Below are 105,983 nucleotides of genomic sequence, written 5' to 3'. Positions count from 1 at the left end.
TGTTGAGTGCCCCAGGGAAAACAAATTAGACCACTGTGAACATCATGTTTATGTTCTGGATTGCAGTACTGCTTCAGCAGATTGCACACGGCACAAAAATGGTATACAATATCTTCCATTAGGACAAAAGCACCTAGTTGTCACTCAATAAACATACTGACAAAAGTAGGACAAACTCGAGTCCTATCCGACTTTATGATCATATCTACACCAACCTATGGAAGTCATCCTGACGCCTGAAATAGCCTTTGCAAACGTACAAGTGACGTGAGTATATACAGTTTCACCAAGAGGATGACAAAGCTTCAAGGCTTTTACTTCATGGTTGTGACCACCAGATGAGGCCTTTGAAACCATTCACAATTCCACCGAAACCTCCACACAGACTTCCCTCTCCTGTGCATTCCCATGCACATTACTGTGGACTTATACAGTGTGTCATGCAATCAGCCTTTTGAGAGGCCTAAACTAAATGTTGTTGCGAGCAAAACATTTTAGCAGTCCCCCTCTTGACAGCGGAGAGAAAACATGTACATTTTGGAGTTCATTTAATTCTACACATTATGCTATGGGGCGTAGAGAAAATGTTTGTTTTAGAGAAAGTTTGCTGCAATTCTACTAATTTTGCCATGGGGCAGAGAGAAAAATGTGCAGTTTTGAATATGATATCTGAGTGAGATTTACAAATAAAATAGTAGTAGATGGGTCGTTTGTCCAGACCTGCAATAGGCTAACTAGTAATCATACCTCACATAAAAATATTCAAATCTGCCTCAATTTTCCATATGAATCTCAAGAACAAGTAGCTGATAGGCAGCGGAGAGGCCAGGTGCACCATTGCACATGAAAGAACAGCGAAGGCATGAGACACACAGCTCAAAATTCTCCCTTATTGATCGTGTTTAGGGGAAATACAATTATCCGACATAGACTAGCCTACATCCCCACAATGCAATGTATAATTGCAATGAATAACGAGTGCAAAATTCTGCAGTGAAAATGTCATTTGAATAACGGCGCAAAAGCCCTGTGATTTCAATGTTTCATTCGATTTGGATCAGTTGTGGGTCGACTCTCGACAGTTTCTAAGGTCGAGAAAGGCACAAAAGCACTCCAGTCTAGCTGTATTTTTACTTCTGATACTGAATGCGCTGTCTGTTGCAGATCATCACTCTCCCAAGTCATCCTATAATAATGTGACCACATACTCCCCGCAGGCCCAGTTATTCAGGAAAGCTTAACACATGCTCTGCCTCCTCTCCAATCTGAGCGGCTATTCCTTTGACACCTAGAACCTAACGCTTCAATACAGTCAAAATATTTATCATTTAACTTTTTAAAAGGAATTACCATAATATGTGGCATAAACACAACCAGTCACAATGTTTTAATCTGATTAGGCTACTTCAAAAGTCTCCTGTAGGCATGCACACATTCCTCCAAAATATAATTCCAGCATCCTCAAAATTGTTTGACTATAACCAGATTTCTGCATCGCAGTGCTTGAAGCGTCACTACAGACCCAGGCTGTGTCACAACCGGACGTAACCGGGAGTCCCATAGGGCGGCGCACAATTGGCCCAGCGTCGTCCAGGTTAGGGGAGGGTTTGGCCGGGGGGCTTCACTTTGCTCATCGCGCTCTAGCGACTCCTTGTGGCGGGCCGGGCGCCTGCAGGTTGACTTCGGTTGTCAGTTGAATGGTGTTGTGTTGGCTGGCATCAGGGTTAAGCGGGCGGGTGTTAAGGAGCGCGGATTGTGGGGTCATGTTTCGAAGAATGCATGACCCGACCTCTGCCTCTCCCGAGCCCGTTCGGGAATTGCAGCGATGAGACAAGATCGTAATTGGATATGGCAAAATTGGGGAGAAAAAGGGGGTATAATAAAATAATGTCACCCCATCATAGGAAAGCATGCAGTTTATTAGGCTACAGATTAAATAAGTTATAATGATCTTCACAGGGTGGTGAAAGTGCAGGGTGATGAACCTCATCACTGTGCACTTTCACCACCTTGTGAAAGTCATCATAACTTATTTCATCATAACTTACTTCATGCTCCTTTCAATAAATATCAAGGGTCTTATTCTGGTGACATGATGATCGATGCTTGGCTGCTATTTGAAAAATAAAAATAATCTTGCACTTTTGTCCATAATATCTCATCATGTAGTAGGCTACAATATACCTGCACTGTATCTGCAAGCAGCTGGCTTGAGCGCATGTGCCAATACCAGAATGGGCATATTCGCTATAGCTATGCAACATTTTCTGTGACAAAACCATACTAGTTGAGTATCTGGAACATCAGCATTTGTGGGTTCGATTACAGGCTCAAAATGGCCAGAAACAAATAACTTTCTTCTGAAATTCATCAGTTGATTCTTGTTCTGAGAAATTAAGGCTATTCCATGCAAGAAAATGCCAAGAAACTGAAGATCTCATACAACGCTGTGTACTACTCCCTTCACAGAGCAGCGCAAACTGTCTCTAACCAGAATAGAAAGACGACTGGGAGGACCTAGTGCACAACTGAGTAAGAGGACAAGTACATTAGAGTGTCTAGTTTGAGAAACAGACGCCTCACAAGTCCTCAACTGGCAGCTTCATTAAATAGTACCCACAAAACACCAGTCTCAACATCAACAGTGAAGAGGCAACTCCGGGAAGCTGGCCTTTTAGGCAGAGTTGCAAAGAAAAAGCCATATATCAGACTGGCCAGTAAAAATAAAAGATTAAGATGGGCAAAAGAACATTGACATTGGACAGAGGAACTCTGCCTAGAAGGCCAGCATCCCGGAGACGGAACAGCGCAAACTGTCCTCTTGCTCAGTTGTGCACAGGGGCCTCCCACTCCTATTCTGGTTAGAGACAGTTTGCGCTGTTCTGTGAAGGGAGTAGTACACAGCGTTTAAAAACATTACAATACATTCTTTACAGAATTCACAATACACTAAGTGTGTGCCCTCAGGCCCATACTCCACTACCACATATCTACAACACAAAATCCATGTGTACATGTGTGTATAGTGCGTATGTTATCATGTGTGTGTATGCATGTGTCTGTGCCTATGTTGGTGTTATTTCACAGTCCCCGCTGTTCCATAAGGTATATTTTTACCTGCTTTTTAAATCTGATTCTACTGCTTGCATCAGTTACCTGATGAGGAATGGAGTTCCATCTAGTCATGGCTCTATGTAGTACTGTGCGTCTCCCATAGTCTGCTCTGGACTCTGGGACTGTGAAGAGACCTCTGGTGGCATGTCTTGTGGGGTATACATGTGTGCACGAGCTGTGTGCTGGTATTTTAAAAAGACAGCTCGGTACCTTCAGCTTGTCAACACCTCTTACAAAAGCAAGTAATGAGGAAGTCAATCTCTCTTCCGCTTTGATCCATGAGAGACTGCATGTTTAAACCAGTTCTTTAAACATGCAAAACCTGTTTTGTTTAACTCTTGAGACATATTTATTGGCTAAATTAACTTTGATCTGTCTTTTTAATTGTGTGCTCTGTATTTAGTTTAAGATAGGTTATCGGTAGGTGTAAAATAAATATAATTCGCCTTTAGCCTATTTCTGTAATTTGTTGGGTATGGTAGGCACCTGCCTTTGTTGGAAATTGCTGCAATATAGCCTGTTCAAAAGGTTTAAACCAGTTTGGAAGTGTTCTGCTCCATTCTGTTGAGCCATTTTCTTTGGCCAAATTAAATTAGCTCCTGAATGGTGCAGCATTCTAAGGCACGACATCTCAGTGCCAGAGGAGTCACTACAGACGCTGGTTCGATTCCAGGCTGTATCACAAATGACCGTGATTGGGATGTCCATAGGGCGGCGCACAATTGGCCCAGTGTTGTCCGGGTAAGGGTTTGGCCACGGTAGGTCATCATTGTAAATATGAATTTGTTCTTAACTGACTTGCCTAGTTAAATAAAGGTTAAACAAATAAAAAAATTCAAACTGTAATGCTGTGTTTGCAGCAACATAATAGCCTGCTCTTATTTTTCTATAAACAATGGCTTGACTTACTTTTCATATTACCCTAAAAAAAGTTGAGGAACTTTTGTGAAGGTTTGTTGTGGCTATTATTAAGCTTTAGCTACTGCAAGCCTATGATATGAAGGCAGTGTGCACTGGCGTTCCAAACAACTCCAACAGTTGAACTTGAGGTGAGCAAGAATGTTTCAGGCCTATTAGACCTACTCATATAATCTTACACTATAACGCTTATCTTTATACAGCATATTCTGATTGAAAATGAATGAATTAGCCTCCTTCTGTACATCTATATCTCTATAACCATCTCAAAGAAATGCATGTTGGCGTCCTAGCATCCTGCCGGGCATATCTCTATCTTTCTGGGGCTAGACCTAACCTTCTCTTCCATTATATAGGCTATATTTATATATATTAATATCATACAGTGGACACCTAAGCCTATAGGCCTATGCATGCAATGCCCTGATGCATTTAGTGCTCAAATCTTCAACAGCTGAATCGTGAGGTGGACAATTATTATTTTAGGAAAGCAGCCCCAAAAAAATACAAATGAATTGGCTATTATGTTTTGGCCAATATCCCTCATTTAGTCCAATGTGAATGGATATGGGCGGTCAGTAAATTTCTGGTCGTTTAAAATCTTCCTGGTCACGTTGTCCAGCACCCTAAAAATGTTTAAAGCATCCCTCTGATGGCCTGCTTTGAAGCTAAGCAGGGTTGGTCCTGGTCAGTCCCTGGATAGGAGACCAGATGCTTCTGGAAGTGGTGTTGGAGGAGGCACTCTTTCCTCTGGTCTAAATATATATATAAATATCCCAATGCCCCAGGGCAGTGATTGGGGCAGTGCCCTGTGTAGGGTGCCATCTTTCAGATGGGATGTTAAATGAGTGTCCTGACTCTCTGTGGTCACTAAAGATCCCATGGCACTTATCGTTAACCCTGGTGTCCTGGCTAAATACCCAATCTGGCCTTCATACCATCATGGCCACCTAATCATCCCCAGCTTACAGTTGGCTTATTCATCCCCCTTCCTCTCTGCTGTAACTATTCCCCAGGTTGTTGCTGTAAATGAGAATGTGTTCTCAGTCAACTTAACTGGTGAAAAGATTCAGTGTCATTTATATTGACTAATTTCCACCTACTCTTTGCTGTTTGGCAATTATGATGAACAAGAGCATACAACATTTCTTTCTCTCCTTTATTATATATTTGTCATCCTTTAGTAAAAAAGCAAATTTGGCATACAGATACATTCACTTGTTGTCACAGTATATGTGTTTCATATTTTTAAGTGCCAGACAGTTCCGACCATTGTAGGTCTTATGAATATAACTTTTTCTGAAATCATATAGATGCTGTCTTGGACATTTTTAGTCGAGTCATATTCTTTCTATACATACAAAATAAAACAATACCTAAAGCCCAGAAAAAAAGTATTTAAGGGACAAAAATAAAGTTGCCTAGATAAAAAACAGAAACAAGAGAAACAGCACTAGCATGCATGCACATTTGTCAATAAGCTTCCAAGACTTTGAAAGAGGAGAATGGCTTGACAAAGTGGTAGTCGAGGTTCCCACAGTGGGGGCACTGCTGCACGTTGCTGTACTCTGAGAAGTACTGCATCCCCACCCTGACATCTATGACTGGCTTGCCACAGTGCTTGCAGTTCAGACGGGCCTAAGGGTACAAATGGAGGAAATGGCTAAGGATCCACAGTAGTTGACTTTGCCATGCATAATGTCAATGAGACGATTTGATAGGAAGAGATCTAGCCCCAACACAAAAACAGATTTGTTTTTAACTGACTTTGGCCCATGAAGCTGCCTGCCATATTTAAATGACACCCCTGAACCATCTGGATGCTAACTCAAATATGACTTTCAAACTCATCGTGACGAGAAAAAAAAAGATATATTGATAAATACTAATAGCCTACTCACCTGACAACATGGTGTGGCGGCCAGTATATCGTAGGTGTACATCGTCCCCAACTGGTGCCAGCTCCCATCCCACCTGGACTTGCACTTGATACAGACAATTTTGTGGACTCCCTCCAGACAGTCGACACATATTGCATACAGATGCATCAGCCTCCCTTTACAAGAGAGACAATAGGGTTGTTTAATAGATTCCACAAATAATCCCTAAAGCGTGAAAAATAATCATGCATTACAAAGCCTGAAGATCAAAGCAAACAGCATTCAGACACGGATTTAATTCTTATCCATGTGGTGAATAGCTACTAAGAACCTGTTTGTGGAAAACAGTATAGATTGACTTGATTGATATGCATGTCATGCTTGATCACATTCATGTGCCATAATAATTTTGTTTAGTTCTCAATGAAAGTAATGAATTATATTGTGCCAGGTTTATTATGGTGTGTTCTTATCTCAAATATATGCAAGGGATAACACCCTTGCTGACCAAAATAACAATTATGAAAATTCACAACCAAACGAGTTATTCTGAAATACACTAAAACATGCATATCTGGAAACAGCTGGGGTCCAAATCATTTGCTTGCAGCAACATACTGTAACTCCTGGGGCCTGATCAGCTTTCAACAGTAAGCCTGAACATTTCACTGTCCACATTTCTTCTACCATAACAGGAACCAGCATATCGGTGTCAGGTAGCCTAGAGGTTAAAGAGGCGAGCTAGCATGTCCGACCCAGGTTCGACGAGGAACAATCTGTTGGGAAGTGAGCTGGCAACCAGAGGGTTGCTGTCGGAACCAAATCCTAGATGACATTGCCTGCCGTTGTGCCCTTGAGCAAGGCACAGAACCCCGCAACAACAACAGCTCCTTGGGGGTCCAGTGTGGCAGCACCTCTACAAAATCTGTATGCATGTGTTTTTCTGCAGGGTTGGGTTCAAAGTCAAACGTAAGATGGAACGTGTGCAATTCACCAATAAAGTGATCTTTCTCTTAAACTCGGGTTCAAGACAATCATTTTCACATTTTTAATTACAGGTCATCAGATTGTTTGTGGGAAAATATGTCCATAGAATATTTAAAAAAATAATTATGTAATTTCCAGTTTGCAATATTTGAGTTTGTACCCAATCACAACATACATACATGCATATGCATGCGCAATGGTAGCGGCAGTCTGCTGGTTTTGATAGCCTAAGTGTTTCAAATTCTGTTTCTCAGAGATGGACATTGTTCCAAAAACCTACCTTGCAGATGGCACGGCACATCGTACTCAATCTCATCGTGTCTGGAGGGGCTCAGGAACAGGGTTCCGTCCACCAGGGGGAACTGCTCAAAGACAGGCAGGGTGCGGTGGCACAGGGCACAGTTGACCATGTTCCTGTGGCTGGCGCTCAGAGCCGACAGGATGTACCTCCTCAGGTCCTCTCCCTGGCCCGCCTGGGCGTCATCTTCCATACGGACATGGTAGGTGTTCAGCTTGTGTCTGGGTATGTGGGTTAGCAGCTCTGTGAGGTCCAGCCTCCGCAAGAACTGCACTGGGTTGTCCCCTGGGGTGAGTCTGGGCAGGGGCAGGATGGTGTGATCGAGGTGGCCTCCGCGACCCAGCATGCCGCTTGCCAGCATGTGCTTCCGGTGACTCTCCATGTGCACCGCATTCTTCAGGAACTCCCCCAGGTGCCGGGAGCTACGGGGCCCTGTGAATGCAGGCGGTGAGAAGAAGGAGAAGCCTGACGGAGGGGACTGACCCGGGGAGTCACAGGGTGAGCGGGGCCCCAGGCTGCTTCCACAGAATAGGCCTCCATGACCCCTCTCCTGAGAGTTCTGCCGATCCACTGACTGTAGGCGAGGCAGCTCCTGACTGGATGCTCTGTGAGCCAGCTTACTGCCCCCAGGCAGCTTGCCCCTTTTAGGATCATCAGGGGGATCCAGCCCACCTCCACATGCACCCCCTCCAGCTGAGCTGCTCAACTTCCCTAGACTCTTCTCCAGAGGCACCTTCTTCTTCACCTCTGTTATGCGCTTCACCTGGTACCAGTCCGTGTCTTTCTTAAGGTGGCCCTGACCACAGCGGCAGGAGCAGAAGCGGAAGGCCAGGTCGTATCCCTTCTTAGTCCACATGTTCTGCCGGCACTGCTTCTCGTTCCAGCTGCGGGCCCTTCCAATGCAGTTGAACTGGACCAGGATGCTACTCTCCCACTCGTAGAAGCACTGCAAGTGCATCCAGTTGCCATAAGGGCAGCTATCACTGTTACACACCACACGTTGATAGTCATCCTTGTCAAGGTCAATGTCTCTGGCCAGACTGCACACAAGAGGGGTAGCACAGGGGGCCTCTGCAGCACACAAAACAGAGTTACTATATCACTCATAAACATATTATAACATCTCCATACGAAATATGACTTGAAAATAAAAAACAAACATGCTTTGAGGCTCAACATTCACTTTGGACATATTACAGAGCAACAAAACAATATTAAACAGAATAGATTTGTGTTCATGCTATCAGGACTAGCTCCTTGGACTGCAATGTTGACAAAATTCTATGCTGTTACTGAATGATTCAGGACTCAAACATCAATGCACAGCCTGTCTGGAATTTAACTTTAAAACAGTAATGGACTGTGTGAACATTCAATAATAATAAGAAGGCTAATGGGATCTGTGTTATCTTGCAACATAAGAGCCATCATTATTGAGTATGGATCACTGAGAAGTGGTGCCTGAATAACCGTCAGACAGGGAAACCCTCAGTGTCTGTCTGTCTGTCTGTCTGTCTGTCTGTCTGTCTGTCTGTCTGTCTGTCTGTCTGTCTGTCTGTCTGTCTGTCTGTCTGTCTGTCTGTCTGTCTGTCTGTCTGTCTGTCTGTCTGTCTGTCTGTCTGTCTGTCTGTCTGTCTGTCTGTCTGTCTGTCTGTCTGTCTGTCTGTCTGTCTGTCTGTCTGTCTGTCTGTCTGTCTGTCTGTCTGTCTGTCTGTCTGTCTGTCTGTCTGTCTGTCTGTCTGTCTGTCTGTCTGTCTGTCTGTCTGTCTGTCTGTCTGTCTGTCTGTCTGTCTGTAGATCAATTTCCTTCTTTCATTTCCTGTGCTTCATTGTCATCTCTCAGCCCTCATAGTTTCTAGACAGTGTATCATAAACAATCCCATGCATGCACTGTAATGTGCCTAACTATACCTGCATCAAAACTCAGTTCAGTTAAAAATTAAATAAGAAGAACAGGACTAGTCTATGCCTCTGCAACATGATTATGAGTCACCAACTTCAGGCTGCCAGGGTGATTCAAACATAAACCTGAGGCTCTGTACAATGAATTCCATCATTGTTTAGCTATTTGTCTACCCCAGCACATTTTATTAATTGGTAATATTTTGTTTATAAAGAGCCGATCGGAATATGTTTCATTCAGATAGTAAGTTAGGCCTGGTATAACTTTGATGCCAACTATAATGTATATGCAGCCTATATGCACAGCCTACTTATATCGTTTCTGTGTTACTTTATCTGACTCAGGACACAGACGTTGCAATACCGACAATGTATCAAATGAAGTTGAACTTGAGCAGGCAAGCCGCGAGGAGCCAGCACTACCCATGAACAAGGCCACAACTGACACTGTACATGTGTGCGTCGTGATATGACAGTGCATAGAGCTCCATGTCGACGCATCATTAAATGATCAATGCATAATGCTCGTTGGCAATTACACTATAACGCGTGAGTTATGAAGCCTACAGTCGATAACAACAAAAATGTGAAGCACCGTAAAGCGTACGTTGGCTCATAGGCAATAATACAATAAAATCCATTGCAATAACTTCGGTCAAGCATGTTTTTGACACAATTTCACTCTTACCACTTCTATGCTCGTTGAACGGTGCAGCTGTAGCCCCTAATAATGTTGCTGTTACCCCTGGTGCTCCTCCTGTTGCGGCAGCACTGGCTCCATTTTCTTGTTCATCTCCACTACTATTAGTCCTTTTATTTCTCTTCCCCTTGTTGCTTTTCTGATTGGGCATTTTACTGATCCAGATATGAATACTTTCAACCCATCAACGGCTGGCTGACATTTCTGCGGATTCCATTTGAATCCTTCTTGAGAGATGCAATGATTCTCTTCTTGATTGCAGGTGGTACTGTTTACAGCTATATTATCTCCATCCAGGTTTATGCAGTTGTGACAGCAAAGGTAACCTACGAAGAAGGCGTGTCCGTTTCTTGTTTTGATTCCTGCTCTGAATGTAGATCCGTCAGGCGCTGTTCTGTTTTCCTCCTGCCGCCATGACGAAACACGGCTCCGCCCCCCGAACCTTGCTGTAAATTATTATTCGAATTAACAAGGGAGTCCCACGTAAAGGGTCCTGGTAGGAAAGGAAAACTCAAGTAATTTCTCAGGTTCAAGTCAATGCTTTCATTGGGTTATCTGTGGCAACAATTGAAGTCATACTCTATCGCATTGTCAGCTTTCTAATGATTACTTCTAAAAGTGCAGACATCAGTGCAGACTGGTGGTAGTATAGCCTACTGTCCTTTTCACAATACATATATTCACATTTTCTTCAAGAATGCGATGTTATATAGCACAGCATAAGGTTACAAAAATATATATACACACACGACTATTCTGTATGCAATACATCTGTATTGCCTAAAGCCTATAGCTTTTAAAAATCAGGCTGCAAAGTGAAGGTTTGTTCTTTATTAACTGAGTATTTCATCCTCAGAACACTTTCTTTGGAATACATTGTCAATATGTCAACAATTTGGAAATGATTAGACTTTGGAAAGGAACTGCACTTTGATGATCATACATGTATTGTGCTCAATTTGTCATTTGTTTATTTTTTCTTGTTAAACCATATTTTTTTTGAAGAGTTACTATTGCTTCCCATGTCAAGTTTCAAATGTTTTTCCTACCAGGACACAATACTAAGCATCGTGTATCTTCTTTGAACATTAACACCATGCATGATGAGCCTATATTCACAGTTCATGGTAACCCACGCAATTTGATGACAGAGTCTTATTCGTGATATGGGGCACATTAAGTAAGCCACAACATACATGTTGCAGGTATAGAAATGTGATCAACAACTCCCTAGCCTGTAAAATAGAGAACATCTTATACATAATTTCTATCCATCGACAACATTTGAGTACTTTATCAATGTCTCTTAAGACTATTCTATGCTTGCATAATATACACAACACTGTATCTGGAATGAGGCAATCTTGTATTCTAAATAAACAAGTCTAATTTCAAAGGTCAGTTTAACATTTGGTCCTGAGGAACATTACAAAACCTAATTTTTATTTGGCACAAATCACCCTGTCATTAAATACTACTAAGAATCACACAGGAAATCCATTGGCTTAATCCCCCTTGGTTATAGCGAAGGCAAAGGTTTGTGAGTGGTCGATAGAGAAAAGACAGTCATGCGAACATATAAAAGCTTGAATAATACATACTCAAATGCTTAACATTAGCATGAATAAAATAAAAATCAATATGTGCAAAAGCCTCTTGAAACACAGCCATCTTAGCTTTTCTAAGGAAGTCCACAAGAGGTACCAAAATGACCATGTAAACAATAAATGAAGTTGCCATTTGGTGATTCCTGTAAGGTAATTTGTTTCCTAAAACATCTAGGTGTATTTCGTCCCCTAGAATATACTCGTTATGAATAATATTCTCCTAATGTGGTATACAAAGTGTTACATTCTCAGCCTGTACATTTGTAGTCCTAAAAATGTATCAAAATGTTGATTTGTGATCCCTGGTTGGTAGATGTAATAGTAACGCCTCAAAGAAACTTGACTTTGCATCTGAATAACGATAGCCATCAGTTTCATTCTTGTAGGAGTGTGATGTCAACATTGTCATGGACACCTTGCAGGAGCAGCTCCCCTTCAAATGCGATGATCTTCTTCCGCTTGGCAGCCCTCAGAGTCCCAACCAAAGCCTCAAAGATATTTGCGCACCTATCGTCATTGAACAGGACACCAAATTTGACACAAGTTTGTCCATCTGCATCTGTAAAACAAGGCAAGGTAGTATTAAAAAAAGAGAATCCTGTATTCCTTCAATAAGAAAAAAGAAAACGAAACATTCCCGAAACACCTGTGAATGTCTATCACAAACAATACTCGTCAAATGTTTGGACACACCTACTCATTCAAGGGTTTCTTCATATTCTACAATGTAGAATAATATTGGCGAAAACATCAAAACTATGAAATAACATGGGATCATGTAGTAACCCCGACCAAAAAGTGCTCAAATCTAAATATTTTATATTTGAGATTCTTCAAAGTTGCCACCCTTGGCACACTCTCAACCAGGTTCATGAGGTAGTCACCTGGATTACATTTCAAGTAACAGGTGTGCCTTGTTAAAAGTTAATTTGTGGAATGTATATCCTTCTTAATGCGTTTCAGCCAATCAGTTGTGTTGTGATAAGGTAGGGTTGGTATACAGAAGATAGCCCTATTTGGTTAAATCCCAAATCCATATTATGGCAAGAGCAGCTCAAATAAGCAAAGATAAATGACAGTCCATCATTATTTGAAGACATGAAGGTCAGTCAATCTGGAAATAATTACCTCTGCTGCAGAGGATGAGTTAATTAGAATGAACTGCACCTCAGAAATTGCAGCCCAAATAAACGCTTCAGAGTTCAAGTACCAGACATATCATCATCAACTGTTCAGAGGAGACAGCGTCAAATCAGGCCTTCGTGGTCGAATTGCTGCAAAGAAACCACAAAAGGACACCAATAAGAAGAAACTTGCATGGGCCAAGAAATACACGCAATGGATATTAGACCGGTGGAAATCTGTCTTAGTCTGATGAGTCCAAATCTGAGATTTTTGGTGTCTTTGTGAGACGCATAGTAGGTGATCGGATGCCCTCCGCATGTGTGGTTCCCACCGTGAAACATGGAGGAAGTGTGATAGTGTGGGGGTGCTTTGCTGGTGACACTTGTCAGATTTATTTCAAATGAATCTCACCAATTGAGATTGGTTGTGATGAGTTGGACCGCAGCATGAAAGAAAAGCAGCCAACAAGTGTTCAGCATGTGGGAACTCCTTCAAGGCTGTTGGAAAAGCATTCCAGGTGAATCTGGTTAAGAGAATGCCAAGTGTGCAGAGCTGTCAAGGCAGAGGGTGGATACTTTGAAGAATCTAAAATATATTTTGATTTAACACTTTTTTGGTTAGTATATGATTCCATGTTATTTCATAGTTTTGATGTCATCACTATTATTCTACAATGTCGATAAGTCAAAATAAAGAAAAACCCTTGAATGAGTGAGTAGGTGTCCAAACTTTTGACTGGTACCATGTTTAGTGTTTCCTCTAGCCCTGCACAGTATTGGCAGGGGATGACACTGAAACTAACCGTTCCCAAATAGGCTGCGGCAGCTGAGGAGAAAATAAGGGGGATGCATGGCTCTGTAAACAAGGAATTAAAGCCAGGGGATTTTCAACAGCAGGAGAGAGCATGGAGGTAGTGGAGCTAATATGGGGTGGTTATTTGGAAAAGTCTGAGATGAGTTCACAAACTGGATGCTCCACTGCCGGAGGATAAAGATGGTGTCCAAATGAAGACAAAACAAGCTTACTTTCAGTGCACCAATTAATTATGGATCACATTAATTGCATGATGGTGTTGGGGATCCACATGGTATGCAGACTTTGGTTCCACCCCAGTGCTAATGAACTCAACTATCCACCAAGCCCTTGAACCAGGGGAGCATTCAACAGGACAACATTTTGGATAGAAATTTTATATAGAACAAACATGTCTCTACGAAACATTTGTTTGTTTGTTTGAACGAGTGCTGAGCAATTAATGCTGAGGTCGGTTCAGTTATGCTTATTTGAAAACAAAATCATGGATTTCGATTTTATATATTTTATTAAACTGCATTATGAAATACTGACATTAAAATTAGCAGAGCTTTTTAACGGAAATGCCAAAGCCCATAACATGCAATTAGGGTTCAATGAGATCCATTGAAAATATTCCATCGTCTCAGTCAGGTCCACATAGTAATTAACTATTTTAAGATATTTATGTTACTTAGTTTTACTTGATGGCTTTATAATTTTACTTAAAGTCGTCATCTCAGGCAGCCAGACATTTCTGTTCTTCCCATACTGTAGGCTACTGTCTTTGGTCACCCCATTAAGCTAGGCTAGCCTGCCTAAGTATGCTGCTCTCTGAAGATATCATTTGACTAGTTCTTCAAAGTAGATCAGGCATACTTTCAATAACTCTATCCCTATCATTCTTTATGTTGTCTCTCTCTCATACGGTGGCGTATGGGGTCTGTGTGCATCTAAACAAACAGGCATAAAATTAGTGGTGTAAAGTAAAAATACTACAAGTCATTTTTGGGGTAACTTTTACTTTACCACGTTCCTAAAGAAAATAATGTATTTTTTACTCCTGACACCCAAAAGTACTCGTTACATTTTGACAGGAAAATTGTCCAATTCACACACTTATCAAAAGAACATCCCTGGTCATCCCTACTGCCTCTGATCTGGTGGACTCACTAAACATACATGCTTCATTTGTAAATTATGTCTGAGTTCTGGCTATACAAATTTGAAATAATTTATAATTTTGATACTTAAGTATATTTATACCAAATACTTTGACACTAGTATTTTACTAGGTGACTTTTACTGGATTATTTTCTGTTAAAGTATCTTTACTTTTACTCAAGTATGACAATTGGGTAGTTTAACAACAACTCCATCTGTGTCTGAGCCGGTAAAGAACAGGTGCAATGGATTATGGCCATTGCAGTTAATTACCACTTTTCGCCACTAAACTATACTGAACAAAAATATAAAACGCAACATGTAAGATGTTGGTCCCATGTTTCATGAGCTGAAATAAAATCAGAAATTCTCCATATGCACAAGCTTATTTCTCTCAAATGTTGTGCACAAAATTAGTTTACTACTCTTTTAATGAGCATTTCTTCTTTGCCAAGGTAATCCAGCCACCTGACAGGTGTGGCATATCATGAAGCTGTTTAAACAGCCTAAACATTACACAGGTGCACCTTGTGCTGGGGACAAGAAAATGCCACTAAAATGTGCAGTTGTGTCACACATGTCTGAAGTGGAGGGAGCATGCAATTGGCATGATTACTGCAGAAATAACCACCAGATCTGGAGGGGGGGGGGCTCCCCAGTGGCTGGACCTACCGGCTTCCAGAGCCAACCCTGGCTCCACCACTGCCCAGACATCTGAAATCCATAGATTAGGGCCTAATTTATTTCCATATATGAACTATAACTCAGTAAAATCTTTTAAATTGTTGCATTTATATTTTTGTTCAGTATAGGTTGAAATGTTGCTTAATAAAAACTACAACTCCCTTTGGACCAGCATCCCATATACTGTTCTTGACTTAATTTCTCATTTGATTTCTCTCTAGAGAAACTAAATGGAATTCAAGTAATTGAACCGAAGTTGGAAATGTGTTGTTTAATAACCGAAACCCCCCTGAAAATATGGTTAATGGCTCAGCACTAGTTAGAATTTAGCTGGGAGGGGAAGGAAAAAAAGGGGGAAAAGAAAGTCTACACACCCTATTTGGAGAGAGTTATAGAAGTTTCAGATTACAGCTCAACCTCTATTACAGGAATCACACCACCTATCCCTGCTGATTTGATTATTATAAACAGATGGTCTTGCAAAGTACATTGATTAAGCACTTCATCCGGTTGGTTTCATCCTTGGGATTGACATTGAGGTCTGAAAAGACGCCTGAAGATTATGATCACTTGCCTGAATTAAGTATCTATTTTCATCTTCACATACGGAACTAGAAGGACCAGACTACTGGAATTATTAGCATTTTGGTTAGTAAAAAAAGAAAAAGAAGTCACCTGCCTAATGGAGCAACCTCAACTTGTGACAACTCGGGTCACTTGCCCCGGTCAATAGGGCAACCCCCATTACATTGCTTATTTGTTATAAGCAAAGTGCACTGTAATACAAGACTATACTTACTTTTACTGCCAAGCCGTTGGATCTCTCCAACAAGCAGAGATACTTCATGTTGGACGTTCATTGCAACTAGAAGTGTAACAAAATGTAAGTGTCACATGCCAATATTATACGGGCATTCCCAGAAACCAAAAGCAGCAAGGGAGAGGGGGTGTCATAATGTAGACATGTGTCATAACATCCCTTGTAATGTATTATAGGGTAAATGGGCTCCTGATTAAGACAGGATACACCATCACAGTATTATAAAGATGGTCCGTTTCGCAAAAATGTAGCCTACGCAGCAGCAGAAACAAGTCAGTTTCACATTGTAACAAGCTGCAACAAAATTGCCTTCCATATGAAAAGTGGGGCGGCAGGTAGCCTAGTGGTTAGAGCATTGGGCCAAGTAAATGAAAGGTTGCTAGATTTAATCCCCAAGCTGAAAAGGTACAAATCTTTCGTTCTGCCCCTGAACAAGGCAGTTAACCCACTGTTCCTAGGCAGTCATTGTAAATAAGAATTTGTTCTTAACTGACTTGCCTAGTTAAAGAAAAAAAAGATTATCAATGCGGAAGTAGGCTAGCTGGGCTCAGTAGGGTTTAACCTATTTACCACAGCCGCAAAGTCAAAATGGGCTGTATCGTGACAAAAAAAACACCCTTTGTCTACATATAAGTTTAAGCAAAAATTAGCAGTGTGGTTTGGGTTAAAGTCACATTTTAAGAAGAGAAATTGTAGGAATAGGCGAGATATGACTTTGTTGCTGTGATAACTAGTGACGACCGATCACTACCTAAGGGAATTTAGAATCAATCACGTTGAAATAGACGGTGAATCCGTTTCGAGACCCATTACTTGACCCCTGTCCAGCTTGACTATTTCGATCATTTAAAAAATAAAATAAAATCATTTGATTATAGACTACATAAACACGGCTATGGCAGACAATGGAAGGAAATGAGAGGTTGCCGGCTAAAGTGATGATAGAGTTTAAATGTAAGCTAATAACCCAACAGACTATGCGCATGTTCTATTTAATCACATTTAAATTGTTATTATGTTGCGGTATTTACCTGAGTAAGAGCGATATCCCGATATAACACGATGCCTGAGTAGAATTCAACAGGAAGAGAAAGAGGGACGAAGCAAATTAAAACTGTACCATAAAAGGCAGTATTGTCGACGTCATGACCACTCCTTCTTTGGCTACAGGGAGGGGGAGCTTAAAACTCCTTTTAGCTTTGGTTATGATCACCTAGTTTATACAGAGCTCAGTTTGGAAGGCATAGGCTTACGTGAAACATCTTGTTTTAATACGTACATAAGGCAAATGTTCCGGAAACAATTTACGCCTAGAGGAACATTTTATCTGGAACATGCTTACTCCTGACATTGTCTGGAAAAAAAGCTTGGTTGATGCATTTCAAAATATTGTATAGCAAACAAATTTAAGGAAGTGCTCTTTAAGATTGTACATAATATATATCCATGTATTTCTGTATTGTCCAAATTTGTGGCTAATGATGACATCTGCGAAAAAGTGAACGTTTGACTCACTTGTTCTATGAATGGTCTTGTTATCAATGCAATAGTAACATATCTATGATAGATTTTTGGGAAAAACCTTGCAGAATACTTGTTTACCTTTTTGAACACCACCCATGTTGACAAATGATATGTTACTATTTCAATGATAACAAGACCATCTAAATTATTGAGATTTATTTTTTATTCTTGTTGCTTTAAACAAGACAACTTCCAGAATTCTACACCAAAATAGCAAATATTTGATTGAATCATCTTTAAAATATTATTTTTGTTATTCACTATGGATAAGATCTACCTGAATCATTGAGATTTTTCTAAGTGAATACAAATTGCACTAGATTTGTATTTGTTTGTATATAAAACAAAGATAATTTGTAAAAATCCAAATAACTTCAGATCTTTATTGTAAAGAGTATAAAACACTGTTTCCCATGCTTGTTCAATGAACCAAACAATTAATGAACATGCACCTGTGGAACGGTCGTTAAGACACTGGCAGCTTATAGACGGTAGGCAATTAAGGTCATAGTTATGAAAACTTTGGACACTAAAGAGGCCTTTCTATGGACTCTGAAAAACACCAAAAGAAAGATGCCCAGGGTCCCTGCTCATCTGCGTGAACGTGCCTTAGAAATGCTGCAAGGAGGCATGGGGACTGCAGATGTGGCCAGGGCAATAAATTGCAATGTCCGTACTGTGAGATGCCTAAGACAGCGCTACAGACTGGACGGACAGCTGAACGTCCTCACAGTGGCAGACCACGTGTAACAACACTTGCACAGGATCGGTACATCTGAACATCACACCTGCGGGACAGGATGGTAACAACAACTGTCCGAGTTACAACAGGAACTCACAATCTCCCCATCAGTGCACAGACTGTCCACAATAGGCTGAGAGAGGCTGGACTAAGGGCTTGTAGACCTGTTGTAAGGCAGGTCCTCACCAGACATCACCGACAACAACATCACCTATGGGCCCAAAACCCACCGTCACCGGACCAGACAGGACTGGCAAAAAGTGTTCTGCCATGGCCATCGAAGAGCCCAGATATCAATCCCATTGAGCACGTCTGGAACCTGTTGGATCGGAGGGTGAGGGCTAGAGCCATTCCCCCACAGAAATGTCCGGGAACTTGCAGGTGCCTTGGTGGAAGAGTTGGGTAACATCTCACAGCAAGAACTGGCAAATCTGGTGCAGTCCATGAGGAGGAGATGCACTGCAGTACTTAATGCAGCTGGTGACCACACCAGATACTGACTGTTACCTTTGACCCTGCCTTTGTTCAGGGACACATTCAATTTCTGTGAAACTTGTTCAGTTTGTCTCAGTTGTTGAATCTTATGTTTATACAAATATTTATGTTAAGTTTGCCGAAAATAAACGCAATTGACAGTGAGAGGACTTTCTTTTTCTGCGTGTACACTACCAGTCAAAAGTTTGTGGTCCTTCAAATTATTTATTTTTTAAAGAAAATGCCAAATATTTGTCCATTAAATAACATCAAAATGATCAGAAATACAGTGTAGACATTGTTAATGTTGTAAATGACTATTGTAGCTGAAAACAGCAGACTTTAATGGAATATCTACATAGGCCCATTGTCAGCAACCATCACTGTGTTCCAATGGAATGTTGTGTTAGCTAATCCAAGTTTATAATTTTAAGTCACTAATTGATCATTAGAAAACCCTTTTGCAATTATGTTAGCACAGCTGACAACTTGAGCCAATTTTTTAAAAAGCTATAAAACTAGCCTTCTTTAGACTATTCAGCAGGGTAGCCTAGTGGTTAGAGTGTTGGACTAGTAACCGAAAGGTTGCAAGTTCAAATCCCCGAGCTGACAAGATACAAATCTGTCGTTCTGCCCCTGAACAGGCAGTTAACCCAATGTTCCTAGGCAGTCATTGAAAATAAGAATTATAATTATATTTCTGATCAATTTTGTTATTTTAAATGGACTAAAGTGCTTTCCTTTCAAAAACAAGGACATTTCTAAGTGACCCCAAACTTTTGAACGGTGGTGTATGCATGTCTGTATCTGTGTTTTGATAGACATGTTTGATGTAGGGATGTAAATCGATAATTTGGTATTATGAAAAAAATAAGAGGTTGAGCTTCGCTGTTGGACACGATTAGCATATCTACATTTAGCCTTTTCCACTGCACTAATATGCACGGATGGCTCTATCGTCTATGTTGATGCATGTGCTTGGTTTAGCCATTGACTACTGCAAACAATGCCATTGATTAAAAAAAACATAGAAAAAAAGCTTTTAAAAAGGCTACTGGCATCTGAGTGTGTTTGAACTAAGGTTGTGTTTCAACCCACATCTTTTTATTTATTGGCAAACTCATTTTTTGGGGTCACATTGCTACCTCAAAGATAACTACAGAACAGGGTACTGGTTTTGATTCTTCCTTCCAATCATGAAGGGTTTTTAAAATATTCGATACTCAGCAGGACAACCCTGAGGGCCAGAGGGCTCTGCCCAAACTGGCTCTTAAGAACAGGTGGTCATGCAGATTGACCAAAATGTTATAAACTGGTCAGGTAGGTTAGGCTTATGAAATATTCTCTGACCAGTGTCCCCGGTTTCTCTTTTGGTCACTGTAGCCTACCTGACAATCACACACCTATCCCAGCTGGCAGAATTAGCAGCAGGACTCAAAGTTAGTCTCTTGAACCAGAATCTGGCCTTGCAGGAGATGTGGATAAGGCGAATCACCTTTAAGCCCAGGAAGCATCCATTCAACTTGCCATTGGCCAGCTTAAAACTTAATGTTAAAATAAGTTCATTACTCACCAAATATGGTGTTTTGAATAGCAACTATCGCCATTTACTGCCGTCGGGGCCTGTATGTACTTCAAAAAGTCTAAATAAAAAGTTTTTTTTTAATGCCTCATTGGCATCTCCAATGTATTGAGCTGTTGTAGACTTCCAGCAATGACGGCAGTAAATGACAATAGTATATCCCTTCCAGTCTCACAGTCCCTGCTGCTGAAAAGCATCCCCAATTGCATGATGCTGCCACCACCATGCTTCACAGTAGGGATGGTGTTAGACAGGTGATGAGCTGTGCCTGGTTCTCCAGACATAGCGTTTTGCATTCAGGTCAAAGAGATATATTTGTCTCATTAGACCACTGAATCTTTTGCCTTATGCTTGAAGTCTTTCATGTGTCTTTTTGCAAACTCCAGGCATGTGGTCATGTGCCTTTTTCTCAGGAGTGGCTTACATCTGGCCATCCTCCCATAAAGGCCAGATTAGTAAAGTGCTGTAGAGACCATTGTCCTTCCCGTCAGGTTCTCCCATCATAGCCAAGGAACTCTATCGTTCTGTCAGAGTGGTCATTGGGTTCTTGGTCTCCTCCCTGACCAAAGGTCTTCTTGTCCAGTTAGGTCAGCTCGAGGCAGAGTCTGGGTAGTTCCATATTTCTTCAATTTCTCAAAATATTGAGACCACTGTGCTCTTGGAAACATTCAACACTCTATACATTGTTTTATACCCTTCCCCAGATATACCTTAATACAATTATATCTCGGAGATCTACGGATAATTCCTTGGACTTCATCGTTTCTGCTCTGACATGCACTGTTGGACCTAAGTGGTTCTTCAAGGTTTTATTGGCAGACTATATCCAAAGAGGTGGGATGAAAACATAGTTTAAAGAATAAATAAAAATAGGGTAATGAAAAAGATAAACCTCATAAGCTGGGTTCTAATACTCATACTAACCTCACTAATCATACTATGTCTGATGTAAATTGAGGATGTAGTATGCTTAGTGGTCAGAGTGTGGATATAGTTAGTATGACAAAGTTCCCGGATGTCGTACTACAGTCGCCAAAATACGAAGTATACAAGCAATGGTCACCATTTCCACGCTTTTGTATTTCGCTACACTCGCATTAACATCTGCTAACCATGTGTATGTGACAAATACAATTTTATTTGAATTCTTCAGAAATGGGCATGGCTTCACAACATTTTCAGATTTGAAGAAAATGGCAGAAAATATGCAACAGAAGTCTGATGAGAGCGGATTCAAATTTATTGCTTTTAACTAATTATGACAAATGTTAAGAAAATGTTGAGCAATGTAATAAAGTAATGACTTTTCAAATAAGTTACATTGTGTTGGCAGACAATTTGTTAACTACGCTATCCTTACAAACCGCATAGCATTACAGCAGTATGTACCAGGTATGTTAGCTACCTACTAACATTAGTTGGCTACTAATACATCAAACTTACCAGTATATTTACTTCATGCAATCTACCCAAAATTTATTGACTTGATTATTCACGTAATTCATAGCTTTGCTAAGTGGTATAGTGGTTCAGGTGTGTTTGTAAATTCACTCTGGCCATCTAGTCCGATTTCAGAGCACTCTCCGCTGACCGTGCCAGAGCTCAGAATGACTGATGAATTTACGAATGTCCACTCATTGAATGTGGCAATTGTCAGTAAACCGCAGCAAAAAAAAAGCCTAATTAAATTGTTGCCGGCAGCATAGTTAGTCACCAACACTCTGGATAACATGAAAACAGCCTAACCAGCTCTGCTAGGGTGAGTAAAATAGTCATGAGTGAGGTTCTCATTTGTGTCTGGAAGTAGCTAGCAAGTTAGCTTTGGTGCTTGAATTTACTTTATTTTACTTTAAGAACAAATTCTTATGTACAATGCCGTTGCGAGTCAAACGTTCTGACTCTCTCGGCGCAACGCTACTCCTCAGCTAAAGCACTTTGAATTTATGAACGGAGAATCTGACAACACCCAGAATTTACGAAGGCTCCGAGTGCACTCTGGCACTCCATATTGAATTTACAAACATGTCTAGGTAGTAATCTGTTATGCTAAAAGAGATTGCATAACAGCATCAACTTCCAGTACACAGGCAAAGCGCTAGTACACGCAACTGAAAAGACACCATTCAACAACAATATACTAAAATGAACTAATAGTATATCATATGGGTATTCGAATAGAGGGCTATTATTCTCACAAAACAAAAATGTACTCCTTCACTTGGTCAAATGTACTCAGCTCCCACACAGGCTCTGGGGCCTGAGCGGGGGAGCATCTTCAGACAGTATTCCCTGCAATGTTTCAGCTGCGAAGTCCGATTATATAATTGGCAGTCTGCAAACAAAAATTAAAGGTGCATGCCACCACCTACTGTGCTGGACTGTGTATCAATCACAGCTTAAAACATTATCTCCACATTTCTAAATTCTACCTAACTCGGTACATTAAGAAAATAAGATTCCTACCAACAGACCCACCCCCAAATCCCTTCCAACACCCCTACACTTAAATCTTTCCCTCTCTTCAACAATATAACATGAGCCACCATTTCATCGACCATACACATGTTTACCAACCATATGTAATGACGAGTTCAATGTAGGTGCAATCAAGCAAACACCACCTCCTTAATCTGACCTTTGAATCTTGGTCCACCAACCTTTTCTTTTGAGGGCATATAAAATGCCAGACCTTGGGCTCAGAGTCCCATCTCTTCTACCACACATCTATCAAAATGGCTCTGATGTTACATTTGGCCTCACCTCTACCCAGTGGAAAATTATCACATCATTTTAAAGCCCATTTAAAAGTTGTGGAACCAATGGCCATTCCCTTCCACACCCAAATGGGCTGGGACCCAAAATAATCTCACTACTACAGTACACCCAGTCTCTCAATTCACCATAATAACATTAATGCCTCCAATAGTAAGTCACTCCTATTAGATTTGCCAGGACTTCTGACTGTGAAGTCCTGGAAATCCAATAACCTTTTAATCGCTTTCTCAAGGATTTCCAGTTTCTTTGATTTTTAGTTAGTTTGTCCTGTACAATGAATTACTTACACAATAAACAACGCAAACTCAACCTTCTTTACGATTAGTGTTCCAAGACCTCTCAACCCACTGACATTGTGGGACAGGTGACTTTCTTTCTAAAAAATCATGTCCTAACAATTGAATTGGCCACAGGTGTCCTCTAATCAAGTTGTATCGACCTTGACTAACCTGTTCCCCCAAACATTGACTCTGCACCTGTACCCCCTGTATATAGCCTCGGGTCTGTTATTTTGTTGTTGCTCTTTAATTGTTTGTCATTTTTATTTGATATTTTTTTACATTTCAGTTTATCTTAATTATTTTTCTTAAAACTGCATTGTTGGTTAAGGGCTTGTAAAGTAAGCAATTTACTGTAAGTTCTACTACACCTGTTATATTCGCGCATGTTACAAATAACATTTGATTTGATCAACGTCTCAAGGATGATCAAAGGAAATTGGATGTACCTGAGCTCAATTTGGAGTGTCTGTATTTAATTTCCGATACACTTGCAAACATTTCTAAAAATATGTTTTCACTTTGTCATAATGGTGGTGTGTTGATGGGTGAGAGATTTTGAATCCATTTTGAATTCAGGCTGTAACACAACAAAATGTGGAATAAATCAAGGGGTATGAATACTTTCTGTGAAGTCCCTGTATCAATGTCTCCTGTAAGGCCAGGTTCTGGTTGTCCCCTCTCATCATACACGAGGTAAACAACAGCCGTTTATAAAGGCAAAACCTTCCGCAATGGACCTCCTATGCCTGGTCAATCACAGCCATGGCATTCTACTAGTGCTTCAGATATGACAAACAAACAAATATACATTAACTATGGCATTTTTTTTGTGATCCGGGCGCCGCTCACTCACAACGTCTGTACGATGACATCACGGGGCATAGGACTGTTGGGAGAAAAGAGCCAGAAGACCCTAAAACTTCACGTCTAATATAATTTGGAATTATTCACTTGATTGAAACATACGGCAACGGAATAGAACCGGAAGAACTCCGTTTCATTTACCGTTGAATACCGACACCCAGTCTCGGAAGTTGACTATTGCTGACTTGAGGCTGGTTTTCTACCTGGCTAGCCAGCTACGTTAGCTAGCTGCTAACAGCTTGTAACGTTAGTAGCGAGGCCAGAAAGTCTAACTTTATCCATTGATAAATAGCAAAGTAATTACCCGAAATAGTCAATTGTTCTAACCAGTCGGTACGTAATATTGCGACTGGGATAGTTTCTGGGGACATACAAGACCCCTTCTTGCCATAACCAGCATTTCGCTAAGCTATTTAGCAAAGCTAACCAGCAACGTCGCTCTTTCGCACTTTTTGGGTCCAGTTCAGGCAAGGAAGGATAACGAAACAGCTAGTCCGCTAAACGGGTACTTTTTATGCCATAATGGAAAGTTTAACATTAACTGATGGAGAGCAGAAGTATTACTCTGATTTGTTCGTTTATTGCGATACGGACAACACAAAGAAAGTGGCTTCCAATGGCAGAGTTCTTGACCTTTTCCGGGCGGCCCAGCTACCCAGCGAGGTTGTCCTGCAGGTGGGCTACCTAAATTAATTAGCCAGCTAAACGTATCAATCTGTCAAATGTGATAGGGGTGTGTTTGACATGTATGTGGCGTTCATGTTGCCAGTGGTTAACGTGATGAGACACACCTTATACTTGCCAGTTAGCAAATTGAAAAAGGTATTTCCTGCATCAGGCTAACTAGCAAAGCATGCTACCAAGAATATAGTTAAGTTGCTAGCATTACATTTTATACATAGCCACATGTTCTCTCAACACCACAGCTATTTATTTTCAATGTTTTTCTAGCTGTCTTTCTGCTTGATATTCTTGCAATTTGAATCATAAACTAGCTTAAGTATCCCCACTTGTTTTTGTAGCTAACCAGTTTAAGTCGACAGCCCACATCCTCTCTTGTGTATTTAATACTTTGTTGCTTGCTGGACTGGATACAAAATGTACAGTATAAAATAATCTTATTTGTATCGCCTTGATACTATTCGAAGGTCATAGTGCTCATTTAACTGATTAACATTAATCCAATCAAGATGTGAAGCCAGTAGAATGTGCATTGTAGCAACGACTGTGTTACTTGAACATAGCCAGTCATGTTTAGCTATTTCTTTGTATATTCGTGCTGTTATCAATTTGTGGGCTGACGCCAACATTTCTGTTGCGGTTGAAGGTTTGCTGTCTTTCTTTCAATGTGTCATTTATTGACCTGCTCAGTCTAATTCCCAGGCCACTTGTCCTGGTGTAGGCTATATAATTCATGTGCTAGGAAGGGGTGTGACTCAGACTTTTGTTTCAACAGTTACTCTGCTCTTTTGTGGGCCATGATGTATGCTTTTATTTCCTCCCTAATGCAAAAACATAGGACTAAAGGTTTCTGTTTTGGTTGTTCATTATACTGAAGAATAGGCCTAATCCATGATCCATAAATCTGAGATGTGAAATGTTGCCTGGTTCTGTCTGTGGCCTATTTCCCATTGAAATTATGCAGACTCACTAGGCCTTGCCTGGTAGTTATTTCTTACCAACGCAATGGCAAAGTCTCAGGGAATAGGTCTTCAACTTGCCGTATACATCTAATTCAGAAGCATCCTTGTAGAAATGTCAGACCATTTTCTTTTATGACGACACAAGTCACATTGCTCAGTGAGCACACAAAGCAACATCTGTCTTCCTGTGTTAGTTAGGAAGCAATGTCATTGGAACTTTCTCTGTGAGAGAATGCAACATTCCCTCCCATCATCAAATATTTGGCACATAACAGTGATGTGTGAACACAATAGTGAGTTTATATCACTCTACAGTATGTTGATAATAAGGTGAACTGCCCCTCCCTACCTTCAGGCTATGCTCAAACCCTACACCCCAACCACCTCTGGTCTCTTGACCCTTACGAGACGGCAGCTCCTGCTCAACCCAGTCCAAGCTCTTCTTGTCCTTGTATCCCAAGGATGGAACCAGCTTCCCCCTGATGCTAGGACAGCAGAGTCCCTGCCCATCTTCTGAAAGCGTCTGAAACCCTACCTCTTCAAAGAGTATCTTAAATAATCCCCCTCCTCAAAAAGACTGAAATGTAAATTTGTTGTCTCAGATCACAGAGCTCTGTGGAGCCACTCGCCTGGGCCATTTTGGAAGGAGCCAGTTTTACATTGCACTGAAACTCATCGCTGTAGCCCAGTCCGGACTGCCTCTCCGAGTAGAGAGCCTCAATTCTGGTTAGTAAACATGTCTGGAATGCTCCATCTATTAGGAATTAACCACTAATGTATGAGAGAGGGTATTAGCACCTGGGGGCACACTGGACAATGTTTACATCTTCTTATGTTTGACTTTGGTACGGTTTTAGTTAAATTCAGTCGCCTATATTGAAGGGAGAGTAGCATAGTCATGTGTTTTTCACAATGGCACACATTTGACTTCAAAACAACTCATTACAGTGCATTAGGAAAGTATTTAGACCCCTTGACTTTTAACACAATTTGTTATGTTACAGCCGTATTCTAAAATAAATACAATTGTGGTTTTCCCTCATCAATCTACACAACCATAATGACAAAGCAAAAACAGTTTTTATTTAAATTTTAAAAAACGGATTACATTTACTTATGTATTTATTTAGACCCTTTAGTCAGTACATTGTTGACGCACCTTTGGCAGTGATTACAGCCACGGGTCTTCTTGGGTATGATTTTACAAGCTTGGCACACTTGTATTTGGGGAGTTTCTCCCATTCTTCTTTGCAGATGCTCTCAAGCATCTGTGAGGTTGGATGGGGAGTGTCGCTGCACATCTATTTAAAGGTCTCTCCAGAGATGTTCGATCGGGTTCAAGTCCAGGCTCTGGCTGTGCCAATCGAGGACATTAAGAGACTTGTCCCGAAGCGACTCCTGCGTTGACTTGGCTGTGTGCTTAGGGTCGTTGTCCTGTGGGAAGGTGAACCTTCTCCCAAGTCTGAGATCCTGAGCGCTCTGTAGCAAGTTTTCATCAAGGACCTCTCTGTACTTTGCTCCATTCATCGACCCTGACTAGTCTCCCAGTCCCTGCCACTGGAAGAACATCCCCACAGCATGATGCTGCCACTACCATGCTTCACCGTAGGGATGGTGCCAGGTATACCCAAGATGTGAAAACTTGGAATTCAGGCCTAAGAGTTCAATCTTGATTTCATCAGACCAGAGAATCTTGTTTCTCATGGTCTGAGAGTCCTTTAGGTGCCTTTTGGCAAACTCTTAGCGGGCTGTCATGCCTTTTACTGAGTGGCTTCCGTCTGGCCGCTCTACCTTAAAGGCCTGATTGCTAGAGTCCTGCAGAGATGGTTATCCTTCTGGAAGGTTCTCAACCTATAGAGCTCTGTCAGAGTGACCCTTGGGTTCTTGGTCACCTCCCTGACCAAGGCCCGCTCTAGGAAGAGACGTAATGGTTCCAAACTTTTTCCATTTAAGTATGATAGAGGCCACAGTGTTTTTGGGGATCTTCAATGCTGCAGAAATGTGTTGGTACCCTTTCCCAGATCTGTGCCTTGACACAATCCTGTCTACGGACAATTCCTTTAACCTCTTTGCTTGGTGCTTGCTCTTACATGCACTGTCAACTGTGAGATGTTTTTTATATAGACAGGTGTGTGCCTTTCCAAATCATGTCCAATCAATTGACTTTACTGCGGGTGGACTCCAATCAAGATGTATGAACTTTTCAAGGATGCTCATTGGAAACAGGATTCACCTGAGCTCAATTTTGAGTCACAGAGCAAAGGGTCTGAATACTTATGTCAATCAGGTATTTCTGTTTTTTTATACATTTCCCAAAATGTCTAAAAACCTGTAAAAAGGGAAGGGGTCTGAATACTTTTCTAATGCCATGTGTACTCCCTAGAGATGAGCTGTTTTCAAATGCATATACTGTCAACATAGAGGATACGTCACCCAAGTTTCATATCTGAGTCCATTTAATGAGTAGCAGGATGCAGAGATATGGATGGATCAGAGATGGAGTGTGATTTAGCAGGAAATTAAGACTACTATAAAGTACCAGTCAAAAGTTTGGACACACTTACTCATTCAAGGGTGTTTCTTTATTCTTACTATTTTCTACATTGTAGAATAATAGTGAAAACACAAACTATTAAATATCACATATGGAATCATGTAGTAATCAAAAAAGTGAAACAAATCAAGAAAATATATATATTTGAGATTCTTCAAAGTAGCCACCCTTTGCCTTGACAGCTTGGCATTCTCTCAACCAGCTTCATGAGGTAGTCACCTGGAATGCTTTTCTAATGGTCTTGAAGGAGTTCCGACATATGCTGAGCACTTGTTGGCTGCTTTTTCTTCACTCTGCGGTCCAACTAATCCCAAACCATCTCATATGGGTTTGAGGTCGGGTGATCTGATGCAGCCCTCCATCACTCCTTCTTGGTCAAATAGCCTATACACAGCCCAGAGGTATTTGAGGTCATTGTCCTGTTGAAAAACAAATGATAGTCCTACTAAGGGCAAACCAGATGGGAAGGTGTATCGCTGCAGAATGCTGTGGTAACCATGCTGGTTAAGTGTGCCTTTTAATTCTAAATAAATCACAGGCAGTGTCACCAGCAAAGTACCATCACACCACCACCTCGTATGCTTCACAGTGGGAACCACACATGTGGAGATCATCCTTTCACCAACTCTGCGTCTCACAAAGACACGGCAGATTTCCACCGGCCTAATGTCCATTGCTCATGTTTCTTGGCCTAAGCAAGTTTCTTCTTGTTATTGTTGTACTTTTAGTAGAGGTTTCTTTGCAGCAATTCAACCCATGAAGGCCTGGTTGATGCAGTCTTCTCTGAACAGTTGATGTGTCTGTCACTCTGGGAAGCATTTGATGGGAAACTGAGGTTGGTAACTCTAATGAACTTATCCTCTGCAGCAGAGGTAACTCTGGGACTTCTTTTCCTATGGCGGTCCTCATGAGAGCCAGTTTCATCATTGCACTTGAAGGGTTTTTGCGATTGCACGTGAAGAAACTTTTCAAAGTTCTTTACCTTTTCCATATTGACTTACCCTTACCTTCATGTCTTAAAGTAATGATGACCTGTCATTTCTCTTTGCTTATTTGAGCTGTTCTTGCCAAAATATGGACTTGATCTTTTACCAAATAGCCCTATCTTCTGTATACCAACCCTACCTTGTCACAACACAACTGAATTCCACAAATTTAACTTTTAACAAGGCACACCTGTTAATTGAAATGCATTCCAGGTGACTACCTCTATGAAGCTGGTTGAGAGAATGCCAAGAGTGCAAAGCTGTCATGGGAAGGGTGGCTACTTTGAAGAATCTCAAATATAAAATATATTTATTTTTATGTATCACATTTTTTGGCTATTAGATGATTCCATATGTGTTATTTCATAGTTTTGATGTCTTCACTATTATTCTACAATGTAGAACATAGTACAAATAAAAACCCTTGAATGAGTAGGTGTGTCTAGATGTTTGACTGGTACTGTATATACAAAAGCATGTGGACACCTCTTCAAATCAGTGGATTTATCAGTCACACTCGTTGCTAACAGGTGTATAAAATTGAGCACACAGCCATACAATTTGCATAGACAAACATTGGCAGCAGAATGGCCACACTGAAGAGCTCAGTAACTTTCAATGTGGCACCATCATAGGATGCTACCTTTTCAACAAGTCTTTTTATTAAAAAAAAAATTCTGCCCTGGTCATCTAAGTGTTATTGTGAAGTGGAAACGTCTAGGAGCAACAACGGCTCAGCCACGAAGTGGTAGTCCACACAAGCTCTCAGAACAGGACCACCAAGTGCTGAAGCGCGCAGCGTGTAAAAATTGCCTGTCCTTGGTTGCAACACTCATTATCGAGTTCCAAACTGCTTCTGAAAACGTCAGCACAATAATTGTTCGATGGGAGTTTCATGAAATGGGCTTCCTTGGCAGAGCAGCCGCACACCAGCCTAAGATCACAATGTGCTATGCCAAACGCCAGCTGGAGTGGTGTAAAGCTTGCCGCCTTTGGACTCTGGAGCAGTGGAAACTGGAGTGTTGAATCACACTTTACCATCTTACAGTACGACGTACGAATCTGGGTTTGGCGGATTCCAGGAGAAAGCTACCTGCCCCAATGCATAATGCCAATTGGGAAGTTTGATGGAGGAGGAATAATGGTCTGGGGCTGTATTCATGGTTCGGGCTAGGCCCCTTAATTCCAGTGAAGGGGAAATCTTAAAGCTGCAGCATACAATGACATTCTAGACAATTCTGTGCTTCTAACTTTGTGGCAACAGTTTGAGGAAGGCCCTTTCCTGTTTCAGCCTGGCTGTGCCCCTGTGCAGAAGTTGAGGTCCAGACATAAATGGGTTGGCGAGATCAGTGTGGAAGAACTTGACTGCCTGCACAGAGCTCTGACCTCAACCCCATCAAACACCTTTGGAATGAATTGGACCGCTGACTGCGAATCCAGGCCTAATCGCCCAACATCGCTAAATAATCTTGTGGCTGATGGAAGCAAGTCCCTGCAGCGATGTTTTAACATCTAGTGGAAAGCCAACCCAGAAGAGTGGAAGCTCTTATAGTAACAAATGGGGGACCAACTCCATATTAATGACCATGATTTTTGAATGAGATGTTCGATGAGCAGGTGTCCACATACTTTTGGTAATGTAGTGTACAAGCGAAGAATAGAGAACAAATTCAACAGGAAATTGCACAGCCTAAACAGGAAGCTGGGCCAGAGCTATTGGAGGAAAAGACTCAAAGTACCTCTTGAAAACCTGAACATTAGGCTTTGTAAAGCACCTTTTGATACATCACTTAAGTAAATTGGGTAACACTTGAACTAGATGTGGTTAATAATGGAGCTGCAAGCAAATGTTGTGGTTATCATTTTCAACACTTTTGTAGGCCATGTTGTAATAGGCCATACTAGACGACAACAACTGACTAGTTAAGTCCTGCTAGTTGAAACAACTAGCTAGATAGAAGGGATTTGAGGCAGTGCTATAATCTAACAGTTTCTCATCTACAGTCAAGGACTTGCCTCTGCCTCGCTTTGTTGTGGCCAAGAATGAACAGGAGGCCAGACACGCAGCCATGTACCCAGACTCTGAGAACCAGGGGTCTTACCAGGGCGTAATCCCACGACCCCCAGGCCGAGGGCAGGTCAAGAAGTTGTCTGCCCATGAGGTCATCCAGCCCTGCGTGCCCACAGTAGAACCACAGGTTATTGCCCCTCTGAGCATTTCTCTTATTAAGAGATCTCTAGTGGAAATATATTTGATCAACTATTTGAATGATCTAGTTTCTTGACAGATTGATCTGTCAGAATTACAATTCAAACTTTGATAGACATTTAGGTTTTAATCTGATGTTAATTGCCACTCTTTGAAGCTGCAGCCTGACACCACATCCCCTGTGGTGTCTCCGCACCAGTCCCCTCCCACCTCGCCCCACTGGAGAAAGCACAAACGTCAGGCCAGCGGGGGGAACGTAGAGAGACAACCTGTGGTTGTGGCAGGTGCTGTCTGGACACCTTTCAGAGAACCACAAGCAGGTACACACTACACAACAACCTGTATCCTCTGAATGTTAGTCTGACAAGGTTTACGGTTTCAGTTGTAGATGTGTATTAATATCTGTACACAGTTGTCATGCATCGTTTTGGCTTTCGCCAGTCATACAACTATTACATAGCTTGCTAAATAAGTGAGGTTCAACATGATTATTGATAATAGGAATATTGATGACAAGTGTCTTTAATCCACTCACTGAATGCTTGAGTATGCTCACTGCATCAGCGAGAAGGAGCCCTGTGTAATCTAATTGCCCTGTCCTGAGGCTGTGTAACTCTCTTCTCTTCTTCTCTCTACAGGACCTGTGGTGTCAGGTGATGGGATGTGGTCTGCCAACTCTCCTCCCCCTGTTCAGGAAAGCTGGGTCAGTTTGAAAGATGCTCATCCCCCCTCCTCCAGCACACTCCCAGCAATACATTCCTCACCGGTCCAGGTAGTGCAGCAAATGCTTCCATGGACCTGTCATATTTCTTGTAATGGCTTAAAGGCATAGAGATGGAGATGGCCTATTTCACTAGATGCTCTATTTCATTGGCTAATATTTCCACCTCAAACTACATACGGTGCATTCGGAAAGTATTCAGACCCTTTGACTTTTTCTGCAATTTGTTACATTACAACCTTATTCTAAAATGTATAAAATTGTGTTTTTCCCCCTAAATCTACACATATTACCCCATAATGATGAAACGAAAACAGGTTTTTATAAATGTTTGCACATTTATAAAAATAAAGACACATTTACATAAGTATTCAGATCCTTTACTCAGTACTTTGTTGAAGCATCTTTGGTAGCTATTACAGTCATCTTCTTAGGTATGACGCTAAAATCTTGGTACATGTGTATTTGGGGAGTTTCCCCATTCTTTTCTGCAGATCCTCTCAAGCTGTCAGGTTGGATGGGGCGCATTGCTGCACAGCTATTTTCAAGTCTCTCCAGAGATGTTCGATTAGGTTCAAGTCCAGGCTCTGGCTGGGCCACTCAAAGACATTCAAAGACTTGTCCCGCAGCCATTCCTGCGTTGAGTTGGCTGTGTGCTTAGGGTCATTGTCCTGTTGGACGGTGAACCTTCTCCCCAGTCTGAGGTCCTGAGCGCTCCGTAGCAAGTTTTCATCAAGGACCTCTCTGTACTTTGCTCCGTTCATCTTTCCCTCGACACTGACTAGACTCCCAGAGACTGCTGCTGAAAAACATCCCCACAGCATGATGCTGCCACCACCATGCTTCACCGTAGGGATTGTGCTAGGTTTCCTCCTGACGAGTCCCTAGGCATTCAAGCCAAAGAGTTCAATCTTGATTTCATCAGACCAGAGACTCTTGTTTCTCATGATCTGAGAGTCCTTTAGGTGCCTTTTGGGAAAACTCCAAGCGGGCTGTCGTGCGTTTTACTGAGTGGCCTCCGTCTGCACACTCTACGATAAAGGCCTGATTGGTGGAGTGATGTATAGATGGTTGTCCTTCTGGGAGGTTCTCCCATCTCCACAGAGGAACTCTGGAGCTCTTTCAGAGTGACCATCGGGTTCTTTGTCACCTCCCCGACCAAGGCACTTCTCCACTGATTGCTCAGTTTGGCTGAATGGCCAGCTCTAGGAAGAGTCATGGTGGTTCCAAATGTCTTCCATTTAAGAATGATGGAGACCACTGTGTTCTTAGGGACCTTCAATGCTGCAGAAATGTTTTGGTAACCTTCCCAGATCTGTACCTCGACACAATCTTGTCTTAGAGCTCGACAATTCCTTCAACCTAATGGCTTGGTTTTTACTTTGACATGCACTGTCAACTGTGAGACCTTATATAGACCGTTGTGTGCCTTTCCAAATCATGTCCAATCAATTGAATTTACCACAGGTTGAAACATCTCAAGGATGATCAATGCAAACAGGATGCACCTGAGCTCAATTTCGAGTCTCATATCAAAGGGTCTGAATACTTTTTTTTTTTTTTAAATACATTTGCTAAAATGTGTAAACCTGTTTTCGCTTTGTCATTATGGGTTTTGTGTGTAGCTTGATAAAATATTTCATCCTTTTTAGAATAAAGCTGTAATGTAACAAAATGTTGAAAAAGTCAAGGGGTCTGAATACTTTCTGAATGCACTGTAGCTACTGCGATAATTCAGGAATGGTTATTTTCTCTCTAAATGTTTCACATGACTGGCTTTAGGAGAACTCTTCGATTCGAACGGTTGCATCTGCGACAACAGCCAATGAAACCCAAAGACAGTCCAGTGGTGGTTATGACGACCCCTGGAAAATCACAGACGAGCAGAGACAGTATTACATAAATCAGTTCAAGACCATCCAACCAGACCTCAACGGTTTCATACCTGGTGAGTAGTGAGCTTTGTGTGAAACCAGCTTTTACACATTTACCTTCAATCTGCAGTTGCTTCATCCATTTTTGGACTAATAAATTAATGTTATTCAAGAATCAAAGGGTATATACATTAGAAATGCCTAATGAGCTTAGTTTAACTGTCATACTCCATCAGAACCCAAAATATGTTTGTTTTACACCAATGGTTGTAAACATTGTACATGTAAACAAACATTTTATAGCCTCTCAACATGTTAAAAACTATCTTTAATATATTGGCTGGTCAGTCCTTGTATTCATAGCTCTGCCCATTCAATTTTAGTGGTTACATTTCTCCAGGCCTATCCCTCAGCTTTTTACCAAAATAGAGGCAGGGAACTACTTTGTTTCAATTAAGGATTGGCCCTTTAAAGGTTACAGGGACTGGCTGTTATGCTACAGTGATTGACCCAGCACAAACAGTTTTTCCCTTCGTCTATATTTCAGGTTCTGCCGCAAAAGAATTTTTCACAAAATCAAAGCTACCTATTCTTGAACTGTCCCACATTTGGTAAGTTATTAGAAAGAGGGCTATTGGCTTTAGTTGAGATGCTCCCCATATGTAATGATGGAATTGTATTATGAACCACCTGATTTATTCTTAATCCAGGAAGTAATACCAAATAATGGAATAAATAACTCTTCAGTTATTGAATTTGGATACCTCTGGTCCAGTGATTGAATTCACAAGGGATTCGAGCAGTTTTCCATTCACGAGTGTGTTTAGTCTTTTTCGCTGACTCACATTGTTTGCATTACAGGGAGCTGTCAGACTTCGATAAAGACGGGGCGTTGACACTGGATGAGTTCTGTGCTGCATTTCATCTGGTTGTTGCTCGGAAAAACAGCTATGATCTTCCCGAAAAGCTGCCGGAGAGTCTTATGCCAAAGCTTATTGACTTGGATGACTCAGCAGGTAAAAGCTGGCGCTCTCCTGCTATAAAATCAGAATCTGTCCAAACCTGGCCTTGGGACTGTCTGCTGCAGACAGTTGATTTATGAAACACAGAGAGAAATGGAATCGTCATCCTGATATAAATGTTCCATGTTCCAGAGGTTCCAGACCAGGCCCCTGACGTGGGCTACTCGGGATCCCCCGTGGAGGTGACACCCAACAAGTCCCCCTCCATGCCCTCACTCAACCAGACCTGGCCTGATCTCAACCAGGGCAATGAGGTTGGGCACCAAACCACCACATGTTGTCACTGTAAAATAGGTCATCGTTGAACTTTTGCCATTCCAGCATATTGCAAATTACTTCTCAATTAAGTGATCGATAAGTATCTTTCCATTGCTCGGTTTTAGTAGCTGTCATCTCGCAGTAATTTCCTAATTCCTTATCTTTCTTATCCATTTTTAAGAAACACAGATTGGTACTTACAGAAACCTACAAAAGCTACAATTCTCAATCAGTCAGTTTGCTCCATTTCTGTTAAGCTAGTTACCATGGTTCCAGTCAATATCCATCCCTTCCTCACTATAATGAATGGATAAGTGATAGTAAATGCAGTTCCTCACCCCGCCTGTGTGAGAGCAGTGGGGTTTGTAACTGGGTGGGGAATCATCCTGTGTGCTGATGTGTTTCTGCTTTATCTCTCTAGCAGTGGGAGACTTTTAGTGAGCGCTCCTCCAGCTCACAAACTCTGACCCAATTTGATTCTAACATTGCGCCAGCTGACCCTGTAAGTCCATCACTTAGTTTGTCTGTTTGAGTATAAATTATGAAATTAACCCAAGGGCTAATTAAGATCTCGCTCTGAGTGCATGTACATAGTGCTACTGAATTTACCATAACAGCAGTACCCATGTGATTTTTGCTTGCTTAGCTTTTTTTATCCCATACTATGATTAAGAATGACATTGTGGGCCCTATAAGTTCCTGGGATATTTTTACATGTTAGCAATATTTAATATCTTCATTTTTTAATTTTTTTTTTAGTTTTGATGTCTTCACTATTATTCTATGAAATAACACATGGAATCATATGTAACTGTAACCAGAAAAGTGGTAAACAAATCAAAATAGCCACCCTTTGCCTTTAATGACAGCTTTGCATTCTCTCAACCAGTTTTTAGGTAGTCACCTGGAATGCATTTCAATTAACAGGTGTGCCTTGTTTGAGCCAATCAGTTGTGTTGTGACAAAGTAGAGGTGGTAAACAGGTGGCCTTTTACCAAATAGGGCTAAGTCCATATTATGGCAATAACAGCTCAAATAAGCAAAGATAAGTGACAGTTCATTACTTTAAGACATGAAGGTCAGTCAATCCATACAATTTCAAGAACTTTAAAAGTTTTTAAGTAAAGTTGCAAAAACCCATCAAGCGCTATGATGAAACTGGCTCTCATAAGGACTGCCACAGGAAAGGAAGACTCAAAAGTTACCTCTGCTGCAGAGGATACGTTCTTTAGAGTTAACTGCACCTCAGAATGCAGCCCAAATAAATGCTTCAGAGTTCAAGTAACAGACACATCTCAACATCAACTGTTCAGAGGAGACTGCATGAATCAGGCCTTCATGGTCAGATTGCTGCAAGGAAACCACTAAAGAACACCAATAAGAAGAGACTTGTTTGGGCCAAGAAACATGAGCAATGTACATTAGACTGGTGGAAATCTGTCATGTCTTTTTGAGACTCAGAGTAGGTGAACGAATGATCTCCGTGTGTGTGGTTCCCGTCGTGAAGCATGGAGGAGATGGTGTGGGGGTGCTTTGCTGGTGACACTTGTCTGTGATTTATTTAGAATTCAAGTCACACTTAACCAGCATGGCTACTACAGCATTCTGCAGCGATACGCCTTCCCATCTGGTTTGCGCTTAGTGGGGCTATCATTTGTTTTTCAAAAGGACACCTCCAGGCTGTGTATAGGCTATTTAACCAAGATGAAGAGTGATGGAGTGCTGCATCAGATGACCAGGCCTCCACAACCACCGGACCTCAACCCAATTGAGATGGTTTGGGATGAGTTGGACCGCAGCGTGAAGGAAAAGCAGCCAACAAGTGCTCCGCATATGTGGGAACTCAAAGACTGTTGAAAAAGCATTCCAGGTGAATCTGGTTGAGAGAGTGCCAAGTGTGCAAAGCTGTCAAGGCAAAAGGTGGCTACTTTGAAGAATCTCAAATGTTAAATATATTTGGATTTGTTTAACACTTTCTTTTGAAAATAAAGAAAAACCTTTTGAGTACGTGTCAACTTTTGACTGGTACTGTAGAGATTCAGTTTTCTCAATCTGCATAATTGCCATGAATGGAAGCCTTTTCTAGCCTTTTACAAACTGTTCTGACACTATGAAATATTTATATCCTAATGGCAGTATATGGGCTTATGATCATCAGACACCTCTGTCCTTACAGGATACAGCCATTGTCCACCCTGTCCCCATCCGCATGACCCCAAGCAAGATCCATATGCAAGAGATGGAGCTGAAGAGAACCGGAAGTGGTAAGATACTTTCCCCATATGATAAGAGCACGTAAACATATCAGAAGACCAAGCTCTGTCTTCTAAAGCAGTGGAGACTGGAGAGACTAGCAACTCTCAAGAATTTTACTGAGAAGTAATGAAGGGATGCACTGTACCTCTTTCTAAATACTGTTAAGGTAATTGACCGTCTTTCTCATTCCTGAAGACCACACACATCCTACAAGTCCCCTGATGGCTAAACCACCTGACCTCTCTGAAGAAACCAAGCTTGCCACATCTATGAAGTTTGTAACTGCTAACTCTGGTAAGTGTCTCAAGGGATGTACCATTATCATAAAGAATTTAGGACAGTTGCAATTTTTAGGTAGGCCGTATTTCCTATAATAAATCTGTGACCATAATTATATTGCATTTCCTTGAGACATGGTTCAAGATACCATACTCATATTTCTCTCCTAAAGGTGATGGTTATAGCAGTTCAGATTCCTACACTTCAGATCAAGACCCAATTACAAGTGTTGTAACAAGACAAAGGTAAGTTGGTCTCAATATCTAGAGATATTCGATGTCAAAACACATGCTTTGTTAATTGAAGAGTTTTTGAATGGTAAGCTCACTAGCTGTGTTGTAGGTCTCATTCTGGGACATCTCCTGAAGGACTGAAGGTGGTGACTGCTCCCCCACCGCCACCCCCCAGACCACACGCCTCCCACTCCCGCTCCTCCTCTCTAGACATGAACAGAAGCTTTGCGGCTGTCCCCCCCGGGCCACAGTCGGCTGGAGTCGTGGCCTACCCTCCAGCCGTGCCTCCTAGACCACTACCCACACAGGTAGAACTATCAGCACAGACCTGAAGACTTATCAAAATGTTGCCGCCTCTGTGTAGTCTTTAATAGGAAATGTACATATTTAAATGCTGAAATCTCCTTTATGTTCTATTCACTCTACACAGACTATTATTACTACTACTACTAAGGGAGTGAACATTATTTATAATGAGGGTTACATGGAGAAAAGCGAACCTCTCTGAAATGAAAATGGATAGCCTTCCCTTGGAAAAAAAGTGATATACACACACCCAAAATAATAATTAAAACGAAGTGGATAGCAGAGAACACGTTTAACCTCACTTCTTGGACAGACCAAAGCCTTAGATATGTAGTTTTAGAAACTGTTCTTTCTTCTCTAAGCATTACATGGCAATGCAGGATTTTTAAATATTATTTTGGGCACAGGGCTGCAGGCCAGAAGGTTGTGAGTTCAGAGACTACTGTGGACAGATGTCCTTTATAGTAAAATCTATAATATTTGCAGGTCAGAGAGAAAAATGGCCTTATAGAAACATTTCATGCAATTCTACATAATGTTACATATTAGCAGAATATTTTTTAATACCACATAAATTACAGGCTAAGAATGGACAGATGTGTGTTAATCTTGTCACATTTCTCCAATGCCAAATCAGTGTGTTTTGTTTGCAACAAAATTGTTCATGTCTGCAAACAATCATTAGGAATCTGAGAATGGTTCTTTCAAAAGTTAAGCCTACCTTTCCACCCCAAACAGGGTAGTCCTACCGATGCATAGAAATGAAAGCTTTAACTACTGGCTACTCTTCTTCTGTGGCTTAACCCAACGAGAGAAGGTCACAAGTGTTTCCCTAAAAGCTGTCTTGGGTTTAAATATTTGCTATTGTACAGAAAGTGAATAGCTTAATCAATTGATAGTGACAGAATTTGATTACCTCCCAAGCAAAGTACATTTTTGTCTCTGCTGTAGAAACTAAATGATATCCCGGGTATTTTACCGCTTGTTTCTATCATAAAGCGTCACGGACCTAAGCACTGTTATAGTTTACTTTATATAATGGATCTGTAATTTTTTCCCCCTCTAAATCTTAAGATAACAATGTGTAGGCCTGTGCTTTTTGCCATTTTCTTTAATAAAAGTTAGGCCTATGGCAAATCTATGGTTATAGCAGCCTAATAGCCTAATTTTATTTGTCAAACAGGTAGGCCTACCTCTTTCTTAAATAGGAAGAAATAGGCTCCAACACAAAGTCCTGTTGTTGTTACTAAAGTCGAATTATAACTGTCCATTGGTTGTGCTGCTGATTCAAATGTCAGCACCACAATGTTACTCGAATCAATAACTCAATAACGGAACATAGGTTATAGGCTATTCCGCGCAGAAGATTTGGACTAGGCCTAATCGGAAGTAATGTTTGGAAGAAGCGTTTGACTCACCTCCTGAAATGCCGCCACTGTAGACCTGCACAGCATTGGTGAGACGGCACACAAAAAAGGTTTTGATCAGCAAGAGCAGAGCAGCCCGGGGCTCAGGGTTGGAATATCCATTGCCGTGTGTAATGCAGCCTAGTTTTATTTATACCATCCCAGCAGCTATCTTTGTAATATAACTTTGATCTGTGCTTCTCCGACCATGCACTTCGTAGCCTATAAGCTATGGATAATTTGATTGAGACTACACTAAATAGCCTGTAGGCTCACTTGATATTGCATGCCAGGCGCAGAATCAGCGATGAGGGGCGGCATCAGACACACACACACACACACACACACACACACACACACACACACACACACACACACACACACACCGTACCAGTCAAAAGTTTGGACAGATCTAACCATTCAAGGGTTTTTCTTTATTTTTACTATTTTCTACATTGCAGTGAAGTCCTCAAAATGATGAAATAACAAATATGGAATCATGTAGTAATGAAAAAAGTGTTAAACAAAATATATTTAATCCTTCAAAGTAGCCACAGTTTGCCTTGACAGCTTTGCACACTCTTGGCATTCTCTTAACCAGTTTCACGAGGAATGCTTTTCCAACAGTCTTGAAGGAGTTCCCACATATGCTGAGTACTTGTTGGCTGCTTTTCCTTCACTCTGCGGTCCAACTCATCCCAAACCTTCTCAATTGAGTTGAGGTCGGGTGATTGTGGAGGCCTGGTCATGATTTGGCCTCTCCTCCTTGGCCAAATAACACTTACACAGCCTGGAGGTGTGTTTTGGGTCATTGTCTTGTTGAAAAACAAATGATAGCCCCACTAAGTGCAAACCAGATCGGATGGTGAATTGCTGCAGAATGCTGTGGTAGCCATGCTAGTTAAGTATGCCTTGAATTCTAAATAAGTCACAGACATTGTCACCAGCAAAGCACCACTTCCATCCTTCGCCGCATGTGTGGTTCCCATCATCCGTTAACCTACTCTGCGTCTCACAAAGACATGGTGGTTGGAACCAAAAAGGTCAAATTTGGACATCAGACCAAATGACAATTTTCCACAGGTTTAATGTCCATTGCTTGTGTTTCTTGGCCCAAACAAGTTTCTTCTTATTATCGGTGTCCTTTTAGTAGTGGTTTCTTTGCAGCAATTCAACCGTGAATGCCTGATTCAAAGTCTCCTCTAAACAGTTGATGATAACTCTGGGTCTTCCTTTCCTGTGTCGGTCCTCATCAGAGACAGTTTCATCATAGTGCTTGATGTTTTTTGCGACTGCTCTTGAAGAAAAGTTATTGATTTTCCGTATTGACTGACCATGTCTCAAAGTAATGATGGACTGTTGTTTCTCTTTGCTTATTTGAGCTGTTCTTGCCATAATATGGACTTGGTATTTTACCAAATAGGGCTGTCTTCTGTATACCACCCCAACCTTGTCACAACACAACTGATTGGCTCAAATGCTAAGAAGGAAAGAAATTCCACAAATTAACTTTAAAAAATACTCAACACTCCCCTTGACTGAAATTGAAAAAACATGACCCTCCCCCAATTTTCTCCAGGTACCTATGCAGTAAATTTCAATCCACATCTAAGTCATTGACTAAGTAATCTCCTATTCAAGGTTGTGTTCCGTTTTTCAAAATGCAGTGTTTAGTCTGAACCCTGTGTTTTTCCCCAGACCTCGGGTCCCCACAGTGGGCATCGCTCAGATGAGGGCCAGGCAGCTCATTCCACTACCTCGCCCCAGCAGATCCCGGAGCAGCCCAACTTTGCTGACTTCAGTCAGTTCCAGGTGTTTGCTGCCTCAGAAGAGCCCAGCGATGACGAGGAGAAGCACCCAGAGAGTCTGCCGGTAAGTCAAACACCGTAAAATACAGAACCACCTTGCAGTTGGTGAACCTAACCCGGTTATATCATCTGTACTCCTGTTATAATAAGACAGACTGTTCGTTCTCCGTTCACAGGTAGAGAAGTCTTTAGAAGGTGCTGGGCCTTTGAGAACTGTGAAGAGTGACAACCAGGAAGAGCGAGCTGCAGCTACTGTGAACTCTGTAAGTAATTGACTTATTTAGACCATGATGCACCTCAATCAATCACTCCAACTACCTCGTACCTCAGTACACTGTCTTGATACCTGTACAGTGACGCTAGCGTCCCACATATCCCAGAGAGGTTAAGCAATGGCTTTTTTCTGGCCACTCTTCCGTAAAGCCCAGTTCTGTGGAGTGTATGAGAGATACTCCAATCTCTACTGTGGAGCTTTGCAGCTTCTTCAGGGTTATCTTTAGTCTCTTTGTTGCCTCTCTGATTCATGCCCTCCTTGCCTGGTCCGTGAGCTTTGGAGGGCAGCTTTGGCAGATTTGTTGTGGTGCCATATTATTTCCATTTTTTTTTAATGGATTAAATGGTGCTTCGTGGGATGTTCAATGTTTCGGATATTTTTTATAACCCAATCCTGATCTGTTGGGTTATAAGAGCTCCATGGTCTTCATAGTGCGACTTGCTTGGTGGTGTTGCAGACTCTTGTGCCTTTTGAACGGCTACATATTTATATATACTGAGATCATATGACACTTAGATTGCACACAGGTGGACTTTATTTAACTTTATTTGAGTTCTGAAGGTAATTGGTTGCACCAGATCTTATTTATGAGCTTCATAGCAAAGGGGGTGAATATATAAAGTTTACATACACCTTAGCGAAATACATTTAAACTCAGTTTTTCACAATTCCTGACATTTAATAATAGTAAAAATTCCCTGTCTTAGGCCAGTTAGGATCACCACTTTATTTTAAGGGTGAAATGTCAGAATAATAGAGTGATTTTATTTCAGCTTTTATTTCTTTCATCACATTCCCAGTGGGTCATTAGTTTACATAGTCAATTAGTATTTGGTAGCATTATTTGGAAGCTTTAACTACCTGACTGATGTCTATCTATCCCTCCTCATGATGCCATCTATTTTGTGAAGTACACCAGTCCATCCTGCAGCAAAGCGCCCCCACAACATGATACTGTCACCCCTGTGCTTCACGGTTGGGATGATGTTCTTTGCTTGCAAGCCTCCCCCTATAGGACTCGTTTTACTGTGGATATACTTTTGTACCGGTTTCCTCCAGCATCTTCACAAGGTCCTTTGTTGCTGTTCTGGGATTGATTTGCACTTTTCACACCAAAGTACATTCATCTCTAGGAGACGGAACGCGTCTCCTTCCTGAGCGGTGTAACGGCTGCGTGGTCCCATGGTGTTAATACTTGCGTACTATTGTTTGTACTTGCAAATGGTTCTTTTCAGATTTATACAGTGTGTTTTATTTTTTTCCCTGTCAGGCCAAAGGGTCCATCATGGCCCCCCCACCTAAGCCTGTCCGCCGGAGACTGAAGTCTGAGGATGAACTCCAGGAAGAGGCCCTCCCCCTGAAGTCTAACGTCATAGCCACTGTTTTAGCTGCACAGCCATCCATTCCCAGGTAGGAACAGGGGCTCCATATGAATCTGAATAGTGACTGGTCTTTCATTGTTGATTTATATATCTTTGATCACTTAATTGGCATTGAAATGAAGAAATGCAAGTTTTAAAAGTAAAAAAAAAAAATTGCAGGTCGGTTGGGAAGGATAAAAAAGCAATTCAAGCCTCTATCAGAAGAAACAAGGAGACCAACACAGTCTTGGCCAGGCTCAACAGTGAATTACAGCAACAGCTAAAGGTAGGGGAGTGTTTAAACACAGTACATGCATACTAACCAATTTGTTATTGAACTGAACCTGAGGCTTGATTTTGAACATTTTGGCATAAAAAAAATCAAAGCCTTTACAAAGGTTGAACTTCATTCCTAATTTTAGGTGATTTATCTTGTTGCTTTTCATTCATAGGACTTGCTAGAAGAGAGGATATCTTTGGAGGTTCAACTGGAACAGCTTAGACCATTTTCCCATTTGTAACCTGTTTGTGAGGAGGATAAGTCCATGAGAGCAGATAAGAGATGCACATGTTGTTCTCCCGATGTCCACTCCCTCTGTGTTCTGCTGTCTCTACTGTGGGAAACGGACTCCACCGGCTGACTGACTGCAACAACACACCCTGAGTCGCCCTCATCAGACAGAGTACAGTCTTACCAGAGCGGCTGGGATGGGAATGTTACAAATATTGGCACTTTTATTTATCAAAGAAATAAAGATTATTGTAGACGTCAATCCCTTATAACAGGACAGGCCCCCGAGGCTAGCCAGGCATGCATAGAACTGGAACTTGAGTCATGGGGTACTGAAGGCCAAGTTCCCTCCCCATTCTTCCCCGTGATGACAAGTGTCCAGTTCACTGAATGAGAGGAGCACACTGTGGTCTGTCTGTAGTGTGAGTGGGCCTGGCCGCCCGGGCCCTGTCAAGGACAGATAATCATACCAGCGAGGGCATTGGGTGAGGAGAGGAGAGGGGAGGAGTCTATGGGAGATGATGCTCTATCCTGGAGCACCTTGGACTGATCATGTGACAGGAATTTATTAATGTTCCAGTTTATTACTGTGTGTGTGGATGTATGTGGGCAGGCAACGGTTACAAACTGCACAATGCAACAAGTGTATGTATGTGTTCTTTTAGTTTTTTTCACTAGTCTTCTGCGATTTGATCCTTAACACAGTGAGCTGTATTACCTTGTGAAGTGATCGACCCCCAGATGACGGGACACCTTTGAGTTTCGCTCCTGGCTCTGTAGTTGCTCATGCTGCCGCTGCCTGTGAGAGAGGTCCTTGTGAGATACCAACTATGGAAGTGAGACCTGACTGAAGACTGCACCCCCCCCCGTTTTTCTTTTTGTTTCCCCTCTGACACCATTTTTACCTGCATGTTGTTCATGTTCTTATCTAGTATGAAGACTGCGCTTAAAAATAGACCACTTGATTTCTACCTGTATATCTTACCTAGTATGACATTGTGGTGGTACCTAAACATAACTGTCTTTGTTTTCCTGGAACTTCCTGTTTCTTTTCTCAACCTGTCCTCAAATGCCTTACTCCTGGCGTTCAGGTTTCCACTTGATTCTATTCTCCCTGTATTGAACCTTCTTTTCCCCGCTGTTCAGGTTGATGTACTGTAAAAGGGTTATGTTGTATATTGTATATGATACACACCTTTTGATCTCATATGTACATTTGCATTAATTGCTGACTAACAGCAAATATTCTATTTAATTGCTTATTATGGCTGTGGGATGATGTTTAACTGCATGGATGTATCTCTGCAGAATGAACTAGCAGCTGTGTGATTTTTACACAAAATAAAATAACAATATTTTAACCACCTTTTTCTGGTTCAAATGTTATTGTTGATGTGACTGACTCAAGCAGTCCCAAGGAATACCTTGTATTGCTACATTTTGAACGCTTGATAGTAAAACATGATGCATTCCAGTCTAATAAGATCCTTTATCAGCTGATGTGACATTTTTCATAACTTAGGCAAGTAAATAATCAGAGATACAGTGGTGGTGTTTTTGTTAGGTCTCATTTATTTATATTGCATGTTGCTGTGCAGAAGAGCACAGAACTACAAAAGGAACAGTAGGAATTAACATGAAGTGAAGACCAGTGAGCAGGTTTTACTCTAGGGCAACAGCAGCACTATATTCTTTCTCCTCAAGACAACAGGACTTGGTGTGTTTATGTATTCGGTTCTTACAGCAGGACGAGCTCTAGTTACACAGGAATATACAATTACTTAAAATATGATCAATGATGACAGGTTTCACTTTTTCTAGTTGACAGTGTGAAGTCATCCTGAACATTCTGCTTTGTGTAGTGGTGCACGGTGGGGTGTCCTCCGATTTCTACTTCACCGCTCTGGAAAGGAAAAGGTAATTAAAACATCTAAATCACTTCAGGACATTTGTTTCCTATCTCACTTTAAAATGTACTTGCTATAAAGCCTGGTGTGATTAGTAAGATTATTATTGGTCCAATGACACAGAAGCACTCACACAGTGGTCTGTTTGTAGAGGTCTAGGGCCTGCTGTGCCACCATTTCAGAGAACTTGGGGTCATTCCAGGGGATGTCTCCAGGCACACTGAAGGTCATGGCAGGGTTGTCAAACAACTGGACAGACACATTGGTATCCCCTGGCTTCTCAGGGTCCTCTGTGTCCTTGGACATGACCTTGGAGGAATTCAAGACGTAAGTCTTCATAAGACCATGTTACAAAGAAATAGGATACAACGCATTGCAGACTATGGAGTCTCACCGTTTCGATCTTGAAGATTTCATCCTTGTTGTTGGTGTTGTTGGCCAGGGCAGACACCCAGCCAAACTGCTTGCTGAAAAGGTCTAGCAGGCTGGAAGTGTTGGACATCTGCTCCTCAAACTTCCTCAGCTGCTTGCTGTACTCCTGAGTGAACCTCTCTGCCATGGCCAGGGCCTGCTCCAGGTCCTTCTTCAGAGGACCAGCTAGAGGCTTCTTCCCTGAGCAGTCTGGAGGAGAGAACCACATTTCATGTAATACACAACTCTATAGGCAACAGAGTCACTGGTGTCCCTTTAGCTCCATATCAGCAACTTTTGGTGTGATGTACTAGCAACTTATTTTACCTATTCGAAAGGCCAAAGTTCGCTTAAGGAGCAGTTCTCTCTGGGTCTAATCCCAAGAAGTTCTGGAAAACTGTTGAAGACTTGAAGAATAAACCCTACTCACAGCTGCCCGTGTCCCTTAATGTTGAATTGGTTGTCACTGACAAGGAGCACATGGCTGAGCTCTTTAATCACAACTTCATTAAGTCAGGATTCCTATTTGACTCGGCCATCCCTCATTGCCTGTACAACATTTCCTCATCTCCCACCACTTCTAATGCAACTAGCCCCGATGCTCCTCTTTTTACCCTGCCCTGCTACAAAGTGTCTCCTTGCAGGCTGTCGCTGAGTCTAAGGTGCTAAAGGAGCTCCTTATACTTGACCCCAAAAAATCTTCTGAGTCAGATGGTTTAAATCCTTTCTGCTTTAAGGTTCCAGCCTCTATCATCACCAAGCGTATCTCTGACCTTTTTAACCTGTCTCTCCTCTTTGGGGTGGTTCCCGTTGCTTGGAAGGCAGCCACGGTTCGTCCTTTATTTAAAGGCCGGAGATCAAGCTGATCCTAACTGTTATAGGCCAATTTCAATTTTTCCCTGTTTATCAAAAGTATTTTGGGTATTTTATTAGGATCCTCATTAGCTGTTGCAAAAGCAGCAGCTACTCTTCCTGGGGTCCACACAAAATATGAAACATGACATAATACAGAACATGAATAGACAGAACAGCGCAAGGACAGAACTACACAGATAGGCACACGTACCCTACACATACCCTACACATCAATACTTGCACACAAACTATCTAGATCAAATAGGGGAAAGGCGTTGTGCCGTGAGGTGTTGCTTTATCTGATTTTTAAAACCAGGTTTGCTGTTAATTTGAGCAATACGATATGGAATGGAGTTCCATGCTATAGAATACTGTATGCTTTCTTGAAATTGTTCTGGATTTGGGGACTGTGAAAAGACCTCTGGTGGCGTATCTGGTGGGGTAAGTGTGTGTGTGTCAGAGCTGTGTGTTAATTGACTATGCAAACAATTTGGGATTTGCAAAACATTCATGTTTCTTATAAAGAGAAGTGATGCAGTCAGTCTCTCCTCAACTCTTAGCCAAGAGAGACTGGCATGCATAGTATTGATAGCTATGTTCTGAGCCTGCTGCAGCTTAACTACAGTTGAAGTCGGAAGTTTACATAAACCTTAGCGAAATACATTTAAACTCTTGTTTTTTACAATTCCTGACATTTAATCCGAGAGAGAATTCCCTGTTTTAGGTCAGTTAGGTCAGTTATACCCAAAATAAGTATTTGGTAGCATTGCCTTTGAATTGTTTAACTTGGGTGAAATGTTTCAGGTAGCCTTTCACAAGCTTCCCACAATAAGTTGGGTGAATTTTGGCCCATTCCTCCTGACAGAGCTGGTGTAAGTGAGTCAGGTTTGTAGGCCTCCTTGCTCACACATGTTTTTTCAGTTCTGCCCACAAATTTTCTATAGGATTGAGATTATTGCTTTGTGATGGCCAATCCAATACCTTGACTTTGTTGTCCTTAAGCCATTTTGCCACAACTTTGGAAGTATGCTTGGGGTAATTGTCCATTTGGAAGACCCATTTGCGACCAAGCTTTAACTTCCTGACTGATGTCTTGAGACGTTGCTTCAATATATCCACATAATTTTTGTTCCTCATGATGCCATCTGTTTTGTGAAGTGCACCAGTCCCTCCTGCAGCAAAGCACCCACACAACATGATGTTGCCCAGCCCCGTGCCTCACGGTTGGGATGGTGTTTATTGGCTTGCAAGCCTCCCCCTTTTACCTTCAAACATAACAATGGTCATTATGGCCAAACAGTTCTATTTTTGTTTCATCACACTTGAGGACATTTCTCCAAAAAGTACAATCTTCGTCCCCATGTGCAGTTGCAAACCATAGTCTGGCTTTTTTATGGCGGTTTTGGAGCAATGGCTTCTTCCTTGCTGAGTGGCTTTTCAGGTTTTGTCGATACAGGACTTGTTTTACTGTGGATATAGATACTTTTGTGCCTGTTTCCTCCAGCATCTTCACAAGGTCCCTTGCTGTTGTTCTGGGATTGATTTGCACTTTTCGCACCAAAGTACGTTCATCTCTAGGAGATGGAACGCGTCTCCTTCCTGAGCAGTATGATGGCTGCGTGGTCTCATGGTGTTTATACTTGCGTACTATTGTTTGTACAGGTGAACGTGGTACCTTCAGGCGTTTGGAAATTGCTCCCAAGGATGAACCAGACTTGTGGAGGTCTACAATTATTTTTCTGAGATCTTGGCTGATTTCTTTTGATTTTCACATGATGTCAAGCAAAGAGGCACTGAGTTTGAAGGTAGGCCTTGAAATACATCCACAGATACACCTCCAATTGACTCAAATTATGTCAATTAGCCTATCAGTAGCTTCTAAAGTCATTACATAATTTTCTGGAATTTTCCAAGCTGTTTAAAATCACAGTGGACCCACTGGAATTGCGATACACGAAGTTATAAGTGAAATAATCTGTCTAAACAATTGTGTCACGCAGAAGGTAGATGTCCTAACTGACTTGCCAAGGGTATAGTTTGTTAACAAGAAATGTGTGGAGTGCTTGAAAAACTAGTTTTAATGAATCCAACCTAAGTGTATGTAAACTTCAAACTTCCACTGTATATATGAGATGAGTAATGCAAAACATGTAAACATTATTAAAGTGACTGGTGTTCCATTATTAAAGTGGCATGTGATTTCAAGTCTATGCATATAGGCAGCTGACTCTAATGTGCTAGTGATGGCTATTTAAAAGTCTGATGGTATTGAGCTGTTTCAGTCTCTCAGTCCCAGCTTTGATGAACCTGTACTGACCTCGCCTTCTGGATGATAGCGGTGTGAGCAGGCAGTGGCTCGGGTGGTTGTTGTCCTTGATGATCTTTTTGACCTTCCTGTGACATCGGGTGCTGTAGGTGTCCTGGAGGGCAGGTAGTTTGCCCCTGATGATGTGTTGGGCAGACTGTACCACCCTCTGGAGAGCCCAGCGGTTGCGGGTGGTGCAGTTACTGTTCCAGACGGTGATACATCCCGACAGGATACTCTCAATTGTGCATCTGTAAAAGTTTGTGAGGGTTTTAGGTACCAAGCCAAATTTCTTCAGCTCACTGAGGTTGAAGAGGCACTGTTGCACCTTCTTCACCACACAGTCTGTGTGGGTAGACCCTTTCAGTTTGTCAGTGATGTGTACGCAGAGGACCTTCTCCACTACGGTACCGTCAATGTGGATAGAGGGGTGCTCCCTCTGCTGTTTCCTGAAGTCCACGATTCATCTCCTTGGTTTTGTTGACCTTGAATGAGAATTTATTTCCCTTGCATCACACTCCCAGTGCCCTCACTTCCTCCCTGTAGGCTGTCACATCATTGTTGGTAATCAAGCCTTCTACTGTTGTGTCGTCTGCAAACTTGATAATTGAGTTGGAGGTGTGCTTGGGCACACAGTCATGGGTGAACAGGAAGTACAAGAGGGGGCTGAGCATGCACCCTTGTGGGGCCCCAGTATTGAGGATCAGCAAAGTGGAGGTGTTGTTTCCTACCTTCACCACCTGGGGGTTGCCCATCAGGAAGTCCAGGACCTAGTTGTACAGGGCGGGGTTCAGACCCAGGGCCATGAGCTTAATGATGTGCTTGGAGGGTACTATGGTGTTGAATGCTGAGCTATAGTCAATGAACAACATTCTTACATAGGTATTCCTCTTGTACAGATGGGATAGGGCAATGTGCAGTGCAATGGAGATTGCATCGTCTCTGGATCTGTTGGGGTGGTAAGCAAATTGAAGTGGGTCTAGGGTGACATGATTATGATCCTTGACTAGTCTCAAAGTTACCTTTGCTTTCTTGGGCACAGGAACAATGGTGGGCATCTTGAAGCATGTGGGGACGGCAGACTGGCATAGGGAGAGATTGAATAGCCAGCCAGCTGGTCTGCACATGCTCTGATGACGTGGCTAGGGATACCGTCTGGGCCGGCAGCCTTGCAAGGGTTAACACTCTTAAATGTCTTACCACAGAGAAGGAGAGCCCACAGTCTTTGGTAGCGTGTCAGTGGCACTGTGTTATCCTCAAAGTGGGCGAAGGTGGTTAGCTTGGCCAGAAGTAAGACGTCGGTGTCCTCAACATGGCTAGTTTTCCTTTAGTAGTCCGTGATTGTCTGTAGATCCTGCCACATACCTCTCGTGTCTGAGCTGTTGAATTGCGACTCCACTTTGTCTCTATACTTACGTTTTGCCTGTTTGATTGCCTTGGAGGGAATAGCTACATTGTTTGTATTCTGCCATATTCCTAGTCACCTTGCCATGGTTAAATGCGGTGGTTCGCACTTCAGTTTTGCGCGAATGCTGCCATCTATTCACGGTGGGTACAACATCTCCTATACACTTCCTGATAAACTCAGTCACCGTATCAGTATATTCATTAATATTAATCTCTGAAGCTACCCGGAACATATCCCAGGCCGCGTGATCAAAACAATCTTGAAGCATGGATTCCGATTGACCTGCATTGAATAGTCCTTAGCACGGCTACTTCCTGTTTGAATTTCTGCCGATAGGAAGGGGGAGCAAACTGGAGTCGTGGTCAGATTTGCCGAAAGGAGGACGGGGGAGGGCCTTGTAGTCATCCCGGAAGTTGGAGTAGCAGTGGTCGAGTGTTTTAGCAGTGCGAGGACTACAGTCGATGTGTTGATAGAACTTTGGCAGCCTTTTTCTCAAATTTGCTTTGTTAAAATCCCCAGATACAATAAATGCAGCCTCAGGATGTTTTTTCCAGTTTGCATAAAGTCCAGTAAGATTCTTTGAGGGCCGTCGTGGTATCGGCTTGAGGGAGGATATACAGGGCTGTGACAATAACCAAAAATAATTATCTTAGGAGATAATATGGTCTGCATTTCATTGTGAGGCATTCTAGGTCGGGGATCAAATGGACTTGAGTTCCTGTATGTTATCACAATCATACCATGAGTTGTTAATCATGAAACATACGACCCCACCCTTCTTCTTCCCGGATAGATATTTATTCCTGTCTGTGCGATGAACTGAGAACCCAACTTTCTGGACCGATTTAGACAGTGTATCCAGAGAGAGCCATGTTTCCTTGAAACAGAGTATGTTACAATACCTGATGTCTGTCTGGAAAGAAACCCTCGCCCTAAGCTCATCAACATTATCATCCAGAGACTGAACATTAGCGAGTAATATATTCCAAAGCGGTGGATGGTATGCATGCCTACTAAATCGGACTAGAAGACCACTCCGAGTACCTCTCCTCCGCCGGCAGTGTTTTGGGTCGGCCTCTGGAATCAGTTCAAATGCCCTGGGGGGAGCAAACAAAGGATCCGCTTAGGAAAGTCGTATTCCTGGTCGTAATGCTGCTGGTGCTGGAAAGTTACCGCCACTCTGATATCCAATAGTTCTTTCCGGCTGTATGTAATAACACAAAACATTTTCTGGGCTAATAATGTAAGAAACAATACTTAAAAAACGAAATACTGCGAAGTTTCCTAAGAGCTAGAAGCATGGCAGCCCTCTCTGTCGGCGCCATTTCGTATGAATAGGCTAGCTGCTATGCCAAATAGCTCCTCAGACCCGCCCTTGTTCGGCAGGATCACTGGACAGAGACTAGCTGTCCCAACAACTACGTTGCAGAATCCAAACTAAAAAAGTTAGCTAGCTACTAATACACTTTCAAAACAACAAACTTTTAAAAACAACAAATCTGAGCTCTCCCTCGTTCCGCGTTCAGAAGTGTTGGAAAAAGTTATCAATAATCAACTGACTGGCTTTCTTGATGTCTATAGTATTTTCTCTCATATGCAATCTGGTTTCTGCCCAGGATATGGATGTGTCACTGTCACCTTAAAGGTCCTAAATTATGTCACCATTGCCCTTGATTCTAAGCAATGTTGTGTTGCTATTATTTTGACTTGTCCAAAGCTTTTGATATGCTAGACCATTCCATACTTGTGGGAGGAGTATTGGTGTCTCTGATGGGTCTTTGGCCTGGTTTGCTAACTACCTCTCTCAAAGAGTGCAGTGTATAAAGTCAGAACATCTGCTGTCTCAGCTACTGCCTGTCACCAAGGACTCGATCCTAGGCCCCACACTCTTTTCAATTTACATCAACAACATAGCTCGGCAGTAAGCTCTCTCATCCATTTATATGCAGATGATACAGATGATAGATGCAGTTTTATACTCAGCTGGGCCCTCACTGGATTTTTTGTTAAATGCTATACAACAAAGATTTGTTAGTGTCCAACAAGCTTTCTCTGCCCTTAACCTTGTTCTGAACACCTCCAAAACAAAGGTAATGTGGTTTGGTAAGAAGAATGCCCCTCTCTCCACTGGTACGATTACAACCTCTGAGGCTTTAGAGCTTGAGTTAGTCACCTCATACAAGTACTTGGGAGTATGGCTAGACGGTACACTGTCCTTCTCTCAGAAAATATCCAAGCTGCAGGCTATAAGGTTAAATCTAGACTTGATTTCCTCTATTGTAATCATTCCTCTCTCACTCCATCTGCCAAACTAACCCTGATTCAGATTACCATCCTACCCATGCTAGATTACGAAGACGTAATTTATAGATTGTCAGGTAAGGGTGCTCTCGAGTGGCTAGATGTCCTTTACCATTCGACCATCAGATTTGCCACCAATGCTCCTTATAGGACACATCACTGCACGTTATACTCCTCCGTAAACTGGTGATCTCTGTATACCCATAGCAAGACCCACTGGTTGATGCTTATTTATAGGCCTCATTCCCCCGTATCTGAGATACCTACTGCAGCCCTCATTCTCCACATACAACACCTGTTCTGCGAGTCACATTCTGTTGAACGTCCCCAAACCACACACATCCCTGGGTCGCTCCTCTTTTCAGTTCGCAACTGGAACGAGCTGCAAAAAGACACTCAAACTGGACAGTTCTCTCTTTATCTCTTCATTCAAAGACTCAATCATGGACACTCTTAATGACAGTTGTGGATGCTTCATATGTGTATTGTTGTCTCTACCTTCTTGCCTTTGTGCTGTTGTCTGTGCCCAATAATGTTTGTACCATGTGTCATGACTGTCCTGGTCAGGTTACCATGGACCACAGTCCTACAGATATATCTCTCACACCCACCACAGGGGGGAGATGAGTGGTTTTATGACACCTCATTCCCATTGTAAATCTTACGGCAGCAGACAAAATCCTTTGTCAACTCAGCGTGGAGGTTTGGAATGTGTGAGTGGGCCCTATGGAGAATCTAACTCAGAACGATACATGCAATAAATGGACTTAAATAAATGGTAAATATATTTCATCAGCAAAAATGGTGGTAATAACGATAGATGGAATATGAAAATTAATGTTGTTTTTGTGATGTTATTAAAGTTTAAATGACGACATTATAAGTGTTTCCATAATATGCACATGATGTATACACATTGTATGTTGTGTGGAAAATGTCCAGATCAAAAATAATGTTTTGGAAAAGTGAACTGTGAAATTAGTTGTCTAAGATCTGAGTAGTCGCAACCCAAAAACGCAGCATGAGGTTGAGGAAGTGTCTTTTGATATTTTTGTCAGATGTTACTATGGAACCCTGAAGTACAATTACAGGCATTTCACAAGTGTCAAAGACTTTTATTGAGAATTACATGACGTTGATGCAAAAAGTCAATATTTGCAGTGTTGAGCCTTCTTTTTCAAGACCTCTGCAATCCACCCTGGCATGCTGTCAATTAACTTCTGGGCCACATCCTGACTGATGGCAGCCCATTCTCGCATAATCAATGCTTGGAGTTTGTCAGAATTTGTGGGTTTTTGTTTGTCCACCCGCCTCTTGAGGATTGACCACAAGTTCTCGATGGGATTAAGGTCTGGGGAGTTTCCTGGCCATGGACCCAAAATATTGATGGTTTGTTCCCCGAGCCACTTTCCTTCTGCCTTATGGAAAGGTGCTCCATCATATTGGAAAAGGCATTGTTCGTCACCAAACTGTTCCTGGATGGTTGGGAGAAGTTGCTCTCGAATGATGTGTTGGTATCATTCTTTATTCATGGCTGTTCTTAGGCAAAATTGTGAGTGAGCCCACTCCCTTGGCTGAGAAGCAACCCCACACATGAATGTTCTCAGGATGCTTTACTGTTGGCATGACACAGGACTGAAGGTAGCGCTCACCGTGTCTTTCTCCGGACAAGCTTTTTTCCGGATGCCCCAAACAATCGGAAAGGGGATTAATCAGAGAAAATGACTTTACCCCAGTCCTCAGCAGTCCAATCCCTGTACCTTTTGCAGAATAATCGTCTGTCTCTGATGTTTTTCCTGGAGAGAAGTGGCTTCTTTGTTGCCCTTCTTGACACCAAGTCATCCTCCAAAAGTCTTCGCCTCACTGTGCGTGCAGATGCACTCACACCTGCCTACTGACATTCCTGAGCAAGCTCTGTACTGGTGGTGCCCCGATCCCGCGGCTGAATCAACTTTAGGAGACGGTCCTGGCGCTTGCTGGACTTGCTTGGGCACCCTGAAGCCTTCTTCACAACAATTGAACAAACGCTCTCCTTGAAGTTCTTGATGATCCGATAAATGGTTGATTTAAGTGCAATCTTACTGCCAGCAATATCCTTGCCTGTGAAGCCCTTTTTGTGCAAAACAATGCTGACGGCACGTGTTTCCTTGCAGGTAACCATGGTTGACAGAGGAAGAACAATGATTCCAAGCACCACCCTCCTTTTGAAGCTTCCAGTCTGTTATTTGAACTAAATCAGAATGACAGAGTGATCTCCAGCCTTGTCCTCGTCAACACTCACACCTGCGTTAACGAGAGAATCACTGACATGTCAGCTGGTCCTTTTGTGGCAGGGCTGAAAGGCAGTGGAAATGTTTTTGGGGGATTCAGTTCATTTGCATGGCAAATAGGGATTTTGCAATTAATTGCAATTCATCTGATCACTCTTCATACCATTCTGGAGTATGTGCAAATTGCCATCATACAAACTGAGACAGCAGACTTTGTGAAAATTTAAGATTTGTGTCATTCTCAACTTTTGGCCACGACTGTACACGGCTAATTAGTCGTCCGGAGAAGACCCCTTTTCATAACGAGGGCAAGAAAACAGACTACTAAGAGAAAGGACACTGACACCGTGTGGACAATCAAAGACTTACACCCGGTAACGAAAGAAGTGCCACCATCAGAGAAGAGACCTTCGACAAGTAATTACATCATTATATTCTAACCCATAAGAGCAGCAGTTTGGGGCAAGGTGTAAGGGCTAAACTAAGCATAGTTTACAAATGTATTCAAGTGTGCTTTTCTCTCGTGCACTCTCTTTCTCTCTCTAAATCCCCATTTTGTGTAACAAGTGAAACTGGAACATTTTTCATTGTACTAAGTTTTAATCAATAGCCTAGACTGTTTGTGTATAATGTATCTTATGTTATCATTTAGCATGTTAGTAAATAAATGATCAACTCAATTGGTGTGGTACAGAATTATTTAGTGAGACTCGGTTTGTGCAGATTCGCGAATTATGCGACGTTCAGGATGAGACTGTAGAGGAAATGTATTAATTAGCGACTGTTGTAAAATCTATATTCTGATAGTTAATTAGGGAAAACGGAAACTCAATAAAAAAACAAACTTTTCCCATGGTGCCCCAGGTTACTGAGTTAATGATTACCTGATTAATTGAAAGACGTAATTATAAACAGTTAATAATTAGATGAACAGCAGTCACATAAATCAATACGTCACAACACATGTTTTGTGCTGCTACCATGCTGTGTTGTCATGTGTTTCTGCCATGCTATGTTGTTGTCTTCGGTCTCTCTTTATGTAGTGTTGTGGTGTCTCTACTGTCGTGATGTGTTTTTTTTTTGTCCTATATTTTTCTTTTTAATCCCATCCCAGTCCTCTCAGGAGACCTTTTGCCTTTTGTTAGGTCGTCATTGTAAATAAGAATTGGTTCATAACTGACTTGCCTAGCTAAATAAAGCTTAAATAAAACAATTTAAAAAATACCTGACTCAGCCAAAGCATGACTTTCTGGTAAGAAAGAGAAAGAAAATCTGATGGGCTTTACCAATATCCTGGATCGCTACGCATTTTTCACACTCTCCTCGCAGTTTAATGCAGCCAGCAGAATTGCGACGTATCTCTCTGCAGGTCATACCGGAAGGCTTTGTCACAACAACATCCTCATTCACACTCCCCTCTGTGGAAAAAAGAAGCCCAATATCATTTATGTAAACATTAACACCATGTTATTGTATAATAACAGTTGTTTAATTAGGACTGAGGTAATACCCTCTGAGGGGTTGATGTCAAAGTTAGCGTCTGCGTCCATGACAGGCCCCATGGAGCCGAAGATATTCCGGGCCATGTCCATCATAGGAGCGAACATGTTGTGGAACCCATGGAAGTCTGGGTCCTGCAAAGCGGACCTCACCATACGGGAGCGCACCTCGCCCATCTCTGCTCTCTCATTGGCCCTCTCACTATGACGCCATATACTGGGCATGTGGAAGGGGCTGGAGAACATGGGAGGGTTGAGGGAGCGCATGTGGTCAAACACCCTCAAGCTGTCCATGAAGATACTGTCCACCCCATCGGCCACGTCGGAATAGCGCTCCTCCAGGTTCTGGAACCTCTGGCTCTGCTCCTGGTCCTCCCTCTCCAGAACATCCATGTTCTCCCCGTTGATCCAGATGGAGAATGGAGAGGTCCTGTTCAGAACCTCCTCCAGCTGAGAGGGAAACAGGAGAAAGCAGCTAGTACAACAGTGACCTATTTTATTTGGAAGGATTGTATAATAGCTTAAACACATTGATCAGTTGTTGTGCATGTCTCTGTGTAAGTCTAGCTTACACAACATATTTGAACTACAATTGCTAAACCAATGTGGAGATTGATTGATGATAGTTCTGTGTAGTTGAGGCGATACCTGTCTGCCGATCAGTCCGGCGCCACTGCTGCAGGTCCTGGAGTAGTATTTGATGCAGGTGTTTTTCAGACAGGGCTTGCACTCCTCCCACAGAGACTGCATGGTGCCGTTACACACCTCCTGCTCCTCACTCAGTTTAGTCTCCATCTCCTGAGCTGCCTTCAGAGCATCCTGGGAAACAAACACAGCAACTGAGTCAGTGGTCGAAAAAGAACTAGGTGACTATAGCTGATGAATTGAACACAAAATGTAGTGTGATCTTTAACTTATTGTTGTCCAAAACAGTGATGAAAGCTCATGGTACTGTGCATTGCTCAAATGCACTGTACCTCTTTTTGCTGTTTAGTTTTCTCCAGGGCACTCAAGAACTTATTGTGATCATCTCCAGACCTCTCCATCACTGTCTTCATCTCCTTCACCCCACTGATGGCATTCTCTATCTGCTTGTCCAGGTACTTCACCCCCAGGAGAGAAATCTCTGCAGAGAACAATCGCTCAAAATAAATCTCCCCAGCGACTTAAAAATATCCTGCATTATACAGTATACGGCTATTCTAAACAATTTGACGATATTTAGTTATATGATGGCTTACGGCTTAGATCCTCCTTTGATGGAGGCAGCAGACACTCTGTAGATACCAGAAGCAAAGCAAGGCCCACTAGTGACCCAAAGACTCTCATCTTTACTGTTTCTTAGATACCAAGCGACTGATGCAGTACACACCTGAAAAACAGAGGGGGCTTAGGGTATTTCGGTTGTAATCATAACACCTCTTATGAAAAGCACTGCAAAATGACCTCATAGTCCAGTGGTTCCCAAACTTGTTATAGTCCCATACCCTTTCAAACATTCAACACTCTCTAGCACCAGGGACAGCGCACTCTCAAATGTTTGTTTTTTGCCATCATTGTAAGCCTGCCACACACACACTATACGATACATTTATTAAACAAGAACGAGTGTCAATTATGGTCAGTAAAGAAAGCTTTAAGCTCGTCTCTCAATTTAAAAAAAAAAAAACACATCAATACTTTGCCCCTTGATAACCAGCCCACTTCTGTATGTTGTAAACGAGTTACATGGTCGCTGCCCATATCATTGCATAGTGCAGAAAATACGCGAGAGTTCAGGGGCCTTGCTTTAACAATGTTAACCATTTTCACTGTAGTGTCCAAAACGCCTTTCAAGTTGTCAGGCATTCCCTTGGCAGCAAAAGCCTCTCGGTGGATGCTGCAGTGTACCCAAGTGGCGTCGGGAGCAACTGCTTGCATATCGTTACCACTCCACTATGTCTCCCTGTTATGGCTTTTGCGCCATCAGTACAGATACCAACACATCTTGACCACCAAAGTCCATTTGATATCACAAAGCTGTCCAGTACTTTAAAAATATCCTCTCCTGTTGTCCTGGTTTCTAGTGGTTTGCAGAAGAGGATGTCTTCCTTAATTGACCTCCCATAAACATAACGGACATATAACAGGAGCTGTGCCAGGTCACCATGTCTGTTGGCTCATCCAGCTGTAATGCATAGAAATCACAGGCTTGTATGCGAAGTAGTAATTGTTTCAAAACATCTCCTGCCGTGTCCCTGATGCGTCGTGAAACAGTGTTTGACAAAGGAATTGTCTATATCGTTTTTTTGGCCTTTCCCCCCAGCATTGTCCCAGCCATATCCGCGGCAGCCGGGAGAATTAAGTCCTCCACAATAGTATGGGGCTTGCCTGTCCTAGCCCCTCGGTAGCTCATCATATACGACTTCTAGCTCAGTTTTAATGGTATCTGTTGCTTTTATACATGTCTTACTACTTGAAAGTCGTCTTAATTCTCGTTCAAACTCCCGTGGTTTATTTTTCAAATGGGCATGTTTTGTTTCTAAATGTCTACGCAAGAGTGCAGGTTTCATCGAGTTGTGAGATAGTACTTTTGCACATATAACACACTGTGGCTGAGGAAAGGCACTACTCCCAATATAAGTGAACCACAAATCAATGTAGTTCTCATCATATTTGCTCTTCGATGGTCCAACGTCCCTGTCTGTTGTTCGGTGCTTTCCTGAGTAAGGGGGCAGTAGCTGCATCAGATTCACAGCTGTCAGTGTCCATGCTAGCTGGGCTAGCAACAACATGTATAATTACTTATGCTAAGCATTGGATGTGCTTGTGGAAGCAGAATAACTTGTGTCGTCAACAGGTGCACGTGCTTCTACACCTGCATTGCTTGCTGTTTGGGGTTTTAGGCTGGGTTTTTGTACAGCACTTTGAGATATCAGCTGATGTACGAAGGGCTATATAAATACATTTGATTTGATTTTGAGTACTGATGGCAGTAGCAGTACTACCAGTAGAGCTGTATGTGTCTCTATGGATGTGCTTGTGGAAGCAGATCAACTTGTGTCGTGGACAGGTGCAGGTGGAGTACTGATGACAGTAGCAGTACTACCAGTAGAGCTGTATGTGTCTCTATGGATGTGCTTGTGGAAGCAGATCAACTTGTGTCGTGGACAGGTGCAGGTGGAGTACTGATGACAGTAGCAGTACTACCAGTAGAGCTGTATGTGTCTATGGATGCGGGCCTTACTTTCCTTTAACCATTTATCCTTTTTCGAGCAAACTGAATGAGCAGCAGCTAAGTTTGGATACATACGGGCCGGGCCGTTAGTGAGAGAGGAACGGTTAATGTGATTGGATGTTAATTATTTGACTAGGCTACCTGTATTTGACATCGTGTTGTTATTTCGCTGAACACCAGATGGTATCATTTTATTTTTGGAAGTGAAACGAGGCTACTCGGGTGAGAAAAACACCCAAATGTGTAGCCCCGTTGGAAAATATAAATGGACTGTTTCAAAATGTGAAAAATAGATGTGAATCACATTTTTATTTGGCGTACCGCCGACGGAATTGCACGTTTGAGAATACCTGTATTACCCCAGTTTGAGAATACCTGTATTACCCCAGTTTGAGAATACCTGTATTACCCCAGTTTGAGAATACCTGTATTACTCCAGTTTGAGAATACCTGTATAGTCCACGTCTGACCTTGGTGTTGTTGGGATGTTAATATTACCCACTAGAGGGTCATGTTGCCCATATAAAGATGACAATACTGTGACGCAGCATCATTTGAAACCTTTTTCTTTAATGCTGACATTTGCTGATTTGTTCCAAACGATAAAGTGTGTTTATACTGCATTGCAGCATAGACATTTATATCCTATTGTATACTTTTTTAATTTGATAAAAGTATTGACATTAGGCTCAAGATAAACCCTGTGACATAGATACAATGCAGAGATTAGGGGCTGGATTCAAACCTTAGCGCCGAAGAGCAGCGTTGTAGCGCGGTTGAAATGTAAAGGTCATTTTCGATCGAGTCGACATATGCAGCGTTTACCGTGAATGCAGTCTCCTCAAACACAGAAACATTGCCTATAAAATGTAATCACGCTACAACGAATGATCTTCGGCGCTAGAGATTGAATCCAGCCCTAGTGGGCGTTTATCTGATAGATCTCCCTGTTGGAATGGAGCTGAAACAAACACAAATTCCTCTCCACTAATCTCTGTGATTATTCCAAGCAGTCCTATAATCCCTTGTGTATTCAACACGCTCACTGTACAACTTCCCAGAAAACACTGAATTGTTGGGGGAAAAAAAAGCCCAATGTTTAGATTTGGAAAACATTGCACATCCTTCCAAATGTGGTGCCAGATATTCAGTTGAAATGTCACCATTGGAGGAAATATCTTGCCATTAAGGGAAATGGCAAGATACAGTCATAATGTTGACATTTTCAGACACAGGACTGGCCTTACATATTTTACAGGTCTGGGTGGATACAAGGGCAAATAATCATGGGAGAAAAAGAAGTTTCAAACAATGTCCTACTCATAAATAAGGTCCAATAGCACTTGTATGACTTGCAGGAAAAAATAGAACACCATTAATAGAACCCAGAAGTAGAACCCACAATTCTGCTCAATCCAGCAGATGGACTGAGCTCTGTATTAAAAGGGATTTGCACATTCTAGTATACTCCTACAAGGGGAAAAAAATGGGGCTTGAGAACTGCAGCGTCCAGACTTAATTGCTCTCTGCTTGTCCATCTCATGTAAACATGCCCTGTGCAACTATAATATCAACGCAATAACAGCACTCTAACTCAGAGAGACTGTGCCTTTGAGGGTGTTGAATTTAATTATCCAATTGTGGAGTCTTTATAGCAAATGCATTGGATAAAGCTTGCAGCCTTAAAATGTTGCGATATACGCAGTACATATCTGGGTCATTCACAGGCAGAGGCAGCGGCAATTTTGAACAGAGGTCACCCATGAGTTAAAATGAGGAATAACAGTAACATCACATTGCAGAATGTCTGCAGAATCAAATAGAAACAATATTTATCATAATAAACCACATGGCAAAAAATAGTAGCATCAGCCCCAGGTACAATTCTAAAGACAAATCAAGCATTTCAAGGATACTCCTACTGCAGTTTTGTCTAGCGCCGCAGAAGGCAGCTGTGCACAGGGCTGATACCCTGAAGACACACAATATGCGTTTTCCTCCCAGCCAGCCGGGACTGCCAGGCAGAAGAGGATCACTCACCTCCCTGTTGATCTTGCCTCTTCAGAGCGGATGAAGTGCAGTGAGGCTGTCTTCCGCTAGGTATTTATACAGGACCTAGCAGTGATGTTGACACTGATTCACGCCCTGTGGCTTTGGACTTTTCCAGAAGTTGTGTAATTCCCAGTCACAGCTCAGAAATGTGGAGCAGCCAGGAGTGGGCACTGTTGCACCGTGTGTCACTAAGCTCCTTCTGGCTACTCTCTAGCTCCTGGGAGACAATGTCAATAGAGGGAGGATTGTGTCATCTTTGTGGGTCAGTGCACATGGTCTGGGCACATGGAGGAGGGGGCTTTCAAGATGATTGATCCTTATATTATATATACATCCCCATGATTCAGTGCATCTGCGCATCATTACACACACACACACACACACACACACACACACACACACACACACACACACACACACACACACACACACACACACACACACACACACACACACACACACACACACACACACACACACACACACATGGATCATCCAAAATTATAATGTTATCAGCATTTACTGTAACACCTTGTAGCTCAAAATCAAAACATATCCATGAACTCCACACTTGGCTCAAAACACAACTGTCCCAGGCTCCAGCTTCACACAAAATCATGACCAAGCACAGGTACGGGAATGTTGATGATGTGTTGCTGCTGAATCCAACAGGTTATAAAAGGGTTCTATAATGAGCCCTGCAAATGTAAACCTCTTACTTTATGCTCTCATCATCCTGTTGCCAAGCTGAGCTCTACAGCCAGGCCAGTGGCCAGATGTCTCCAGTTAGGAGTATACTTTATTTTTTCCTGTGACGCAAGATCATTACATAAGCTCATTCAGAAATGAAACGATATAAAAGGAGGAAATGGAAAAAGTAGATTCCTGGCTACACTCCACCTAAAACACACAGAGAATAACAAGTTCTGGGCCCTAATGTTGAATGTCTGCTCGGGTGATATTTACTGTATGCACACACTCATACCTTGGCACTGTGTCAGCAGTCTTCAGGGCTGATTTGTGGTTTCAAATAAGAGGAAAGGTGAACGTTCATTTGTGCAGGACATTACAGCTGGAGCGTCCTAGCAACAAGACCTCAATTGGTCCAGTTTAATATGAATTCTCTCCTATTTGTGTTATTCTCATGCAAAGACACATTTTGATTTTGAATGTGGGTACGCACTTGACACACCAGTTTGAAGGATATAAATGAGATCATATATAAACAAACTTGAATAATGCCCTTGGCATCGGTCCTCATGGCCTGATGTTTGGTTTTGTGAAGAATAGAAAAGGACTCAGCCAAGTTTAGTGTCTACGCTCAAGTCCACAGACATGATTTGTCATCCACATCCAGACGAGCTCGAGGTTGATTTGTGATGGTGTCTGGCCCTTGTGAGAGATGCTGTTGTGTTTAGGCGGGCAGACACGTCTCCTCCCCCTCTCCTCTCTCCCCCTCACTTCTCCTCTCTCCCCCACTTCTCCTCTCTCCCCCACTTCTCCTCTCTCCCACTCTCCAGCAGGCCCAGACCAGGGCAGAGCAAGACGTGCCTGGGCCTGCAGCCTCTCCTACCTCCTCCCTCTCCACCCCCTTCTCCCATTCCCATTCTTCCCTTCTTTCATCTTTCATCCTCCATCCTTCTCCTCCTCTCCTCCCTTCCTTCCAAGTGCATGTGACCAGTCAAGGTCATTCACAGACTGAGACACAGTCACAGGCAGACGTGTGACTATCACTTCCCACAGAACACAGGGATCTCTTGAGACATGCAGTAGACACTCTCTCTCCCACAGTGATAAACTGCTGCTGGGAATGACAACAGCTGCTCCATCTGAGAAATGTTCTATTGCGTTGCTCCCAAAATAACACTGATTGCAAATCATGCTATTGATTTGTATCACTTTAATTGCTCATGCCTTGTTATACAGTGTCTGACCACAGCAGTGGGTTTGGAATGCCTTTAAGTTTGGTGGATGTAAGATTATTATGATGGCTGGTGTCTGTGTGATTACAAGTGCCTTTGGCAAGGATGCTTTCCATCAGTATCAGGGTATATGTACAGTAAGGCAACAAAAATATTCTAGGACAATGAAAAATGACAGTAATCTATATTTTCTGCTGATTCTCAGCGTCATAATGTATCCTCCTGCAGTATTAATCAAGAAGGTTCCTAGTAATTTCACATAGTGCCCACTGGGTGGCAGTAGATGTAACGTAAGAAATGCTGAGATGAGTACGTTCTCAGTAGCTGCTGCTATAAATGAAGGACTGGACATGTTGGGTGTGTCAAAACGTAGATCAATTATATTTGCAGTGTGATAAATAGATGCAGTCCAGATACCAAACGTTTGAAATGCAAAAATAAATTGTGAAAAATGTCATCTTCAGTGCTTTCAGTAAAGCAATGTTCTCAGTGTGTTCATTGTTTCCTCATTGTTCTGTTTTTTCTTCCAAGTCATTTAAACCATTCTGGGTTGTAGCCTAGTCCCTTATGACTGCATGGGACAATTGTTTTCACTGTCTCTGAAGTTTGGCATCGAGATCAAAATCTCTTTGAAGTCATTATAGTCTATCCCAAATCACAACTCCACAAATTGAATTATGTTGGGGCTTCCTAATCTGCTAATGGAAGACTCGACATCCTAACTTGATATTCACTCTCAATCTTTAGAACCACATGCCCTCAGTTTAGCTCAATATTGTGTTACCAGCTACCACTTTTTTGATGTAGCCTACAATACTACGGCATCACATTACTTAACTGTAAGTCAATGTCCTATTTACATAGTTTACATGACATAACTTCAGTAATTGCTCTTGACCTTTAGACACATCATTAAAAGATCTCTCTACAAACAGCTGAATCACAGCTGCTATTAGAAACATGCAGGCATCAACATCTGTATGGATGTCAACACTGAAAGTGTTCAAAATAGTGACCTCTAAACTAGAGCCAAAGATGGCATCTCTCTGCATCACTGAAAAACGAAAGCAGTCATGAACTTCCCATTAATCAGTGGCCAGGCTATTTATTTGATAACAGATTATATCAACATAAAACTGTTATGGATTGAAACAAAATGGCCCCTGTTTATAAAGTCATGAAACTGGATTGGAATTTAGGTTATTACAGGATGGCCGCCAGTAACATTGTAAAGCTCAATCAAAGATTGTATAGTATGGCTTAAACAATATGTGATGACATGTCTGTACACAATCCAATGAGGTGCCAAAGTTAATGTGATGTGTCAATCGCAGAGCGACATGACCACATGGTGTGAGCAAAGGGTAAGATTACATTTGATTGCTCTGCATGTTTAAATAAAGAACGTGACAATAAAAGCATATGCACTTGTGTAGGAACATCTTAAGAAGCATATTTGATAGGTTTTGAACATATTTTGCTTTTAGATATATTCAAAAAATGTAGTTCTCTTTTTGGTGCCACGGGGCAACGATGTACAATTAGGTTACTTGTCAGGCCAATATCATGCTCAATGAAAGACATATCATTTGATGTAAAATGATGGCCTTGGTCAATGTTTTTCCAACATATCCACTGACATTCACAGGCAATGGACACAGAGACATTCTATGAGCGAAAGGAGACTAATTGGTTAGAGCGTTGGACAAGTAACCGAAAGGTTGCAAGATCGAATCCCTGAGTTGATAAGGTTCAAATCTGTTGTTCTTCCCCTGAACAAGGCAGTTAACCCACCGTTCCTAGGCCGTCATTGAAAATAAGAATATGTTCTTAACTGACTTGTCTAGATAAATAAATGATAAATATTTTTTGGAACAGTTAGGATCATACCCTCTGATAGTGAGGAAAGTGAGCTTGAGGACAGTGACAGTGAGTGAAAATGAACCATAGGTTTGAGAGGTAGTGAAATACTAGTTTATTCCCAATTTGTAGTTTCTTATAAAAATAGTGCTTGTTTCTACTATGTTTCACTTAATAAATGTTCTGAAAATATCACATTTTCCTTGGTGTTTTATTACCTTTATGGCACAGCGTTGCCCTGAGGCAACAAGAACAATTCTGGGTGTAGGGGTTAAAGTGAATGTTTTTATAATAATAATAATATAAGATATGCCATTTAGCAGACGCTTTTATCCAAAGCGACTTACAGTCATGTGTGCATACATTCTACGTATGGGTGGTCCCGGGGATCGAACCCACTACACTGGCGTTACAAGCGCCATGCTCTACCAACTGAGCTATTGCTAAATTATCAGAAAGCCTAAATCTTCCCCGAAAAATAGAATGGAATATTTAAAACAAATGAAAAACCAAAATGTGTGCAGCTCACATTACAGACGCTGTCTGCATAGGAGCTTACATCATATGGTTAGATCTCCAAGACAAAAGGTCATTTCACAGTGGGTAGAGACAACTTCTTACCTTGTGATTATGGATTGAAGCAAAAACAGATGTTTGTCTCTGTCGCTCTCACACGCTCTCTCTTTCTGAGATCTCTTTCAACTACATTTTCTAAAGATGGAGCTCTATCAAGTCAAGCTGGAAGTGGAACCCAGTTCTTAAGTAACAAACTGCTGTCAGAACCTTTTCCAAACAAAGGATTCTAGTTTACCCATCCATTGATTTACTGGCTATTAGGATCCCATCCAAGATCACAACATTTTGTGCATTCGCTGAGTATTAGAAAACATCAGTGGAGCATAATAAGACTTAGACAATCACTAAGATAGGACGATAATAGACCAAAGGGGACCGAAGCAATTAAGAGGTTTCTGTTGGAACCATAGAGCAGCTGGATCATTTACTCTGCATGGGCCTTGAAGTACAAGGAGAGAAGGACCCAGGCAAAAGGTTCACTCAAGAGGTCAGAGAAAATCAAATCTAACCCAATTTTATTTGTCACATGCTCCGAATACCACAGGTGGAGACCTTACAGTGAAATGGTTACTTACAAGCCCTTAACCACGATGTAGTTTTAAGAAGAATAAGTGTTCAGAATGTATTTACTAAAATAAACTGAAGTAAAAAATAAAACAGATTTTTTAATAAAAAAAACAGTAGCAGGGCTATATACAGGGGGTACCGGTATAGAGTGAATGTGCGGGGGCACAGATTAGTTGAGGTAATTGAGGTAATATGTACATGTAGGTAGAGGTAAAGTGACTATGCATAGGTAGCCGGGTAGCCATTTGATTAGCTGTTCAGGAGTCTTATGGCTTGGAGGTAGAAGCTGTTAACAAGACTTTTGGACGTAGACCGCTTGCTGTGCGGTAGCAGAGAGAACAATCTATGACTTGGGTGGCTGGAGTCTTTGGCAATTTTTAGGGCCTTCCACTGACACCACCTGGTATAGAGGTCCTGGATGGCAGAGGTCCTGGATGGCAGAGGTCCTTGGCCCCAGTGATGTACTGGGCTGGAACGCATGCAATACCTTCTGTAGTGCCTTGCTGTCGGAGGTTCGAGCAGTTGCCATTCCAGGCGGTGATGTAGTCAGTCAGGATGCATCTCGATGGTGCAGCTGTAGATAGAACCTTTTGAGGATCTGAGGGCCCATGCCAAATCTTTTCGGTCTCCTGAGGTGGAATAGGCGTTGTTGTGCCCTCTTCATGACTTACATGGTGTGTTTGGACAATGATAGTTTGTTGGTGATGTGGACACCAAGGAACTTGAAGCTCTCAACCTGGTGCACTACAGCCCCGTTGATGAGAATGGGGGCGTGCTTTGCCCTCCTTTTCCTGTAGTTCACGATCATCTCCTTTGTCTTGATCACATTGGGGGAGAGGTTGTTATCCTGGCACCACACTGCCAGGTCTCTGACCTCCTCCCTATAGGCTGTCTCATTGTTGTCGGTGATCACGCCTACCACTGTTGTGTCGTCGGCAAACTTAATGATGGTGTTGGAGTCATGCTTGGCCGTGCAGTCATGGTTGAACAAGGAGTACAGGAGGGGACTGAGCATGCACCCCTGAGGGGCCCGTGTGTTGAGAATCAGCGTGGCAGATGTCTTGTTACCTACCCTTACCACCTGGGGTGGCCTGTCAGGAAGTCCAGGATCCAGCTGCCCTGTCTGTCACACCAGCCTTCGCCTTCGCTCCCCCTCCTGTCCAGCCCAGGCATTCGGCATCGCCGGCGTTCTAGCTGCTGCCGAACCTACTGCTGGCAAAACCCTTCACTCATCAACCCTGGACATGTATCGTCATCATTACACACACCTGGTTCCAATCCCCACTCTATCACTGTATATATACTCCCTCTGCCATTTGTCTTTGTCGGTCATTGAAAATGTTACTTCTTTTCCTGAGAGGAATTTCCCTTACTATTTCCTGAGTACTTTAGATTTTGCACTTTGGGTTTGCCCTGTGCCTTTTTGTTCCTGAAGATATATTTTGAGCACAACAGAGTTTGTGTTTCGTCCCACTTTGATTTATGGTGCTTAAATAAACTCAGTAGATCTAAACCTGCGACTGCCTCCTGCCTACTCCTATCTACACCAGTGACCCTGTCCAGATCTTCCATGTACTTCCTCTGTCATCCATATCTTGGTGACTGTTGATGTGACTAGTGCCCATATAGTTCACAGAGAAGCATCTGCCCTTTCTTCAGTGTGCTAACATTATAGCATCTTGATATTATTGTTGGGAGCAATTGATATCATAGTTGGCATTGCATGATCAACACAGCCATATGGAGGGTAATTAGACAGCCTGGTCTCAGAGCAAACACATTATATTTTTACAAAAATTGCACCAACATAAATTCTCCCCATAATTGTCCTCTGTTCTTATAACACAACAAGAAACCTGGTCTCAGAAAAACACGTATATTACTATACTTCCTCCAAGACGGCGCATAGTTAGCTAAAATGCGTAGTGGTTGGACTGGTAGTTGTTTTTTTGGACTGGTACTGTACTGTATGTATATATATATATATATATATATATATGTAATAATATATATATATACAGTACCAGTCAATTCTTTGGACAAACCTATTCATTCAAGTGTGTTTCTTTATTTTTACACATTGTAGAATAATAGTGAAAACATCAAAACTATGAAATAACACATGGAATCATGTGGTAACCAAAAAAGTGTTAAACAAATCAAAATATATTTGAGATTCTTCAAAGTAGCCACCCTTTGCCTCAATGACAGCTTTGCACATTCTTGGCATACTTTCAACAAGCTTCACCTGGAATGTTTTTCCAACAGTCTTGAAGGGGTTCCCACAAATGCTGAGCATTTATTGGCTGCTTTTCCTTCAGTCTGTGGTCCAACTCATCCCAAACCATTTCAGTTGGGTTGAGGTCGGGTGATTGTGGAGGCCAGGTCATCTGATGCAGCACTCCATCACTCTCCTTCTTGGTCAAATAGCACTTACACAGCCTGGAGGTGTGTTGGGACATTGTCCTGTTGAAATTTGAGCTGATTTCTGGTCTGGTAACAATGAACTTATCCTCTGCAGCAAACCAGAGGGCAAGTTTCATCATAGGAGTTTTTTATGACTGCTGCAGAATGCTGTGGTAGCCATGCTTAAAGTAATGATGTAATGTCATTTTCTCTTTGCTTAAATAATATGGACTTGGTCTTTTACCAAATAGTGCACCAGGAAAATACCCCCACAACATGATTGGCTCAAAGGATTAAGTAGGAAAGAAATTCCACACTGGGAACCATGAATGCGGAGACTATCCTTTCACTACCTCATGAAGCTGGTTGAGATAATGCTAAGAGTGTGCAAAGCTGTCAAAGGCAAGGGTGTGATTATTATTATTTTTTTTGGTTACACTTTTTTGGTTACTAAATGATAGTCCCAATAAGCACAAACCAGATGGGATGGCGTATCGCTGCAGAATGCTGTGGTAGCCATGCTGGTTAAGTGTGACTTGAATTCTAAATAAATAACTGACAGTGTCACCAGGAAAACACCCCCACAACATCACACTGGGAACCATGAATGCGGAGACTATCCTTTCACCTAGTCTGCGTCTTACAAAGACACGGCGGCTGGAACCAAAAATCTGTAATTTGGACTGATCAGACCAAAGGACAGATTTCCACCGGTCTAATGTCCATTGCTCGTATTTCTTCACCCAAACAAGTCTCTTATTATTATTAGTGCCCTTTAGTAGTGGTTTCTTTGCAGCAATTCAACCATGAAGGCCTGATTCACGCAGTCTCCTCTGAACAGTTGATGTTGAGATGTGTCTGTTACTTGAACTCTATGAAGCATTTATTTGAGCTGCAATTTCTGAGGCTGGTAACTCTAATGAACTTATCCTCTGTAGCAGAGGTAACTCTGGGTCTTCCTTTCCTGTGGCGGTCCTCATGAGGGCAAGTTTCATCATAGCGCTTGAGTTTTTTGCGACTGCACGTGAAGAAACTGTAAATGTTTTTTAAATGTTTCGTATTGACTGACCTTCATGTCTTAAAGTAATGATGTAATGTCATTTCTCTTTGCTTATTTGAGCTGTTCTTGCCATAATATGGACTTGGTCTTTTACCAAATAGTGCTATCTTCTGTATAGCATACCTCGTCACAACACAACTGATTGGCTCAAAAGGATTAAGTAGGAAAGAAATTCCACAAATGAACTTTTAACAAGACACACCTGTTAATTTAAATGCATTCCAGGTGACTACCTCATGAAGCTGGTTGAGATAATGCTAAGAGTGTGCAAAGCTGTCATCAAGGCAAGGGTGTGATTATTATTATTTTTTTTGGTTACACTTTTTTGGTTACTAAATAATTCCATAAGTGTTATTTTTTTGTTTTGATGTATTCACTATCATACATAATGTAGTATTGATCTCCTTCTGATCCTATCTGTCGGCTCCCGAACCGTTCCGAGGATTTTTGTCTGTGTTGGACAGACCCGGAACCTCCTTCCTGCCAAACCTTAATGCCGGTCGTGTCCAAACTTTGTTTTGTCGTTTCGAGTTTGATTTCTTATTCTATCATACAGTAAATCGTAGAAATGGTAGAAATGAAGAAAAAACCATGAATGAGTGGGTGTGTCCAAACTTTGACTAGTACTGTGCATACAGACATACATACATATATAGAAAATACATATACAGTCTATTCAGAAAGTATTCATAGCCCTTTACTTTTTACACATTTTGTTACTTTACAGCCTTATTCTACTTCTTCGGGATCAGTGTCCCTTCCATGGGACGGTTGAGCTAATGTTGGCTAATACGATTAGCATGAGGTTGTAAACAACAAGAAACAATTTCCCAGGACGTAGACATATCTGATATTGGCAGAAAGCTTACATTCTTGTTATTCTAACTGCACTGTCTGATTTACAGTAACTATTACAGTGAAAGAATACCATGCTATTGTTTGAGGAGAGTGCACAATTTTGAACATGAAAAGTTATTAATTAACAAATTAACAAATTAGGCACATTTGGGTAGTGTTGATACAACATTTTGAACAGAAATGCAATGGTTAGCCTCCCGGGTGGCGCAGTGGTTAAGGGTGCTGTACTGAAACGCCAGCTGTGCCATCAGAGACTCTGGGTTTGCGCCCAGGCTCTGTCGCGACTGGGAGGTCCGTGGGGCGACTCACAATTGGCCTAGCGTCGCCCGGGTTAGGGAGGGGTTGTCTGGTAGGGATGTCCTTGTCTCATCGCGCACCAGCGACTCCCGTGGCGGGCTGGGTGTAGTGCGCGCTAACCAAGGTTTTTTATTATCTTTTACCAGATCTATTGTGTTATATTCTCCTACATTCATTTCCCATTTCCATATACTTCAAAGTGTTTCCTTTCAAATGATACCAAGAATATGTATATCCTTGCTTCGGAGCCTGAGCTACAGGCAGTTATATTTGGGTATGTCATTTTAGGTGAAAATTGAATAAAAGGGATGGATCCTTGAGGAAAAAGAACAATTTAACTCATCAATCTACACACAATACCCCCATAATGACTACGCAAAAACAGGATTTTAGATATTTTTGCAGATTCAGACCCTTTGCGATGAGACTCGAATATTGAGCTCAGGTGCACCCTGTTTTCATTGATCATCCTTGAGATGTTTCTACAACTTGATTGGTTTCAACTTGTGGTAAATTCAATTGATTAGACATGATTTGGAAAGGCACACAGCTGTTTATATAAGGTCCCACAGTTGACAGTGCATATCAGAACAAAAACCAAGCCATGAGGTTAAAGGAATTGTCCGTAGAGCTCCGAGACAGGATTGTGTCGAGGCACAGATCTGGGGAAGGGTACCAAAAAATGTCTGCAGCATTGAAGGTCCCCAGGAACACAGTGGCCTTCATCATTCTTAAATGGAAGAAGTTTAGAACCACTAAAACTTTTCCTAGAGCTGGTCACCCGGCCAAACTGAGCAATCGGGGCAGAAGGGTCTTGGTCAGGGAGTTGACCAAGAACCCAATGGTCACTCTGACAGAGCTCCAGAGTTCCTCTATGGAGATGAGTGAACCTCCCAGAAGGACAACCATCTATGCAGCACTCCACCAATCAGACCTTTATTCTAAATTGGCCAGACGGAAGCCACTCCCACTTAATTAAAGGACTCACAGACCATGAGAAACAAGATTCGCTGGTCTGAATAAACCAAGATTAAACTCTTTGGCCTGAATGCCAAGAGTCACGTCTTGCACCACCCATGCAGTGAATCATGGTGGTGGCAGCATCATGCTGTGGGGATGTTTTTCAGCGACAGGGACATGAAGACTAGTCATGCACTGTACATGTGTGTGTGTATAATGCAGGGCTGACAGAAAAGTTCCTTTATCCCCCCTTCCACTTGCCTCTTCCATTTTTGCAGTAATGCTGCAATTAGTTGGTTGTAATTTTGGGAGAGCTGATACTTTTGTTAGCTGCATGTGTGACATAATTCCCAGTCCTATTTATGATATAATTTACAAACATACCGTTTTACATTTTTTTATGTTGTAAAATAACACATTTTTTTAATCAATTAGTGTAATTGAGTTTAACCGCAATATTTTTTGTATTATTTGTTCTGTCTTTTCTGGTGGATTAAACTGAAATTGCAACCAACTTTCTATGGCTTGTTTTAAAAATAGCGATATTTTGGAGATTATTTAATTTGAAAATAAACACTAGTGAGATGTTGTAATCTGAATAAAGGGGAAAAGGCCATTCTTAAACATGGGGGGGTGTCACGTTCGTCGTATAGAGGAGACCAATGCGCAGTGTGATATGAATACATTCTTCCTTTAATAAAGAAAGAACACTAAAACAAAAGTGCCGCTATATAGACCGAGTGCTGACATGCAACTACACATAGACAATAACACACAAAACCAAAATGGAAAATGGCAACCTAAATAGGATCCCCAATCAGAGACAACAATAAACTGCTGCCTCTGATTGGGAACCAATTCAGGCCACCATAGACCTATATTACCTAGATATACGAAACCCTATAGATATACAAAAACCCTAGACAGGACAAAAACACACATACCCACCCTTGTCACACCCTGACCAAAATAATACATAAAACATAGATAACTAAGGTCATGGCGGGACAATTATATTAAATGGACTGGATCTTTACATTTTCCTCTTGGATCCTGTTTCAATAATAATGAAACCAAATCAAATCAAATCAAATGTATTTATATAGCCCTTCGTACATCAGCTGATATCTCAAAGTGCTGTACAGAAACCCAACCTAAAACCCCAAACAGCAAGCAATGCAGGTGTAGAAGCACAGTGGCTAGGAAAAACTCCCTAGAAAGGCCAAAACCTAGGAAGAAACCTAGAGAGGAACCAGGCTATGTGGGGTGGCCAGTCCTCTTCTGGCTGTGACGGGTGGAGATTATAACAGAACATGGCCAAGATGTTCAAATGTTCATAAATTACCAGCATGGTCGAATAATAATAAGGCAGAACAGTCGAAACTGGAGCAGCAGCAAGGCCAGGTGGACTGGGGACAGCAAGGAGTCATCATGTCAGGTAGTCCTGGGGCATGGTCCTAGGGCTCAGGTCCTCCGAGAGAGAGAAAGAAAGAGAGAAGGAGAGAATTAGAGAACGCACACTTAGATTCACACAGGACACCGAATAGGACAGGAGAAGTACTCCAGATATAACAAACTGATCCTAGCCCCCAGACACATAAACGACTGCAGCATAAATACTGGAGGCTGAGACAGGAGGGTTCAGGAGACACCGTGGCCCCCGTCCGAGGACACCCCCGGACAGGGCCAAACAGGAAGGATATAACCCCACCCACTTTGCCAAAGCACAGCCCCCACACCACTAAAGGGATATCTTCAACCACCAACTTACCATCCTGAGACAAGGCTGAGTATAGCCCACAAAGATCTCCGCCATGGCACAACCCAAGGGGGGGCCCCAACCCAGACAGGATGACCACATCAGTGAATCAACCCACTCAGGTGACGCAGACCTTCTTGTTGAGTATCTGATCATCTACCATTTTTATAGGAGTGGTTAAAACATGCTAATAACTGTCCTCTGAGTATATCAAAAAAGGTTTGGTATACCTCCACTGGTATGTCATTCAGCACTGGAGTTTTAGGTTAAAATGCTTTAATTGCATCAATAAGTTCCTCCTCTGTAATTTGGCCTTCACATGAGTCTTTCTGTACAACTGTTAATTTTTCTTTTTAATTAGGAAACTACATGTGGGCATAATCCGCGACACTCTAGCAACCCAAAGGTTGTGTGTTCAAGTCAGGTTGGGGACAACTATAGCATTTTAGCTAACCCTTCCCCTAACCCATATTCTACACATAACCCAATTCACCTAACCTGCTACGTAAATTCGCCTAACCTTTGTCATTTGAGTTCTCCTAACCTTTTACTTAAATTATCCTAACCTTTTTTGTTAGTTCCCCTAAGCGCCAACATAAATTATCCTCGTAATTCTCCTTTGTTGTTATGGTGCAACAAGCAACCTGGTCTCAGAGAAAGATGTATAATACCATACGTCCTCCAAGATGTATAGACGTATGATACTATGCGTCCTATAATTCATATGATATTGTACGACCAATATTCCATTCATAATGTAACCTAACATAACGTAGTATATACTAAAATTGTCACAGATTTATGAACAGAATAATCCGAATTGCCCTGAGATCATGTTGCAAATTGATTGTGATAAATTGTGTTATAAGTTAATTAAGCTGATGTTTGTCTTTTAAAGTGGTCTATAACCATCTAACTACATGTTTTCTGAAATGACTTGAGGTATGCCTATTGAATTAGCCCTGATATGTCAGACATGGAGGAAAGTATTTCCTTTTGAACAGTGGAGGAAGGTCATAGATAGTAAAGGTGTCCATTTGATCCATGTTCAAACATTTGTTAGCAATTAGCCCGAGCCGCAGACCGGACATTCTACAACATATGCACCCTCCGTCCCTCCCTCTTCTTTCCATCTCTTAGTCCCCTTCCTCTCTCTCTCTCCCTCTCTCCCTCTCTCGCGCTCTCTCTCTCTCTCTCTCTCTCTCTCTCTCTCTCTCTCTCTCTCTCTCTCTCTCTCTCTCTCTCTCTCTCTCTCTCTCTCTCTCTATCTCTCGCTCTCTCTCTCTCTCCCTGCTCCCTCTCTCCCTCTCTCTCCCTCTCGCCCAGTCATGTTTCCCCAAGCTGCACATGGTTATTGTCCAAGGTATAAGTTTCCTCTGGCTCTGAGGGAGAGGAGCAGCAGCCTTTCGCCGACTGACTGTAGCATGTAGCCAGGAGTTTGTTCTTCACACACTAATAGACCTAGACTGTTTTATGTATGTGAGCTGCAGTTCAAGTGAGAAGTTGCTGGTGAGCGAGAGAGAGCCCATGGGCTACCTGAAGAATTCCTACTGTAGTTGTTGGGAGAAAAGTCTGGCTGGATATATAGCAGTCGTAAATTAATAAGTAAGTCCTGTCTCCTGCTCAGTGCCCTGGACACCCTGAACCATTTACAAGAGGGACCTGTTGCCTATGGATGAGTGTATACATTGTAAATTAGACACTGTTTGTCTGTCACTTCCGCTGTAGGAGATTGTACTGCAGAGAAGAGGGCTGGGACAGTCAGAGGCTTTTGTCCGGACAAGTTCTTCACATCGTCACCAGAGCTGCCTTGAAGAATCACCATGAAAGGTTAGACGACTGTTGATGACTCTTTGTTGATGCTGTATTCAAATTCAGACTACTGCTCACTGTGGAGGAATATAATATATTATGTAGGAGACGTGAAAGTGCACCGGTGGCACACAAATGTGCAGACAGCTCGCTTTTAAGACCAGTACCTCACAGCATCCAGAGAAAACATGGTTTGTTGATCTTGGATGTGGGACATCCACCCCTTTTGCTTTGAAAGCTCCGTATTTCAAAAGCTTGCTGTTTCCAGAAGCCACACATTGGCTTTTGGGCTTCCTTTAAGGATCTTATATGAGCCCTTTTGAAAGGATAACATTTAAAGACCAACTTTTGTCAATGTTGCATGATATAAGACTCTTCAGAGACTCTGAAGAGGCTTTCGAAATCTGAGGAGTCCTCTCGGAGGAGGAATTGAGTAGCGACATGTGGCTTTAGCTTTGGAAAGTGTTATAGAGTGTTGTGGTATTTACAGGGGAACACACAGGTAGGTGGTCTCCTCATCTCTTGTTTGGAGCGTGCTCCATTGAAGCCGGGCTACTAAACATATAGACTAACACATTCCTAATGTGAAACAGGAAAGAGGCACCTCGGTAGGGGAAGCAGCAGGTGTGTGGTTGGCACATAGAGTACAGTAGAGAGAACTATGACTGGAGACACAGACTGCCTTACAAAAAACTTGAATAAAAGTGTTCAACACAGCTCTCTTCTTTGGAAAGACAAATGCATTCCTTCGGCAGGCATTCAATCAAAAATCATTGGCACGTGACAGTTATCAGATGAAATTGAAAGGTTTTAATTATACCAACTGCTAGGATTGCAAGAGAGAAGGTTGTGAAATTACAGAACAAGACCCTTGCTACTATTGCTAGTACCGCCTGGCTATTTCTACCACGAGATGTCCAAAGTGTTTTCCTGGAGAAAACGAGGGCATGTATCATTTGATTTCAAGTCTGGACTCTCTCACCACCATGAAGGGCTGCTTGAGATCCTTCGGAGCAAGACCATTTGAATCAACACATTCCAGGCATTTCATTGCTTTGAAAGCAACTACACGTCCCCTTTGAAGTGCATCTAAAACAGTTGGTTGTCAACAGGGGCTTGGGGAGACACTAGTCTTTATCAGTTGCAGTTGGGGCTCTTTGGTGTTGGTGAATTCTTGTGTCTCTGTTTTCAAATTGGAGATTCAGGTATCCATGTTAAAAGCTTTAAGTCAACACCAATCAAGTGGACATTTCAAACAGTACAGTATAGTTGGTTGTCAGACTTGGTATTTGTTTGTTTGGAGAATGGATTGCCAGTTGCTTCTGTTATAAGACAAGAAAACATAACACTCTTGACCCAAAGCTTATACTATAGTTTAATAGTCAAACATAACTGGATTTTCCCTGCTCCACATTTGAATGCGTGTGAAATTCAAACAGTGGTTTACATATTCCTCAGCTTTTCTAGGTTGATCGGGAGAGATTGAGTGTAAACATTTGAAAATCCACTGCGAAGTGTAAATCAAGAAGGAACACAATAGGGTAACCACAAGCATTGACAAATCATGAGGTTTGTGGACGTTAAGGGAGTTGACTGGTGTCATGTTCCTGCTCAGTGTGGCCCAAAGTTCACAATAACAATGAGGGTGGGAGGACTTCGACTTCATGTTGCCAATGAGAGACCACTAACATTCTCTTTGGTCCCTGTGTGTTGTACACGGATATTGGCAATTATTTGATACTTGAAACAAATGCATTGTGAATAGAAACACTGGGTTGTTGATGTAGGTGTTAGGTGAGAGTAGTCTCCCAGGGTAGTCTCCTAGAGCAGTCTCCTAGAGTTGTCTCCTACATTAGTCTCCTAAGGGAAGGCTTCATGTCCAGGGCATTACACAGCAGTGCCATCATTAGAAATGGGTCCGCTTACTAGGTGTCTGTCCTATTGTGAAAACAGAACAGAACCTTTTTATTTACTGACTCCAGTTTCTCTCCCTAGGGTGTCATCATTTGGCCACTATTGGCAGTCAACATTGTCCTTGCCCTGTCTGCAGTTCTGTATGGACATTTCTTCCAGCTCATTGATGGCCTTTTCCTATGTAATAGGTTACATGATTAAATAATTTGACTCTTTAGCCTAATGTGTGATAGCTAGATTATTAGCCAACTTGTCAAACTTACCCTCATACCTACGTAGGTATTCATATGGATGTGGTTACAAATAATCAACTATGTTTAGAGTGGCACCAAAGATGACTATGTAACGCAGTTGCTACCTCTAATGTCCTTGCTGGGATGTTTTAACAGAGCTCAAGGTGTGTTTTCATATGTGGCTGTGTACTGTAAGACATCTGGACCAAGAGACAAATGAACCGTATTGCTTTCGGAGAGTCAAAGCTCTTCTTTCATGCCCTAGAACTGAAACGTTGTCATTGTTTTTCATCTTTATTCTTTATCAGTACCACCACTGTATCAATCTCTTCCCACCACTTACACGCTTGTCAACTGTTGAAATGCAATCGTATCCGTAGCTTTAGCCGAGTCATGGCGGAAGTATTTGGATGAATATTTAAACCCAACAAAGATTATTTTCATGACTTTCAAGTAATGAAATGTTGTAACACATTATGACAGTTCAAGGACTATAGCATTAGACCTGAGAGGTATTTTGGGCAAGTTCTATAGTGGCCAGAGGGATACAGGGTCACTGCCTTATACACTGTTAAAACAGAGAACATATAATCAAATTCACATTCCAAGTGATCTATTACAAAAACTAATGATAGGTAGGGGTTATTCTGTTTTTCCAGTGCATTAACATTTATGTTTTTACCAGGCACATTAGACTCTTTAGCAATGCAAGAATGACACACCCTCTAATCAAGTAAATCTGCTGGACATACAGTACCTGCTGGATATACCATACAGACATGTCGCCTTTCTGCTGGAATATACGTTATTGGATTACAAAGTTATCTAAATATTTAAAGGGTTTTGGAGTGGACATTCCATTCATGAAGTGTTTGATGAAATATAAATGTTAGTTTTGTCCATTAGAATTTGCAGAGGTTTTTTTCAGCCGTTTCCTCCAAATGCACCTGTGCTCATATTTGCAATGGAACACTGGCTCTACTACAAACACCCACCACATTTAAATATCTTACATTCTAAAGACCACTGACCAATAGAGCCCTCACCTGAGTGCCTGATTCTATCTTAAAAACATGTCTGATGATTATGCTGGTGAAGTGCCCCTGATTGATGTGAGGTGCTGATAAAGTTCCTGATTGGCGTAAGAGGCATGTTTTATACAGGCAAGGCAGGGCAGACCACTTCTTTCCTCCGTTGGCAGGAGAGCAGTGGAGGGCAGGCCCGGGGTTTAGCTTACAGCCACCGGTATGGCTGACTGGATAATGTAAAGTCTAAGAGCTGCAGTGGGCAGCTGGGCCCATTCCAGCCCCCTTCCTCTCTCTCTCTCTCTCTCTCTAACTCTATTCCACTGGTCCGAACATTTCAGCATTTCAGTCAGAGCCTTGGCCTTCAGCAGTCTGACTTCAGCTGCTCCAACAGGCTGACTTCACATAAACACCCTCACCTCAGAGTTCTGTATTCCTCTCCACGTGCACAAAAGCACAGCACAGCCCAGCAGAGGTGAGAACACCAGGGCTGCCTGAATGTAATATAAAGGGGGAAAGACGGCGAAGGAAAAGACAACAGAGACTCAACTGAGTGACGCTCTTTACTTTTGTGGATGTTGTACCTTAGTAAGAGAGTTGTTGACATAACTCAGAGGAGACTCTGAAGGATTACCTCGCAAGAAATACTGACGTCTGTAGCCTAAAATTGCATATGCCATTAATCAATTGAAAGATCTCTATTGCATCACAACGGTACAGTAAAGTAAGCTTTTCAATGTCTACGCCTGTTGCATTCAGCATATTGGGGAAAATATAGTTGATTTGGTTTGATTAAATCACATATATTTTAGGTTATAGCTCAATTAGGTAAGCATTGCTAGTTAATTTAGTGGCTAGAGCGTTGGGCCAGTAAACAAAAGGTTGCCCGATCGAATCCCCGAGCTGTAAAAATCTGTCGGTCTGCCCCTGAGCAAGGCAGTTAACCCACTGTTCCCCGGGCGCCAAAGACATGGATGTCGATTGAAGGCAGCCCACGTACCTCTGTTTCAGAGGGGTTGGTTTAAATGCGGAAGACACATTTCAGTTGAATGCATTCAGTTGTACAACTGACTAGGTATCACCCTTTCCCTTTCATTTGTGCCCAGCAATAAGCCATTTAAACCCAAGTTGAATCCAAATTCAGGTCTTGGCTTAAAGCTGCTTCTCTTCAGCATCAGTGTACCATGTCCCCCTGGCCCCTCTACCACATTGAGCTGGAACCAGGGGGGGTGACACCACCAGCCAGCCCAGCTAGCATCACACACAATCAGACTTACTATAGTGTTTCATATTAGGCAGCAATGGGGCCCTTTATCTGACAGCGCATACATTTTCATTCCAGCCCACCATACTTAGAGAAGTGAATGATATATTGGTCAGAGACACAGATTAACCACTAGGACAACAATCCCGTTTCCAATTTGCGGAATTGTGTTTCTATAAGTTGTGAGCCAAGTATGACTTCACATTCGTATTGAGAGCTCCAAGTTGAATGGTTTGTGTCTTGGAGGGTAAAAGTGGCCGAGGGGGCTTATTGCATTTCACTTCGTACTTTGTGATTTATGACCACTTTAATCAAATGTGTGAGTTGTTCCTTCAAGTTTCATACTATTGACCTTCATCTGGGAACACGCATTTCAAGTCTCTCCGTCTGTTTTTCAGAAATCCATTGCGGATACGAGAACCAGCTCTTTAAAGGTGAGGACAAACATGCGTGTTGGTTTTCTAAATTATCCTCTGGTTCTTGGACAGAATGGTGTGACACATCTGCTTGTTGCTGTCCTGGCTTTGGCAAATCTACTAGGCCTACTATTGCATGCTTGCATGGTGGGAGTAGTCAGATTTAAGTCAAAAGTCTGAGAATGCTGACATGAGCTGAACTTCTGTGTGCTATCAGATGTTTCCATAACAGTGACACGTGTCTTTTCTTTGCTGCCTTTCAGAGGAGGATCTTACTGGGGAGGAGGAAGAGATGACTTCCTTTAGAGGTGAGGAACATGGTTTCTTTCTTGCTGTCCTCTTTTGTTTATTTTGCTTGTTATGTGGATAGACAAGCCGGGTTCTATGAAGTGTCCTTTGTTTTGATATTGTTTTGATATGTCGGTCATGAATCTCTCAGGCGAAGAACCCAACAATACAATAACCCTTTGAAAAATAGCATCAGAATATCCACCAAGGGCGTATTGTGTCCACATTGGGCTACGGTGTGTGTACAGTGTTTGTGTGTGTGAGGGCCTGCGTGTGTCTGCATACATCTGCCATCACTCTTTTGTTTGTGTGCCTGAGTTGTACATCTGTTTCAGATATCCCTCCTTAATCCTTCTCTTTCCCCCGTCTGACCACCATGCTCACTCCAAACAGCCTCTGCTGACCAAAGCCAGCCACTAGTCTGGTAGTTAGTCATGCAAAGTCCACACAGTGTCAGGGTTAAGACATGCATTTCCCCTCCTCTCTGTTCTCTAACCACCTGATGTTATGGTAGAGAGACGAAAGCCCCATGCTTCTGATTGCAGGAAGAACCAGAGGTGGCTGTGTCAAATGCCAGCAGACACGTTCTCTGCAGCTGGCCGTTAAAGTGCTGTACAGTTTCTTTGCCTTCCTCATCATAGCAGTGGCAGTGCTGGCATCACTTGGTGAGTAGATTATGATATTATACCAAATCTGGCAGCAGGCATCAGGTAGCCTAGCGGTTAGAGTGTTGAGCCAGTAACTGAAAAGTCAATCCCCAAACCAACGAGGTGGAAAATCTGTCAATGTGCTCTTGAGCAAGGCACTTAAACATAATGTCTCCAGCGTTGCTGTTGATAATGGCTGACCCTGGCTGTGACCCCTCTCTCTGTTGGTGTCTCTGGGATTTTGAGCTGTTAGGCCCAGTTTTACACCACTTTGGTTGGGTTTGATGAGATATAATAACTAAGCAAATAAAGCCGTATTAAATCCAGATTATTGTATGAGTAGATTGAAGTCTGGGACTTGGTGTTTCTGCAGGTATTATGTGTGCACAGACCTCAAGCTTCTCATCAGCAGGCATTCCTCCCCAATCAGAACCTGTTCTCTTTTGTCATGCTTGACTTAACAATGTGCTCCACACTGTACAATAACAGATGAGAGGGAGATCTGCTTCAAGCCTACAGGGTTTCTGTTGTAAAAAAATAAGGGCCCTTTAATTTCCAACAAGGATTGAGTGAACATACGACTTCAAACCGATTTGCCAGGTCTTACCTGACTGACAACTTTTTCAGTGCTTACAGATGTTACTTGCATTTCGGCAAAAATATTATTGCGACTCAAAAAGATAAATCTCATTTTCACAGCAGCTCAGAGCTCCCTGAGGGCCATTGAGTAATTCCAAGATACAGAGGGTTGGGATTCCAACACTGCAGTGGCACTGCATTTTATTGGCAGGGTCTGCTTGAGTTTATGTCAACGCAGAGCACAGCAATAATGAGGCGAAATAAGAACAAAGCACTGTAAACCTTATGTCGTGAAATGTCTGAAATGTTGTTTGGCTTAAACTCCCCAAACATCGAGCGAGAACTTAAACAGGAACTCATAAATATAGAAATGTCCAGATCATGCAGCACATCTGTTTTACATTGTTGAAAGTCCCCAATAATTAGTGTCATATAACAGGCATTCTGGTGGGGGAAAAACATGACATTAGAACCTAACCAACCTCTGTGTAGCTAGCGGACATGATTAGAACAATATCAGAAGTTCAAGTCCACCGGTACACCATGATAATGTAAATGAATGTTTGAGAGGCTGTGTAGAATCCACATCCCTGAGACCAAAATGCAGCATAACTGGTGGTATGTATAAATGACATCATTAGTGAGTGCAAACATACTATGGTGAACCAGTTATTAATCCCCAAAGTCAAGGATTAGGAAATGATATGCAAGTATAAGTCCTTAAAAGTGTGCTTTAAGCACTGTTGTTCTTCTTCTGGGGAAAATAATCAACTGGGAAGTAACCAGCTGAATAAACCAATACCATTATTTGTTCAGGACTTTGTAATAGAAAGAAACTGTCTTGTTGTTATCGTACAAGAAGGTTCAAGGCGGCATCTTAATTCCATTCACTGATGTGTATTGTCAAAGAAGTGTTGTAGTCACTGTGTAACTTCACTTGCGTCCTAGTTTCTCAACACATGTATTATGTTTGTTTCAATGTCTATAGAGGAACCTCCATTCCCGTTATTCTGAAAGTCTAATTTACATAATTATCTTTGTCTCATCAGTATTTAGGAAGGTCGACAGCTTATCAGAAAAGGAATCCTTTTATCATAAGAAGATTACCAAGGTCCAGGAAAGTATACAAGGTGAGAGAGTATGATTAATCACGTGACAAAATGTGCAGAGCCTCCCAATGTGGCTGCTGACAGAGAAGTCAAGAAGTAAACGATGACTAGTAGAGCATACTGAACATTTCTGCAGATTTCCCAAATGTATTTTGTCGAAAGAGGACCCCTCTGTTTAAAATAGGTCACCCATTGAGTGTAACTGTATGGGTGACTTAGTATGAAGTCCAGGCCAGTGAGGATCCGCTCTTCAAGCTTTATGGCCTGCCTCTTCTGGGGTGTCAACTCCCTGAAGAGACATCATTTGCAGAGGCTACGACAGCTGCCTCCCTTGGCTCATTTATGGAAGCACCGCATCCGTCAGTCGTCGACTAGAATTTACAAATGGGAACTCTGATCATGATTAAATGATACATAAACAGATCACCATAAAGTTGTTGTCTATTCCTTCCCAGATCTTAGCACTGCCAGCAACTGCTCGGACTGCTTCAATGTGGCCCACTTCAGCGAGGAGATCAGCAGGCTGAAGGGGGAGTTTGAGGACCTCCAGAAGATGATCCTGGGTCAGGAGCAGGTCCTGGACCAGGCCTCCCAGACCCAGCAGACCCTGAAGTCAGCCAGCAGCAGGATGACCCGAGACATGCAGAACTACTCCCTGTCCATCAGGCTCATCAACCAGTCCCTGGAGCGTTACGTACACCAGGTGGCTGGATGGAAGGCGGTCATCACCGAGACGGACGAGAGCATGAAGACTCTGTCTCAGGATCAGTATGACCTCAAGGCCACGGTGAATCAGGTCAACACCACGGTGGCCCTCAGCTCCTTGTGGATGGACACCCTGCAGAGGAAGACCGATGAGGAGACGCTGGTCCTGCAGAAGTTGACCGCTGACTGGCAGAACTACAGCCGGGTGTTGAGCGGTCTGAAGTCTAACTCTAGCACCACCACTCAGATGGTGAGGAGCATCCAGAGCGGAATCTCGGCCACGCACCAGAGGATCAGCATGAGCTCGGAGATAGTGCACGACCTTACCCTGCAGGTGATGAACCTGCAGATGCAGCTGGACAACGTCACCTCCTTCATGGACGAGCACGAGGAGAACATGCACGACCTCCACTACCACTCCAAGTACTATGAGAACCGGACGGGCGAGAGGTTCATCACCATGGATGCCCGCATGAACTCCATCGAGATGGAGATTGACACCATCTCGTCCAGCATCAATGCCACAGTGAGCCACGTGCAGAGCATGTACAAGTACATCAACATTGAGAGCACTTCGTGCCAGACCCGGCTTAGTGGCCACACGGAGGACCTGCACAACCTGAACACAACGGTGCTACTGCTGATGCACCTGGCTGACACCCTGAGGCAGCAGTACATGCTGCTGAGCGTCCGTCTAGACGTGGACGTCAGGAACCTGTCCATGGTCATGGAGGAGATGAAGCTAGTGGACGCTCACCACACCCATGTTATCCAGAACTTCACCATTCTGAAAGGTACAGCAGAGCTGTTCTTGATGTTTTCGCCAAAGGCACTTTTGTTTACGAGATCTTCATTTAGCTGTGTTGCTGTTGGCTGGTTTCATTAGTGCTCACCTGACTCTTCTCTTCTCCAAATGCACTTCTATTATTGTTTAAACTTGCTAATATCACCTCACAGGTGCACCTGGCCCGCCAGGTCCAAAAGGCAACAGAGGGGAAGGAGGGGCCAAAGGTCCAGTTGGCCTGACAGGAAACAAAGGAGACAAAGGCCTAGCAGGGAACCGTGGCCCTCTGGGAGAGAAGGGCTTCATCGGGCCGGAGGGAGCTCAGGGGGAGCCAGGACCAATAGGAGCCAGAGGCGGAGTGGGAATCAAAGGGGCGAATGGTTCTGTGGGCCAGCCTGGCCCCCGTGGAGAAAGAGGAGAGAAGGGAGATATAGGTACTGTTGGTAAGGATGGACTGCCAGGCCCCAAAGGGCCAATGGGAATACAGGGCCAAACAGGGCTCCCAGGGGTGCACGGGCTACCCGGTCCAAGAGGAAAGCCTGGGCCTGTTGGTCCACACGGAACCCCTGGCCCACCAGGCCTACCAGCTTACCCAGCCACAGTGTCTTGAGGGGCCCATAAGGTCTGATCACTACAAGGGCAGGATTATATGTACTGTAGTGATGTACTGGCAGCCTGACAAAGGGGTGGAGTGTAATTGAAGAGGTTGGAATGGATGGATGGAGCATGGGAAAGCTAATTCTCAAGCTTTCCGCTTCATGTTAGTCCATTGTTTTCATTGGACACTCAATGGACAACCCATGCTCTTGAGCATATACTTTACAGTACACATAGCCCTAAATGCATGTTCAGGTATGAAGGGATGTAGAGGAGACTGCAAAATTGGAGATAACATAAAGACTGCAAAAGTACGAGTTGTAAGTTTTGCATTGTAAGTTTTGCATTGTAAGTTTTGCATTGTAAGTTTTCAGTATCACATACAGCTGAATGTATGTTTGAAGGAACCACAAAACCCTCATGGGGGCTTCATAAAGATCTAGGTTTACATTGCCATGCAGTTTCATGAAGGTACACTTAAATAAGGATTATTTTGTACACACATTTTTGGAACATTGACACGTGAAATTCTGTTTGATGGCACTTTACTGGTTTTATAAAGTGTAGAAACTACAGTCTGTTTTTATGTGTTTGCTTTTGCATCTTTTATGTTTCGGAGCAGGTTCTCCTGAATACTGACTGAAGTTGAGATGATTCAACAGGTCATAGTCATAATGGTAAGGGATGAAGGAAATTGCTGAAGAACCAAAGGAATCTGCTTGGGTACACAACTTTGGAAGTATTGGGTTTTAGTCAGCAATTGAACATTTCCTGAAATACTTCAAATGTATGGTTTTGGAATAAATATCTTTTTACGAGACATATTTTGGGTTTTATACCAATATTTTGCTATGTTACATTGAGTGTTTCCAGATTTTAAAGTGTATATAATATACATCATGTTTGTTGTGTGTTCTTGTTTCCATTGTGACTATTCATATGAATCTCTGCACATAATCAGAGTTGTGTGATGGGATGTGTATTTTAACAGCAAATAGAACATGTTTAAAAAAAAGGTGAAACGATGAGAGACAGACGCTACGTACTGGGCACACACTAGTTGAATCAACGTTGTATAGACGTTGAATTGACGTCTGTGCCCAGTGGGTATTTTTGTAAACCTGTGTCATTCTTATAAACATTTGACTGGCTTGAATAGATGTTCAATAAATGCTACCACTCTACTTCACCAAAGTGTATCGGCATACCACATTCACAAGTTCTGCTCTTCTTCACATATGCAAACCTATTTTGAACTCCCATTTGTGTCTGGTAGAATGCTCGGATGTAGCTGCCGGGAGAGCCAATCAGAGTTCTACTCAGTCCAAAACCCTGAACGGATGAAGGAGTGGTTTTGCTGATTAATTAAGAACATGCAGTTTTCTCCCTCCAATAAAGTATCTTAGGATTTAGTGACTCAAACAGTCTTTCATTTCCTGTGTTACTCAATTGTTTTTTAATACAACGCATGCCTTAGATGTTTAAGCTATATTCCACATAGAATATTAGCTGTGGATATTATGGCTTCAAATTACGTGCTGATATCATGCAGTCTCGTGAGATCTGAGGGACACGAACTCGAACAAAAACTTCCCCTAAAATCCACTCAAATCCCATATTTTTTTGGTCATATGGATTTGCAATGTGTGGGGGGATTCGACCACTTTATATTTTCACCGAAGCAATATTACAGAGTAAAACAGATGGTCAAATTAAATGGCTTTAAGACTGAAGATACACTATCAAATATTTCTTCAAAAGAAGGAAAAGACTGCAGTGATGAAATTTGAGAAGGTGTGTCTGATTTCAGTGGCTGGCTGTGTAAAGATACTCAGTTAAAATGGCCTGAGCTTCTCCTTCACATGTGTTGTGCAAGCCGACGCAAGACATCTGACCTCCAGCAGCTTTTCAAAAAACCATTACCACATGTGCAACCATAAATCACTCACAGCTAGTGTGTAGGGAGATATTTTGGCTTGATGCATCATTACAAATGGCACATTTAGGCAGAAACAGTGTTATCGACAGTCAATGTGGAGCCAGTATTATCGTTGTTGTTTTGCAAAAACGTTTTCCATTGTTATTGCAGCAATAACTAACTGCTACTGTAAATTAAACACATTGCGCGTTGAGCAAACATACACCCGAAACATTTAATGACACTCGTTTATTAGATGGTTACTCTGAGTGTACTGTATACTCAATGACATACAATGTAGGTCCATTTTAATGTGAAGCACAGTAAATGATGAAGTCTGCGGAGAATACCTGCTCCATATTATATCTATTGTATTGGCGCCAGGCACATTGTTTGGGTCACAGATGCTGTCTGTTGCTGACGCACTCATATTTCACAGCAAAGACACATCTATACCACTGAACACCAGATGCACTCTGTTCCTCAAGAATACACCCTCATGAATACCCCAAAGTATACGAGGGAAGATTAGTGGCCGGGGGTCAACATGTCTTTTGAGCCCAATATCCCTGGTTTCAGTTTCCCTTGTACTGTAAGATTTGCACAAAACTGCTATTATGCTCCATTGAATGTACATAACTCTAAGCCCGCAGATTCAAATGATGGGGAAAAAAATTGATTCTACACCTTTGTGCTCAAGTCACCTCAATTATCATCATCTATTGCCTTATTTTTCACCAAAATACACGACTGCATTCGCTAATGAGTAATGACTGAGTGAAACTTGTTTGGTTGTCTGGGTCTCGTTATGTGGCCGCTGTTGGCTGGAAAAACGGGCGTGGGGATTGTTTGGCCTCTCTATGAGCTCATGGCTGTTGCCCTCCTTTACCTTCAGTGTGTGCTACCTGCATGGTGAAAAACAGGCCCCTGGTCTGGGTGTCTACAGCTGGCAGACAGGCCTGTAGCCTGCAGCAGGTCCACGCCACCACCGCCATCACCACCAACACACCATGTCATGCTGCTGGCCTGGCTGACAACTAGACTGGACTCCCCCTCCAAACCCAGACATACAGACACATGACGCTCCATGGATATGACCACCAGCCATGTAAAACACTCTGAGCCCACATGGAGGCAAAAGTAAAAGTCCACTATGAACAGTTTGTGAGAAAAAGGACTAGAATGAGTGATGGAAGATTACATAAAGTGTTTGTCTATAAATGTAAGCGTGGAGCTCCTGTGATGCACCACAGACATGTATTGATCTGAGCTGTCAGCTGCCTGACTAAAAAAGAGCTGGATTTTAACCCTCATACTACCAACATATTTTACATACATGGATTGATTACCAACTAGGGTCATTCTGACCCCAATAATAAACTATTGGAAAAGAGCCATAGCAAAATATCAACTTAATTCTTATCAAAACATGCTTTGCAAGACATGTAGATAATGTTATCAGAATTTTGGTTTTACCAGAACACTGTTATTTTAGCTAAATTTCATCACTGCATTATTTTCCTTATTTTCCAAAGTACAATCCACATTAGTACAAAATTAGTACAATTAGTACAAACAATCATTTGATTGTAGTATGATTTAGTTTTTTTCAAATTTGTAAGTAAGTATGAATTTTGTCATATTTATGTGGAAATAACGACTGCCATTTATTAAAGGGGCAGTACACCAAAATTTGAAATATATTTTATTGGTTAAAAAGTGATTCATCCATTGATCCTGAGAGACAATAGCAGGTTTCCATTCAATTGGCGACAGATTTTCATGTGAATATTCTCAAATCTGCATACAAACAATATGCAAATTTTCTCACCAGTGATGTGTTGCCATCAAAATGAACTATTGCGGATAAAAGGCTGTGCCTGAAGAAGTAGTGCAAATAGAACAGCTTTTGCGGTAAATTCCCATGTACCCAATAAAGAATACAAGTTAAATGGGTTTCCATTGCATTTTAGACTCTAATAATGGTTTTGTAAAACAATGTATTGCGTTGTATTGCAAATGTGCCCACTCTGGTTTTGGCATGTGCGATCTAGCCCACAGCTTGCAGATACAGTGTGGGTAGGATATCCTACATAATGAGATTATTATGGACAAAAGGGAGAGATTATTTTTATTTGTCAAAAGGAAGCCAAGCATCGATCATCATGTCTTAAGAATCAGACCCTCGATATTTATTGAAAAGGACCATCAATCACCACTTGCACTCTACACCCAGTGAAGTTCATCATAACTTAATTAATCTGTAGCCTAATAAACTGCAATTCTTCCCAAATCGTACAGGAGGACCATACAATATACGGTACCACTTGGAAAGTTTAATGAGACGCATTAGTTCTATTAGCTATGCTGACTATGAAGTTACTTTAGCTAATATGGGGACAACGATGTAGGCTGTGTGTAGCGGTTATGACATGGTTTGGCTTGGAAAAGTTTTTTGTGCTTGGTCACATACACGTGTTGTGCATTGAAGTCCACAAGCGAAGGGAAGAGAACAAAGTTGTTGTTATGAGAGTGAACTCTGTTTACACGTGACCAGGTGTGTATTCATTCCCGCCGATTCTGTTGAAAAATGTTTCTTAAACGGAACTGTCAACTGTCAGCAACTGTCAGCTAGATAAATAATAATAATAATAATAAATGCCATTTAGCAGACGCTTTTATCCAAAGCGACTTACAGTCATGTGTGCATACATTCTACGATAACAACATTAGACCATTAGACCATAACAACATTAGACCATAACAACATTAGACCATTAGACCATAACAGCATTAGACCATTAGATCATAACAACATTAGATCATAACAACATTAGATCATAACAACATTAGACCATAACAACATTAGACCATTAGACCATAACAACATTAGACCATAACAACATTAGACCATTAGACCATAACAACATTAGACCATAACAACATTAGACCATAACAACATTAGACCATAACAACATTAGACCATAACAACATTAGACCATAACAACATTAGACCATAACAACATTAGACCATAACAACATTAGACCATAACAACATTAGACCATAACAACATTAGACCATTAGACCAATGCAGATGCAGGCAAGAGTATGCAAGGCAGTTTTGAATGTCACTCTCTGTCCATGTGTCACTGTCTGTCACCTCAAATTTGTCTCTCGACCTGTGTGCACCAATGTTGTAAACTTGCATTCATAGGCTTGGTTGTAGCAACCTCATGATGGGTATAGGGAAAATTTGAGTATCATGTAGTAGCCTAAACCTATCGCTGTTACGTTGAACTTGGCAAATGGAATATGAATGAGAGTCATGCAATATGCTGTAATAGAAAAAAGGCCATGCTCACGAAAAATAATTGTACTCCCTGATCTTAAACGGCACTGACCGCCACTGGTTTCCACCTCATTAATGAAAGAGGGGATGCCGGAGGGGATGGCTACTGTTTTACAGGCTCCTAACCTACTGTGCTATTTTGTACGTTTTTTTCACATTGTTTGTAACTTATTTTGTACATAATGTTGCTGCAAATGTCTCTTATGACCAAAAAGAGCTTCTGGATATCAGAACAGCGACTACTCACCTCGAATTGGACAAAGAGTTTTTCTTTAATGAGTCCGATGTGAAGCATATACTGCTTCTCCGAGACCAGGCCCAAATCCCTGTCATTCGGGTGAAGAAAAGATGGAGATCGAGGGGGCGTAGATCGGGTATGCCTTGTGAGAATTTGTCAGCGAGTGGGTAACCTGCCTCTACCATCCGTTCTCTTGGCCAACGTGCAATCACTAGAAAATAAACTGGATGATCTCATTTCGAGACTAGCCTACCAACGAGACATTAAAAAAGTAATATCTTATATTTCACCAAGTTGTGGCTGAACGACAACACGGATAATATAGAGCTGGCTGGGTTTTCTGTGCATCGGCAGGACAGAACAGCTACGTCTGCCAAGACGAGGGGTGGGGGTGTGTGTCTATTTGTCAATAACAGCTGGTGCGCGATGTCTAATATTACAGAAGTCTCAATGTAGTACTCGCCTGAGGTAGAATACCTCATGATAAGCTGTAGACCACACTATCTACCAAGAGAGTTTTCATCTATAGTATTCGTAGCCGTCTATTTACCACCACAAATCAATGCTGGCACTAAGACGGCACTCAACGAGCTGTATAAGGCTATGCTCTCTCTAAATCTCTCTTTCTTTCTCTCTTTTGGTCTTTCTTTCTCTCAGAGGACCTGAGCCCTAGGACCATGCCTCAGGACTACCTGGCCTAATGACACCTTTCTGTCTCCAGCTCACCTGGCCGTGCTGCTGCTCCAGTTTCAACTGTTCTGCCTGCGGCTATGGAACCCTGACCTGTTCACCGGACATGCTACCTGTCCCAGACCTGCTGTTTTCAACTCTCTAGAGACAGCAGGAGCGGTAGAGATACTCTGAATGATCGGCTATGAAAAGCCAACTGACATTTACTCCTGAGGTGCTGACCTGTTGCACCCTCGACAACCACTGTGATTATTATTATTTGACCCTGCTGGTCATCTATGAACTTTTGAACATCTTGGCCATGTTCTGTTATAATCTCCACCCAGCACAGCCAGAAGAGGACTGGCCACCCCTCATAGCCTGGTTCCTCTTTAGGTTCTTCCTAGGTTCTGGCCTTTCTAGGGAGTTTTTCCTAGCTACCGTGCTTCTACACCTGCATTGCTTGCTGTTTGGGGTTTTAGGCTGCGTTTCTGTACAGCAATTTGAGATATCAGCTGAAGTAAGAAGGGCTTTAAATATACATTTGATTTCATGATAAGCAAACTAGAAAATGCTCATCCAGAAGCAGCCTCCTCATGGCCGGAGACTTTAACACAGGCAAACTTAAATCCATTTTACCTCATTTCTACCAGCATGTCATATGTGCAACCACAGAAATAAAAACTGTTATGCCCTCCATTTGGCAAATATGACCATCATTCTATCCTCCTGATTCCTGCTTACAAGCAAAAACTAAAGCAGGAAGTACCAGGGACTGACTCAATACGGAAGTGGTCAGATGATGCAGATGCTATGCTATACTTTTTTACTAGCACAGATTGGAATATGTTCCTTGATTCATCCAATGGCATTGAGGAGTAGACCACCTCAGTCACCGGCTTCATCAATAAGTACATTGATGACGTCGTCCTCACAGTGTCCGTGCATACATATCCCAACCAGAAGCCATGGATGACAGGCAACAACCACAGCGAGCTAATGGCTAGAGCTGCCGCTTTCAAGAAGTGGGACACTAATCCAGACATTTATAAGAAATCCCGCTATGCCCTTAGACGATCCATCAAACACGCAAAGCGTCAATACAGAACTGAGATTGAATCCTACTAAACCAGTTCTGAGGCTCGTCGGATGTGGCAGGGCTTGCAAACTATTATGGACTATAAAGGTAAACCCAGCCGCGAGCTGACCAGTGACACAAGCCAACCAGACGAGCAAAATGCCTTTTATGCTCGCTTTAAGGCAAGCAACACTGAAGCATGCATGAGAGCACCAGCTCTTCCGGACAATGGTGTGATCACGCTGTCTGTAGCCGATGTGAGTAAGACCTTTCAACAGGTCAATATTCACAAGGCCGCGGGGCCAGACTGATTACCAGGACATGTACTCAGAGCATGCGTGGACCAACTGGCAAGTGTCTTCACTGATATTGTCAACCGCTCCTTGCCGGGTCTGTAATACCTACATGTTTCAAGCAGACCACCATAGCCCCTGTGCCCGTGAAAGTGAAGGTAATCTGCCTAAATGACTACCGCCCTGTAGCACTCTCGTCGGTAGCCATGAAGTGCTTTGAAAGGCTGGTCATGACTTACATCAGCACCATCATCCCGGAAACCCTAGACCCTCTCCAATTCACATACCCCCCCCAACAGATCCACAGATGAAGCAATCTCAATCGCACCCCACACTGCCCTTTCCCACCTGGACAAAAGGAACACCTATGTGAGAATGCTGTTCATTTACTACAGCTCAGAGTTCAACTACATAGTGCCCACAAAGTTCATCACTAAGCTAAGAACCCTGGGACGAAACACCTCCCTATGCAACTGGATCCTGGACTTCCTGACTGGCCACCCCCAGGTGGTAAGGGTAGCAACAACACATCTGCAATGCTGATCCTCAACACAGGGGCCCCTCAGACTCCAACACCATCATTAAGTTTGCTGACCACACAACAGGGGTAAGCCTGATCACCGACAACGATGAGACAGCCTATAGGGAGGAGGTCGGAGACCTGGCAGTGTGGTGCCAGGACAACAACCTCTCCCTCAACATGAGCAAGACAAAGAAGCTGATCGTGGACTACAGAAAAAGGAGGGCCAAACATGCCCCAATTAACATTGACGGGGCTGTAGTGGAGCGGGTCGAGAGTTTAAAGTTCCTTGGTGTCCACATCACCAACAAACTATCATTGTCCAAACACACCAAGACGGTCATGAAGAGGGCATAACAACATCTTTTCCCCCTCAGGAGACTGAAAAGATTTGGCATGGGTCCCCAGATCCCTAAAAAGTTCTACAGCTGCACCACCGAGAGCATCCTGACCAGTTTCATCACCACCTGGTATGCAACTGCCCAGTACATCACTGGGGCCAAGCTTCCTGCCACCCAGGACCTATATACTAGGCGTGTCAGAGGTTTTGTGTTGTACTCTGAGGATACTTTTGCAGAATTCTGCATCCAGTATCAATTGAGTGTTTGCCCCTTTTTCTGAATTCTTGGTTGGTGAGAGGACTCCAGATTTCACAAACTGATTGGAGTATTTTTGGTCAGATCCTAATTGGGATGTGAAATTATATTCTTTTGATGGCGTAGAAGGCTCTCAGATCGTTCACAGCCTTATAGAAGTTGCCGAGGTATGTGTAATTCTTTGTGTGTTCTAGGGCAAGGGTGTCAAGATATAATTAATGTCCGTGGTCCAGTGTGCAGGGTGTATATGTGGTCTGTCATACTGTATTTTGGTAAGAAGCCAATTTGACATTTGCTCAAGACATTGTTTTCACTGAGGAAATGTTGGAGTCTGCTGTTTATGACACTGCAGAGGATTCTCCAGAGGTAACTGTTAACACAGATTCCAAAGTAATTATTGGGGTCAAATGTATCTCCACTTTGGTGTATTGGGGTGTTTAGACCTTAGTTCCAAACATTAGGGAATATGCAAGAGCTGAAGATAATATTGAACATTTTGAGTGTAGCCAACTTTAAGTGTGTTAATATAGCACTGTGCCCTGACAGGGGATGGTCTGTGTGGAAGATTAAGTTGCTTACGTTCCCATTTTTGTAGCAGTTAGCAAAAGGTGTCCCTTGATTGTCCATGCGGAGCTTATTTTTTTATTTTTGTACTCTGTCCATGCCTTCTCATCTCTCTCTCTATTTCTCTCTCTCTCGCTCTATGTATTTTTCTCTCTCTCTCTCTTACAGTACATAAAATTAATCCCTGCTGCTATTATTGTTTTCACAGGTATTTTGTCATAGAGACTCCAGGGATTGATTCCCTCCATAATGTCATATCCAGTCTGACCATTGAGGTAGGTGACAGAGACATCAGGAGACATGACCTAACTTGGAATCTGTCCACACCAATGGAAACCCATTACAGTTGCAGCTGTATAAATGGACTGTTCTGAGACCTGCATTAAAGGTGACCAAATTATTATTATTGTATCTTCAGCTATGTAAACAGTGGTTGCACTTGCACCTGCCTTTTTATGTAGTGTATATATAGTGAGTCAACACTTTTAGAAAGTCTGTACATTACAGAGGTTGAGAACATAATTCTATTGCATGGTGAGTTTTTGTAAGTGCAATAGGACCACTATTGTAGTCTATAATATATGGTTTAGATGTTCTTATTGGACGTAACTTCATGGGAGAGGGAAACAATCCCTCAATAATTTTCACGGGTTTGTCGACCCTGATTGCAGTGTCCAATACTATTTCTCCAAGCTGTAGAAAAAGCTATGGCCGCAGAAGGTCCACTGAGATTCTAATGGGCTCTTACAGTCTTGTTATTTCAATCTGTAATGAAATATATCAATGGAGAACTAAATTCAAGAATTATCTATTTATTTGCTCTCCAAGACAGAGAGAACAATATAGGTCCCTAGTTATTAAAACAATATGTTTCCATTTAGTCTTTGGCAGTGCTATACTGTACGTATGCTGACAATTTGATTTCTCCCTGTGTATTTTTGGGACATTTTTTCAATATTCCAATTTGGCACCAGGGATTTATATAGAGTGTTTCAATTTCAACACTTATTTTAATGAAGTAAATTCTAATAAGCAATGTGTCAAACATGATTAATTAGGATGTAATGGAGATTAATGCTCTGCTAAATAAATGTTGGATTTAATTAATGAAAAATAAGCAAATGTTCTGCTGCAGGAGAATAGTCCTGTAATTTCATGCTTTGAAAGACAGTGTTTAATGTACACTACCCTTCAAAAGTTTGGGGTCACTTAGAAATGTCCTTGTTTTTTATTAAAATAACATCAAATTGATCAGATATACAGTGTAGACATTGTTAATGTTGTAAATGACTATTATAGCTGGAAACTGCAGATTTTTTAATGGAATATCTACATAGGCCTGCGTACAGAGGCCCATTATCAGCAACCATCACTCCTGCTTTCCAATGGCACGTTGTGTTAGCTAATCCAAGTTTATCATTTTAAAAGGCTAATTGATTATTAGAAAACTTTTGCAATTATGTTAGCTTTGTTTCTGGCCATTTTGAGCCTGTAATCGAACCCACAAATGCTGATGATACAAATACTCAACTAGTCTAAAGAAGGCCAGTTGTATTGCTTCTTTAATCAGAACAACAGTTTTCAGCTGTGCTAACATAATTAGAAAAGGGTTTTCTAATGATCAATTAGCCTTTTAAAATGCTAAACTTGGATTAGCTAATACAATATGCCATTGTAACACAGGAGGGATGGTTGCTGATAATGGGCCTCTGTACGCCTATGTAGATATTCCATAAAAAATCTGCCATTTCCAGCTACAATAGTCGTTTTCAAAATGAACAATGTCTACACTGTATTTCTGATCAATTTGATTGTATTTTAATTGAAAAAAAGCATTTTCTTTCAAAAACAAGGACATTTCTAAGTGACCCCAAACTCTTGAACGGTAGTGTACGTTGTTATGATCTGTGTACTAAGGCACCCACTCATCTTAAACAAGAAACTCAGAAACTTGGAATTAACCTATTTTCATTGTAATTTTGCAGAAACATGTTTTCAGCTAAACAGGTGGTCCTTAGGGGTCTCTAATTTTCCGCTTTGATCTGGACCCACATGGCTCACAGGTGCTCTGCAATCTGGGAGACATCTTGGAAGTGTCTTCCCTTGGTCAGGTCATATTGATGACCATTCTCCACAATTCAGCTACAAAACATTGACTTTGGACCATTCTAACCTTACCCATTCTTAAATGCTATAGTTTCCTTCCTTTCAATAACAAATGTATTCACAAAGGATGCACAGAATTCCACAATAGAAGGGGGGCAAATGACAGTGAGACGTGGAACCATAATATGCATTACTGTCCAACAATGTGGTATCATGTGTATCATGTGAGGACAGTTCAAGTTTAACAAAGAATTAATCACATTTTCCCCCAGCTCTCAAAATGGTTCTGAATCCACCAAAACCAACCAGAGTTAGTGGTTGGAGGACTGTAAATTGCTTTTTCATTATTTTCTTGTCTTAAGAATAACAATGTCTTTCCAGCAAACCTTACAAAGTCCAGCTCAGCTTCAGAGACAGACAACTTCCTGTTTTACAGTGAAGCAGTGGCACCTTGATTCAATATGGCAACTCAATCAAAAGGGGATGTTAGCAAATATATAAACAGCCCCTGCAGGTCATGTAACAAGATTCAGACAATTAGATGAACATAACACCACCACCACAGAGGAAGTGGTAATCTGATGTTAAATAGCAGTTAGTGCTTTGTGATATCTACTTGTCTTTGTGCCGTTCCTGATCCTAGAGATTTGGTTGGTATATTTTCATTACTGTACACACTACAACTATAGGAACCCTAATCTGCGAGGCCTCCTCCTCACAGCAATTTAGGAAGAATGGAAGTATGGGATGGAGCTTTGGGGTATGGGCCTTTCCCCCCTCCTCCCAGGCATTTTCTGCTAAATTCATCATCTGTGGTTGCCTGTTTAGAGCCTTCGGGGAGGGCCAGGACATGACTGGCAAGGCAGGCTAACGCCATCCAGATGGAGCCACAGCAGCGGGAAGGGGGTCAGGAGTTGTTAGGACAGCTGCCTGTTTCTCTGGACTATTATGGATGGTGGAAACACCATATTATCATAAGAGCCAGTCAGCAGAGACTAAGGGGGAATGACTGGGCCAGAGGAGGCTGGTGGGAGGAGTTATAGGAGGACGGGCTCATTGTAATGGCCTGGGATGGAATCAATGGAACAGAGTGAAACATTTTGTTTCCATGTGTTCCATCGATTCCAATCCAATCCATTCCATTGTTTCCAATCCAGCCTTTACAATGAGCCCATCCTCCTATTGCTCCTCTCACCAGCCCGCTCTAGACTAAGCACTTAGGATTCCACTTGTAAAGTTGTTGCAAAACATTTGAACCTCTACGGGATCGGTGTCCCTATACCTGAACGGTTGAGCTAACGTGCGCTAATGTGATTAGCATGACAGTTGTTAGTAACAGCAAACCTTCCAGGACATAGACATGTCTTATATGGGCAGAAAGCTTCAATTCTTGTTAATCTAACGGCACTGTCCAATTTACAGTAGCTATTACAGTGAGAAGAAAACATGCTATTGTTTGAGGAGAGTGAACAACAACAACAAAAAAGTATCACAGCAACTTGGTTTGATACATTCACCTCTGAATGTAAATCATGTAGTTTTACAATCAGTAATCTCACTGATTTGTCATCCTGAGGGTCCCAGAGATCAAATGTAGCATAGTTTTGTTTGATAAGATACACATATTGCAGCACTGGACAATATTTTGTATCAAGTCTTCCCTAATGTGCCAAATTGATACAACTGTATTACAATGCTTCACTAGATCAATTTGAAACTTTACACACTAAATTGCACCTAAAAGGGCAATATTATATTTTGGCCTTTCTCTTGCATTTCAAAACAATAGAAAATGTATGTTGTTTTGTTTGTATTATCTTTTACCAGATCTAATGGGTTAAATTCTACTAAAATTAAATGATCCTATTAAAAAATATCATAACTACATCATCAACAAGAAGATGAATAAATATGTTGTTATTTAACAAGCACAACACAGAAATATAACTACAGTATATACTGTACCTTGCGCAGAATTTTTAACACCGTAATAGCGAGGAAATAAGGGGAGGATCAAGAGTGAAAACCATGACATTAACCCGACAATGATGCCAGAACACAAATCCCTAGATCATTTAGTGTAAAAGTATTTTAACTTCAGGCCACCAAGAAAAGTTATGACATGACACGAATGATAATAGTTACAAATAAATAAGCTCTCTTCCACAAAGATAATTGTTTCTAGGGAGAAACGTTTATAACGAAGCGCCTCTAAATATGACAGACAGTTTCACCTCAATGATAGCTGCGCAGCTGTGACTTTGTTGGAGTCTAAGGTCCCCAGGCATTTCACTTAATTGTGATTTATTTATAATGTCATTGGGTAAAACATGCAAACACAGCCAGTTTAGAGTTTGCTTTCCTTTGGCATGGAGATGATCTTTAGTATGCAGTATGTGGGTCCCAACTCATTAACTTAAAGGCCCAATGCAGGCATTTTTATCTTAATATCAAATTCTTTCTGGGTAAAGTGCCTTACTGTGATTGCTTTCAATCAAAATGGTCTAAAATAAAGAAAAATATGCTTCTTCCAAGAGCAATTTCTCAAGCCACAATTTTGCTAGGACTGTCTGGGAGTGGTCTAAGTGGGGAGGGGAAAAACAAAAAATATCCGCTATTGACAGAGAGATTTGGAACTCACCTTCTTATTGGTCTATTAACTAATTTACCGGAGGCAAAAACTCCATCCCACCAAAACAGGCTGGAATTTCATGTGGTCTTTTCAAACAGCTCTTACACTACAAGGGCATTATCCTCATTTTCACAATTTCACATGCTCCATGTGGTAAATGAGCATTCAGTTGTGCAAAAAAAAGTGTTTTATAACTTGTAAAACAGTCCAGTTGTTTCCAACTATTCCCTCTGGCTCCACACCAATCCACAGATGCAGAGCAGCCCTGCCAAAAGGATGTCAGGGTGAAAGGCAGGAGATTGTGGATGAGCCAAGTGATCTTGGACAGAAGAAGGGCATCACATGGCTGGAATCTATTGTGGATTCCTGTGGCCGGGACTCACTCCTAACCCAGATGAGCACCCCTGTCATCCAAACTAAACAGTCATTATTCCAATATGCACTCATGCATAATCAGACAGGATCCTGTGGGTTGTTGCACAGCATCAAATCTCATTATTCTGGCCCGGTGGGAGAGCGATTACTATTGTCCCAAAATGTGCAAATGTGTGAATGAATGCATCCACTTACGAACCATGCGTTGACATGAGTTTATGAGCTCATTTGATCCAGAAAGACAATGTTCCAGACAAAGTCTGAGAGATGACACTAACAGAGTGTCTCGTAAGAAGCCAGGCAGATCCAAGTATTTTATTGAAGGAGGATGGAAAACATGAATGCCTTTTGTCTCCAGTGCCATAATTGTGTTTTACTAATAATTTCACTCTTGGCTCAGGAAAGCCTATTGGATGGGTCAGAAGAGCTGGAGGAATCCTTGTTGTTGTCTTGTGAGTTGAGCAGGTTGGACAGAGGCCCGTACTGCTGGTGCACAGATTAGGGACGTCTGTGTTCTCCTGCTGGTTCTGGGTGACTCAGCCTGGGTGAAATATGCTGACGGTAAATCCACAGGGAACTCTGGGCCCTTTCAGGGATGGATGACTCTAATGTTATGAAACCTGATGCCTAGATAGAGTACAATGAGATGTAACCCTTTGAGAGAATCATGGGTGTTCAATTGTGAAATGGGTTATGTTTGATAGCAGCTGTGCAGGCAAAATATTTTGCAATGTATGGATAACAAGTCAAACGCAATATCATGTAGGAACTATCTTTATGTGCAGTAAGCGAAAGCATTACCATGTTTATCTGTCAATACCACAAGGATGACGCAAGAGAAGTTTAGTCTAGTGCCGTAGGTTGGTTATCTTTGAATGCAGGAAATCTTTCTCAATTAATTAGAGGCTAATTTGTTGAGTCTACACACCAAATATTTTTTTTACTCAGCCCTTAGCTTTTCTCAAACTAAGTAGAAACAGGCACCATGGGCCTACATTCCAAATGTGGTGTCATTTGGTCATATGGTTCATGAGAAGATTTTGGAAGTACTTTTAACACATTTTTGCATATTAGCATAATTGCTAATGCATCAATGTTATTTTCTAAAACTCTTTAGGGACTATTGTGATGAGTCCAAAGACCACATTTGGAGGGAATCTGAAATTTAGATTTTTTTTTTTTTCTTTTCAGGATTAGCTTTACACAGTCAAAAAAATGAATCGTTAATAGTTTATTTCTTAAATTAAGATATAAATGTCAAACTTAATATGGTTCATCATGGTAAGGTCTTTGATGACCCTAACAAGATTCAAATTGATAGGGCATTGTGGAGTGGATATACAAAGGACACGTAAAATCTGCTTTCCTGATTTATCGATAACCGATTGATCACCAATCCCTTCGTTTTTCTCAAACTAAGTTAAGAAATGTACCATGTGCCCTACATACCAAATGTTGTGTTATTTGGACTTATGGTTCATGAGAATACGTTTTTCCAAAGTTTTCCAAACTGTCCAAGATGGAGGAAAATCTCTCCTAATGGACGTTATGGGTCCTTGAGGCATATTTGTTCAGCATAAGGAAATCACCTACATACAAATTTAAGTTCCTAAGTCAAATGGAGCAGATTTAAGGGGTTTAAGTGAAACTGCTTATAACAGCGCTACCTATAGGCCAATCGGCTCAATTTTTCAACCAAATTACTCATGGCCCCAATTTTTCAACCAAGTTACTCAAGTTACTCATGGAGTTTCTGTGTGCCAAATTAGAAAAAAGTTACCGATCTATGCTTCAGTTATTTGACGAGGTCAAGAGGGAAAACAATTGAAGAAACAGGTTTCACAGCTCAGCTGTGAACCCGTAATTAAGATTTTATCATATCATATCTAAAGTCCTATAAGGCAGATAAACCAAAAAGAATCATGGGTTGGTAAAATATACTCAAGTGCTGGCACATCTAAGAGCAGAGGTTTAGTGATTCTGGTCAATAAATCTCCTAACTTCACTGACACCAAGGTGATATGTGACCCCGGGAGCAGATTCATTGTAGTGAGGGGAAAATTGATAGGTGTCCCAGTTCAGTGACGGTAATAGTATATAAATCTTTGTGGGCACCGTTTGTCACCGTGCAGTTCATGTATTGTTTACCCCCCCCCCCCCCAAAAAAGGTTTACCCCACCAACTGTTTGGGCCTACATAAAGCTGTCCCAACAGCAGAGCTTTCTTTTCAGCACCATAACGTGAATACCACCGCTACAACTGGCTATCAGCGGAGCCTCGTCTGGCAGTGAAACAGTTTATTTTGATGTCTTCACTATTATTCTACAATGTAGAAAATAGAAAAATAAGAAAAACCCTTGAATGAGTATGTCATGCATAGGTGTAATAGGTGGCAGGGAAGTCAGGCGCAGGAGAGTCAAATGGAGTGTAAAATGGAGTCTTTTAATAAAGTCCACGGAGTGTGCTCCATAACACTAAATGTACATAAACAAACAAACATTGGTATGAGGACCCGACGCGCACCTATACAACAATCACACTACACTGACAATAAAACAATCTCTGACAAAGACATGAGGGGAAACAGAGGGTTAAATACACAACAGGTAATGAATGGGATTGAAAACAGGTGTGTGGGAAGACAAGACAAAACCAATGGAAAATGAAAAAAGGATCAATGATGGCTAGAAGACCGGTGACGTCGAACGCCGAGCACCGCCCGAACAAGGAGAGGCAACGACTTCGGGAGAAGTCGTGACAGAGTAGGTGTGTCCAAACTTTTGACTGGTACTGTATATATATATATTTTTTCGTTTTCGTTGCCTATTCTGCATGTTATTTTGGCATTAATACTTGGTCCCTTTCCCCCTCAGAACTTAGCCGACATCGTAGTGCACATGTAGCCTGTAGCCTCTTTTAGAGAAATGTAATCATTGAATATTGTAAGAGCTTTCATTGTCTGGTTATATGCCCCCTTTATTTATCCTGCAGTTCTGTCTTGGTGTACAGGGAGAATACTGTAAGAACGGCCCATGTTCTGAATTCTGTAGCTGTACATTTCAAAAGTGCTGAACAAATAGTTATATTGACTACATGCATCCTAGCTCGCTCATTAATGGCTTAATCGAACTTACGGATTGCCTCTTATCTGCTCGTTGTTCCCTTATCCCATAGTTTGTACATCTCAATTGTCAGTAGAAACCACATTTGTATAAGCAAGTAGCCATATCAACTGTATTTTAAAAAAAGGCAGTAAATGAGGCTAAATTAACTGTTTGACTGCCAGACAAGGTTCTGATAGCCAGGTGTAGTGGTGGTAAGAATTCACTCCATGGTGCTGAAAAGAAAGCTCTGCTGTTGGGACAGCTTTATGTAGGCCCTAACAGTTTGTGGGCACTGTTTGTCACCGTTATAGTGCAATGAATGTATTGTTTAGTGTTGTGTTGTGTAGTGTCTTTGCTGACATGCATTAAAAAAATGGTTTGCCCCACCAAGACTTACATGCTAAAATTGCCACTGTCATCATCAAAATTTGATTATTTGAATCACCTGTGTAGTGCTAGGGCACTAGGGCACCTGTGTAGTGCTAGGTCCTATTTAGCTAGCTTGCTGTTGATAGCTAATTTGTCCTGAGATATAAACATTGAGTTGTTATTTTACCTGAAATGCACAAGGTCCTCTACTCCGAAAATTAATCCACACATAAAAATGAGCTTGATGCCTTGATAAGCTCCTTTCCTGAGGACGGCTCACCTCTCACAGTTCTGGGCGACTTTAACCTCCCCACGTCTACCTTTGACTCTTTCCTCTCTGCCTCCTTCTTTCCACTCCTCTCCTCTTTTGACCTCACCCTCTCACCTTCCCCCCCTACTCACAAGGCAGGCAATACGCTCGACCTCATCTTTACTAGATGCTGTTCTTCCACTAACCTCACTGCAACTCCCCTCCAAGTCTCCGACCACTGCCTTGTATCCTTTTCCCTCTCGCTCTCATCCAACACCTCCCACACTGCCCCTACTCGGATGGTATCGCGCCGTCCCAACCTTCGCTCTCTCTCCCCCGCTACTCTCTCCTCTTCCATCCTATCATCTCTTCCCTCCGCTCAAACCTTCTCCCACCTATCTCCTGATTCTGCCTCCTCAACCCTCCTCTCCTCCCTCTCTGCATCCCTTGACTCTCTATGTCCCCTATCCTCCAGGCCGGCTCGGTCCTCCCCTCCCGCTCCGTGGCTCGATGACTCATTGCGAGCTCACAGAACAGGGCTCCGGGCAGCCGAGCGGAAATGGAGGAAAACTCGCCTCCCTGCGGACCTGGCATCCTTTCACTCCCTCCTCTCTACATTTTCCTCCTCTGTCTCTGCTGCTAAAGCCACTTTCTACCACGCTAAATTCCAAGCATCTGCCTCTAACCCTAGGAAGCTCTTTGCCACCTTCTCCTCCCTCCTGAATCCTCCGCCCCCTCCCCCCTCCTCCCTCTCTGCAGATGACTTCGTCAACCATTTTGAAAAGAAGGTCGACGACATCCGATCCTCGTTTGCTAAGTCAAACGACACCGCTGGTTCTGCTCACACTGCCCTACCCTGTGCTCTGACCTCTTTCTCCCCTCTCTCCAGATGAAATCTCGCGTCTTGTGACGGCCGGCCGCCCAACAACCTGCCCGCTTGACCCTATCCCCTCCTCTCTTCTCCAGACCATTTCCGGAGACCTTCTCCCTTACCTCACCTCGCTCATCAACTCATCCCTGACCGTTGGCTACGTCCCTTCCGTCTTCAAGAGAGCGAGAGTTGCACCCCTTCTGAAAAAACCTACACTCGATCCCTCCGATGTCAACAATTACAGACCAGTATCCCTTCTTTCTTTTCTCTCCAAAACTCTTGAACGTGCCGTCCTTGGCCAGCTCTCCCGCTATCTCTCTCTGAATGACCTTCTTGATCCAAATCAGTCAGGTTTCAAGACTAGTCATTCAACTGAGACTGCTCTCCTCTGTATCACGGAGGCGCTCCGCACTGCTAAAGCTAACTCTCTCTCCTCTGCTCTCATCCTTCTAGATCTATCGTCTGCCTTCGATACTGTGAACCATCAGATCCTCCTCTCCACCCTCTCCGAGTTGGGCATCTCCGGCGCGGCCCACGCTTGGATTGCGTCCTACCTGACAGGTCGCTCCTACCAGGTGGCATGGCGAGAATCTGTCTCCTCACCACGCGCTCTCACCACTGGTGTCCCCCAGGGCTCTGTTCTTGGCCCTCTCCTATTCTCGCTATACACCAAGTCACTTGGCTCTGTCATAACCTCACATGGTCTCTCTTATCATTGCTATGCAGACGACACACAATTAATCTTCTCCTTTCCCCCTTCTGATGACCAGGTGGCGAATCGCATCTCTGCATGTCTGGCAGACATATCAGTGTGGATGACGGATCACCACCTCAAGCTGAACCTCGGCAAGACGGAGCTGCTCTTCCTCCCGGGGAAGGACTGCCTGTTCCATGATCTCGCCATCACGGTCGACAACTCCATTGTGTCCTCCTCCCAGAGCGCCAAGAACCTTGGCGTGATCCTGGACAACACCCTGTCGTTCTCAACTAACATCAAGGCGGTGGCCCGTTCCTGTAGGTTCATGCTCTACAACATCCGCAGAGTACGACCCTGCCTCACACAGGAAGCGGCGCAGGTCCTAATCCAGGCACTTGTCATCTCCCGTCTGGATTACTGCAACTCGCTGTTGGCTGGGCTCCCTGCCTGTGCCATTAAACCCCTTCAACTCATCCAGAACGCCGCAGCCCGTCTGGTGTTCAACCTTCCCAAGTTCTCTCACGTCACCCCGCTCCTCCGTTCTCTCCACTGGCTT

At 42.2% G+C, this 105,983-nt stretch overlaps 5 protein-coding genes across 10 annotated transcripts; 2 read left to right on the top strand and 3 right to left on the bottom strand.

The window, feature by feature from the left end:
• Positions 1-5,172: 5,172 nt before the first annotated feature.
• On the bottom strand, positions 5,173-10,191 carry LOC123995674 (headcase protein homolog). Its single transcript, XM_046299334.1, has 4 exons — positions 9,788-10,191; positions 7,180-8,268; positions 5,934-6,088; positions 5,173-5,670 (listed from the first exon to the last, which is right to left on the bottom strand). The coding sequence occupies exons 1-4, from the start codon at positions 9,948-9,950 to the stop codon at positions 5,506-5,508; spliced, it is 1,572 nt and encodes a 523-aa protein (XP_046155290.1). The 5' UTR covers positions 9,951-10,191; the 3' UTR covers positions 5,173-5,505.
• A 424-nt stretch (positions 10,192-10,615) lies between these two features.
• On the bottom strand, positions 10,616-17,148 carry LOC123995098 (costars family protein ABRACL). Its single transcript, XM_046298415.1, has 3 exons — positions 17,023-17,148; positions 15,971-16,036; positions 10,616-11,965 (listed from the first exon to the last, which is right to left on the bottom strand). Exons 2-3 carry the CDS (start codon positions 16,029-16,031, stop codon positions 11,781-11,783), a joined length of 246 nt encoding a protein of 81 aa, XP_046154371.1. The 5' UTR covers positions 16,032-16,036; positions 17,023-17,148; the 3' UTR covers positions 10,616-11,780.
• A 4,806-nt stretch (positions 17,149-21,954) lies between these two features.
• Positions 21,955-45,300, top strand: LOC123995097 (ralBP1-associated Eps domain-containing protein 1-like). Of its 5 annotated transcripts, none has more exons than XM_046298414.1 (19): positions 21,955-22,072; positions 26,479-26,602; positions 31,421-31,614; positions 31,783-31,945; positions 32,264-32,397; positions 34,129-34,294; positions 34,768-34,831; positions 35,082-35,236; positions 35,375-35,496; positions 35,922-36,002; positions 37,677-37,764; positions 37,952-38,050; positions 38,208-38,280; positions 38,378-38,576; positions 41,679-41,852; positions 41,965-42,051; positions 43,333-43,472; positions 43,604-43,709; positions 43,876-45,300. In XM_046298414.1, the coding sequence occupies exons 3-19, from the start codon at positions 31,486-31,488 to the stop codon at positions 43,942-43,944; spliced, it is 2,049 nt and encodes a 682-aa protein (XP_046154370.1). In that variant the 5' UTR covers positions 21,955-22,072; positions 26,479-26,602; positions 31,421-31,485; the 3' UTR covers positions 43,945-45,300. The 5 variants fall into 5 exon arrangements, with proteins under 5 accessions (XP_046154370.1, XP_046154367.1, XP_046154366.1 ...); XM_046298411.1 differs by lacking the exon at positions 21,955-22,072 and adding an exon at positions 24,151-24,908 and having other exon boundaries at positions 31,789-31,945; XM_046298410.1 differs by lacking the exon at positions 21,955-22,072 and adding an exon at positions 24,152-24,908 and having other exon boundaries at positions 35,925-36,002.
• Positions 45,301-45,486: 186 nt separating this feature from the next.
• On the bottom strand, positions 45,487-62,303 carry LOC123995095 (clusterin-like). The gene is made up of 9 exons (XM_046298408.1): positions 62,148-62,303; positions 58,132-58,262; positions 57,868-58,016; positions 57,539-57,709; positions 56,902-57,340; positions 56,678-56,809; positions 46,236-46,462; positions 45,975-46,150; positions 45,487-45,837 (listed from the first exon to the last, which is right to left on the bottom strand). The coding sequence occupies exons 2-9, from the start codon at positions 58,217-58,219 to the stop codon at positions 45,825-45,827; spliced, it is 1,395 nt and encodes a 464-aa protein (XP_046154364.1). The 5' UTR covers positions 58,220-58,262; positions 62,148-62,303; the 3' UTR covers positions 45,487-45,824.
• Positions 62,304-75,781: 13,478 nt separating this feature from the next.
• LOC123995094 (scavenger receptor class A member 3-like) lies at positions 75,782-86,692 on the top strand. Of its 2 annotated transcripts, XM_046298406.1 has the most exons (8): positions 75,782-76,029; positions 76,153-76,254; positions 81,071-81,106; positions 81,352-81,396; positions 81,922-82,041; positions 83,652-83,732; positions 84,167-85,210; positions 85,374-86,692. In XM_046298406.1, the coding sequence occupies exons 2-8, from the start codon at positions 76,248-76,250 to the stop codon at positions 85,808-85,810; spliced, it is 1,770 nt and encodes a 589-aa protein (XP_046154362.1). In that variant the 5' UTR covers positions 75,782-76,029; positions 76,153-76,247; the 3' UTR covers positions 85,811-86,692. The 2 variants fall into 2 exon arrangements, with proteins under 2 accessions (XP_046154362.1, XP_046154363.1); XM_046298407.1 differs by lacking the exons at positions 75,782-76,029; positions 76,153-76,254 and adding an exon at positions 76,494-76,738.
• Positions 86,693-105,983: the final 19,291 nt, after the last annotated feature.

This window comes from Oncorhynchus gorbuscha, linkage group LG14, assembly GCF_021184085.1.
Source record: "Oncorhynchus gorbuscha isolate QuinsamMale2020 ecotype Even-year linkage group LG14, OgorEven_v1.0, whole genome shotgun sequence".
Lineage (NCBI taxonomy): Eukaryota > Metazoa > Chordata > Actinopteri > Salmoniformes > Salmonidae > Oncorhynchus > Oncorhynchus gorbuscha.
The sequence above is the reverse complement of the archived record's forward strand: the minus strand, read 5'-3'. Positions and strand labels throughout refer to the sequence as shown.

Excerpts from the sequence above, each read along its gene's own strand:
- LOC123995097 (XM_046298409.1), top strand. The coding sequence starts at position 24,756 with ATGGAAAGTTTAACATTAACTGATGGAGAGCAGAAGTATTACTCTGAT. Across the intron at positions 34,295-34,767 it reads CCTCAACGGTTTCATACCTG|GTTCTGCCGCAAAAGAATTT; the intron begins GTGAGTAGTGAG and ends TCTATATTTCAG. Across the intron at positions 38,577-41,678 it reads CTAGACCACTACCCACACAG|ACCTCGGGTCCCCACAGTGG; the intron begins GTAGAACTATCA and ends GTTTTTCCCCAG.
- LOC123995094 (XM_046298406.1), top strand. Across the intron at positions 82,042-83,651 it reads GGCAGTGCTGGCATCACTTG|TATTTAGGAAGGTCGACAGC; the intron begins GTGAGTAGATTA and ends TTGTCTCATCAG. Across the intron at positions 83,733-84,166 it reads GGTCCAGGAAAGTATACAAG|ATCTTAGCACTGCCAGCAAC; the intron begins GTGAGAGAGTAT and ends ATTCCTTCCCAG.
- LOC123995098 (XM_046298415.1), bottom strand. The coding sequence starts at position 16,031 with ATGAACGTCCAACATGAAGTATCTCTGCTTGTTGGAGAGATCCAACGG. Across the intron at positions 11,966-15,970 it reads CCAACGGCTTGGCAGTAAAA|ATGCAGATGGACAAACTTGT; the intron begins GTAAGTATAGTC and ends CTTGTTTTACAG.
- LOC123995095 (XM_046298408.1), bottom strand. The coding sequence starts at position 58,219 with ATGAGAGTCTTTGGGTCACTAGTGGGCCTTGCTTTGCTTCTGGTATCT. Across the intron at positions 46,463-56,677 it reads CGTAGCGATCCAGGATATTG|ACTGCTCAGGGAAGAAGCCT; the intron begins GTAAAGCCCATC and ends TCTCTCCTCCAG. Across the intron at positions 46,151-46,235 it reads AAATCTTCAAGATCGAAACG|GTCATGTCCAAGGACACAGA; the intron begins GTGAGACTCCAT and ends AATTCCTCCAAG.
- LOC123995674 (XM_046299334.1), bottom strand. The coding sequence starts at position 9,950 with ATGCCCAATCAGAAAAGCAACAAGGGGAAGAGAAATAAAAGGACTAAT. Across the intron at positions 8,269-9,787 it reads GTTCAACGAGCATAGAAGTG|AGGCCCCCTGTGCTACCCCT; the intron begins GTAAGAGTGAAA and ends TGTGTGCTGCAG. Across the intron at positions 6,089-7,179 it reads TGTGCCGTGCCATCTGCAAG|GGAGGCTGATGCATCTGTAT; the intron begins GTAGGTTTTTGG and ends TCTCTTGTAAAG.